The sequence below is a fragment of the Chrysemys picta genome, chromosome 7, assembly GCF_011386835.1.
Source record: "Chrysemys picta bellii isolate R12L10 chromosome 7, ASM1138683v2, whole genome shotgun sequence".
NCBI classification, from domain to species: Eukaryota; Metazoa; Chordata; order Testudines; family Emydidae; genus Chrysemys; species Chrysemys picta.
This window is the reverse complement of record NC_088797.1, coordinates 58,668,532-58,812,119: the sequence shown is the minus strand read 5'-3', so window position 1 is coordinate 58,812,119 and position 143,588 is coordinate 58,668,532. Positions and strand designations below refer to the sequence as shown.

At 48.9% G+C, this 143,588-nt stretch overlaps 1 protein-coding gene and 1 long non-coding RNA gene across 2 annotated transcripts; one reads left to right on the top strand and one right to left on the bottom strand.

Moving 5' to 3' along the window:
* Positions 1-8,844: 8,844 nt before the first annotated feature.
* Positions 8,845-17,652, bottom strand: LOC135972688 (uncharacterized). Its single transcript, XR_010589169.1, has 3 exons — positions 17,180-17,652; positions 15,896-16,009; positions 8,845-11,469 (listed from the first exon to the last, which is right to left on the bottom strand). It is a non-coding gene; the product is annotated as an uncharacterized LOC135972688 (long non-coding RNA).
* A 68,382-nt stretch (positions 17,653-86,034) lies between these two features.
* Positions 86,035-143,083, top strand: ALOX5 (arachidonate 5-lipoxygenase). The gene is made up of 14 exons (XM_005312071.5): positions 86,035-86,298; positions 102,979-103,177; positions 105,423-105,504; positions 113,181-113,303; positions 126,028-126,134; positions 128,713-128,885; positions 130,060-130,206; positions 130,290-130,493; positions 130,844-130,930; positions 132,980-133,158; positions 135,057-135,178; positions 136,571-136,671; positions 140,247-140,417; positions 141,206-143,083. Exons 1-14 carry the CDS (start codon positions 86,149-86,151, stop codon positions 141,383-141,385), a joined length of 2,025 nt encoding a protein of 674 aa, XP_005312128.1. The 5' UTR covers positions 86,035-86,148; the 3' UTR covers positions 141,386-143,083.
* Positions 143,084-143,588: the final 505 nt, after the last annotated feature.

Sequence of the window (143,588 nt, the reverse complement as noted above, 5' to 3'; positions counted from 1 at the left end):
GGATTTCCCCGGACATGTCCGGCTTTTTGGTCCCCAAATCCCCGTCCGGGGGGAATTGCCAAAAAGCCGGACATGTCCGGGGAAATAGGGAGGCTAGGATCTCCGAATCTGTGTGTGTTGGTCGCCCGCTGTGACATCATCTCGGTGCGACACTCGCTCCTGCCCAGGGAATGCTGGGGGCTGTAGTCCGGCCGGGCCTCACGCTCCAGGGAGAGCCGGGAGAGGGGAGCGGCCGAGAACTACAACTCCCAGCGGCCCCTGCGACGCGACCAACCTGCCCCGTGAGGCAGCAAGCCGTCGGAGGAGGGGGGGCGCGAGCCCCTGTCCTTTGGGTCGGGGGTGTCTCTGGGCACCGCTTGGCAGCCATCGCAGGGCTGGGGGGCGCCCTCCGGGGGTTGTGGATGCCAGCGCGTTGCGGGGAGCCGGCACTGTCCGGATTTGGATCCCCCTGGGGCTGGAGCTGCGCCCCCGGCCCCGGGCACCAGTCACGTAGGGTTACCGATACGTCCGGTTTTTCCGCAATCAAACCCCCGTCCGGGGGGAATTGCCAAAAAGCCGAACATGTCCGGGAAAAATACCGGACGGGCACTTCCTCTCCCTCTGCTCTGCTCCTCCCCTGACTCAGACTTCGGCTCTGTTTAAGAGCCAAGCGCCCGAGCCAGCGCTACTGGCTTCGGGCAGCACCCGTGTCTCCGGACCCCGAGCCGCAGGCCGGGCACTTCCCTTCCCGGGCTCCAGCTGCTCTGCTCCGGCGGCGCAGGGTCTGGAGGCAAGGGGGCTGCCCGAAGCCGGTAGCGCTGGCTCGGGCAGCTTGGCTCTTAAACAGAGCCAAAGAGTCAGGGGAGGAGCAGAGCAGCTGGAGCCCAGGAGGGAAAGTGCCCGGCCGGGGACGCAGGGTCCGGAGGCAAGGGGGCTGCCCGAAGCCCGTAGCGCTGGCTCGGGCAGCTTGGCTCTTAAACAGAGACAAAGAGTCAGGGGAGGAGCAGAGCAGCTGGAGCCCAGGAGGGAAAGTGCCCGGCCGGGGACGCAGGGTCCGGAGGCATAGGGGCTGCCCAAAGCCCGAGCGCTACCGGCTTCACGGGTTTGCCGGGCAGCCTCCAGACCCTGTGCCCCCGGCTGGGCTCTTCCCCTCCCGGGCTCCAGCTGTGCTGGGGAAGCGCTGGCCGGGGGCGCAGGGTCTGGCGGCTGCCCGGCAAACCGTGAAGCTGGTAGTGCTTGGGCAGCCTTTTTCGTGTGGCTGGGAGGGAGGAGGGGGAGTTAGGGCGGGGACTTTGGGGGAATGGGCGGAGTAGGGGTGGACTTGGGGCGGGGCCAGGGCCCGTGGAGTGTCCTCTTTTTTTTATTTTTTTAAATATGGTAACCCTAGGAGAAAGGAACCATGGAACAGCAACGTAACGTCACAGTCCCATTCCCCACCTGTCCTGTGGGGTCTTCTGGCCTTTAGAGCTACTGGTCAGGGCCTCCCCCAGTCTGCAGGGGGCCACCGGGTCTGCTGGCCTCCTCGCAGCCTCTGCTGAGGCTACAGGAGAGAGGCCTCTTCAGTTTGCAGAAAGAAAGAAATCTCTGAGGTGAGCACACAGCAGATGTCTGTTTTCCCAGGGCCAGATGCTGCCACCTTGTCACTGGAAGGGCCCGTGTGACCTCTGACCACAGATGAGGGAGGACGCCCAGCTTGGCTAGACAGATTCCTTCGTGCCATGGCTGGGGACAGAAGCCTGCAGCCAAAGCTCACACTGCAGGAAACAACCCGCAGAGGCCTTTCATCTCCCCAGGGTCAGACGTCACCACTAGGAGAATGTGAGCGCCGGAGCACTGGGGGAGCTGGCCTGAGATGGCATCCCAGGGCACAACCACCTGTGTCAAGTCCATTCTGATTCCACGCTCAGCAAAGATGCAGGGAGCTGTGCGGTCAGGAGAGGCGCTGGTCAGAATTTGCCAGTGGAACCGTTTTTCCATCAGAAATTGCCAGCTTGTCAAAATCCAAACGTTTCGTGGGAACACGTCGATTTGGACAAACCTTCAGACAGAAAGCAGGCAGGTTTAGCACGGAAAGCTGCTTAGCTCCCTGCCAGCTCGCCCGCCTGCCCACCTGCTTGACAGGCTGATGGGGGGCCTGGGCTTCCAGGCTGCTGAGAGAAGCCCTGGCTCCCAAGATCCCAGGGTCCCCGAAACCCTCTCCTCGCGGGGGTAATGTTCTGGTTACTGCACAGCTCTAGGAGGAGGGGAGGTATCCGATGCCCCACAAGCCACCAATCCTCCCTGCCAAGGTCCCAGTAACTACGACAGCCTGTGAGAACATCCTAACCTTTAGGGCACTTTCCCTGCCAGGTGAAAGGGTGCGAGCTGGACACCTCCCTGCCACCAGAGTCCAGCACTGCCGAGAAAGCCAAGTGTGGACTAAACTAAGCCCCTGGTTAACCCTTTCCCAGAGGAATCCAGAAGCCACTGATAATTGCAGGCTACATGGTGACCTCTCTCTCAGGTCACTCCCCCATCCTGGAATAGGGGTCGGTGAGTCCTGGACGAACGCCGTTCAGCTGGGAACATGCTCCCCCTTCTCGTGCCGAGGACTGCGTGAGATGGGTGTAGTGGGCACTCCCGATAAAGGGGACAGTGTGACAGCTGCCTTTCAAATAGGCCCCAGGCATGGGGGGGCCACAGCACCCAATTCCTCTGTCCCCCCAACTTTCTTCACTGCTTTAACCTACAATCACAACCTGCTCCGCTGACACCTCTGACTCCTGAAAGTCCTAACGCTCCAGGGGAGCAGGCCATGCCCTGCCCTGCCCTGGCTGCCCCGGGTGTTACCTCGGAGGGAATCGTTCCAGATTCCAATGGGTGGCAGGTCCAGGGAAGAGCCTTATCTGGGGGGAGGCTGTACCAGACCCGCCCGACCCAGGCAGGCTCCCAGGTACTCTCTGACCGGGGCTGATAAGGCTCCTTAGCAGTTTCTTTCCAAACAAATTCCAGTTCAAGACACCTCAGAGCTCCACAGCAGGGCAACATCCCCAGAGCGCAGCAGGGCGGGGGTTAGGGGGAGCAGTCGGTAGCAGCCCCTCGTACGGCAGGAGCAAGAAGTGCCAGCCTCTCTGCACAGAGCAGCAGCGTTCAGCCTGGGCCAGACGTGCTGGGGTGATGGGTAAGAGCGGGCTCGGAGAGCCAGAGGGTCTGTGGGGCAGCGCTGGGCCCTTCTGCTCCGCACTAGGGCCGGGTGGGCGTGTTCAGCTGGGATTGGAACCCACCAGCACTTGTGGGTGCGAATGTGGGGCTGGAACGCAACGTGGGGCACTCCCACCTCGCCCGGGGGCGACTAGGGGGAAGGGCAGAGAGACACCTGGGCTGAGACCCCAGCTCCAGGGAGACAGTCACTCCTGCCCAGCTGGGTTAAATTGCCCAGCTGTGTGACAGCCCCCCCATCCCCGAGGGGTTCCCCCCCCAACCCGGGTATGTCACAGCAGGGTAATGTGCGTATTGAACGGCAGGGGTTGCCAGAGACTGGCTGGGAGAGGCCTTTGGGGATGGAGGAAGCAGCACTAAGGTACATGCCAACCTCCCTACAGAGGAGGGGCCGTGCCCCGCAGGTGTGGGGCAAGGAACTGGGACACTGCGCGGTGGGTCATTGTCTGGCCCAGGCCCTTCCTAGCCGGAGGCCGAGGCCGAGGCATTTCCTTCAGGTCACCTTCCGCTGCAGCTTGGCCACGGGCCCCCATAGCCACTAGCCCAGCCAGGGATCCCAAGTGGGGATTGTCACGGCTGGCTCCTCCCTGCCGCCAGCAGCTCTTCACTGCCAGGGAATTCCTGAAATCCTGTGTGCCCTCCCCCACCCACCTCCTGGGGCTGTGAGTGCCCCCCCGGACAGCCCCCCCCCCGAGCTCTGAGTGCCCCTGGCCAGTCCCTCCCCTCAGCCCCCCCCCCACTTCATGGGGCTCTGAGTGCCCTCAGCCTGTCCCCCTCCCAGACCCCGGGGCTGAGTGACCTTGGCCAACCCCCGTCCCTTCAGGAGGAACTCCCAGTACCCACCCAGCCGCCACACCTCAGGGTTCCCCTCCCTGCGGCTCTGTGGCCATACCCCCACCAGGGCCGGCTTTAGGCCAATTCAACCAATTCCCCTGAATCGGGCCCCGGGCCCAAGCCCCAGTACGGTGTACCGGCAAGAGCCGGTGCGCTGTACCAGGGTGGCCCGGCTTCCCCAGGGGGCAATTTAAAGGACCTAGGGCTCCCAGCAGGGGCCGGAGCCCCAGGCTCTTTAAATTGCTACCAGACCCCCACTGCTGGAGCCCTGGGGTAGGGCTGCGGGGCTCTGGGGGCTATTTAAAAAGTCCGGGGCTCCCGCTGCCTCTACCGCCCTGGCCCTTTAAATAGCCACTGGAGCCCCGCTGCTTCCCCAGGGCTCCCGCGGCTATTTAAAGGGCCGGGTCGGTAGAAGCAGGGGAGCCCTGGGCCCTTTAAATAGCCCCCAGAGCCCTGGGATAGCGGGGGACTCAGGGGCTATTTAAAGCTGCCTCTGCTGCACCCCGTCCCCGCACCAGCCCTGCACCCCCTGCCCTGCCCACAGCCAGCCCCGTCTCCAGCCAGCCCTGCACCCCCTGCCCACAGCCAGCCTCTGCCGCACCCCCTGCCCTGTCTCCAGGCAACCCCTGCCGCAACCCCCCTGCGGCCCTGCCCAAAGCCAGCCAGCCCCACACACCCCTGTTTCCAGCCAGCCCCGCACCCCTTGCCCTGCCTGCAGCCAGACCCTACCTCCAGTGAGCCCCTGCCCTGCCTCCAGCCAGCCCCATGTCCACTGGTGCCCTGCAGTTCCCAGGGCAGTGACCCTGCACACCTGCTTCAATGAGGAGGGCAGGGAGCAGCTGGGACCCACACATGTGCACACCACTAGCGTGACCAGACAGCAAGTGTGAAAAATCGGGACAGGTGGTGGGGGATAATAGGATCCTATAAGAAAAAGACCCAAAAATCGGGACTGTCCCTATAAAATCAGGACATCTGGTCACCCTAGCACACCCCCAGGGAGTGGCGGGGACCCACACATGTGAAACGGAGCTCATTAATAACTGATCAACAGCATATATGATGCAATGTACTTAATGTATAATTTTATTATTTATACAGTTATGGAAAGTAAATAATACATGGAAGAAATGAAAGGCTTTTTTTTACATTATTTTTTTTGTCATCCCTGCCGGGGCCCCGCCAAAAATGTTTGAATTGGGCCCCGCCCTTCCTAAAGCCGGCCCTGCTGGAGAGAACAGGAGGATTCAGTCAGCAGGGGCTGCCGATCCGTCCCATTCACCAGGGCTGCCATCCTGCGGCTTCAGCATTAGTGGCTGGGGTGACTTGGGGAAAGGTCTCAACCTCCCCACATCCCACTTCACTGCTGCCAGAATCCCTCCTTCCCCCCCCCCCCCCGCTACAGTCCCCTCCCTACCCAACCTGGGTGGGGCTGGAGAAGAGGGGTCTGAGAACTTGAGCTGTGGATTGAAGGTGGAACAGCTGTCAGGGGCACTGAGGGGGAGGTGGCAGGAGCTCCCCGTACAAGGAGGGGGGTTGCCAGTGGAGGTCACTAGGAAGGACAAGACTCCATCCTGGGGATCAGGAGGGGGAATCCATCCCTCAGAGGTGGGCAGGGGCTGGGTGGAAATGCTGCTGGTTCCAGGGGCCGTTAATCCCCCCTGATTCCTCCGAGGCGTCTGAGTCTCAGACAGGTTCTCGTTCCCTTGCAGCAGGAGGACGTCACGGCCAATGTGATGCGCCAGCTCCGTATCATGCGGCACTTGTGCCAGGTGCCCGAGGCACTGCAGGGCCTGTGCCTCTGCGGCCACCAGCAACTCCCGCTCCCTGCTGCAGGTACTGCTCTGGCTCTCTGTAAATGGGGAGCTAGTGGAAGGGGAAATGGAGCCCCCCGGCACTCACAGAAAGCTGATTATAGAATGAGCCCGAACTGAGAGGCACCATATCCGCCCCCGTAAAGAGCCAGACTTCAGTGGTGATACAGCCCAGCTGGGGTAGCAACAGGATTAAGAACGAGGTAGGAAGTTCAGAGCAGCAAGGAAAGCCTGGAGGGGAACTTGAGAAGAGAGGTTGGAAAAGTGCAGCAAAGAGAAAGGTGCAGACCTAGCTGTTGGGTCCAGGGCCCTGAGCTGCTATCAATGTCAGGGTGGGACTGGGTTCCCCTACCGGCCCCAGAGGAGGCGGCGTACACGCACCTGGAGAGGGTTCCCAAGCCCAGCAAGGGGGCTACAGGCAGAGCAAATGCCCCAGCGATGGCAGAAGGACTTCTGTCTGTGGAAAGACCTCTTTGGACTTTTAGTGTGAGGCAAGCTGGGCTCCAGAAGGGTGGACTAAAGGTGGTGACCTGGCCGGAGTTACCAGGCAGAGAAACTGCCGTGGTGCTGGAGCGACCATGGATGGGGGACGCTAGCCCAGCGAGAGGGCTGTGATGCCATGCCTGGCTGCCGGGGGGCACCTAACGATGAGTAGATTAATTTATGATTGGCATCGTTGGCAGGATTGAGTTCCCCCTGTGATCCGTGAGGGAAGTCTCTCCAGCGGAGCACACTCCCTCTCAAAGCAGGGGGACCGGACATGATTGGTTGTAATTGCCAGCTGTGGGAGGGAGTGTGCAGCAGTGGTTAGTTAAGGGGCCTGGAAATAAGGACTGCTGGGTCTATTGGAGAGTGTCACTAGGAGCAGTGCATAAGATGAGGTGTCCTATCATGTTTACTCAGATCAGATTAGGACATAATAGAATGGCTGAAATAGTTTATTTTATTTGTATTGTATTATTTTGCAATTGTTAAGATCAGCATCTACTTAGCTCAGACTGAAGCATCTTATCTAATTTTTGAGATCTAAGTGTCTCCTCTTTGAGTGCGACGAGACAATTTAACACATTGTGACAAAGAATTTTCATTGCCACTTGTTATGATTTCAAGAAACAAACTGGTTTAGTTTGAATAGGATTTTCGGTCAGAAACGGTTTCAATGAAATTTCCCCACCATCTCGATTCCTGGGCTCTATCTCTGCCTTTCGGGGGGGGGGGGGTTGCTGTCTGTTAGAACTGGAGTCTGATTTGGATAGGGATCGAGACCTCTTCAATGTTTTTAATGAAGTAAATACTAATGGGAATTGTGTGATCATGGGAGATTTTAACTTCCCAGATATAGACTGGAGGACAAGTGCTAGTAATATAATAGGGCTCAGATTTTCCTAGATGTGATAGCTGATGGATTCCTTCACCAAGTAGTTGCTGAACCAACAAGAGGGGATGCCATTTTAGATTTGGTTTTGGTGAGTAGTGAGGATCTCTTAGAAGAAATGGTTGTAGGGGACAGCCTTCATTTGAGCGATCGTGAGCTAATTCAGTTTAAACTAAATGGAAGGGTAAACAAAAATAGATCTGTGACTAGGGTTTTTTTTTTCAAAAGGGCTAACTTTAAAAAATTAAGGAAATTAGTTAGGGAAGTGGATTGGACTGAAGGACTTGTGGAACAGATGGATCAGACTGAACAAGTTCCAAACCTCTCGGAGGCTCTTACCTTCTAAACAGGGACGTCAGTTTTCTAGTAAAATCAGGAAAAAGAAAGGAGAAAACTCAAAAGAGGTTCCTCCTGGCGCTCACGTACGTGACCCCTAATACTCTCTCAGTCCTCAAAGAGAGACCTCGAGAAGGAGACTTGCTGAAGGAAAGCTACAGGGGACTCAGAGGTTTCCCTGGTCCTGAGCCCCTGTCCTGCCTGGCTGATGTCAGCATCTCTCTGTGAGGTCACCACCTTTGACCAATAGGCGGAGGTCCTGCAAAAGGCCTTTGTGATGTCACTGTCACACCCACCCATCCCCTGCAGTGCTAATGTCCTGCCACAGGCCAGACCCTTTGGAGGTTTGAGCTACTCTCTGTGGATCACCCCACTCAATGAGTGTTCATTCTAGGAAGCAAGCCGGCTAGACAGTAAAACAGCAGAGGCTGCTCCCAATGCTACACTCGGTTTCTCAGAAATGAGTAGAATTTATGGGCAGAAGAGACAGTTAGAGCACCTAATCTGATCCCCTACATATCACAGGCCTTTCTGCACCATATGGGGCAGGCAGAGCTCTGCCTGGGCGCAGGGGGAATGGGATGGGGGTAGATCAAGGAAAGAGGGGAGGGGAATGGGTGTGAGGGAAAGAGCTCCTGTCCCAGATGAAGGAATTTGGGGGCAGAGGAAAGGACCCTGCTCCACAGAGAGGGGAGAGGGTTTCTGTGAGTGCCAGGGGGCTCCATTTCCCCTTCCACTAGCTCCCCATTTACAGAGAGCCAGAGCAGTACCTGCAGCAGAGAGCGGGAGTTGCTGGTGTCCTGGGAGGCACAGGCCCTGCAGCTCTTCGGGCACCTGGCGCAAGTGCCGCATGATACGGAGCTGGCGCATCACATTGGCCGTGACGTCCTCCTGCTGCAAGGGAACGAGAACCTGTCTGAGACTCAGACGCCTCGGAGGAATCAGGGGGGATTAACGGCCCCTGGAACCAGCAGCATTTCCACCCAGCCTCTGCCCACCTCTGAGGGATGGATTTCCCCTCCTGACCCCCAGGATGGAGTCTTGTTGTTCTTCCTAGTGACCTCCAGTGGCAACCCCCTTCCTTGTAGGGGGAGCTCCTGCCACTTCCCCCTCAGTGCCCCTGACAGCTGTTCCACCTCCAATCCACAGCTCAAGTTCTCAGACCCCTCTCCTCCAGCCCCATGCAGGTTGGGTAGGGAGGGGACTGTAGCGGGGGGGGGGGGGCAGGAGGGATTCTGGCAGCAGTGAAGTGGGATGTGGGGAGGTTGAGACCTTTCCCCAAGTCACCCCAGCCAGTAATGCTGAAGCCGCAGGATGGCAGCCCTGGTGAATGGGACGGATCGGCAGCCCCTGCTGACTAGGGTTACCATACGTCCGTTTTTTCCCGGACATGTCCTGCTTTTCGGCAATCAAACCCCCGTCCGGGGGGAATTGCCGAAAAGCCAAACATGTCCGGGAAAATGCTGGCCGGGTACTTCCTCTCCCGCGGCTGCTCTGCTCCGCTCCTCCCCTCTCAGACTTTAAGAGCCGAGCTGCCCGAGCCAGCGCTACTTGCTTCGGGCAGCACCCCCCCTTCCTCCAGACCCCGAGCCGCCGGCCAGGCACTTCCCTTCCCGGGCTCCAGCTGAGCTGCTCCGCTCCTCCCCTCTCAGACTTTAAGAGCCGAGCTGCACGAGCCAGCGCTACCGGGTGGGCGCTTCCCCTCCCGTGCTCCAGCTGCGCTGGGGAAGTGCCGGCCGGGGGCGCAGGGTCTGGGGGCTGCACGGCAAACCGTGAAGCCGGTAGCGCTGTGGCAGCCCTCTCCCCATGGCTGGGAGTGGGAGGGAGGAGGGGGCGGAGTTAGGGCGGGGAAGGAGCGGAGTTGGGGCGGGGCTAGGGGTGGGAAAATGGGCGGGGCCAGGGCCCGTGGAGGGTCCTCTTTTTTTATTTATTAGACATGGTAACCCTACTGCTGACTGAATCCTCCTGTTCTCTCCAGAACGGGTCCAGCCTTGCCAGCAGCAGGGCAAGCGTCCCCTGCCCATGTGCCTCAGCCCTGCCTGGTCAGACGCCATCACCCGTCAGTCCTTGGCCTCCCAGGCTGCCAGTGATGGGAGCAACTCTGGGTGGTGGCTCGGGTGACACAGACACCAGACCACTAGGAATTGGGTGCGGCCCTGTGGGACAGGAGAGTCTCGCAGAGGGCACTTGGGGGACTCTCCTGCCCTTCCCAAGAGCGATAGCACCCTGTCCTAAGAACATAAGTCTGGGATGAGGCAAAGCTTGTCATTAATTAGCCTGGCTAAAGAGCTGGCTGGAGCTGCTCCGGGGACAAGCTGGCTCGCTCCTGCTCATGGAGGTGAATTCATCTCCCTTCCCAGGAGCACCTGCTCTCCCTTTCATTCCCCACCAGGCTTCTTGTGCCAGGCCAGCGAATGGCCACAGGATGGGAATGAGGCCTGGGCCGCGCCCCAATCTCCTGAGTCTAATGCAGCTGCTCACCTTGTCCCCCATCAGCTGCTGGGTTTCCCCCAGGAGGGAGTAGGTGACAGGGAGAGAGACACACACACACACACATTTGTCCTTCTGGTTGCAGGGCTTGTGTCCTTCCAATCCCATTGGTGGCTGCACAGTGGGCAGAGTCCTCGCTGCGTGCCCGGCCCAACAGAATTGCAGGGCGTGGTGTGGAACACAGAAAGAGATAGAGAGACTCATCCTCCAGCCGGGGTCAATCTGAGAGAAATTGGCTGGGGTCCCAGTCTCACTCTTCTAGCGGGTGCCATTTCCCAGCTGGGTTCCTTACTCCTCTGGTGCAGCAGCAGCTGGTAGAGCCGGTAAACCCCCTCCCTGGCCTGCCGGCTGATGTCCTTGGCTGGGTCACTGACGGACAGAGCTAGCTGTGCCATGTGGTGACCCATCCTGGGGAATTCCGCTGAGTTCTAATGGACGGGAGAGGGAGAGGGGACTCCATCAGCATTTTCCTGTCAGCTCCCAGTCCCCCCCGGGCCAGGACTCTCCTTCCCCTCAGCCCCTCTGCAGGGCCCTCCATGAGGACTTGCTTCCCCAGCTGCTCCAGGATGACAGGGAGGCATGAACCTGGAGCACAGTCCCCTTAAAAGCCCAGAGTCACCACTTAACTAGGACAAGAAGAACTTGACTCAAGCCAGGCTCACTCTCTGCTCTGACTCTGCCTCCCCAAGAGGAACACTCCTAACCCACAGCCCCTGCAGCAGCAGATCCTACAGCCCGTCGGAGCCAGATCACCTACGCCTGGAGTCAGGAAGCTGGGGTCAGAGGTCACTTACGTCAAACTCAGGGAGGGTGATGGTGAATCTGAGCAGGGCAGTGCTGCTCTTAACGGCCCTGGCTCTCTCTCGCGGCACCGTGGACACGATCTAGTAGTTAATGTGCTGTGGGGAAAGGAGGCATTGCACTGACTGCCCTGACCAAGGATGCCCACTTGGGGCCCGGCTAGGAGGACAGACTGGAAAATGGATCTAAGAGTGAAGGTAAAATTGTCCCCACCTCTCTCATCGGGCTCACCTCCAAGATGTACTGGAGCCTGTCGGTGTCTGGGGACTCTGCCAGCAGGTTCCCCAGCATGGCATCCAGGAGGTCTGGCAAGACCCTAGGCAGATCCTGAAAGCAAGGGAGAGCCATGGGTCAGAGTTAGGGAAAGTGGGGCTACACCTGCCACAGGATGGGAAGTGGGGTCTCTGGGAAACACTGGTGAGACCCCCAAACACATATCCTGGCCTCTCTCATTCACATCCCACTGCAGGCAATTAGCAAGGACTCATGGCAGGATGACAGCTGGCTCTTCAATCCATGACTTTAGCATGATCTACCTGCACTTGGGTGGTGTCCTTCTCCATGCCCAGGGTGAAGACGGCGTGCAGGGCAGCTCGGAGGAGGTGGGTCTCCAGCTCTGGCTCCACGGCAGGTGTCATAGTGCTGGCAAGAGAGAGGAGCCGGTATTAGACTGTGCAGTGCGGGGATGGGACTGGCACCAACACGCAGGTGAAACTGCAGGGAAATAGGCACAGGCTGGCGAGAATGGAAACTGAGGCACCGAGCCAGGGAATGACAAGGCCAAGGTTTCTCAGACAGACAGTGGCAGGGCAGGAATAGCCCCTGTTCCCTGGACCCTGCTGCCCCTCCTGTATCTGATCCTGGGAGTGAGCCTCTCCCCAAAGCCGTTGCAATGTTACTGGAGTGAAAAGAACAGCCCAGCCAGGAGAGAGTGACCCTTCCCCGCACCTCTGCCAGAGGAGCCACCCTTGGGCGGTGACCTGGGAGTGGGAGGGGCAGTGACTCCCAGCCCTGCGCCTGAGTTTCCTATTGACCTGTGGGACTTTGGGTAAGTTGCTCCCCGCTCTAGGCTCTGTCCCCAGCAGTCAAATGGGGATTTCATACTTTCCCACTATTGGAAAGTGCTGGGAGAATCCCCCAGCAAAAGCTGCTCTGACAGTGCTAAGCAGCATCTGACCATTAGAGGTCGGAGCGCACTGCCCAGGAGAAGGAGTGTTTGGTTCTGGGCTGTTGGAGTACGGGCTTGCAACCATCTGTGCACACATATTATACTAATTGCATCTAGACCACATCTCCCTAGTTTGTTTGTGAGAATGTCCTTATTAACACCAAGATGGATCACATCTACTGTTTACTTCACTAGGCCCGTAACCCTGCCAAAGAAGGAGCTAGGATTGGTTTGGAATGATTTGTTCTTGACAAGTCCATGCTCACTAGTCCTAAGAACCAAATTGTCCTGTAGGTGCTGACAAACTGATTGTTTAATAAGGGGTTCCAGTATCTTTCCAGGTATGTTAATGGATGGGAAGACGTTCTTTTTCAGGGATCTCTGACGAGAACTGGGGCACAGCACTTAGTTTGTTGAGGCCATAAAATGGAGACAGGCACCTCTTCTCTTCTCCCAGCACCCCAGATACCTAAAAGGGTGGGACTCACATCCCTCAATGGGCTTAAAAAAGACAATGGTTACAATGTGGCCCCAACCATTTCTGGTTTCTGCAGACTAGATGTTTTAGCAAAGTTTAGAATTCCTTGGTGCTCAACACCGTGAAACTCCCCTTTCTCCTTCACAAAGGGCTTTAACGCCCCTTATCTCACCCAGGCTCTCGACTGCCCAAAGTTGGAGAATTGTCCCTGTTCCCACTGCAGAGCACCCCCCACGACACACACACAGAGTCCTCCTGGTGGTGGGAGGGGAACAGAGGAAAGGACAGAAGACTTAAGAGATGAAGAGAAAGAAGGAAGGGATGGAGGAAAAGGTAAAACAAAAAGAACAAACCCTAATGTCCCCAGTGATTCTAAGGGACAAAATCCCAGGTGAGGAATAAAATTCGACCACCTTAAGCTAGTGTTTTCCATGCCTAGAATTCAGCTGGCGCCAGATGCATCAGACTGAACAGGTTCCAAACCTCTCGGAGGCTCTTACCTTCTAAACAGGGACGTCTGTTTTCTAGTAAAATCAGGAAAAAGAAAAGAGAAAACTCAAAAGAGGTTCCTCCTGGCGCTCATGTACATGAACCTAAATACTCTCTCAGTCCTCAAAGAGAGACCTCGAGAAGGAGACTTGCTGAAGCAAAGCTACAGGGGACTCTGAGGTTTCCCTGGCCCTGCGCCCCTGTCCTGCCTGGCTGATGTCAGCATCTCTCTGTGAGATCACCACCTCCCCAGCACCTTTGACCAATAGGCTGAGGTCCTGCAAAAGGCCTTTGTGATGTCACTGCCACACCCACTCCTCCCCTGCAGTGTTAATGTCCTGCCACAGGGCAGACACTTTGGAGGTTTGAGCTACACAAAGAGGAGATACTTAGATCTCAAAAATTAGATAAGATGTTTCAGTCTGAGCTAAGTAGGTGCTGCTTTTAACAATTGCAACATAATAAAATACAAATAAAATAGACTATTTCAGCCATTCTATTATGTCCTAATCTGATCTGAGTAAACAGGATAGGACACCTCATCTTATGCACTGCTCCTAGTGACACTCTCCAATAGATCCCCATTCTCCACCTGCCGGGAGGTAAATAGGGCGGATTGTTATCCCTACTTGAAAGAGGGAGAAGCTGAGGCTGAGAAAGGAGAATTGACTTGTCTTAGGTCACACAGCCAGTCCGTGGCAGAGTTGGGAATAGGACCCAAGAGCCCTGATTTTCAAACTAACCATCGGATCTTGAATTTCAGACATTGAATGACCTGAATAAAGTGCTCTCAAGTGAGTTCCAGACCAGCAAGAGTTCATAGTAATTATTCAGCAAGTATTTTAGGAGAACTGGAATGTTAGAGAAAATAATGAACTGCAGAGACGCAGCAAAATTTGTCGAACATATGACTGGTTATGACTATTTACTTGGTCTTAAAAGAAAACAACAGGGACCTGAGTCTCCTCCCTGTCAATAACCCCCTGCTCAGCCAATCAGGGTAGAGACCGAGGGGCGGGAGGATGAGGGTTCTCACCAGAGAGCCCAAAGGATGGCCCAGGTCACCGCTGGGGATCACTGTCTGAGCACTATTTCAGCCCCACATTTTTCGGTGGACCTCCGACAATGGGAGTTGTAGAGCAACCCCCATGACACACACACACCCCTCCTGGTGGTGGGAGGGGAACAGGGAAAGGACAAAAGAAGTAAGAGATGAAAAGAAAGGAGGGAGGGATAGAGGAAAAGGTAAAAGAAAAAGGACAAACCTTAATGTCCCCAGAGATTCTAAGGGACAAAATCCCAGGTGGGGAATAAAATTTGGCCACCTTAAGCTAGTGTTTTCCATGCCTAAAATTCAGCTGGAGCCAGATGCAGCAGACTGAACAGGTTCCAAACCTCTCGGAGGCTCTTACCTTCTAAACAGGGACGTCAGATTTCTAATGAAATCAGGAAAAAGAAAGGAGAAAACTCAAAAGAGGTTCCTCCTGGTGCTCACATACACGAACCCAAATACTCTCTCAGACCTCAAAGAGAGATCTCGAGAGGAGACTTGCTGAAGCAAAGCCACAGGGGTCTCTGAGGTTTCCTTGGCCCTGCGCCCCTGTCCTGCCTGGCTGATGTCAGCATCCCTCTGTGAGGTCACCACCTCCCCTGCACCTTTGGCCAATAGGCCGAGGTCCTGCAAAAGGGCTTTGTGATGTCACTGCCACACCCACCCCTCCCCTGCAGTGTTAATGTCCTGCCACAGGGCAGACACTTTGGAGGTTTGAGCTACTCTCTGGGGATCACCCCGCTCAATGAGTGTTCATTCTAGGAAGCAAGCCGGCTAGACAGTAAAACATCACAAGCTGCTCCCAATGCTACACTCGGTTTCTCAGAAATGAGTAGACTTTATGGCCAGAAGAGACAGTTAGAGCATCTAATCTGACCCCCTGCATATCACAGGCCTCCTGTCTATCACAATAGCTACTTTTGGGGCAAACACATTCCGGAAAGGCATCTAGTCTTTATTAATGACATCAGGAGATGGAGAATCCACCACTTTCCTTGGTAGCTTCTTCCTGTGTTCAATCATCCTCGCTGTTGAATATTTGTGCCTTATTTGTCATAGGAATTTGTCTCTTTTCACCTTCCAGCCATTGGGTCTTGTTCTGCCTTTCTCTGCTAGACTAGAGAGCCCTTTAATCCCCAGTATTTTCTCTCCATTAAGGCACATCAACACTTCAATGAAGTCCCCTTCAATCTTCTTTTGATAAGCTAAACAGGTTGAGCTCTTTCAATAGCTCACTAGAAGGCATTTTTCTCCAGCCCTCAGAACATTTGGTGGCTCTTTGCTGCCCCAGCTCCAATTTCTAGGACCATCTTTTTCAAAGGAGGACACCAACACTGGAGGCAGTATTCCAATAGCAGTCTCACTGCTGCTGTGTCACCTCCCTATCCTACTCACGGCTCTGCTCCTTCGTCTAATGATGGCTTTAGCCCTGTTCACCACAGCATCACACTGGGAGCTCATGTTGAGTGGCTTCTCCACTCTGGCCCCTAAATCCTTTTCAGAGTCACTGCTTTCCTGGATACACGTCCCCATTCTGGAGGTGTGGCCGGCGTGCCTTGTTGCCACGCATAGGACCTTGCATTGGGCTCTGCTCAAACTTGTTTTCTTTGAATGGGTCCAGCTGGCCGAATGAGCCAGATCGCTCTGTATCACTGCCCTCTCCCCATCAGGAATTACCACTCTGCCTGTATTTTGTCACCCCCCAATCTTATCCGCAGTGATTGTATGTTTTCTCCCAATTCATTGATAACAATTATTTTAAAAAATTAGTCCTTGAGAGCTTCTTCAGACCCTTAGTACCCAGGACCTGCTCCCCACATCACAGTGAGAAATGCTGTCCAGCCCTGCTGGTACATAGGGGATAAGCACAGAACAAACGTACCTTTAGGAGCTGTGTTGTCCATAGGCTCTGAACAACATGTGGGGGTCAGCAGATTACAAACGCACGACAGACCTGTAGTGTAGACAGGTCCCAACTGTGTCTCGGTTTCCCACCCTGTAAAATGGGGAGAACAAACAAAACCTTGATTAGCTCCATTTGATAGCTGGGGAAACCGAGGCACCCAGCGGTGCAGAGACTCGCTCATGGTCCCAAAGCCAGGAATAGAAAACAGTAGATCTGATAGCCAGGCCTGGGACCTAACCCTGGTTTTCCTGGCCTTGCTGCTCTAAGTTTAGTCACAGCCTCCATGTCTTTTCCCCCGTGTCCCTTAACCCCACGTCACTGCAGAAGAGAGATTTTCTGGTAGCCAGCTGGCTCTCCTGCATGTGGATGTCGTTCCAAAAGACATGCTCTGGCTCAGTCCCATGCTATGGTTGGCTGAAGGAACCACTTGGTCACATTCTAGGCCCTGAGTTATACAGGAGGGGCGACTAGATGCACATAATGGTCCTTTCTGACCTGAACCTCTATCAATCGCTACATTTTCTGCTGCTAGGAAGAGAACTCTGGGCCTATTTTCTCTCATTCACTTTCAGTCGGAATAATTTCAATCCAGGCCAAAGGATTTCCTCTTCCATTGTGTCTTCAGCACCTTTGCGAGCAACCAGTTACTGTTACCCACAGGTTTCCAGTTTCAACCTGTCCCAGGGTGAGATGGCCAGGAAAGGGGTTGGAGCTCAACTGCACCTGGCCCAGGTGATGCAGCTCCCTAGGGTGAAGGGAATAAGTGTGGGGGTCACGTGACAAGACGCAGCCTGTGATTAGGACCCAGGCCTGCTGAGAGATAGAAGGGCAGCCTGTGCTCAGCCAGGAGAGAGACCCCAAGGGAAGCAGGCATGGGAGGGGCTTGGAGAGTCCTTTAAAGGTCAGGGACAAGCTGGGAAGGGGCCAGGTTGAGCACTAAGGACCAGGCCCTAGGAGGGAAAGACAGGGCAGTTTAGGAGATGGGGCAGATAGTCCAGTTGGTTTCGGCTCCCAGGACCAGACACCCAGAGGTGAAGGTGATTGTCGGGGCTTCTGTCCTTCTTCCCCAGTGTAGATTTGATAGTGGAGAAGACTGATGCCGTAAGGGGGAAGTGAGTTACCCCAAGGTCACCCAGTGAGTTTATATCACGAATGCATACTCGGAAGGATCCAATAGAAACATGGATTTTCCAGTCTCTTCTTTCTAGGAGTCCCCAGGGCTAAGGTAAAACCCCTGCTGCCCCTCCCCATTCTGCTCACCTCCAAGATGTGCTGGAGTTTGTCTGTGCTGGGGGGTGCTGTCAGCAGGATCGAGAGCTCGTCATCCATGTTCTCGGCGCAGGCCTTGCTCAGAGCCTGCCAGCGGAGGGAGACCAGGGGTCAGGAGCCTGCATTAGCACCCGTGTGCCATTGATCAGGAGCTGGCTGAGGTAAGTGCCGCCTGGCTGGAGCTCGCACCCAGAAACCCTGCCCCAGGTTGGAACCCCCTCCCACACCCAAATTCCCTCCCAGACCTCACACCCGGCACCCCAACCCCCTGCCCCAGGTCGGAATCCCCTCCTGTACCCTAATCCCTCCCAGACCCCACACCCCCACCCGTAGGGTTACCATACGTCCGGATTTTCCCGGACATGTCCGGCTTTTGGGGGCTCAAATCCCCGTCCGGGGGGAAATCCCCAAAAGCCGGGCATGTCCGGGAAAATCGGGAGGTCAGCCGGCCCGCGGGGAGCCGGTCAGCCGGGCCGGCGGGGAGCCGGGCCGGCCGGGCCGGCGGGGAGCTGGGTCGGCCGGGCCGGCGGGGAGCCGGGCCGGCGGGGAGCCGGGTCAGCCGGGCCGGCGGGGAGCCGGGTCGGCCGGGCCCGTGGGGAGCCGGGCCGGCGGGGAGCCGGGTCGGCCGGGCCCGCGGGGAGCTGGGTCGGCCGGGCCCGCGGGGAGCCGGGTCGGCCGGGCCCGCGGGGAGCCGGGCCGGCGGGGAGCCGGGTCCACCAGGCCCGCGGGGAGCCGGGTCAGCCGGGCCCGCGGGGAGCCGGTCAGCTGGGCCGGCGGGGAGCCGGGCCCGCGGGGGGCCGGGAGCCGGGGGGGTGCGCCGGGCCGCCGGGGGCCGGCAGTGCTGGGCGGGCCGGGGGTGGTCGGCCGGGGCCGGCACCCCAGGGCCCGAGCTGACCCAGGCTGGAAACGCCGGGGGGCCAGCCTGGGCCGCGCCTCCTCCCCCCACACCCCCCCTTACCTGCTTCAGGCTTCCCGCGAATCAAATATTCGCGGGAAGCAGGGGAGGGGGCGGAGACTTTGGGGAGGGGGCGGGGTTGGGCGGGGCTGGGGGCGGGGCCGTGGAGTGTCCTCCATTTGGAGGCACAAAATATGGTAACCCTACCCTCCTCTCTCCTGAAACTTGACACCACTCCCCTCCTCTCTCTCCCTCCCCCTCCCTCCCTGCATTCACAGATCGCCGGCCGTTCGTCTGGAGCTCCGAGCCTGCTCCCCTCCCCCGCTGTCGAGCGCGATGCTCTGCAGCACAGTAAGGGGGCCGGGGGCCAGAGAAGCGGCAGGGAGGTTCTGGGGGGGGGGCAGTCAAGAGACAGGGAGCAGGGGGTAGGCTGTCAGGGGGTGGGGGTGTGGATAAGGGTTGGGGCAGTCAGGGGACAGGTAGGGGGTAGGGTCCTAGGGGGCCAGTTAGGATGTGGGGAAGGTCTCAGGAGGGGGCAGTCAGGGGACAAGAGGCAGGGAGGCTTAGGGAGGGGGTGGAGTCCTGGGGGGCAGTCAGGGGACAAGGAGTGGGGGGGAGGGTTGGGGGTTCTGAGGGGGCAGGAAGTGGGAGGGAGTGGAAGGGGCAGGGGCGGGGCTAGGACGGGACGGGGGCGGGGCTAGGACAGGGGTGGGGCTAGGGCGGGGCTCCTCCCGTCCTCTTTTTTGATTGTTGAAATATGGTAACCCTATGTATGTACAGTGCCTAGCATGTCTCAATTGGGGCCTTTAGGGCCTACTGCAGTACAAATGATTATCTTACAATTATAATGCTTTTTATTCCATAGATTCCCAATGTACTTCATATAGGGGGATCCTGGTATTTACTGCTCCACTCCCCCATTTGGAGGTCATGGAAGTTCACGATTTATAGATCTTGCTAATGCACGATGAGTAAAGGTTGTGTGGGTTTTTTTGTTTGTTTTTTTTGCAGCCCCTATTCTGGGTCATCCAAGTTGTTTTCTGGGTCATCTATATCCATTTAGTTAAATTCCACCAAGTCACTGGCACTGGCAAATGGAGTTTCTATCTTGCCAATCTGTTGGCCTTGCAATGTGTTTGTATTAGCGTCCTGTCACTAAGCCTCTCTGTTTCTTGCTGACGATAGTGTTATCTGAAGTATTGAATGCTGAAACTTCTGTTGAACTGCATTACCTTGCACCTGAGCATTGCTGGAAGCTGGGGAAAGGGTTTGTTCATTGTTGTCTTCCTATATATGAGTGTAGGGTCCCTCCTGAAGGACGGTGCTGAATACCCGTGAGGCTTTTGGTGGCAGAGTCTTTGCAGCCAAGGTAGAACTGGATGACATTTTTCAAATCTTGATTCTTTTTTTTTAATGAAAATTTATCAAAATTTCAAACTTTCTCTCAAAAATGAGAAAAAAAAACAGTTTGCATGAAATTCCCACTCCTGCCCAAAGCCTACACCCCATATTTCAACCACCTCTAGGACAAGGATTGGGGGCACTTGCCACAGCTACCAATGCTGCCAAATTTCTGGGCCCCACTGCTCACGTAGGATCAGGTCTGTGCAAGACAAGGTGGTGGTATGAATGGGGAGCAAGGAGTTCATGGTGGTGTCCTCAGTCCGGAGGAGCAGTTGCCTGTTAAGTATGAAGGAAGCAGAGCAGGGGGCTCTTGCAGAAGAGGCTTTCGGTAGGTGCCAAGTCACCTGCAGGCATTGTCCCCAGAGTGGAATAGTTGTCAGAAGAGGGCAAAGAGTGTGTCTGGCTATCAGCAAGCTGGAATCAGCAGATGGGGACAACAGACCTTCCACATCCCCAGTGCCGGGGGGAGATAGGAGTCCCACTGTCTCCCCTCATCTGAAGCAGACCTGCCATGTCAGGTAAGAAATGGGAGAAGAAAACTGGTAAGAGTCTGTAGGAGAAGCCCTGTGATTAGATAACCCTAGATCAAAAGCGGTGCTAGCATTTGGATGACAATTTGTTTAATACATACAATCGTCTGAATGGCTGGCAATTGCATTATGTAAATCACTGTAACTGAATTACTTGTATATGCATAGGAAGCAGAATGTTAACTTCAAAGCAAAGGTCATCAAGTGATCAACATTGCGAAGTCTACGGAGCCATGCTGTGCCAAAAACACTTGCCAGACTGTTTTCAACTATAAGAAGGAACCTTGGAAGAAGTTCTGCATCTCTGATCTATCTGGATGTGGTCAGGGGGCATACCAAACACAAGACAGAGGTCCCCAGTGCCATTTTGGGAAGCCCTGAGAGACTTATGGAAAACAAATAGATTACTACATCTTTGCCATTATATTGGATTTACAAACTCTGATTCATCTGTAATGTATTTTACGTGCTTTAATAACTCTCAGTTCTTTTCTTATCTAATAAATCTTTAGTTTAGTTTACTAAAGGATTGACTGAAGCGTAGTTTTTGGTGAGATCTGAAATATACCTTGACTGGGATAAGTGACTGGCTGGTACAATGTGATATTTGGTTTCTGTGACCAATATTATTAAGTCCAGTTTGCCTGGGTGGTGAGCTTGGCTGGGGTGCCTAAGGTGACTGTCTGTGGCTCCATGGTGAGACTAATACAGTAGTCCAGAAGCACACATTTGTTACTGGCTTGGTGAAATCTAACACGAGAACATACCACCAGTCTGGGGTGTGTGCCCTGTTTTCTGATAGTCTGACCTGAGATTGGCACGCTCAGTTGTGAGCCACTCCAGACACTGTGACACCGAAGCTACCATGTTTTCTTCTGTCTCAAATATTCTTTCCCCTTCCCAAGGACTGGCAGGTGGCTGAGGTCTTTCATCCTTTGTCCCAGGACCCAGGCCACTTGCGCAGGACACAAACACAAGAGGTTTAATGGAGGAAGGATGGATCAATGGCTCTGACACCTCTGCGGTGATGGCTCCCAAAGCAAACAGGCAATATAGGCCCCTTGGACCAGAAAGCTTAAATTATCTATTACTTTGTATTATGGTAGCACTTAGGAGCCCCAGTCATGGACCAGAACTCCATTACCCTAGGCATTGTACAAACACAGAACAAAAAGACAGTCCCTGCCCCAAAGAGGTTACAGTCTCAGTATAAGACAGAAGACAACCAAGTGAGCACAAGGCAACAATGAGGCAACACTGGTCAGCGTGATAGGCAGCAGTTTCAGCGCACTCGTTGCCTAACGACTGTCAAGTGTTTTGTAGGCATCTCGGTGGACAATGACCTTTAAACTAGCCTTAGGGGACAGGGATCCATTTTTTAAACGTTTCAAGCACCCAAGTTAGGTTATAATTAGGCTTGGAAGGATTCCATTTTATTTTCTGTCACTTGAGAGGGATAACACCAATGCTTCTTTCCAAACGTTTTCTTTATCTTTATTTCCTGTGGCTTAGATTCCTCTGTTTGCACGACTGTGACTAAGAACAAAAAGTTTAAAAAACAAAACCCAATTCAGATAGTAATCCGCTGTGACGGTATCTCCCATAAGGCTTTATGGAAATATGCTTAGAATGTGTTTTATGCTACATATGCCATGTAACATATCTCCATAAAGGTTATGATCTACTGAATGTATTAATCCTATTTGTATGCATGTATCATTTTTGTATTCGAAGTTATGAATGTTATGAATGTTGGCTGTGTACTGGCTTGATTTCTAAATAACCTTAGTAGAACATTTGGTCAGTTCCTGGGGAAAGGAATGTTGAAATCAAATACCTAATCAAGAAACACTTAAAGGACAATTGATCTTGGAATGCTCCAATCTACATTAGAAGTCTACTTGAGGACTTTAAGGTATCATATAAACAATGGATGCTACCTGTAAAAACTGTGAGTCATGCATGGACATGTGACTTGCCCAGGTGACTCCAAAACTCCATCTTGGAGCTGGACTTTGTATAGGAGTGAGGAGGGGGGTCTCCCCCATAAGAGAAAGTCTATTTAAACCCCTGGGAGACCCCTCCATTTTGTCTTCAGCTGGCTAAAGAGAGCGCCTCTCCTCCCCCCTCCCCCCCCCTCCGGATACCTGAAAGAAATTGGAACAAAGGACAGTGACTGCAAGGGGTGTGAGTGATTGCTGGACCCAGGCTAAAAGGAGATTAGTCTATAAAAGGGAGCATTCTGGAACTGGTGAGGATCTTATCTGTATTCAGTTTGATTAGACATAGATTTGCGCATTTTATTTTATTTTGCTTGGTGACTTACTTTGTTTAGTCTGTTACTACTTGGAACCACTTAAGTCCTACTTTCTGTAGTGAATAAAATCACTTTTTACTTATTAATTAACTCAGAGTATGTATTAATACCTGGGGGAGCAAACAACTGTGCATATCTCTCTATCAGCATTATAGAGGGCGAACAATTTATGAGTTTACCCTGTATAAGCTTTATACAGGGTAAACCGGATTTATTTGGGTGGAGACCCCATTGGGAGTTGGGCATCTGAGCGTTAAAGACAAGCACATTTCTGTTTGCTGCTTTCAGGTAAACCTGTAGCTTTGGGGCAAGTAATTCAGACCCTGGGTCTTTGTTGGAGCAGACGGGTGTGTCTGGCTCAGCAAGACAGGGTGTTGGAGTCCTGAGCTGGCAGGGAAAGCAGGGGTAGAAGTAGTCTGGGCACATTGGATGGCAGCTCCCAAGCGGTTTTCTGTGATCCAACCTGTCACACCCACGACTTTGCCCGAAGTGTTTGAGTTTAATGATTAAAGAGGCAATTGCTGGGGTGGAATGAGGGAAGTGAACTGCACAAAGTTTCTGGCCGCAATAGTGGACAATGACCCAGCAATGGACAATGACCAGATCAAAGCTTTATTGGCAGTATGAAATGTAGGCCCCAGGAGGGTTCTTTCCCCCAGGTATCATCTACTTGCTCTCAATGATGAGGAAATCATGAATTACTAATCACTAATCATGAATCTTATGTGGACTTGGACTCAGGCCGATTAACACAGAGTTTACAGGGCAGATGTGACAGTCAGCCACTGCCAGTAATATACAGAGGTTAACAAATGCCTTCATGCTCTCAGCTCTTTGTGCTAAATCTTCCTGTCTTATGAAGATTTTATACCAGGCTCAGCTGCTGGCTTTCCCCCCGCTACACCGATGGTTATCCCCAGAGGGCTTTGGCTGCACTCATTCTGCCCCACTGTGGCCAGAGTCTCTGATCCATCGAGGTACCTTTACACAGCTGCAGTCACCTAAAAGTGCTCTACCCCCAGCAGAAATGGCCTCTCAGGAACTCTTCCTGCATAAGTGTGTTTCCTGGGGGGTGGGGGGAGGAATGTAGAGCAGCAACACAGCTCTACACCACCTCAGGTATAAGGGAGAGCAGCCTCAGGGTTGCTCTAACTTACACTCAGCTGCAACAGCCCCCTATGGACTAGCCACTAGCTGAGAATGGCCAGAGTGCAGTGCGCTTGCTTATGTCCCGTACCCCATGGGCCTGGTAGCTGTGAGAGTTGGCCTAGGACAACCCTTCACCCCCCCACACCCTTTTCTGCAACAAACACAGCTCCGGAGGAATGGGGAATCTGGCCCCTGAACTGCAAATCAGTGCCCATCACAGTTCTTTGCCTCTTCCCTTGCATGGAACTGAATATGATTCAAGCCTTCTAGTGCAGATCCTGGTCATCCTCACCTGTGGTCTCCCCAGCTCTAGCTGCCCTAGGAGGGCCCACTGCTACCTCCCACAGCTTGCCAGCCACCCTCTTGCAGAGGTGAAAGTAAGCCGGTACGGTACGGTACAGTGTACCGGACTGGACCAGCTACCCAAGGCTGGCAATTTAAAGGGCCCTGGGCTCCCTGCAGCAGCCACAGCCCCGGGGCCTTTAAATCTTGATTTAAAGGCCCCGCCTCTTCCACTTGAGGCCAAGCCTCTTCCACTTGAGACTACGCCCCTGCTCAGAACTCCGGCGTACCGGTAAGTCCTTTAACTTACTTTCACCCCTGCCCTCTTGCCTTGTGTTCCTAGTCAGCCACCGTAGCTGCTTAGTAGTCTATCTTCCCAGCCCACAGTCAGACAGCTAAACCAGGGGAGGCTGGAGGAAACTGTGGGGAGGCCAAAAATATAAAAAGTGTTTGGCTTTAAGGGACTTCTTTTGGGAAATTTTGGAAAAGATACTTCAAATTTCCTGCATTTTAGAAAATTAAGTCTTTTGAAAAAATATATAAGTCAAATATGCCATCCCAGTGTGTGTCTGTATCTGAACTACTTGCCACTGGGCCAAATTTTGTTCTGTTAAATTGCTAAGTGCACTGGAAGCTCAGGGCACTCCGCATACTCACACTTACCTCTCAGGTTATGTCTGCACAACAAAGAAAAACCCATGGCTGGCCAGTGCGCGGGCTGTGGGGCTGTTTCATTGCTGTGTAGATGTCTAGGCTTGGGCTGCAGCCCTGGCTCTAGGACACTGTGAGGTGGGAGGGTCCAAGAGCCTGGGCTCCATCCCGAGCCCGAAAGTCTAAACAGCAATGAAACAGCCCTGCAGCACGAGCCCCGATCGCCTGAGTCGGCTGGCACAGGCCAGCTGCGGGTTTCTAGCTGTGTAGACATACCCTCAGTCTGCCAATGTCCAGCCATGGGGCACCATGTGTAACATGAGCTCAAAGGAGTGACACACAAATGGTTCCATACAAAAAAGCTTCACTAAAAGACCATTTAGGTTGGGGAAAGTCAAGCCTCTAAAGTTAGGAAATGCTAATTTACAGCTGCCCATGCAATTTAATTTGGCCTCCTTGTGAGTCCATCCCTTGTGCTGATGGAGCCAAGCGTCTGGTGGAAGAAATAGTATGTTATCATGTAAATAAAGATTATCATAATGCATATGCACTAGGGGGCTGAATTAAGGTTGCACAGGCAACTAAATCTGGCATTTCCAGATAATGTTCATTTAATGTAGCTGTCTTCTATGTAATCAGTTTGTGTGTGCTTGACTCTGCAACCTATATAATATTTTAAACATAGTTTTTATATGTTATAAATTGTAATGTACTGTCTTTAATTCTAGGTTTCAGAGTAGCAGCCGTGTTAGTCAGTATCTGCAAAAAGAACAGGAGTACTTGTGGCACCTTAAAGACTAACAAATTTATTAGAGCATAAGCTTTCGTGGACTACAGCCCACTTCTTCGGATGCATATAGAGTGGAATAAATATTGAGGAGATATATATACACACATACAGAGAGCATAAACAGGTGGGAGTTGTCTTAGCAACTCTGAGAGGCCAATTAAGTAAGAGAAAAAAAACTTTTGAAGTGATAATCAAGATAGCCCAGTACAGACAGTTTGATAAGAAGTCTGAGAATACTGACAAGGGGAGATAGATTCAATGTTTGTAATGGCTCAGCCATTCCCAGTCCTTATTCAATCCCGAGTTGATTGTGTCTAGTTTGCATATCAATTCCAGCTGGGTCCAGATGATGAAGATGTCATCAATGTAGCGCAAGTAGAGTAGGGGCGTTAGGGGACGAGAGCTAAGGAAGCGTTGTTCTAAGTCAGCCATAAAAATGTTGGCATATTGTGGGGCCATGCGGGTACCCATAGTAGTGTCGCTGACTTGAAGGTATACATTGATGACATATTCATCATCTGGACCCATGGAAAAGAAGCCCTTGAGGAATTTCACTATGATTTCAATAATTTCCATCCCACCATCAACCTCAGCCTAGATCAATCCACACAAGCGGTCCATTTCCTGGACACTACTGTGCTAATAAGCGATGATCACATAAATACCACCCTATACCGGAAACCTACTGACCGCTACACTTACCTACATACCTCCAGCTTCCATCCAGGACACACCACACGATCCATTGTCTACAGCCAAGCTCTAAGATATAACCGCATTTGCTCCAATCCCTCAGATAGAGACAAACACCTACAAGATCTCTATCAAGCATTCTTAAAACTACAATACCCACCTGCTGAAGTGAAAAAACAGATTGACAGAGCCAGACGAGTACCCAGAAGTCACCTCCTACAAGACAGGCCCAACAAAGAAAATAACAGAACACCACTAGCTGTCACCTTCAGCCCCCAACTAAAACCTCTCCAGCGCATCATCAGAGATCTACAACCTATCCTGAAAGATGATCCTTTACTCCCACAGATCTTGGGAGACAGACCTGTCCTCGCTTACAGACAACCCCCCAACCTAAAGCAAATACTCACCAGCAACCACACATCACTGAACAAAACCACTGACCCAGGAACCTATCCTTGTAACAAAGCCCGATGTCAACTCTGTCCACATATCTATTCAAGTGACATCATCATAGGACCTAATCACATCAGCCATACCATCAGGGGCTCGTTCACCTGCACATCTACCAATGTGATATATGCCATCATGTGCCAGCAATGCCCCTCTACCATGTACATTGGCCAAACCGGACAGTCTCTACGCAAAAGAATTAATGGACACAAATCTGACATCAGGAATCATAATACTCAAAAAACAGTGGGAGAACACTTTAACCTGTCTGGTCATTCAATGACAGACCTGCGGGTGGCTATATTACAACAGGAAAACTTCAAAAACAGACTCCAACGAGAGACTGCTGAGCTGGAATTGATATGCAAACTAGACACAATCAACTCAGGATTGAATAAGGACTGGGAATGGCTGAGCCATTACAAACATTGAATCTATCTCCCCTTGTCAGTATTCTCACACTTCTTATCAAACTGTCTGTACTGGGCTATCTTGATTATCACTTCAAAAGTTTTTTTCTCTTACTTAATTGGCCTCTCAGAGTTGGTAAGACAATTCCCACCTGTTTATGCTCTCTGTATGCGTGTATATATATCTCCTCAATATTTATTCCACTCTATATGCATCCGAAGAAGTGGGCTGTAGTCCACGAAAGCTTATGCTCTAATAAATTTGTTAGTCTCTAAGGGTATGTCTACACTACAAAATTAGTTCGAATTTATAGAAGCCGGTTTTATTGAAATCGGTTGTATACAGCCGATTGTGTGTGTCCACACATAAAATGCTCTAGGTGCTCTAGTCGGCGGACCGCGTCCACAGTACGAGGCTAGCGTCGACTTCCGGAGCATTGCACTATGGGTAGCTATCCGACAGCTATCCCACAGTTCCCGCAGTCTCCGCCGCCCCTTGGAATTCTGGGTTGAGATCCCAATGCCAGGATGATGCAAAACAGTGTCGCGGGCGGTTCTGGGTACATGTCGTCAGGCCCCTCCCTCCCCCGTCACAGCAACGGCAGACAATAGATTCGCGCCTTTTTACCTGGGTTACCTGTGCAGACAACATGGAGCCCGCTCAGCTCAGCTGAGCTCACCGTCACCATATGTCCTCTGGGTGCCGGCAGACGTGGGACTGCATTGCTACACAGCAGCAGCTGCTAACTGCCTTTTGGCGGTAGACGGTGCAGTAGACTGGTAGCCTTCATCAGCGATCTGGGTGCTGGCAGCCGTGGGGCTTGCCTTTTGGCAGTAGATGGTGTATTACGACTGTTAACCGTCCTATTACAAGTCGGGTCATCGCACATTAGCAGAGTCTTCCCCGAGCAGCCGATCGTGCAATAGGCCTGAAGACCATCGTCATACACTAACTGCCAAGCGCCCCGTATTTGCTGCCAAGCACCCAGAAAGATGTCGAGGGCTATCAGTCATGCTGCACCGTCGTCTTAAGATGTAAAAAATAGATTTGCTCTGTATTCATTTGCTTCCCCCTCCCTCCATCAAATCAACGGCCTGCTAAACCCAGGGTTTTCAGTTTAATCTTTGGGGGGGACCATTCTGTGTGACAGTTGTTTGTGTTTCTCCCTGATGCACAGCCACCGTTCTTGATTTTAATTCCCTGTGCCTGTACGCCATGTCGTCACTCGGCCCGCCCTCCCTCCTTCCCCTAGTCCGTCAGATACTACTTTCGCGCCTTTTCTTTGAATTCTGGGTTGAGATCCCAATGCCCGGATGATGCAAAACAGTGTCGCAGGCGGTTCTGGGTACATGTCGTCAGGCCCCTCCCCCCTCGTCACAGCAACGGCAGACAATAGATTCGTGCCTTTTTACCTGGGTTACCTGTGCAGACAACATACCACGGCAAGCATGGAGCCCGCTCAGCTCAGCTGAGCTCACCGTCACCATATGTCCTCTGGGTGCCGGCAGACGTGGGACTGCATTGCTACACAGCAGCAGCTGCTAACTGCCTTTTGGCGGTAGACGGTGTAGCATGAGTGATAGCTGTGGGGCTGGCAGCCGTAGGGCTGCATTGCACCAGCCCCTTGCCCTTTGGTAGGCGATGGTATATTATGACTGGTACCCATCGTCGTCATACTGGAGTGGCTGTCAATCATGGCCACCTGGGCAGACATGTTTCGATGATGATGGCTACCAATCGTAATATACTATTTTCTGCCAATTGCCCAGTATTGTCTGCTAAGCACCCAGAAGAGGCCGAGGGCGATGCTGGGTGCTGGCGGACGTGGGGCTGGCAGACGTGGGGCTGCATTGCTACACAGCAACAGCCCCTTGCCTTTTGGCAGACGATGGTATATTATGATTGGTATCCATCATCATCGTACCGGAGAGGCTATCAGTCATGCTGCACCGTCGGCTGCCAGCTTAAGATGTAAAAGATAGATTTGTTCTGTATTCATTTGCTTCCCCTTCCTCCGTGAAATCAATGGCCTGCTAAGCCCAGGGTTTTCAGTTTAATCTTTGGGGGGACCATTCTGTGTGACAGTTGTTTGTGTTTCTCCCTGTTCCTGTACCTGTACGCCATGTCGTCACTCGGCCCTCCCTCCCTCCCGCCCTTCCTCCTTCTCCTGGTCCATCAGATACTACTTTTGCGCCTTTTTTCTGACCAGGCGCCATAGCTAGCACTGGGATCATGGAGCCAGCTCAGATCACCGCGGCAATTATGAGCACTATGAACACCACGCGCATTGTCCTGGAGTATATGCAGAGCCAGGACATGCCAAGGCGAAACCCGGACCACCCGAGGAGGCGATTGCAGCGCGGCAACGAGAGTGATGAGGAAATTGACATGGACATAGACCTCTCACAAGGCACAGGCACCAGCAATGTGGAAATCATGGTGTCACTGGGACAGGTTCATGCCGTGGAACGCCGATTCTGGGCCCGGGAAACAAGCACAGACTGGTGGGACCGCATCGTGCTGCAGGTGTGGGACGATTCCCAGTGGCTGCGAAACTTTCGCATGCGTAAGGGCACTTTCATGGAACTTTGTGACTTGCTTTCCCCTGCCCTGAAACGCCAGGATACCAAGATGAGAGCAGCCCTCACAGTTGAGAAGCGAGTGGCGATAGCCCTGTGGAAGCTTGCAACGCCAGACAGCTACCGGTCAGTCGGGAATCAATTTGGAGTGGGCAAATCTACTGTGGGGGCTGCTGTGATCCAATTTGCCAGGGCAATGAAAGACCTGGTGATAGCAAGGGTAGTGACTCTGGGCAACGTGCAGTCAATAGTGGATGGTTTTGCTGAAATGGGATTCCCAAACTGTGGCGGGGCCATAGACGGAACCCATATCCCTATCTTGTCACCGGAGCACCAAGCCACCGACTACGTAAACCGCAAGGGGTACTTTTCAATGCTGCTGCAAGCCCTGGTGGATCACAAGGAACGTTTCACCAACATCAACGTGGGATGGCCGGGAAGGTACATGATGCTCGCGTCTTCAGGAACTCTGCTCTGTTTCGAAAGCTGGAGGAAGGGACTTTCTTCCCGGACCAGAAAGTGACCGTTGGGGATGTTGAAATGCCTATCGTGATCCTTGGGGACCCAGCCTACCCCTTAATGCCATGGCTCATGAAGCCGTACACAGGCAGCCTGGACAGGAGTCAGGACCTGTTCAACTACAGGCTGAGCAAGTGCCGAATGGTGGTGGAATGTGCATTTGGACGTTTAAAAGCGCGCTGGCGCAGCTTACTGACTCGCTCAGACCTCAGCGAAAAGAATATCCCCATTGTTATTGCTGCTTGCTGTGCGCTCCACAATATCTGTGAGAGTAAGGGGGAGACCTTTATGGCGGGGTGGGAGGTTGAGGCAACTCGCCTGGCCGCTGATTACGCGCAGCCAGACACCAGGGCGGTTAGAGGAGCACAGCAGGGCGCGGTGCGCATCAGAGAAGCTTTGAAAACGAGTTTTGTGACTGGCCAGGCTACTGTGTGAAACTTCTGTTTGTTTCTCCTTGATGAACCCTCCAACCCCCCCCCCCCCGACCCGGTTCACTCTACTTCCCTGTAAACCAACCACCCCACCCCAATTCGAGCACCGCTTGCAAAGGCAATAAAGTCATTGTTTTTTCACATTCATGCATTCTTTATTAGTTCCTCACAGAAGTAGGGGGATAATTGCCAAGGTAGCCTGGGATGGGTGGGGGAGGAGGGATGGAAAAGGACACACTGCATTTTAAAACTTTAACTCTTATTGAAGGCCAGCCTTCTGATGCTTGGGTGATCATCTGGGGTGGAGTGACTGGGTGGACGGAGGCCCCCCCACCGTGTTCTTGGGCGTCTTGGTGAGGAGGCTATGGAACTTGGGGAGGAGGGCTGTTGGTTACACAGGGGCTGTAGCGGCGGTCTCTGCTCCTGCTGACTTTCCTGCAGCTCAACCATACGCTGGAGCATATCAGTTTGATGCTCCAGCAGATGGAGCATTGACTCTTGCCGTCTGTCTGCAAGCTGACGCCACCTATCGTCTTCAGCCCGCCACTTGCTCTTTTCATCCCGCCATTCATCCCGCCACCTCTCCTCTCGTTCATATTGTGCTTTTCTCATGTCTGACATTGACTGCCTCCACGCATTCTGCTGTGCTCAATCAGCATGGGAAGACATCTGCAGCTCCGTGAACATATCGTCCCTCGTCCTACGTTTTCTCTTTCTAATGTTCACGAGCCTCTGCGAAGGAGAAACATTTGCAGCTGGTGGAGGAGAAGGGAGAGGTGGTTAAAAAAGACACATTTTAGAGAACAATGGGTACACTCTTTCATTACAAGGTCGCATATTTCGGCTTGCAGGCAGCCATGGTAGGCCACAGTGTTTTGGCTTTTTTAACCTTCTTAACATGCGGGAAAGGTTGCAAACAGCAGCGCATTTCCCATATCAAGGATGAATTGGGTTGTCCATTTAAAATGGGTTTTCAATGTAAAAGGAGGGGCTGCGGTTTCCCGGTTAACATGCGGCACAAACACAAGTAAACCACCCCCCCCACACACACACACGATTCTCTGGGATGATCACTTCACCCCTCCCCTCCACCGCGTGGTTAACAGCGGGGAACATTTCTGTTCAGAAGAGCAGGAACAGGCGCCTCTGAATGTCCCCTTAATAAAATCACCCCTTTTCAACCAGGAGAGCTTTCTGGAGATGTCCCTGGAGGATTTCCGCTCCATCCCCATACACGTTAACAGACTTTTCCAGTAGATGTACTGGCCGCGATTGCCAGGGCAAATTAATCATTAAACACGCTTGCTTTTTTTTTTGTAATGTTTACAAATATTTACAAAAAGAAGAACAGGAGGACTTGTGGCACCTTAGAGACTAACAAATTTATTAGAGCATAAGCTTTCGTGGACTACAGCCCACTTCTTCGGATGCTCACCAGAGGTCTCCTGTGTGCCCTGAGGGTCTTGGGTGAGTTCGGGGGTTACTGGTTCCAGGTCCAGGGTCACAAACATATCATGGCTGTTGGGGAAACCGGTTTCTCCGCTTCCTTGCTGCTGTGAGCTACCTACAGTACCTCCATCCTCATCTTCCTCGTTCCCCGAACCGTCTTCCCTGTGTGTTTCTCCAGTGAGAGAGTCATAGCACACGGTTGGGGTAGTGGTGGCTGCACCCCCTAGGATCGCATGCAGCTCCGCGTAGTAGCGGCAAGTTTGCGGCTCTGCCCCGGACCTTCCGTTTGCTTCTCTGGCTTTGTGGTAAGCTTGCCGTAGCTCCTTAATTTTCACGCAGCACTGCTGTGTGTCCCTGTTATGGCCTCGGTCCTTCATGGCCTTGGAGATCTTTTCTAATACTTTTCCATTTCTTTTACTGCTACGGAGTTCAGCTATCACTGCTTCATCTCCCCATATGGCGAGCAGATCTCGTACCTCCCGTTCGGTCCATGCTGGAGCTCTTTTGCGATCCTGGGACTCCATCACGGTTACCTGTGCTGATGAGCTCTGTGTGGTCACCTGTGCTCTCCACGCTGAGCAAACAGGAAATGAAATTCAAACATTCGCGGGTCTTTTCCTGTCTACCTGGTCAGTGCATCTGAGTTGAGAGTGCTGTCCAGAGCGGTCACAATGAAGCACTGTGGGATAGCTCCCGGAGGCCAATAACGTCGAATTCCGTCTACACTACCCCAATTCCGACCCGCAAAGGCCGGTTTTATCGCTAATCCCCTCGTCGGAGGTGGTGTAAAGAAACCAGTTTAAAGGACCCTTTAAGTCGAAAGAAAGGGCTTCGTTGTGTGGACGTGTCCAGGCTTAATTCGGTTTAACGCTGCTAAAGTCAACCTAAACCCGTAGTGTACACCAGGCCTAAGGTGCCACAAGTACTCCTGTTCTTTTTGTCTTTAATTCTGCACTTTATTAGTTGTCCACGTTTTTTCTTCTCTTCTATCTCTGTGTGTCTGTGCTTGTTTCTCTTCTAATTAATGTTTCTGCCCTTCTGTTTCTCCTCCCCTCTTCCACCCCTTGTTGATTCTCTCCACTGAAAATCTCCCCTTCCGGGTCTCATCCCTCCCACTTGGAGTATTTGTTTATTTTTTAAACAGTGGTGCAAGTAGAATTCATTTCTTACCGGTACGCTGCACAAGCTAAAGGGGAGGCACAGGACCCCACCACATGACCCTGCCCACACCCTGGGACCCCACTCTCTCCCCCTCCCCTCTCCATGATCCCTCCCATGTTACATGGGGTGGGGGAGCGCTCCCAGCGGGTGGACACGACACAGCTTCTGTGTGGGCTGCTAAGAGAAGAGGGGGGCTTGCTCTCTGGAACAATGGCCAGTTCACATTCACACCTGTTTGGGAATTGCCAGCAGAAGAGCTTCAAACCAGCTCCCTCTGACAGCAGAGAATATTTTTTTCAGACACGCTGGCAACCGAGCCCCACGCCAGCAGATCCTCTGGTGCTGCTCTACCGCCCCAGCCCTTCCATGCAGCTGCATCTCCTGAGTCCTGTCCACGGTCTGTACAACAGCCCTGCCGGAGGACAGGGCTGGGGGGGGGCCGAGGATAGGGCCGGTACATCCGCGCCAGAGGAGCTGCCGGTGTAGGGTTCTGCTCCTTTCGTGTTGTGGTTCCCAGGAGAACCCTGAACTGCTGGGCTCTCCTGGGAATCGCAACAGCAAAAGGAGCAGAACATGGGACCGCCAGGCAGCTTCACACCAGCAGCTCCTCCGGGGTGGCAGCCCCACCCCTAGCCCTGTCCTCCGGAGGTGCTGCTGTACAGATCCCGGACAGGGGACACAGACACGCAGCTGCGTGGAAGGGCTGGGGGCAGTACAGCCACGCCAAAGGAGCTGCATGTTCTGCTCCTTTCGCTGCTGCGGTTCCCGGGAGAGCCGTGCAGTTCAGGGCTCTCCCAGGAACCACATTAACGAAAGGAGCAGAACATGGGGCCACTGGCTGCTCCTCCGGCGTGGCTGTATCGCCCCCAGCCCCGTCCTCTGGTAGGGCTGCTGCACAGACCCCGGACAGGAGACGCAGGCACGCAGCTGCATGGAAAGGCTGGGAGTGGTACAGCCGTGCAGGAGGAGCTGCTGGTGAGGGGCCACCCAGAGGCCCTAAGTTCTGCTCCTACTGTGTCTTTCCGGTATGGCATACTGGCTATAAATAGCTTACTGTTATGCTGTACCGGCTATAAATAGTTTACTGGTATGGCTTACCGGACCGGACCGCCCTACTTGCACCACTGCTTTTAAAAGATCAATCATTTCATTGCCTCCTCCTCAGGGGTCATCCAGAAGTCTGGATGGAGCTCACCATGTTCTAGCAACTCCCAGCTACTGGATGGTCTCTTGTTGATCATAGCCAACCAGGCGTAGCTTAAAGAAGCCTTGAAGCTGCTGTAAACTACACCAGGATGGAAATCAGCCCCAGCTGGCCCCATCATCAAAGGAAAAACAATTGCTCCTTTGCAGCTCTCCCCCTCAGCCGTGTCTGCTCTTAGGCTTCTTGATTTTGGTCTTAATCTATGCTGACAATGGTCCTCTAGTGCAGCAAGCATCATAAGAACGGCCATACTGGGTCAAATCCAGTGGTCCAGCTAGCTCAGTAGCCTGTCTCTGATAGTGCCCACCGCCAGATGCTTCAGAGGGACTGAACAGCTAGTTTCCACTGACATCAGCCAGACCAGACTTGTCAGTGCCTAGTAACTCTGGGGAAAAAATGGCTCACTTTTATTTAGGTGCTCAGCTTGAGGCACCCACATTTGAAACTTTGCCCTGTTTATTTAATCTTTAGTAGAGGTGGCAAATAAATGAAGAAACATCCTGAACACTTTTTTAAATTTCAGAGTCATGCTCATTTCAGAGGTTTCCAAGAGCACATGTTTTCTTGTATATGAAATGTTTTGCAAACATTTTTATCAATTTTTTTTTATTTTAAAATTTTTTAATCTTGTTTCCTTTCCTCATCTTTTCACCCACTTTCTTTTTTGCCATTGATATGGGGGAGGAAAAATAAGAAACAAAAATGTTAGTTTTTGTCTTTCTGGTTTTATCCCTAAACTGGATTTTGAAAGGCCATTTTACCCATAATAACTTCAGTTTAAAAATGTCACCCAGCTCTAATCATAAATGGTGTGTCATAAATAAACCCTTAACATTCAGCAGTAGAGGTCTTTGGTTGATTCATTTACAATAGGCCAACGGAGGAGCATCCCTACATTACTCCCGGCCAATGATGTGTTTTGGAGATTTCTGGGTTATTGTACACAACCGATGAATTCCCAGCCTCTTACAGGTTTTAAAATAATGCTGGTGTTAAATAATCCTTTGAAAGGTCTAAAGAAGGTGTCTTTTAAAAACTTCTTTGGCTTGTTTTCATTTTATGGCATATTGTCCCTTCCAACAGCTTAGTGGACAAGGTCAAATGAAAGGAATTTGAGACCTTGGAGATTTAGAAGCTCATACATGAACAAAGTTTGACACCCAGCTATATTAAATTATGAGAGGGTGATGCTTGGTCCAGCTAGTGACTATTATTTGATGGGAGACTAGTATATTAAATGTTATGGGTGGTTGGCACCCTCTGATGCTATTCCCTGCTAGTGAATAATGTTTGCTGGGACACAAGTGTATTTAAAAATGTTCTGGATAGATGGTGCCCTCTATTGCTTGGTCTGGCTAGTGAACATTCATAAGCCACAAACATATTAAACACGGTGCCCCCTGCTGCCTAGTCCTGCCAGTGCTAGGGCTTCTTGCAACCAGAAGCCAACAATGCAGTATAGAATTATAACATCCTACCAGGGCCGGCTCCAGCTTTTTTGCCGCCCCAAGCAGAGGAAAAAAAAAAACACGGTTGAGCTACCACCAAAGTGCCGTCGAAGAGGAAGAGAGGGAGTGGAGGACCTGCCGCCGAATTGCCGCCGCCAACCCGGACGTTCCGCCCCAACAACAGACGGACTGCCGCCCCTTTCTATTGGCCGCCCCAGCCTGCTTCCTTCGCTGGTGCCTGGAGCCAGTCCTGCATCCTACTCTTCCTCTTTTTTTATGCCAGTTAAGACTAGTGTAACCCTTCTGCCCATCAGAGTTGGCAGCAACAAGGGCCGGGTTCAGTATCTAGGGGTTCCTTTTCAATAACACAATACAACACCACCTCAAGCCCCCACCCAGTGACCTGGGACAATTATTTACCACCCTCCTGGGCACCTCTAAGATGCAATACTTCCCCTCTCGCAAGCACAGAGTCTGAGCGTCCTTTTAATAAAGGAGGGAAATAATGCGGCATTATGTTGGGGAAACACCAGAAACAGGATTCATAACACAGTCCATGAACAAAAGACCCACCCCCAAGTAAGTTTGGCAGTGTCCTTTTCCCCTCAGGGTCTTAAATCCAGCAACCCAACAGTCACCCCACCCACAGTTTCTGTCTTTGGTCAGTACAGCCCCAGAGTGGTTCTTGAGCCCAGCAACCCAACAGTCTCCCCTCCCACAGTTTCTGTCCTTGGTCAGCACAGCCCCCCAGAGTTTAGAAGTTCAACTGCAGAGTCCACCTCCCAGCCTGGGTGGAAGGGGGGAGCACCTTACATGTTCTGCTGCTCGGGTTGATGGCCGATTGCCATGCCTGTCCGTGCGGTTCTGCTGCAGTCTTCACCACCAGCCGTGCCTCTCTGCCAGCTGTCCTGCTGGCTGCACCTCTCCGCCAGCCGCCCTGCTGGCCGCTCAACAATATGTCTTCAGCCCCTTCCTCCCCACTTAACACAGCTCTCAGTGATTTCAGCTCTTAGTAACTTCAGCTCTCAGAGATTTCAGTTCTCAGTTATTTCAACTGTTAGTAGGGGAGCCTTAGTGCTGGTGCACTCAGAGCCACTAGCCCAAAGTAGGTCTAATGCTTAGACCTAGGTATCAGTGATTTCAAGTCTTTGAACTTCAACTCCTTGTTGCTGCCAACTCTGATGGGCAGAAGGGTCCCTCCATCATAAAATGCCTTCATAAAATGCCAAGTACAGTTCTACTATCCTTGATTCGCATACCCAGGATAACAACCCTTTATTACTCCTGCCCCAACAACAAAGAGACTGGGGATCCCACAGCAGCCAAAGTGATCATTTGGGCAAGCAGTCCCATCATGCTAGGCAGGGTGGATTTGCCCAGGCAAACGAGATAAGCCCCTGAAGTCCTTTTCCACAGCTCACCACCAGATGTCAGGGTAGGGCTCGTTCTGACTCTGCTTACAGTAGTATCAATTTATGTGTTGGCTTCCTTGGTGTTCTAACAAGAGGCTGGGCTCTTACCTATTCCTCTTCCTGTCTCAAATTCATAAATTACCTCTCCCGTCTTCTTTCTTGGAGAAATGAAATTAGTTGTTCCTTTCTAAAGGTTTGATCCCGAATATGAGGTCATAAATCGGAGCACTGCCATTGACTTTAGTTGGGTCAGGATTGGGCTCTAAGACTGTTGTAAATATGGCTGTGTGCATCCATCTCTTGTGTTTTGCTGCTGAAGTACACTGATTTAGACACATCTGTGTTTGAAACAGAAGGAAGAGGTGCATTCTTCATCCCTATGGAGAAAGACAGCGGACATACAGATAAACCATTTATTATTGCCCTGTTTCTGTGGTTCTGAAGGAAATTGTGTTGATATGCTTTAGTTAAGGGGATATACTGAATTACAGATGTATGTACATTTTTGGAACACACACACACACCCCCGAGAGTGGTTTCCATAAATAAGTCAACATTTAGCAACTGTTTCTGTAGAGTGCTGTGGTAACAGCATGCTATTTCTCTATACATGGAACTGGAAATAAGTGGGTCTCTCTGATGCCACTGTGTTAAATGTTGTCTTTTTATGGCAACCGGTCTATATCCCATCAATGGGTACTATGAATGTTGCTGTGGCCCACTGTAATATGAACCTATGCCCACCAAAGAGCCCACTCCAAGATCTCTAGAATATCTATTATAGGGCAGTCTGTAATGGTCCCTAAGTGGGTGTTCTGCTGTAGACAAGTCACTGTTCCAACATTCCATGCACCCTTTGGAGCAAAGACAGACAGACAAGCAAATCCCATTACTGCTGCTGCCTCTGGACAAACTTACCAACACCTTTCTCCACATATATGAATGGGGGGGGCGGGAAGGAAGAGTCATTACAGGTGGGTCTGACGGCCAGCAGGACACACTGTATTTCCATGTGTGTCGCTCAAAAACTAACACTGACCACCATGAACATAGCAAGGCTAATTCCTGGTCCCATTGAAGTCAGTGGCAGATTTCTGACTGATGTCAATGAGAGCAGGACTGGGCTCAGGAAGAGGAAGATATTTTCCCGTTCAAGTACTGTGTGCAATGACAACTGGGGAAGTAATGATTTAAGATAATGTAAAGCAGAAAAAAGTATCATCAGAAGCAGCTTGTATAGCATTTTTTGCACCAGGTGCAATCAGAGCATGTTGTTAGCAAGAAAGAAGCTGCATTTTTTTGGGATAGTCTCTGTGCATGGCACCTTATCCAGTTTTCAGTTAAAGATGCAGAGATTTACTAAAGTGGTTTCCAGAGCATGTTCTGTTTTGATCATCCAATCTTAACACATGTTGGGTGAAATGTGCAAGGAAGAACACTTCCCACATATCTGGGGTAAACCGTCTCCAGATCCCCCAAACCCTCCATCCATGGTTTTTAGCACTGCTCTCTACAGACCCAAGCAGTACCTCTCACATGTACACTAATATTTTAAGCAGTCTAGTGTCCCACTGCTTCCCCTCTACCAGATTCTCTCACTTCTGCATGTAGCTACACGCCGCAGTGACCAGTGTGGTCACGGCCTGCTTTTCACTGCAGTGTGTAGCTACATGCATGTGTAGTGCCTGTGCTCTACACGTTGCTGTAAGTGTAGACACAGCTTTTGGCTAGCCTGACCCAATCCCTGGAATGGCTCTTCCACAGCTCCCTGTGCTAGTTTGTCCCATGGCTGAGAAAGAAATGCACCTTCTTGTGCAGAGTGCTTTGAACTGCAAGAAACACTAGGGGCAGTTTGTTTAATCTTGTAGACTTTATAATCTCTAAAAAAAAGAACAGGAGTACTTGTGGCACCTTAGAGACTAACAAATTTATTAGAGCATAAGCTTTCGTGGACTACAGCCCACTTCTTCTGAAACCTGTCTTTATAATCTCTGTTACTGGTGAGAGATGGGAGGCAGGGGGGAGGAATCACTCCTTCAAGGAATGATGCTGCATCATGCCAAGGAAAGGAAATTATGGGCAGTGGGTGCCACAGGACCCTCTGTTGCTATGGGCAGTGGGTATCATAGGCCAGGGAAGGCTCAGCCTCCCCAAATAGCCTGGCGTGGCACCACCCCCACTCTACCCCTAGACCTCCTCCTGCAGTTCCTGCTCTTCCGTGGCCCAGGCTGGCTGGGCTGGGACTGGGGCTGGGGCCACATCACCCACCTGGCACTCCGGGGCAGGGAGGGGCTGGGACTGCGCTGCCAAGGGCTGGGGGCTCTGCGACCACGCTGCCCGGCTGCTTGACCCTCCTGGGCCGGGGGAGCTCGGGCAGCCCAGGGCTGGGGTGGGGGGGCTGGTGGCCATAGTGTGGGGGGGGTGCTATGGGCTCCTGTGGAGCAGGGGGAAAGGAAGGGAAGAGGGAAGGGCAGGGTCTCGGTCAGAAGGGGAGGGGACAGGGGCTAGCCTCCCACAACAGCTGGTTCACCAGCCGCCCATAAAGGAAATCACTGCAAAACAGAATGGCTCGGTGGTTTTGTACTGGTAATGTCCAATGCTCTGTCACATGTGCTACTGGAGCCATGGGTGGTTATCAGTGGGGAGTGGGCTGTATCTAGAAGTTTCATTCTATCACCAAGACCAAGAGAGATCTAGGTAAATAAAAACCCTCTCAAGATTGGAAGTTTTTCCTCAAGATTTGCTCTAGTTCAAACAGGAATTATTCTGGGGAAAGTTCTCTGGCCTGTGCTCAATAGGAGGTCAGACTAGATTATCACAATTGTAACCCTTCTGCCAGGTGGAGCCAGCAGCAACAAGGGCCAGGTTCATATCTAGGGGTTCCTTTTCAACAATACCACACAAAACCAGCTTGAGCCCCCACTCAGTGACCTGGGACAATTGCACACCACACCTGGGCACCTCTAAGAGGCAATACTTCCCCTCTCGCAAGCACAGAGTCTGAGTGTAGCAAAAACTTTTAATAAAAGAAGGGAAGTAACCCGGCATTAACTTGGGAAAACACCATAACTAGAGTTCATAAACATAAACCATGAGCAAAAGACCCACCCCCAAGTAAGTTGCGCAGTGTCCTTTCCCCCTCCGGTTCTTAAGTTCAGCAACGCAAAAGTCCCTTTCATGTGCCTGTTCCTTCTCTGCACCCCACTCACAGTTGCTGTTCTTGGCTAGTGCAGCCCCAGAGTTCAGAGGTTCATCCACAGAGTTCACCTCCCACCCTGTGTGGAAGAGGGGGTAAGGAGGTACCTTACACACTCTGCTTCTCAGGCACTCGCTCGTCGCCCCAAGGGCTGATTGCGGCACCTCTCTGCAGGGCTCTGCTCTGGCCTTCTCTGCCAGCCACACCTTCCCACCAGCCACCCTGCTGGCCACTTGCTGTGCCTCTCCACCAGCTGCCCCCTTGCCAAGATGTCTTCAGAGCCCCCACTTAACACAGCTTTCAATGATTTCAGCTGTTAGTGGGAGAACCTCACTGCTGGTGCACACTGAGCAGTCTCTTGCAATAGAGACACTGTCCCAAAGAAGGTCTAATACTTAGATCTCAGTGATTTCTCTACACCATGTAACAAGACTCTCAATTGAGTTCAAAGCAGCTCTTTTATTATACCAGAAAAACAGAGAGAGAAAGAAAATATCAGTCTCTAGAACCCTTAAACAAGGTAACCCCCCAATACAAATATCTCTCCCCCACCCTCTCTCAACATATTGGGCTTTGAACCCATGTCCCCTGCCTAGCAAGTGCTGTTCTTTTGAGGGTGGTATATCTGCTAGTTCTTCTGCCCTCGGTTCACACAACAAGGATAACAACCCTTTATTACTCCTGCCACATTAACAAGGAGACTGAGGATCCAACACCAGCCACAAGTGATCATTTGGGCAAGCAATCCCATCATGCTGAGCACCTAGGCGGGGTGGGTGTGTCCATGCAAACGAGATCAGCTCCTGAAGTCTTTTTTCCACATGTCATGGGAGAGCTCATTCAGACTCTGCTTACACACTGGTCCCTTTTGGCTGTGGAATACATTAATCGGTCCATGATTGATGGGTATGAGCTTCAAGGTTCAGAGCTGAATCTGGATCAGTGGCTATTCAGAATTGGGAGTTTGGTTTGGACCCATCGATACCATGAGCTGAATATTAATGGTTTGTTCCAGAGCATTAGATAAAAACTGCACTGAGAGGTAGGATTTTAGATTCAGAGATTGCATTTTGCAAACTTGACCTATATGAAGAGAGCTAACAGTGAACAACCAACACCGAGAACCCCTAATCTGTAAAGATCTCAGATGTAGTGATTAAGCAAGGTCTTGTTGCTGTCCAGAGACAATGGAAACCCCAATGTTTGAACAACAGCCACTTGTCAATGGGAGGCTCCAAGGTTGGCTGGGTGGAGCACACGTGAACTCGGGAGGAAGGCAATGGGGGGGGTGACAGGAGGCACCTCAGTCTTGGAGGCATTGAGGCCAGGTTGCCTACCCTTGCAGAAGAGTGAGACCCCTTAGGGGTCTGATACACTGAAGTGATATCTCCCAAGGACTGTTTAAAAGCCAGGGCAGAGCATAGATCCTGTGGGTCCATGACAAGCATCCATCACACTAGCATCTTGGCACAGCACAAAGATTAACTGATTTAGCTGTTTTATGTACCCAATGTGCGCTTGTAGTTTTCCAAGTGCTCCAGCAGCATGTCCATAGTCACGCACTCTAGGTCATGATGCTCTGAGTTAGCAGCTGTTATTTTCCATAACTTTAATGGTATTGAGTCTGCTCTTTGCGCCCACTGCAGCCCTAAAAAGGATGTACCATTTATGACTTCAACTGAACCTGGTCTTATAAATTAAAAGCCCCACCCCTATGATGTTCACCTCCTTATCACAGTCATGGGTTTTACAAGGAGGTCCGAATGCTGATTTCACATGATTAAAGGGAAGAGGTGCTGGCTAAACTCCTATAGTTACAGTGGGTTAATTCTGCTTTCATTTATATTGGTTTAATGCTCGAGTAACCATCCACTTCAGTAGCATTACTGCAGCTGTGCACTAGAGTAACAGAGCAGCATATGACCCTGCCTCAATTTCTGTTGCAGCTGGAAGTGGATATGTTATTCTTCACTGCTCTCTCTACCCTACACCATTCCTCAGCATCTCTGGGTGTGATTAAACAGCTGCCACTTCTAACTGGTGGTGGGAGAGATTCCTAGATATGCACAAAAACATTGCAATGTGATGTGCTTTTAGCATCCTCTGAGGTAAAAAGCTGCAGAAATGTAAAGGACTCTAAGGCCTGGTCTACATTAGTCTGTTATTTCGGAATTAGCCGAGTTAATTGGGAAAAAAATGATTCCGTCCACATGACCAAACCGGCTTTTTCGATTTAAATGGCTCTTGAATCCGATTTCTGTACTCCACCTCAGCAAGTGGAGTAGTGCTTAAATCGAGATCGCAATCCTGGGTTAAAGGTATTGTGGACGCAATTCGACGTTATTGGCCTCCGGGAGCTATCCCAGAATGCTCCCTTCTGATTGCTCTGGACAACACTCTCAACTCCGATGCACTAGTCAGGTGGGCAGGAAAAGCCCCAGGAACTTTTGAATTTCATTTCCTGTTTGGTCACCATCAGCACAGGTGACCGTCAGCACAGTCCACCATCACAGGCGACCATGCAGAGTCCACCATCACAAGAGATCACGCAGTCCCGGATTCGCAGACGCGCTCCAGCATGGTCCGAACGGGAGGTACTGGATCTCATCGCATGTTGGGGAGACGAGTCTTTTATGGCAGAACTACATTCCAAAAAAAGGAACGCAACTACATATGCTAAAGTCTCCAGGGCCATGACGGAAAGAGGCTACTCCAGGGACACAGAGCAGTGTCATACAAAAATCATGGAGCTCAGGCAAGCATACCAAAAAGCCAGAGAGGCGAACGGGCACTCTGGGTCACAGCCCCATACATTCCGCTTCTACCATGAGCTCCATGCAATTATGGGGGGTGACGCCACCACTACCCCACCACTGTTCGTGGACACCTGCAAGGGGGGAGTTGCATGGAGCGAGGAGGAAGAGTCATTGGAGGACGAAGAGGAGGAGGAGGACAGTGCACAGGTGGCAAGTGGGGAATCCGTTTTCCTCCCTAGCCAGGAACTATGCTTAACGCTGGAGCCAATAGCTTCCCCCCACTCCCAAGGCGGGCTCCCGGACCATGACCCTGGAGAAGGTACTTCTGGTGAGTGAGAGCCTGATCGGAGTCACGTGGTGGGGGGCGGGAGAGGGGGGAAACCCAGCCGTACTGGGCTGTTCATGTATATTTTAAAGGGCTCATCCCTGCTCAGAGCCTCATCGGAGTCACGCAGTGGGTGCGGGGGGGAGGGGTGTTATGTGAAGTGATCATCCCAGAGAGCCCGCAGGCCCTCCTTTATGGCAAACCCACCAGGCATTGCTTGCTATGGGAAAGGGGGCCCAGCAGTTTGAAAATATTGAAATGAATGTAGAAGAAGCAGAACCCCGCGTGTCCCTAGGGTCTGCCTGCAAGCTGAATTCTGTTGCCCGGCTGTGTGTGATGGCTTACTCATACCAAAGTGTCCCCTTTGTTCTCTGAAATGTATATTTTAAAATACTACCCTTCCATTTTCTCCGCCTGCAAATGTTTCAACGCGGCCCCTATCTACTCCATCCCAGAGGCGGGTCCAGATTAGAAGGCAGAAAAAACAAACTCGGGAAGACATGTTCGCCAAGCTCATGCAGTCCTCCTGCATTGATAGGGCCCAGCTGAATACGTGGAGGCAAACAATTGTGGAGTCCCGTAAAGCGCGATGAGAGCAGGCAGGACGCTATGGTCAAACTCATGGGGGAGCAAACTGACATGCTCCGCTGTATGGTGGATCTAATGCGGGAAAGGCAGCAAGACCACAGACTGCCGTTGCAGCCCCTGTATAACCGCCCTCCCTCCTCCCCAAGTTCCATAGCCTCCTCACCCAGATGCCCAAGAACACAAGGGGGGAGGCTACGGGGACCCACACACTCAACCCCAGAGGATCGCCTAAGTAGCAGAAAGCTGGCATAGGTGAACTTTTTATTTGGTTTCTGGACAAGCCCCGCCGAAACACCGCCCCCAGTGCCACGCCGCTGAAACACGCCCCCGAGCACTGCGCCACTGAAACAGCCCCCGAGCGCCACGCCGCGCCGCCCCGCTGAAATACCCCCCCCCAGAGTGCCGCACCGCCGAAATACCCCCCCCAGCGCCACCGAAACAACCCCCCCCCCAGCGCCACCGAAACACACACCCCCGAGCGCCGCTCCATGCTGCCGAAACAAAAACAACCCACCCCCCCAAGTGCTGTACCGGCAAACCAAAAACAAAAAACCCGAGCGCCCCCTGCCACCCAAAGATTGGCCGCCCCTTACGTGCTTGGTCGGCTGGTGCCTGGAGCCGGTCCTAGTAATCGCATTGTTATCGCTTCCTCGCCTGGTTTTGCCGGTACTGCACATACTGCTGGATAATGCGCGAGGTATTTACAATGGTCAAGACTGCAGCGGAGATCTGAGCGGGCTCCATGCTTGCTGCGCTATGGCGCCTGCATGGGTAATCCTGGAAAAAGGGCGCGAAACGAGCTGTTCGGTTCAAGATGGCCGATAAAAGGCGGTAAATGGGTTGTCTTCTGTAGCTTTCACGGAGTCGGGAAGCTCGTTAGAGCTGCAAGAGCGGGAGAGCAGAGTTTGTGGCGGAAACGTGAACAGAGTTTGCAGCGGAAGCTGTGCAGCTCTGTTCACGATGGCCAAAAAATGGCGGGGAATTGTTGCTGTCTGTAGCTTCCACGGGAGTCCAGGACCGACAACATGGAAAAAGCGGCAGAAGCTGTGCGGCTCAGTTCATGGTAGCCGAAAAAAGGCAGGAAATTGTTAGATGAAAGAGTAGATAGAAAGACGAGAGGACATGCGAGGTGGATTCATAGTACCAGGAGACAGGCAGTGCACCGTGCTGCACCGTCTTCTGGCAGTATGGCGTCTGCTGTAGCTTTCATGGAGGGAGAAGCAAGTGATGGCACACACCCAGAAACACCCGTGAGAATGTTTTTGCCCCATCATGCACTGGGAGCTTAACCCACAATTCCAATGGGTGGCAGAGACTGCCGGAACTCTGGGATAGCTTCCCACAGTGCACTGCTCCGACATTCGATGCTAGCCTCGGTACTGTGGACCCACTCCGCCGAATTCACGCGCTTTAGTGGGGACACAACACCGAATGTATAAAAACGCTTCCAAAAATTCGAATAAAATAAGTTTGAATTAATTCCGTAGTGTAGACGTACCCTTAGAATGTGTTACTGTGATTTACTCAAAGGGTAACATTTTCACCTGATGACTTCACAGAATATTTCCTAGCAATCTGAAATGTTCAGTTGAATCCTGTTACTTGTACTTAAACTCCCTTTATACCTCACCTTGCTGTTCACATGTTTCCAGTACAGCACTGATATTCTGCTCGATAGTACAGGGGTCTCTGACATTATTCCCACTGAGATAGTGATAGTCAGGTTATTGGCTAATCTTTTCCTTTGTGCCCCAGTAACACAGATTCTGCCACTAGCTCCCCAGACAGAGAATTTCAATCACTGCTTGACTATTGTCCTCATTTGCCTTTTGCTGCTTAGTTCCCATCAGAACTCTCCTGCCCTGAGACTCACTCATCTCTGGGTACGTATGCCTACTTGAGCATCCCTGGAGCCTTAGCTTCTCCAAGCGTTGGCCGCATTTTACTAACCTAGTGCATCCAGCCCCTGTGTTGGGATGTTCAAACAGGCAGTGAAGGACAGATGGCCACTTAGGAGGCAAAACACTGTTGGAGCAGATCTGGATGTTCTATTAAGGTGCCCATGTGTGAAGATCTACATTTCAATCAAGGCTTAAGCTTTTCAGGCTCTTAGAGGCCTGACCTTACATACAGCTGTTCAGAGTTCCCCTAAAGCCCCCCACTGGCTATAAGAACTCTCTCTTCATTAGGTGGAGGATGCACTGTGTGTTCTGATCCTTCTAAAGCCATTTGCCTCTCCTGTGAACCTGGAGATGGCCAGGTGGCTGAGCTCAAAGCATGTCTGTGCATCATCTAGGAGAACCCATTAAAACATAGCAGCTACCATCCATGCACCAGAGAACCTGGAGAAGACGTGATGTGTCAGGGATTCAGGAGTACTGAAATACGCTGACAGGCCCCTCGCTATCCCCTACGTTGAGAGAGAAATTAATGAAGAACAAGGGTATTAATCATCCTCCCACAACCACTGATACATCTGCACTGTTGTCACCACTGCTAACTTTGCCCGCAGCGTTTGGAGATGACCAATAAGAACTTGATCCTGCTCAGTCCAGAGATGCAAAGCACTGCTTGTAGAAACCCTCAATAACTGTGGGAAGATCACACCTATTTTTTATCCTGTGTCCTTGAGCATAAGGGAGTGAGTGTCACAGAGGCTTAGACAAGAGCTTAAAAACCGGGAACCTAAATTCAAGTTTTTCAGCCCATTTCTAGGCACATAAACATTCATGACTTCAACAGAATCTGCAATGAGATTCCATCCTTTTGAAAAATCAGGCTAGCTAATTAGGTGTCTAATTTTAGACTCCTATTTTCAAAAATCACGGCCTAGATTCCCAGTGAAATCAAGAAACAAAGTTCAGCGGGGTTCCACGTTAGTGTGTATACACAAAAACAATGAGGGGTCCAGTGGCACCAGAAAGACGAACAGATTTATTTGGGCATAAGCTTTCGTGGCTAAAAAACCCACTTCTTCAGATGCATGGAGTGAAAATTACAGATACAGGCATAAATATATATTGACACATGAACAGAAGAGCTTTACTTTACAAGTGGAGAACCAATGTTGAAGGCCAATTCAGTCAGGATGGATGTGGTCCACTCCCAATAATTAATGAGGAGGTGTCAATACCAAGAGAGGAAAATGACTTTTGTAGTGAGTCAGCCACTCCCAGTCCCTATTCAAGCCCAAATTGATGGTGTTAAGTTTGCAAATGAATTGTAGCTCTGCAGTTTCTCTTTGAAGTCTGTTTTTGAAGTTTTTTTTTTATTGAAGAATGGCTACTTTTAAATCTATTATTGAATGTCCAGGGAGATTGAAATGTTCTCCTACTGGCTTTTGTATGTTACCATTCCCAATGTCTGATTTGTGTCCATTTATCCTTTTACGTAGAGACTGTCCTATTTGGCCAATGTACATGGCAGAGGGGCATTGCTGGCACATGATGGCATATATCACATTGGTAGATGTGCAGGTGAATGAGCCTCTGATGGTGTGGCTGGGTCCTATTATGGTGTCACGGGAGTAGATGTGGGGACAGAGAAGGCAACAGGGTTTGTTACAGGGATTGGTTCCTGGGTTAGTGTTTCTGTGCTGTGGTGTGTAGTTGCTGGTGAGTATTTGCTTCAGGATGGGGGGCTGTCTGTAAGCGAGGATTGGCCTGCCTCCCAAGGCCCGTGAGAGTGGGGCGGTCGTTTTCCAGAATAGGTTGTAGATCGTTGATGATGCGCTGGAGAGGTTTCAGCTTGGTGCTGTACGTGATGGCCAGTTTATCAGTCATTTCTGATGAGTCACTTATCAAACTGCACTGTGAAGATAATTCACCATACAATAAACCCAGAGATGGGCACTAGAGGTATTGCTGCATTTTTGTGTCTTCGCCAAGTGACTATTTTTGCAGAAACCACTTCCTTTTAAGAAGTTCTTGGTTTGCACTGGCTGCAGCTGTTTTCTTTGCTTGCTGGCACTGAGCAATAATTAACCACACCTGAAGCCAGCCACATACAGAGTAAAGGAGCAGTAGTGAGAAGTGCAGCAAGATTGAGACAGAAATTAACAACCAGAGACAAAGAACTGGATAGATTTCTAATGAATTAATATGAGTTCACCTATAAATCATCACTATGGCAGATATTCTGGGGGATTTATCATCATCATAAATTAGCCTAATGGTCTGGTTAATTGTTTATGCCACAATAATAGTAATTCACACTTATATGGCACTTTTCCATGGATTTCTAAGCACTTTGCAGAAAGTAAAGTGAGGAAACTGAGGCACAAAGAGACGAAGTGACTTGAAAAAGGGTCACACGGTGACAGAGGTAAGAGTAAAACTCAAGTCTCCTGGTTCCCATCCCCTTGCCAACTCAACTATACCATGGACATATTGACCTTAGGTGCCTGCACCCGGGAGGTGTAATTACTTGATATTTTCATGTGGACAGTCACTGGCTCTGTAATCTCTATCCTCTTTTGGGGGAACCAGCACTGTGGAAATTTGACAGCTTTGTCCGGATTTGGAGTGTTCTGTTCTCGCCTCCCACTTCTGTGAATATGGTGAAGCCGGCTGGACTGATATTACAAAGCAAGACCCTCTTGTGGTGGCAGGACCTGACAGTGCTAGTGATGCCTTTCAAGATTCCTACCATATTGGACAGCATGAGCTGATTCCTCTTCTCCTGCAGGAAGGTCAAGAGCAGTTTCCCATTTACCAGCATGCAAAAGGGAGACCTGTACAGCAGTGGGACTTCTGCAGGCTCACGCAGCTCCACTGTTCTGGTTACCTCTTGAAAGCTATTGCAGTCCCTATTGGCAGAGCTAGCCTACAGGTGCCACAAGTACTCCTGTTCTTTTTGAGCCTACAGGATGTCGGTCCGGGTTTGCAGATCAGCAAGTCACCAGAAGGAGCCATTTCCCCAGATGATCATGCTCTTGGAGTTTGCCTGCAGATGCGTCTTAATGGTTAGATCTGGGGAGGTGACCTTTAACTGCCTCCATGAGTCTGGATGAGCCAGGACCAAACTTGTTTCCCAGCTGGATAACACCTATACATGTGCCATGGGTGCTGAAAAGTAGAGGTGTCATGCGACTCATAGCGTCACTTAGCAGGTGGTAGATCAGCTTTTGGAAGAACTGATGTAGGATGGTCATCACCAAACGCTCCTTTCTTTTTGTGCCAGTGCTTGCACACCATTCCCTGGGCTTGGGGGAAGCCCCAGACATGCTGCCTCTTAGCTAGAATGCTCTGATGTTCACATAGCTCCTTTCATCCCAAAGGATCCCAGTGCATTTCACAAACTGCAGGAATCACTTTGGACACCACGTCAGGGCACGGTGACTGTTTAACAGAGCACAGCAATGTTATACAATGATTTGAGACTCCAGAGAAGAATCACAGAATCTGGAAGGGACCTCAAGAAGTCAACATAAGAACATAAGAAAGGCCGTACCGGGTCAGACCAAAGGTCCATCTAGCCCAGTATCCTGTCTACCGACAGTGGCCAATGCCAGGTGACCCAGAGGGAGTGAACCTAACAGGCAATGATCAAGTGATCTCTCTCCAGCCATCCATCTCCATCCTCTGACAGATAGAGGCTAGGGACACCATTCCTTACCCGTCCTGGCTAATAGCCATTAATGGACTTCACCACCATGAATTTATCCAGTTCTCTTTTAAACTCTGTTATAGTCCTAGCCTTCACAACCTTCTCAGGTAAGGAGTTCCACAAGTTGACTGTGCGCTGCGTGAAGAAGAACTTCCTTTTATTTGTTTTAAACCTGCTGCCTATTAATTTCATTTGATGACTCCTAGTTCTTGTATTATGGGAATAAGTAAATAACTTTTCCTTAACCGCTTTCTCCACATCACTCATGATTTTATATACCTCTATCATATCTCCCCTTAGTCTCCTCTTTTCCAAGCTGAAGAGTCCTAGCCTCTTTAATCTCTCCTCATATGGGACCCGTTCCAAACCCTTAATCATTTTAGTTGCCCTTTTCTGAACCTTTTCTAGTGCCAGTATATCTTTTTTGAGATGAGGAGACCACATCTGTACACAGTATTTGAGATGAGGGCGTACCATTGATTTATATAAGGGCAATAATATATTCTCAGTCTTATTCTCTATCCCCTTTTTAATGATTCCTAACATCCTGTTTGCTTTTTTGACCGCCTCTGCACACTGTGTGGACATTTTCAGAGAACTATCCACGATGACTCCAAGATCTTTTTCCTGACGTGTTGTGGCTAAATTAGTCCCCATCACATTGTATGTATAGTTGGGGTTATTTTTTCCAATGTGCATTACTTTACATTTATCCACATTAAATTTCATTTGCCATTTTGTTGCCCTATCACTTAGTTTTGTGAGATCTTTTTGAAGTTCTTCACAGTCCGCTTTGGACTTAACTATCTTTAGCAGTTTAGTATCATCTGCAAACTTTGCCACCTCACTGTTTACCTCTTTCTCCAGATCATTTATGAATAAGTTGAATAGGATCAGTCCGAGGACTGACCCTTGTGGAACACCACTAGTTACCCCTCTCCATTCTGAGAATTTACCATTAATTCCTACCCTTTGTTCCCTCTCTTTTAACCAGTTCTCAATCCATGAAAGGACCTTCCCTTTTATCCCATGGCAGCTTAATTTACATAAGAGCCTTTCGTGAGGGACCTTGTCAAAGGCTTTCTGGAAATCTAAGTACACTATGTCCACTGGATCCCCCTTGTCCACATGTTTGTTGACCCCTTCAAAGAATTCTAATAGTTTAGTAAGACACGATTTCCCTTAACAGAAACCATGTTGACTATTGCTCAACAGTTTATGTTTTTCTATGTGTCAGACAATTTTATTCTTAACTATTGTTTCGACTAATTTGCCTGGTACAGACGTTAGACTTACCGGTCTGTAATTGCCGGGATCACCTTTAGAGCCCTTTTTAAATATTGGCGTTACATTAGCTAACTTCCAGTCATTGGGTACAGAAGCCGATTTGAAGGACAGGTTACAAACCTTAGTTAACAGTTCCGCAACTCACATTTGAGTTCTTTCAGAACTCTTGGGTGAATGCCATCTGGTCCCGGTGACTTGTTAATGTTAAGTTTATCAATTAATTCCAAAACCTCCTCTCGTGACACTTCAATCCGTGACAGTTCCTCAGATTTGTCACCTTCAAAAGCCAGCTCAGGTTTGGAAATCTCCCTAACATCCTCAACCGTGAAGCCTGAAGCAAAAAATCCATTTAGTTTCTCCGCAATGACTTTATCGTCTTTAAGCGCTCCTTTTGTATCTCGATCATCAAGGGGCCCCACTGGTTGTTTAGCAGGCTTCCTGCTTCTGATGTACTTAAAAAACATTTTGTTATTACCTTTGGAGTTTTTGGCTAGCCGTTCTTCAAACTCCTCTTTGGCTTTTCTTATTACATTCTTGCACTTAATTTGGCAGCGTTTATGCTCCTTTCTATTTGTCTCACTAGGATTTGACTTTTTAAAGGAAGTCTTTTTTATCTCTCACTGCTTCTTTTACATGGTTGTTAAGCCACGGTGGCTCTCTTTTAGTTCTTTTACTGTGTTTCTTAATTTGGGGTATACATTGAAGTTGGGCCTCTATTATGGTGTCTTTAAAAAGCACCCATGCAGCTTGCAGGGATTTCACTTTAGTCACTGTACCTTTTAACTTCTGTTTAACTAACCCCCTCATTTTTGCATAGTTCCCCCTTTTGAAATTAGATGCCACGGTGTTGGGCTGTTGAGATGGTCTTCCCACCACAGGGATGCTGAACGCTATTGTATTATGGTCACTATTTCCAAGCGGTCCTACTATAGTTACCTCTTGGACCAGCTCCTGCGCTCCACTCAGGACTAAATCTAGAGTTGCCTCTCCCCTTGTGGGTTCCCGTACCAGCTGCTCCATAAAGCAGTCATTTAAAGTATCGAGAAATTTTATCTCTGCATTTCGTCCTGAAGTGAAATGCTCCCAGTCAATATGGGGATAATTGAAATCCCCCACTATTATTGAGTTCTTAATTTTGATAGCCTCTCTAATTTCCCTTAGCATTTCATCATCACTATCACCGTCCTGGTCAGGTAGTCGATAATAGATCCCTAATGTTATATTCTTATTAGAGCATGAAATTTCTATCCATAGAGATTCTATGGAACATGCAGATTTGCTTAGGATTTTTACTTCATTTGATTGAACATTTTCTTTCACATATAGTGCCACTCCCCCCACTGCACGACCTGTTCTGTCCTTCCGATATATTTTGTAACCCGGAATGATTGTGTCCCATTGATTGCTCTCAGTCCACCAGGTTTCTGTGATGCCTATTATATCAATATCATCCTTTATCACAAGGCACTCTAGTTCACCCCTCTTATTATTTAGACTTCTAGCATTTGTGTACAAGCACTTTAAAAACTTGTCACTGTTTATTTGTCTGCCCTTTTCTGATGTATCAGATTCTTTTTTATGTGAATGTTTATCATCTGATCTGGCCCCTACTTTATCCTCTTCCATCCTCTGCTCCTGACTATAACCTGGAGATTCTCTATCATTAGACTCTCCCCTAAGAGAAGTCTCTGTCCGAGCCACATGCTCCTCTGCAGCAGTCGGCTTTCCCCCATCTCCTAGTTTAAAAACTGCTCTACAACCTTTTTAATGTTTAGTGCCAGCAGTCTGGTTCCACTTTGGTTTAGGTGGAGCCCATCCTTCCTGTATAGGCTCCCCCCCATTCCAGAAGTTTCCCCAGTTCCTAATGAATATAAACCCCTCCTCTCTACACCATCATCTCATCCACGCATTGAGACTCTGAAGCTCAGCCTGCCTACCTGGCCCTGCGCGTGGAACCAGGAGCATTTCTGAGAATGCCACCATAGAGGTCCTGGATTTCAGTCTCTTCCCTAGCAGCCTAAATTTGGCCTCCAGGACATCTCTCCTACCCTTCCCTATGTCATTGGTACCTACATATACCACGACCACCGGCTCCTCCCCAGCACTACACATAAGTCTGTCTAGATGCCTCGAGAGATCCGCAACATTTGCACCAGGCAGGCAAGTCACCGTACGGTTCTCCCGGTCATCACAAACCCAGCTATCTACGTTTCTAATGATCGAATCTCCCAATACTAATACCTGCCTTTTCCTAACAACTGGAGTTCCCTCCCCCGGAGAGGTAACCTCAGTGCGAGAGGCAACACCAGCACCGTCTGGAAGGAGGGTCCCAACTATGGGAAGGTTTCCCTCTGCTCCCGTTGACTGCTCTGCTTCCCTGGGCCTTTCATGCTCCTCAACAGTGCAGGGGCAGTTCACAAGTCCAGCCCGCTGCACAAGTAAACCTAGATGATGGTATCCCATTGAAACTGCAGCAGTGTTTAAACAGGCTGAATGTAGCTATCCAGATATGCTGCTGGCCAAGTCTTCAGAACTAACAGCCATATCCTTGCAGAAAAAGGCCATGGCAGCATTAATGGCCATGACTGATCATTGCTCAGGGTGGCAAGCCTGTGCACAAACCTACCCGTACCCAGTGGGTACGTAATTGGGGTGCCTAACCGGTGCCACCACTCACTGCTGCTCATGTTAGTGCAGCTACACCATTTTTAGCATGCTAGCTCGATGAGCGCTACCATGAGTGTCTACATGAGCTGTGAATCACACCCCTAGCTCCAAGTGTAGTCGTAGCCTTAACGTTAGCGTAGACAACCCCATAGTGTCAAACCCAGAGGAGATGGAACCTCTAGAGTAAACCAGTCACTGGCTAGTTGGTTTGCTACCCATCTTCTCAGTAATAACCAGAATAAAGATATTCCTGATCACCCGGCGTATTCTGAGTAGCTGCTTCTGGATCGGATGAAACTGCAGGACTCTCTCTGCTCCAGTGTCCTAAGGAACCTTTCCAGATGCTTCAGATCTGTCTCCATGAAATCTGGCCAGGTTTGGGGTTTCTTGGCAGCAATGCAGACTGAGGTTGTGATTGGCTGGTAGGCCTGGAAGTACAGATGCTCATAAGTTCTGTCCTCCGAGAGGACCTTGTGCTTTGTAAAGTCCAGGCCCCTCAGCTGAGCCTTCAGCCTCATGTCATTCGTTCTGGAGACATGAATGAAAGTTGCCATCAGGATCCAACAATAGAGTTGCTCCAGGTTAGATGTGAACTTGTTATTTTGAATGAGAATTCTCACTCTCTGCTCAAAGCCTTCCAAGCCCAAAGGCAGCCTGGGGAAGTCAGAATGTTCTTCTTGATGGTCATGGTCAGCCCCCAACTGACAGGCTGTCTGACCTGGTCACTGCCATCTTCATAGTGGCTTGCAGTTATGTATGGGCATAAATGCTTCACTGGATCAGGACCTCAGTAATGTCTAGATCCAGTTGGTTCATTGCACAGGTCACAAGAGAGCGCAGCCAACTCACCATGGGACCTGAAAACCCAACTGGTTTACTTCTGCCTCTTGCTGTATCACCGCGTAAAGACCTGGCTGTTTGATATTAGTGAACTATTCTAATGCTGAGCTATAAGTCAGTCCAGCTCCTGCTCCCGTAGCTGTATTGGCTCTGCAGAACTAACAGGAGTGCAGACGTAGGGTGTGACGATATCGAGAACTCAGACATATTCAGTGAGAAAGGACTCTGGAAAAATGGTACCCTTTGCTAAATGATAGTCACACTGTAGCACGGATCTTGGTGTGTTTTGTGTTTCAAACCTGTGAAATCTGGACACGACACCAAAGTCTGGTTTGAGCCCCCCATCTGTGTACTTTAGTTTCCAAAGTACATTCCTGCTAGAGAGAAGGATACTGTGGCACTTTCCTCCTGTCCTCAATCTATCTGAGCTCCTGATAGGGGCTGTAAAACAAATGTGATATACAGACATATTATTTGAGACACTAAGCTCATCTCTAGACTCTGAAGTGCTGGGTATATATCGTGATGGACCCATATAGTACATCAGAAGAACTTACAGACTGTCTGTATTGAAAACAGAGGATAAAGTGGACTGCAAAGAGAAAACAGATAGTCAAGATTAGTGAACTCTTCACCTGCATACATCTGACAATAAATCAAAGGAAGCCCTCCTTCGTGGGATCTAAGATAACGTGCTGTGGAATGAACAATAAGAAGTGTTTTTAGTATCATGTACTCTGCATATTTGGGATCTACCAATGGTGAGTGTGTACTGAAGTCTGCGTGGCACTGCATGTGCATCAAGCTGCAGCCACATGGGTACAGTTGCAGGATCTCAGCTTTAGTTTGCAAGCTCTTTGGGGGGCAGGGACTGGGTCTTTGTCCATTCTGTAAGGTGGCTAGTACACTTCCGGGTGCTGTAAAATACTATTAATTCCCAACATTTATTCTAATGTCCCCAAACTCTTAGCATTTTCCAAGAGGTGACTTAGCACATAATTGCATGATCACTCCTGCACCCGTGACAGGTAATATCCTCTTGGATGATCAGGAATACAAATGAGAGATTTATACCATTGGCAATGAGAGATTCAGCGTAAAACAAGCTTTGCAGGTCCTTCTGGGCAGCTGTGAAAGTTTCTCAGAATTCTCCTGGGCTTATGTATTGTTTGTATTACGTAGAGCCTAGCACAGGACTCCACCATACTATGTGCTGTACAAACACAACAAAAATATGGTCCCTGCCCCATGGGGCTTACAATTTAGTATAAAACGACAGACAATAGATGGATACAGACCAACCACCAGGGAACAACGCAACAATATTGACCAGCATGATAGGCTGTGGTCGCAGCGCACAAGCAGCTGACCTGTTAAAGTGTTTTTGCAGGCGTCACAGCAAAGGAGAGCTTTAAGGAGAGATCTAAAGGAACAAGGAAGATAATGTAGCTTTGTGGCTGTTCCTAGGGGAGGGCACTTCCCAAGCCTGAGGAAAGGACAAAGGTACTTGTCTGGAAATTTAACAAGTGGGCAATGGAGCCTGCCATCGTGGGCCCATTGGAGGTGAGCATTGACAGTTCAATAGCAAAGGAGAGAGGATAGAGAGGGAGGGCAGAGGCTGTGAAGGGCCTCGAAAGTGAAGACAACCACCACGGTTTATGGTTGATGTAATAGAGAAGGGGGAGCCAGTGGAGGGATGCAATGAGGGGGTGACATGGTTAAAGTGACAGGCTAGGAGAATGGTCTTTGCAGCAACATTCTGAATGGATACACGTGAGGCAAGACTGCAATTGACAAGGCCAGAGAAAAGGAGGGGACAATGGTGACTTCTATAGTCATGATACGTGTGTGACAGCTAAAGAAGCTTCTTTAGGTAATTTTTAGAGGGGGGTTTAAGTTGTAGTGATATATGTTTTCTCTGTCCATCAGAGGTTTGGACTGTAGGACTCCAGGGGACAGATCCTTAGCCGCTGTAAATAGTCCAAGCTCACTAGCTGGCTCCAGGCGTCGCAGACAGAAGAATTAAAAAAGATGCACTGGGACTATTTTTGCAGGACTCTCCGACATTTCTAAAATACTTTCTATGTAAGGGAAGTGAAAGAGGAACCCAGAGACCTATGTGAAATGAACCAGTGAGTCTCAATCCAGCTGCCAGAAGTCAGGTATCCACATTACAAAACCCACCATCCCCACTGGCATCCTTCATAGAAGACGCACCAGAAGATGTATGGATTGACTGGGCATGGAGGCTGAACTGCCTTCCTACGTCCATATCCAGGCTAAGGCATGCTAGTGCAAAGAGGAAATTTGCATGGACACTGCCCAAACTGAACAGGAGTACTTGTGGCACCTTAGGGACTAACAAATTTATTAGAGCATAAGCTTTCGTGGACTACAGCCCACTTCTTCGGATGCATATAAAGTGGAATAAATATTGAGGATATATATATACACACATACAGAGAGCATAAACAGGTGGGAGTTGTCTTACCAACTCTGAGAGGCCAATTAAGTAAGAGAAAAAAAACTTTTGAAGTGATAATCAAGATAGCCCAGTACAGACAGTTTGATAAGAAGTGTGAGAATACTTACAAGGGGAGATAGATTCAATGTTTGTAATGCCCAAACTGTGTCCCTCATTCTGTAACTGGAGGACCTCAGTCTCCATGGCTGTCTTTGGGCACATCTCACCAGCACAAAATTAAATATAGTAAATTAAATCACCTAATCAGATCGGTCAAACATTCCAAGTTCTATGACCTCACCTGTGTCAGATTCCTCCAAAACTATCTGTTTCCTTCTGTTCACTGTAATGGCTTCCTATGCTGATCTATGTTTTTGATTATTTTGAGTAAATGTTGTGGGTCATTCACTTCCACTGAGAAACCAACATTGCAACAGAACTGGCTTGACATGGGTAGCATCAAACAAATGCAGCACAATTCTTTTCAACTGATCTGGAGTTATGAGCATATCTAAAAGTTTAAGAAAACTTGGTCTTTGTAGATTGGTACAAGAGTAACCGGGATAATCTTCATTGGTTTGCATATGGCTTGTATGACAGTATCCCCACCAGTGAAATTCCTGCAACCACAGTAACAAAGGTAGCCATCCTTCTCAAGGATTTCCACAATCTTTTTTGTGAATAAAGTTGTCTATCTCAAGCTGCTTCTTTTTTTATGGTGGAGTGGATGATGGGCTGGAGAGGGCATAGCAGTAGAGCTTATGAAAAATGTTGTCACCTGAAATGATATGAAGTTAATAATATACATACAGTATGCTCAGCTTAATTGGGACCACCAGTTCTATAGGGACAGCTCCCAGAAGGGAATCAATTTAACATAAAAGAAAATGACAAATACCGCTACATAAATAGCATCGGTTCTGCTTAATAGAGATGAATTTGGGCAGTGCCAAGAGGTTAAGTGTGTTTAAACAGGTGTTAAATAGGAGTGAAATCCTGAGATTTTAATGCATGAATGAAAAGAAAATAAATATATTAACAAACAAAATTATGGATTATATTCTGTGAATATTGCTTGCAGTTCTTGCATTATTACTTCATACTGTACTATGCTTTAGTTCAATCAGAGGGACACCTTTTGGAACAAAAGTTAAGATTTGTAAACGTAAGTGTTCTCCTTTGTTCCCATACTTTTTAAAAGATCGCATAGGCTCAAAGGTCTCATCAAACTGAGCCAAAATGAGGGGGGAGGGTTCTGGTGACGCTGAGCGTCACGGAGTTGCTCAGAAGGGTAAATGGAAAGACTCCCACTGACTCTAGTGGGTTTTGGATCAGGCCCAGGGCACACTGAATGCTGCATTCGCTGTCAAACCTGAGCTGTGAGCTTTTGATGTAAAGAGGAGCCCAAAGCCCTGGATCTGAACACCTCAAACTTTTAAAGGGCTCAAATCTGGATTCAAGGTAAAGTTTTCAAAGGTGCTGAAGTGATTTAGGAGCCTACCTCCCATTGACTTTCAGCTCCTAAGTTCTTTTTGAAAATAGGACTTAGGTGCTTTTGAAAATTTACCTCTCCAGGCTATGAGGCTCGGACCCATCCATTGCTGGTCTGAAGGTCTCTACTGCTTTCCTCTTCTCAGGCAAGGTACAATGCTTGCCAGAACTGTCCCCTTCCCCCACCTCTCTCTGAGCTACACCAGGCTCGCGGGACTGAGCCTGGTGGGAAATATCAGTACTTTGCCTAGGGGGACTAAGGAATGCAGCAAATCTTGATAATTATGCTGAGGGCTTGGTTTCCTGTTGCCTGGGGCAGTCCACCCCTCCCCACGCAGCATCACAGTACAGAGTGGTTTGGAGAGTCCCTTACCACACTTCCTTTCCACATCCTGGCTGCAGGCCTCCAGCTCGCTGGCCTCACCCAGCCTTCCCTGTCTGCTTGTATGGTTCCACTGCAAACGTACGTGACTGCAGCATGAGCGTGTTTTCCCTCCCCCACCCTTGTTCTCTCCCTGTTCTTGCAGAGGCGTCGGTGTTCCAGTGTGGATCCGGATTACAGTGAGACTGGGGGTTTAGAGTTCAATGGCTGGACCTAGCTAGGTTTCAAAAGGGAACAAAGACAGGTTGAGGGAAAGAGTTAGACAGTGAGTTCAGGGGTTGGCCATGTAGAAGTCTCATGAGAATAGCCTGTGAAATTTCAGACTCCAGTGGCAGAAAGCTCACCAGCACAGAAGATCAGGGGAGATTCCTGCCAGTTGCAGACTATTACCCTTTCCATAGAGTTCCTCTTTAAGTCCTGGGGCAGATGGACCCAGGTGAGGCCCTGTGTTTTCACTGTGAAGGCGTATTTCTAGAGAGCCAGGAGCAGGGTCCCAGAACCAGTGCAAAGGCATAGAGCTTCCACATGGACGGTGCTGGCATATCCTGCAGATCTCCCAGGATTCCATAGTACCTCATTCTTAGGGCCCTACCAATTTCACAGCTGTGAAAAACATGTCACGGACCGTGAAAAAAGCCCTTCCACATGAAATCTTATCTCCCCTGTGCTGCTGGGTTGCACCCCAGCCAGGGGCTCCCAGCTCTGAGTCCCAGCTGGGCTGGGGAAGGACAAGTCCTGTCCTTCCCCTGCATGGCTGCTCTGGGAGGTGGGGGAATCAGCCCCAGAGCTTCCTGCAACAGGGGGAGGTACACGGAGGTTGGTCTGATCTTCCCTCACCCCCACAAGATCAGCTATGCAGGGGAAAAGCAAGTCCTGACCCTCCCCAGCCCAGAGAGGACTAGCAGTTAGGAGTCCCTGGCTGGGGCGCTCCCAGCAGCACCGGGGAGATCAGACCTACCTCCACCTCCGTGAACCTTCTGCAGCTACAGGAAGCTCTGAAGGCAATGAGGGTGGCAACCCCATAACCCCTCTACGACAGGTTTGCAACCCCCTCCCAACAAATCCCTTTTGGGTCAGGACCCCCACTTTTACACCACCATGAAATTTCAGATTTAAACATCTGAAAACATGAAATTCACCAATTTTCAAATCCTATGGCCGTGAAATTGACCAGAATGGACTGTGAATTTGGTAGGGCCCTACTCAATGGGCAGGGGGAACACCCCACTCCTTAGAATGATTTTGGGGAAACTCTGCTAGGATATCCTCAGAGAGTTTTCTTGCCTTGCTGGTATTTGCACTGGAAAGGATGCTCTGAGCCATTCTTCCTACTTACATCTGAAGTCTGGGTTTCTTTTGTTTATGGAAATGCATCACAACATGTAACATAGGACAAATGGTATTACTTCATTGTTGTAGCAGTGCTCACCCAGTCTGACTTCAGACACCCTATTGCCTCATCTCTCAGTCAAGAATTTTTGACATTAAAAAAAAAATCCCCCTTCCCAAACTGGGACAAAAAGTCTAAAAATGTCACAAACCAAAACTCTAAAAAAACCTCAAGTGGGAGTCAAACATTTCATTTCATTTTTGACTCAAAATTCACACTTTCAAGTTAAACAGTATCAAAATGAGACCTTCAATAATCTCCAAGCATTTTTACCAAATTTCTTCAGGTCAGATGTTCCCGTCAACCCCCTACACTGTTCACAAAGAGTCTCAGTTTCAATACAATCTTACAATCAAATATTTCCAGTGACGGAGAATGCACCACAGCCCTTGGTAAGTGATTCCAATGATTAATAACCCTCACAGATAAAAGTTTGCACATTATTTCTAGTCTGAATTTCAAGTCTAGCTGCAACTTTATGTTCCTTATGCAAGTACATAAAGATTGTGATTGAGTCACCGTCTCTTTGTTAAGCCTAGATGGAGCTCCTTGAGTCTATCACTATTAGGCAGGTTTTCTAAGGCCTTGGCTACACTTACCGGCAAGTTCGACGGCTGGAAATCGAACTTCTGGGTTCGACTTATCGCGTCTAGTCTGGACGCGATAAGTCGAACCCGGAAGTGCTCGCCGTCGACTGCGGTACTCCAGCTCGCCGAGAGGAGTACCGCGGAGTCGACGGGGGAGCCTGCCTGCCGAGTGTGGACCAAGGTAAGTTTGAACTAATTCGAAATAAGGTACTTCGAACTTCAGCTACGTTATTCACGTAGCTGAAGTTGCGTACCTTAGTTCGAATTAGGGGGGGTAGTGTAGACCAAGCCTAAGCCTTTAAATATTTTTGTGGCTCTTCTCTGAATGCCAGTTAGTTAAAATCCTTCTTGAATTGTGGGCACCAGAGTTAGACACAGGATTCCAGCCACACCAGTGCCAAATTCAGAGATAAAATATCGTCTCTACTCCTACTCAAGTTTCTCCTGTTTATTCATCCCAGGATTGCATTAGCTCTTTTGTCACCGCATTGCACTGGGAGCTCATGTTCAGCTGATTATTCACTATAACCCTGAAATCTTTTTCAGAGTCGCTGCTTCCCAGGAGAGTCTCCCATCCTGTAAGTTTGGCCCCACGTTCTTTGTCACTAGGTGTATACACATTTACATTCACCTATATTAAAACTTTTGATACTGTTTAACTTGAAAGTTTGATTTTTTTGAGGCAAAATGACATTTTGTCAAAATGACTGATGGTGTTTCGCTAAAGAGCCAGTGCTGGGCTCCTGAACCAGTGCATATGAAACTGAAACTGTTTGTGAACAGTCAACAAATCAGCACCTTTCTGCAAAGAAGCCCACTCAGTGATGGGCAAGGATGGGGCTATGAACTTTGTACTCTACTGTCAAGAATTTGTGATCTCTTAACATATCCCTTCTTTGAGCTGGCAAACAAATCATAGTGGGCCAGATTCCTCTCTGGTTTAGCGTCATTGACTTCAGTGGAGTTACTCCAAATATGGATTTGGCCCATTAAGTATAGATGGTATTGATGTTTTCATATGACCTTTTGGTATTTACGAGTTGGAAGCTCAGTAACTGAATTAGAGGTGGGCCCTAACCACCAAATTCAGACTCTGATCTGGATTTTAAACACATCAAAATGATGGCGGAGGTGGGGGGGGTTGGATGCATAGTTTTGGTTCTGCTCACTAGACAGGCCTATTTGGATCTGGATCCAGATTTCAGATACACCCAAAGTTCAGGGGTTAGTAGTGGGGCATTTGGTTCAAGCCCAGCCCTGGTAAGAATGCTTACCTGAATTGTAATTCTTATGTTAATCTTCCTGCTAATAATCCCGGGTGGCATTCACAAAGGTTGGAACAGGAAAACAGCAACAGGAATGAAAAACAAAGTTACCTGGTTAGTAACACAGGAACTTGTATACAGACTTCTGTACTGTTTGCTTCTTCTCTGACACAAAGCTCTCTCTCATCTCTGGTTGGGTAGGAGGCTGCGTTCTATGTTGATACATGATGCTCTGGCCTCGATTATGTCTGCCTTCATCACCTCTCAGCCACACTACTGATGGCAGCAGCGGCGATCCCTCGGAATTCAAGGACGATTGTCTTCCATAAAATGGTCGGTTTCAGAGTAGCAGCCGTGTTAGTTTGTATCCGCAAAAAGAACAGGAGTACTTGTGGCACCTTAGAGACTAACAAATTTATTAGCCAGTTATCGCTGGTAGATCCATGGGTGGTTAATGAGACTGATCCAGGATCCACGGATCTTGTCACAGTTGGGGCAGACATTCCCGGTGGGAGGGGCGAATCTGGATTGTTCAGTCGGGTTGCGGCGCATTCTTTCCCTGTTTCCCAGTGTCTGCTTTGGATCTCAGAATACTGGGATCCTCACCACAAGATCCTTTTCCATTTTGGTCGGTTGTGGGCTTGGGATTCCCATGAGTTTGTCAATATTGCACTTCTTCCTTTTGGCTTTGAGGGTATCTTTGAAGCACTTTTTTTGCCTGCCCCTCCTCCGTTGGCCCTGGCTCAGTTGTGAGAACTACAGCTGTAAGCAGGGTCTGAATGAGCTCTGCCCTGACAGCATGTGATGCACTAGGGGAAAAGATTTCGGGAGCAGACCATGTCTGCATAGACATGCCGACCCTGCCTAGGTGCACAGCAGGATGGAGTTGCTTTGCCAAAATGATCCAAATCACTCTAGTATTCGAATGCAGGAGTAATGAAATGTGGTTATCTTTATTTTATGAGTAAAGGGCAGCAGAACTGTGCTTAGCTTGCCCTGACTGAGGGGTGACCCTAACTTGAACCTCACTTGCTAAGCATGGGGTGGGGATGCCAAATCCTAGCAAAGATGAGTGGGTGGAGTGGGTAGCTGTCTTGGGTAGTGTGGACTTTGCCCAAAAAGTCATAGAGCTCATTTGTGCTGCTCCTCTCCAGCATTTAATGGCAGAGATGATTAAATTGAGAGTCCTTGTTTCTGGTTGGTGATTCGTAGAGTTGACATTAGTGCTGAGCAGGTCTAGGAGCTAAGCCTTAGACCTTGTGAAAGAAAACACAGAGATTGCACTGGTAGTGAGGTCCCCCACTCCCTGCTGAAATCACTAAGAGCTGGGTTAAGTGAGGCGACCTCAGAATGCGATGCTGGGGGAGCAGCAAGCAGTGGTGGTTAGTGGCAGCAGAGCAGCAGTGGCTGGTGGTGTCAGAAGAGCAGTAGCAGAGAAACAGCGGCTGCTGTGAACCACTTGCAGAGGTATTGTTTGATTGCCCTCCACCCAAGGGTGGGAGGTGAACCCTGTGAATGCACATCTGAACTCTGGATCTTCACTAGCCATGGACCACCAACTCTGAGTGTGGTACAGGGGAGGGAGTTTTGTTTGTCAGACTTTTCCCACCACAAGATGGGAAACTGAGGCAAAGGCTGCTGCCCAATGTACTGTGGGGTCAGGTTTGCTTACGGTCACATGTTTTTGCGTGTGGTTGTGTTTTTCCAAATTAATGCTGTGTTCCCTTTCCTTTTTAAGAAAAGGTTTCTTTTGTTATGCACAGACTCAGTGCTTGCAAATGGGGAAGTACTGCCTGTGATAGGTGCCCGGGGTGGTGGTTAGTTTTTCCCAGATTACTGGGTGGGGGCTTGAGCCAGTTCTGTTTTGTAGTGTTAAGAGGAACCCCTTGATATTGAACCAGGCCCTTGTTGCTGCTGACTCCACCTGGCGGAAGGGTAACACAGCAGTGTGATAGACCTGGGCGTGAAGCCTTCAGCTGAGAACTAGTCTAGGATGCTGCAGCACATCTCTTAGACGCACAGGCTATCATGAGCACATCACACCATTCCTCTGCTCCTTACACTGGCCTCTCATAGGACATCAAATTAAGTTCAAGATCTCAGCCCTTATCTTTAAGGTGCTGGGCCCAGAACATATGAGAGAGCCTAAAGCTCTGGGGGAAGGTGTTGTGGTTCAGGAGGTGAGTGGTATTGGGAAGAGGAAGTGCTGGAGTTAGAAGAGGGAAATGATAGTGAGCCAGGGAGAGCCAGGCTGTAGGGGAAAGACAGTGGATCCTGAAAGAAGGGCAGGACTAAAGGAAACCGGGGTCCTGGAGGAAGAGTCAGGACTAAGAGGAAGCCAGCAGGGCGGAGAGGTGAGGCCCGAGATGCCCAGTCACCGATGGACTGGCCCATGGGATATTGCTGGGCTGGTGAGGTGAAAGCTTTTAAAACCACCTGTAAGGGTGCGTACTCACCCCTGTAGCGCCTCCTGCTGGTCTCTTCTGGGAATTATTTCATTGACCCAAGAACACCCTCTGCAGGCCAGTGATCCACCTTACCACTGGCCCGTGTCTCTCCCAGACTCTGGTGCCCCTTTCTCTGGGGTGCTGCCCCTTTGGCAGTAACCCCTCAGCCTCAGGATTTCCCCACCCAGGGGAACCCTCACCCCCTATCCCCACCTTGCCTCAGTGTAAGGCTAGTGCCAGTCACCAACTAGCCCCCGTTCCCTGGGACCGACTGCAGTGTATCAGCCACTCATCACTGGCAAGGGGGGTTTGGACATGCTGCCTTTGCCTACCCCTGGGTTGCCCTCTGCAAACCCCAGTACCTGTTGGCCTTATGCTAGGCTGCAGCCTGGGGCTTTCCAGGCTGGAGCTTCCCAGCTCCTCTGCCTTTCCCCAGCCCTACTCCACTCAGGTACTCTGTCTCTAGCCCCCTGCAGCCAGGCCCTTCTCTCTCTGAATACAGAGAGAGACTGCTGAGCTCCTGGCTCCCAGCCTCTTTATACAGGCCAGCTGGGGCCTGATTGGGGCGTGGCCCAGCTGCGGCTGTTTCCCCAATCAGCCTAGGGTTTTCTCTCTCAACCCCAGCCCTTTCCAAGGGCTGTCTTTAAACCATTCAGAGCAGGAGCGGGTGACCACCCCACTACACACCCTAACCTGAAATGAGCCAGATGTTAGAGAAAACCTGGCTGGAGGGTCATGGCTGTATGGGGTGGGCCCATTGATGCTGGAACCATTTTTATAGTGGGGGTGCTGAAGGTGGAAACCAGTATTTGGGTTGTTTTACTACTTCAAGCCAGGAAGTGCAGCAGCACTCCTAGCTCCAGCACCTGTGGCTGTGCCTGGAGAGCATGAGGGGGTGCTCTAGAGTGGGTCCAATCCATGACAGGCCTATTGCCATGTAAAGTCATTGTCTCGCCCCTTCTTTCTCAATGACGAAGGCAGGGTATGTAGGAGTATGAGACCGGCCTCCTTCATACCAGCTCTTATTTGCTATGGCTCTGCTAGCTCTCCTCTTAGCCCTTCTCCTTACCAGATTCAATAGTCCTGCCCCATAATCCCTCCTCTCCCCACCTGCTAATTACAGCAACTAGAGAGGTGGCTGAGTCAGGCCTAGTCCCACCTGTGGTCCAAACAACCTGCACTTTCAAGGAGAGGATGAAAAACGGTGTCAGCTCCTGGCCCTGACTCTTTTTCCACGAGAGAGGAGCTTGTGCACATAGTATTTTAGCACACTATTCAAGGGAGCCAATGAAGGATGGATGTCCTCAAATGATTTGGCTTGGGAAGGCGTTTTTTTCCTAGCAAAAATGTTCCCAAAGTTAACCACAAAATTAGACATTGGAAATTCAGGGTCTCTTCAGATCTGATATTAACTCTCCAGCCTGGGCCCAACTCTCATTTAAGTGTGGGCCCTATGGAACATACTACGGGGCTCTCAGATCTGCGGGGCAGCGCAGAGCAGTTAATTAGTAATAAATAGACAAACCTAAATTTACTTTTCTCTGTCATTTAAAACACAAGCTTATTGTTTTGGCCCGAGCCTACATTATGGACAAACCCCAAGCTCCTGCTGAACACAGGAGCCAACCTGATGTGATTGTTTAAGTCCTGGGCTTTATTCTAGGGCTTTCCAAATCGGGATGCTGCTCTTCTTCCAGAGGCTACAATCCCTGCTCTGGAGCTTCCCCAGAAAGAGTAAATAAAAAAAAAAGAAGAAGATTCTCTTTGGGATGAGCATGATGGGACATGGCTCCATCCCACTGCTAGCAAGCCTAACCAGTGTCCTGCACCCAGGTAGAGCCAATTAGGCACACTTGTAGGGCATGCGCTGCTTGGAGAAGGGGAGCTTAAACAGGTGAGGCTGGCCTCAGACCGGGGACAAGTTTGCCCAAGAAGAGAGGCTGCTGGGAGCCCAGCCCAAGGCAGTGACTAGCCTCCCCCCACCTTGTTTAGGGCATACAGACTCTGCAGCCCTGAGAGGGGACCTGGATGTCTGCTCTCCGCAGGATTTAAATTCTCATAATTTCCTGGAGCCCACTACACTACCACGACCCCCAATTCTCCATGGGGCGCAAAGTGGCTTAGGTCTTCAGACCAGTGGGCCCCCTGAAATTGGCTCACAGCCCTCCCCCCCACCCGAGGGCTGTGGACCCCCAGCTGAGAACTGCAACAGCATCAGGCTGGAGTCAACATTTGAAAATATTTACCGGAGCACTGCTCCAGCTGAATTTAATCCCCGTTTCTGTCAGTGCCTGTAGCTGGACCTGAGTCGCAGGTATTTAAACTCAGAAAGGCCCCCGGGAGTGCAGGTTTAGGAGGGGACCCAGGGGCAAGTGACTTAAAGAGACGAAGACCAAGCCCGGGCTAAGAGCTGGCCAGTTACAATGAGGATTTGCAAAAAGCAAAACCCAGCTCCTCTCTATGGGGTTCTCATTGGCATGGTTCAAATGGAAAGGACCTTTAAAGAAAGGCCACTGATGTCCCTGTCTGCATAACTGAAATATACAGCACAGTCTAAGGGACACATATACTCCAGGAAGGACCTTCTTGCCCAGCACTAAAACATTGCTGCTTTCAGGAGAGACCAGAGTACTAGTAGGGTTGCCAACTTTCTAATAGCACAAAACTGAACACTCCTGCCCCGCCCTTTCCCCGAGGCCCCGCCCTGCCCCTTCTCCAAGGCCCCACCCCCGCTTGCTCAATCCCGCCTCCCTCCATCACTCGCTGTCCTCCACCCTCACTCACTTTCACCGGGCTGTGGCAGGGGGTTAGGGTGCTGGAGGGGGGTGAGGGCTCCGGGTGGGAGTGCGAGCTCTGGAGTGGAGCCAGGGATGAGGAGTTTGGGGTGCAGGAAAGGGCTCCGGACTGGGGCAGAGGGTTGGGGTGCAGGGGGGTATGGGTTCTGAGCTGGGGGTGCAGGCTCTGGGTGGGGCCAGAAATCAGGGGTCCAGGGTGCGGAAGAGGGCTCGGGGTGCAAGGCAGGGTGAGGACTCTGGCTGGAGGAACAGGCTCTGGAGTGGGGCCGGGATGAGGGGTTGGGGTGCAGAAAGAGGCTCCAGGCTGGGACTGAGAGGTTCGGCATTCAGGGGAGGATGTCAGCTCTGGCTGGGGGTGTGGACTCTGGGGTTCGGAGTGTGGGAGTCGGTGAGGGCTCCGGCTGGGGGTGCGAACTCTTGGGTGGGGCTGCAGAGGAAGGGTTTGGGGTACAGGAGGGGGCTTAGGACTGAGGCACGGGGTTGAGGAGTTGCGGTGGGGGTGCAGGCTCCAGGAGGGAGAGTTTGGATGTGGGAGGGGTCCCAGCAGCACTTACTACAGCTCCCTTTTCAACCGGGTGTTCCGGTCTAAGTACTAGGAGAGCAATTCAGGTGAGAAGAGTATGGCAAAACTCGGGAGGCCCGGATCCCTTGCTCTGTAACTTTCGCAGTGACACTTCCATGCCTTGCATACTAAGTAAGTGCCCAGCATGCCATTTCTGACAATGGTCTGCAGCATAAAGACCACCATCACAACAGGCACTCAGACTGACCCCTTGGCTGGCAAGCTCCTCCGAAAGGGTAAGCGTTGAATAGTCCTTCAATTCTGAGTTCTTTTCTCATTCTAATAATAACTTCAAGTCCCGGATTGAGGTGCACTGGGAAGAATCCACCTGGACTGAAACTGTCCTATAAAGAAAGAGAAGCTCTCAGTCTCCTCACTCTAGCTAAAATAAATTATATTCAAAATAATCTGTGCTAATCTCTGCTAAGCAAAATAAATACTGACCTCGGTTACTTCTTATTGTTATTTCTGAAAGCAGTATCAAATTTCTGCTGTGAGTTTCCCAAGATAGACCAAGCTGAAATGATAGATGCATCAGATTTTTTTCTGAACAATTCATTGCATCTTAATCCAACTTTTTAGAGCATGCTTTAAAATCAGATCACCTCTGGCAGACACGTGGCAGAAATAGCGACCACAATTCCCTGTTCCTTCAGCATCCTCATCCCTACTGCTGCTGCAGAGGGGCAGTTACTTTTATCACCCCCAAAGCTCTCCAAATCACATTAAGGCAGGAGTTTAGTTCTTTTATATGGTAGATAGACTGTCTCCCCACTGTCACGAATGACAAATGTGTTCTAATATTATTGAAAACAATTCCAACACCAGAATGGAAGGGAATCTCTTGGCCAGAACATATAACTGACATCTAGTTTCCCAGGTTCTGCCACTGACTTAGATTCATAGATTCTAAGGCCAGAAGGAACCACTATGATCATCTAGCCTGACCTCCTGTACAGCACAAACCATAGAACTGCCCACAGGGATTCCTAGAGCAGATCTTTTAGAAATACATTCAATCTTCATTTAAAAGTTGCTAGTGATGGAGACGCTACCACCACCCTGGGTAAATTGTGCTAATGGCTAATTGGTCTCACTGTTAATTTCCTCTCTGAATGTCTAGCTTCAACTTCCAGCCATTGTCTCGTGTTAGATCTTTCTCTGCTAGATTGAAGAGCCCAGTAGTAAACATCTGTTCCCCATGTAGATACTTATCGACTGTAATCAAGTCATCCCTTAACCTTCTCTTTGTTAGCTGAGTAGATTGAGCTCCTTGAGTCTGTCACTATAAAATAGGTTTTCCAATCCTTTAATCATTCTCGTGGCTTTTCTCTGAACTCTCTGATTTATCAATATCCTTTTTGAATTGTGAGCACCACAACTGGACACAGGATTCCAGCAACAGTCGCACCAGTGCCAAATATAGAGTTAAAATGACCTCTCTGCTCCTACTCAAGATTCCCCAGTTTATGCATCTGAGGATCACATTAGCAGTTTTGGCCATAGTGTTGCACTGGCAGCTCAGGTTCAGCTGATTATCCACCAGTACCCCCAAATCTTTTTCAGAGTCACTTGCTGGACGGCCTTGAGCAAATCACTGAATGTTTTTGTGTCTCAATTTATCCATTCACACAATAATAACTTTCAGAGGGATAGCCGTGTTAGTCTGTATCAGCAAAAACAACAAGAAGTCCTTGTGGCACCTTAGAGACTAACAAATTTATTTGTGCATAAGTTTTCGTGGGCTAGAACCCATTTCATCAGATGTATGGAGTGGAAAATACAGGAGCAGATATAAATACATGAAAAGACATGAAAAACACCTTACCAAGTGTGAGGTCAGTCTAATGAGACAATTCAATTAACAGCAGGATACCAAGGGAGGAAAAATAACTTATGTAGTGGTAATGAGAGTGGCCCATTTCAAACAGTTGACAAGAAGGTGTGAGTAACAGTAGGGGAAAATTAGTATAGGGGAAATTAGGTTTAGGTTTTGTAATGACCCAACCACTCCCAGTCTTTATTCAGGCCTAATCTGATGGTGTCCAGTTTGCAAATTAATTCCAGTTCTGCAGTTTCACGTTGGAGTCTGTTTTTGAATTTTGTTGTTGTTGAAGAATTGACACTTTTAGGTCTGTTATTGAGTGACCAGGGAGATTGAAGTGTTCTCCTACTGGTTTTTGAATGATATGATTCCTGATGTCAGATTTGTGTCCATTTATTCTTTTGCGTATAGACTGTCCGGTTTGGCCAATGTACATGGCAAAGGGGCATTGCTGGCACATGATGGCATATATCACATTGGTAGATGTGAAAGTGAATGAGCCCCTAATGGTATGGCCGATGTGATGGTGTCCCTTGAATAGATATGTGAACAGAGTTGGCACCGGGGTTTGTTCCAGGGTTTGGTTCCTGGGTTGGTGTTTTTGTTGTGTGATGTGTAGTTGCTGGTGAGTATTTGCTTCAGGTTGTGGGGTTGTCTGTAAGCGAGGACTGGCCTGTCTCCCAAGGTCTGTAAGAGTGAGGGATCGTCCTTCAGGATAGATTGTAGATCCTTGATGATGCGCTGGAAAGGTTTTAGCTGGGGGCTGTAGGTGATGGCTAGTGGTGTTCCATTACTGTCTTTGTTGGGCCTGTCTTTCAGTAGGTGACTTCTGGGTAGCCTTTTGGCTCTGTCAATCTGTTTCTTCACTTCACCAGGTGGGTATTGTAGTTGTAAGACGCTTGATAGAGATCCTGTAGGTGTTTTCTCTGTCTGAGGGACCGGAGCAAATGCGGTTGTATCTTAGAGCTTGGCTGTAGACAATGGATTGTGTGATGTGGTCTGGATGAAAGCTGGAGGCATGTGAGTAAGTATAGCAGTCAGTAGATTTCTGGTATAGGGTGGTGTTTATGTGACCATCGCTTATTAGCATTGGAATCCTTGGATGAAATTTGGTATGAAAGTGCAAACTATGAGTACTACCAGTAATATGAACAGGCAGGGCCGGCTCTGGCTTTTTTGCCGCCCCAGGGGAGCGCGGCAGGGGAGGGTGCCGAGCCCGGCCGTGGGCCTGCTCTCCCCGACCGGCTGGAGCGCTGGGGGGAGGGCGGCGAGCCCGCCACGGCTCCGCTGGTGGCCGGAGCGCCGGGAGGAGGGCGGAGAGCCCGGCTGGGGCCCCACTCTCCCTGACCGGCTGGAGTGCCGGGAGGAGGGCAGAGAGCCCGGCCGGGGCTCCGCTCTCCCCGGCAGTCAGAGCACCGGGGGGAGGGCGGCGAGCCCGCCGCGGCTCTGCTCTCCCCGGCGGCCAGAGCGCCGGGAGGAGGGCGGAGAGCCCAGCCGGGGCTCCGCTCTCCCTGGCGGCCAGAGCGCCGGGAGGAGAGCGGAGAGCCCGGCCGGGGCTCCGCTCTCCCCAGCGGCCAGAGTGCCACGGGGAGGGCGGTGAGCCCAGTCATGGCCCCGCTCTCGGGCCGGAGCACCGCGCCACGCCGCCCCCCTCCAGGTGCCGCCCCAAGCACATGCTTGGTGAGCTGGTGCCTGGAGCCGGCCCTGTGAACAGGCCAACATTTTCAAACCTGGGCACTTGAATTCATATTTAGGGACCCAAATAAAAGTGGGCTGGTTCGTCAAAGCACTTGCAGTTCGAGAACTTCAGGCGTTTGCTGGTGCTCAGCAGTTCTGAAAATCAGGCCACTTTTACTTAGGTGCCTAAACATAGAGTTAGGGGAACTTTAAGCACCAGGGTTTAAAAATTTTGGCCATGGCACACGGGGGATTGCGGATCATTAACATTGTTTGGCTTTCCAAATGTGTAAGATTGTTGAATGAAAATAATGATTAATATATTTTATGCTGTTACTGGGAAAATGAGGGGAAAGTATCGCCCAGGGATTTACAGACCCCCTCAACCTGTTCTTTCAGCCTGCTGAGTTTGTGCTAATTGAAGCAGGACTGTCAATTTGCAAGGTCTGTGTTAATTGCAGGAAAACATCCTGAGACAAAGCGTCTGCTCTAAAGTGATAAGATAACATTATGACAACTGCTATCACAACTTTGTTCTCCAGAACACAGGAAGAAGATTTGTTAATCCCCCACTCTCTTACTCTTATCTTGCTTGTTTTCTTCCTATATGTGACAAATAGTATGAATGGATTTATTGAAGTCTGTCATGCCCCAATGATTTTAGAATGGCTATATTAAAAAATAAATAGGTAATAAAATGTAGATGTAATAAAAAATGTGTTAAGGAAAATAGAGAATTATTGCGGATGGATGTTTAATGAATAATAAAGGGCTGAAGTGCCTTCAAATAAAAAAAACAACTACCCAGGACCATTTGGCTGAAGAATGCGCTGGGTGAGATAGTCCGAAAAGCCCGAGGGCACACCGGAACCCACCCACAACCGCCCCAAGGATGGGAGACGAAGAGCCAAAGAACAAAATAACAACAAGCCGTCATTGCTGTGCAATCAGCGTGATTGACTAACACTTCAAATGTAAAAACAGTGATTAATTATCACTTCAAACATGAGAACAGCATGACAAATCAAACCCTATAGACTTGTATGAGGATAAATTCTTATAAAAACAGGCCCTGAAGACTGAGAACTTTGGTTCTGATTCTGCAACCAACTTCCAGGAGCATCGGATGCGCATCTGACAAAACCTTGCTCCATCCTCGTGTCCAGGCCACCTGGCCAGTGACTTGGCACGAGCAACTCCTAGGCTGGTAACTATAACAACCTTGCAGAACTTGTGTGCGTGTGTGTATAAATGTGTAAGTGAATGGAATGTTATAGTTATAACTGACAGCTTACTCTGACTCTTTTTGTATTCACAATAAACGCGGCATATTGCCGTATCCCTTTTAATAAGATCCTGCTCGTTTTTATTTTCTTGGTATAACAAGATTCCAAAGATTTCACAAATTAAGCTAACTCAGGCCGGGCCAGTATTCAGCTGGGAAACTTACACAGAACAACTATTAGCTGGCAAAAGGGTTTGGGGGTGATTCAGTATGCAGCACTTTTTCCTCTGAGCCAGTAACAAGTGTCCCAGAATGGTGGTTAGGGGCACTGTTCTGCTGGAGGAGGCCCACTTTTGGACAAGCAGTAATAAAAGATGCTGATGTCTTGCAGTCATTAAAGGTCACACTACATGGTTTTATAAAGGGGTTTTAAACACAGCATTCTGACCCACTTCTCATTTGGCAAATGATGCTCTGCTTATCTTAAATTTCCCCTGTATTTGCAATTGTATACAGCATTCTTCTTCACTTCCTTCCTAACCATTGTGTAGTGTTGCTGTACTAGGCTGTTATTTAGGGAGAGTTCCTTTGGTGTATTTGATGCTAAGTTAGAAGATAAATCAACAGTGACGTGGAAGCAGAAATCAAAGCATGTTATTCCCATTCCACCTCATGCCTGAACCTGCCTCTTCCATTTCTCACGCATTCCCTATATGCTGGATGCTGAGGTAGACAGATCCCCATTCACATGTCTTCTCCATTATCATACACACTGCATTAGTATCTTAGCTCCCTTGTGTGTGTCAGCTAGACACATTCAAATTTGGCTCTCACTGCCTGTCCATGTAGGAAGGGCCTGCCAAGCAGGTGGACTGTGGGAGCCCAATTTGAATTTTATAACTGGCAGGACATGGGATCGCTGATAACAGATGGCCTATCAGTGAGATATGCTAATGTCGTGGGATGCAAGGCGAGGGTCAGACTTGGTATCGCATGACATTTTGACTAACAAACTATAATGATACAAAGTTAACATGACACATTAAATGGATTAAAAACTGCCTGATAGGTCTAAAAATGTAATTGGCAATTATCACTGAGCAGGTGTGTTTCTAGTCAGGTCCCACGGGGATAGATTTTTGGCCCTACACTATTTAACATTTTTATGGATGACCTGGAAGGAAACATAAAATAATTACTGGTAAAGTTTGCAGAAGACACAAAGATTGGGGGAGAGTTAAATAATGAAAAGAGCAAGTCACTGATACAGAGCAATCTGGATTGCTTGGTAAACTGGGCTCAAGCAAAGAATATGTTTCAAAACAGCCAAATGTAAGGCCATACATGCATCTAGCAACAAAGAATGTAATTCCAATGTACTTTACAAACACTAATTAATTAGACCACTCAACACTGCTGTATGGTAGCTAAGTACAGTTATTATTGTGTGGATGGATAAAATGAGGCACAAAAAATGTTCAGTGATTTGCTCAAGGCCATCCAGCAAGTGACTCTGAAAAAGATTTGGGGGTACTGGTGGATAATCAGCTGAACCTGAGCTACCAGTGCAACACTATGGCCAAAACTGCTAATGTGATCCTCAGATGCATAAACTGGGGAATCTTGAGTAGGAGCAGAGAGGTTATTTTAACTCTATATTTGGCACTGGTGCGACTGTTGCTGGAATCCTGTGTCCAGTTCTGGTGCCCACAATTCAAGCTTGGGTGATAAATTGGAGAGGGTTCAGATGAGAGCCACGAGATGATTAAAGGATTAGAAAATGCACCTGATAGTGATTAGGGTTACCATATTTAACAAATAAAAAAAGAGGACCCTCCACGGGCCCTGGCCCCGCCCATTTCCCACCCCCAGCCCCGCCCCAACTCTGTCCCTTCCCCGCCCCAACCCAGCCCTAACTCCGCCCCCTCCTCCCTCCCACTCCCAGCCAGGCGAAAAGGGCTGCCCGAGCGCTACCGGCTTCATGGTTTGCCGGGCAGCCCCCAGACCCTGAGCCCCCGGCCGGCGCTTCCCCAGTGCAGCTGGAGCCCGGGAGGGGAAGCGCCCAGCCGGGGGCGCAGGGTCTGGAGGCTGCCCGGCAAACTGTGAAGCCGGTAGCGCTTGGGCTTCGGGCAGCCCCCCTATGCCTCCAGACCCTGCGCCCCCGGCCGGACACTTCCCCTCCTGGGCTCCGGCGGCGCAGGGTCCGGAGGCATGGGGGCTGCCCAAAGCCTGTAGCGCTCGGCTCTTAAAAAGAGCCAAAGAGTCAGGGGAGGAGCAGAGCCGCGGCGGCCGGAGGCTCTGCTCCTCCCCTGACTCTTCGGCTCTGTTTAAGAGCCGAGCTGCCCGAGCGCTACCGGATTCGGGCAGCCCCCATGCCTCCGGACCCTGCGCCGCCGGAGCCTGGGAGGGGAAGTGCCCGGCCGGCGGCTGGGGTCCGGAGGCATGGGGGGCTGCCCGTAGCCGGGTAGCGCTCGGGCAGCTCGGCTCTTAAACAGAGCCGAAGAGTCAGGGGAGGAGCAGAGCCTCCGGCCGCCGCGGGCTCTGCTCCTCCCCTGACTCTTTGGCTCTTTTTAAGAGCCGAGCGCTACGGGCTTTGGGCAGCCCCCCATGCCTCCGGACCCTGCGCCGCCGGAGCCCAGGAGGGGAAGTGGTCCGGCCGGGGGCGCAGGCACGGCCATCTGACCGATAGGTGGCTGGCAGAAACAAGGCAACACAAGAGTGATTTCACTTAAAGCTAAACTTTACTTTGTCTCAAGCACTTACACACGTCCGCAACAGGTTAGTAAAACACCCCCAACACACGATAATTACTGAAGCTGAGTGTGACTCTCGAGTGGCACCGCGGCAGCCTTCCGGTGGCCAAATCTTCCGTACAAGGCTAGATGGTTACAATGGTTCCTTCTGGCCTTAAAATCCATGAATCATTATTCTCCAACTTGCCAATTGAATTCTAGTTATGATGTGAATAAAATACAAAAAAAAAAAGTCTGTGCTACCTTCTAGACACATGCATTAACTTCCTAAGTGACCACATATTTAATATTTGCAAAAGTTGTCAAATGCCCCAACAATAACTATGCAGGTGAAACCAGACAATCACCATGCTCTTGAATAAACTCACCCAGAAAAATGATAAAAGAAAAAAACACCCTAACAGTATCCGCCCCGGGCGAATACTTTTCACAAAGTGATCGCTCCAGATCTGACCTATCAATCCTTGTTCTCAAAGGAAACCTGCACAACACCTTCAAAAGATGAGCCTGGGAAATTAAATGCATAACTCTGCTAGACACTAAAAATCATAGTCTAAACAGAGACACTGTTTTTTGGCTTATTCAGGTCTGGCCATACCATGAGGCGAACCGAGGCGGCTGCCTCAGGTGTCAGACTGTGGGGGGCACTAGGACCCAGAGTGTAGAAAATTGTGTCTGCTGCTGGTGCATATGTATTCTCTCTGCTCTAGATGCACAGAGATGGTGGAGTGCTGTGCTGGAGGAAGGAGGGCACAAGAGACATAACAGGCAGGCAGGAGAAAAAGGGAGGGAATAACAGAAAGCAGCAGGAGCTGCAGGGAGAGAGAGGAGGAGCCTCTTATGTACCTCTTTAGCACCCCCAGGAGCCTGGACTGATTAACACCAGCTTCTCAGGGAGCTTCCTGTTTCCTGCTGCTTCCCTGAACCCACTTGAGGAGAACAGGCAGTCAACTGAAGTAGAAGGAGCCAGTTAGGCCCTTAAGACGCTGATATCTTCCCTCACTCAGGCCCTGCTACCTAGGGTTACCATATTTCAGCAAGAAAAAAAGAGGACGGGAGGAGCCCCGCCCTAGCCCCGCCCCTGCCCCTCCCACTTCCCGCCCCCCCAGAACCCCCAACCCTCCCCCCATTCCTTGTCCCCTGACTGCCCCCTCCTGGGACCCCTGCCCCTAACTGCCCCCCAGGACTCCACTCCCTATCTAAGCCTCCCTGCCTCTTGTCCCCTGACTGCCCCAACCCTTATCCACACCCCCACCCCCAGACAGACCCCTGGGACTCCCACGCCCCATCCAACCACTCCCCACCCCCTGACAGCCCCCCCCAGAACTCCCAACCCATCTAAACCCCTCTGCTCCCTGTCCCCTGACTGCTCCGATCCATCTCCCCACCCCTGCCACCTGACAGCCCCCCCCAGAACTCCCAAACACTCCCCCCCTGCTCCTTGTCCCCTGACTGCCCCCTCCTGGGACCCCTGCTCCTAACTGCCCTCCAGAACCCCACCCCCTACCTAAGACTCCCTGTTCCTTGTCCCCTAACTGCCCCCTCCTAAGACCCCCCCCAACTGCCCCCCAGGACCCTACCCCCTACCTGTACCCTGACTGCCCAAAACTTTCTCCACTCCCCCCAAAAAGCCCCCCCCCCGTTTCTTGACTGCCACCTCCAGAACCTTCCTGCCCCCTGGCCCCCTTACCCTGCTGCTCAGAACAGAGTGTTGGGCTCTGTGCAGCCAAGCCGGACACGTGGCTGAGCTCCCCAGCACAACAAAACCCGGTCCCTGGCCCTGCACAACAAAACCCGGTCCCTGGCCCTGCACAGTACTGCCGGACTGGGCTGCAAGGGAGCTGCCGGCTCAGAATGCAGGGCGGATCCGGCTCCTCTACAGCTGCTCCTGAGTCCAGCCCGGGACTTCCCTGCAGCCCTCCCAGCCGCTCGCTCTGCTCTGCCGGGGGGAAATCCCGGACATTGTGAGTGCTTTACAAATTCCCCCCGGACGCTATTTTTAGCACAAAAAGGAGGACATGTCCGGGTAAATCCGGACGAATGGTAACCCTACTGCTACCAGCCTGCTTATTTGTCCCCTTCAACTGAGTGTTGAGAGCCACTATAGCTGGCACAGAACAGCAATCATGAGTGAAAGAAGAAAACGCCCCTCTGGGGCAGCATTCAGAAAAAGAAAGAAAGCAAAGGAAGCTTTTCTATCCAAGCAGGAAGGAGTTCTCCTGAGATACATAGACACAAATGTTCACAGTGAGCCTTCCGGTCCCAGTGAGGATCTGAGTGGTGAGAAAATGCCTGATCTTCCAATTAGTCAGAGTGCAGGTGACCTGGCAGCTACTGCAGCATCCATATCTCCATCTCAAATGGATGTAACATGCACATTCCTGAAGAAAAGTGTAGATCAGAGAAGAATGTGGTGGAGGCGCAAGAAGCAGCTGCTGCTGAGTTTAGTTCCTTAAGTCTAGATGATCCAAGACTGTGGACTCACTTGAGCAGTAGCCTGAGGGACTTCCTTGTACTGCATGGGCCACAGCAAGTGAAAAACTTCATGTTCCCCAAAGACAATGAAAATAGAAGCTTCCATCCAGCACATTACTGGTGTGAAATCCCCGATGGTGACAAAGTGGAAAGGCCATGGCTTATGTACTCAAAACCCCAGAATGCTGCAAACTGGTTTTGTTGCAAAGCATGTTATTCCCGGTCCACTTCATGCCTGAACCTGCCTCTTTCATTTGGCTTTAATCTCTCTGTCCTTAAGCTTCCTCATCTGTAAAGTGGGGTAATAATGCTTCCTGTGGGTGTGTGAAGATCAATTAATTTTTGTTCTGAGATCCTCAGACAGAAAGCTGTTTGCCAGAACCTGGGAATGGGCAACAGGGGATGGATCATTCAATGATTACCTGTTCTGTTCATTCCCTCTGAAGCACCTGGAATTGGCCACTGTCACAAGACAGGTTACTGGCTAGATGGACAATTGGTCTGACCCACTATGGCCATTCTTATAAAAAGTGCTATGGAAATGTAACATATAATTACTATCTTAGGGTTTTATACCATTGCCCATCACTGTAGTATCTGGGCTCCTTCCACGCAAATTAATATGCACCAAAATCAAGCTGTGCTGTTCATTGTCAGTGTGTGTGTGTGGGGGGGGGGGGATTGTGGGTACTTTTAGAGAGGGCCTAAGTATATGTGTAGGGAGATGTATGGGTGCACATTTAAAAGGAATATTGTGTGTGTGTGAGAGAGAGAGAGAGAGAGAGAGCATGTGTCCACTGGGGTGTATTTGTAGGGAGTAGCTACTGGGTGTTTGTAGTGGTGTGCTGGGAATGTATAGAGCTCAATGGAATGTGCGTAAGGATATGTATTTATAGGGGTTTCTATAGGGTGGATGTTATGGGGAATTTGTGTGTGAATGCACTATGAAGGTGGCTGGGGTGTGTGGGGTTGTGTCTAGAGTGGGTGGAGATGATGAGAGGTGTGCAGGGAGGAGGGGTGGTTTGGGTGTGTAGTTCTGTGTCTGTTCAGGGTGGTTAGGGTATGAAGGGCTATGTGTAGAGTGGGCAGAAGTGGTTAAGGTTTGTGGAGAGGGTGGGTGTGGGTAAGATGTGTACGGGGTGTGTATCACTGTGGAATATGTAGGACGGTGTGGGTAGGTGGTAGTTAAGGGTGTGCTAAGCGGGGTGTATAGGGGAGTTACGGTATATAAGGGATGTGGGGTGTGTATATAAGGGTGTATAGAACTACAGGGGTTGGAGGAGTGGTGGTTGGTTAGGGTGTGTAGGGCTATGTGTGAAGGGGTGCAGTGTGTACGGCTGTGTGTGAAGGGGTGTAATGTGTACAGCTGTATGTGCAGAGCTGTGCATGAAGGGGTACGGTGTGTATAGCTGTGTGTGCAGGGGTGTGAGGTATACATTGGTTTGTTTAGGGCTGTGTGTGAACATGGTAGTTAGGGGTACGTAGAGCTGTGCGTTGGGGTGGAGATGTTTTGGGCTGTGCAGTGTGGGGTACATATGGGGTGTAAGGCTGTATGCAGGTGGTGGTTGGGGTGTGTACAGGTGATAGTAGTTAGGGATTGTAGGGCTCTAGGGTATAAATAGGGTGTGTGTAGGGGGCTGTGTGGATGGGGTGGGGATTGTTTGGGTGTGTGGGAAATATATAGAGGTGTGCAGGGCTGTGTGGGTAGGGGTACGTAGGGCTATGGGGTATACATAAAAGAAGCTTACAAGAAGTGGAAGATTGAACAGATGACCAGGGAGGAGTATAAAAGTATTGCTCAGGCATGCAGGAGTGAAATCAGGAAGGCCAAATCACACTTGGAATTGCAGCTAGCAAGAGATGTTAAGAGTAACAAGAAGGGTTTCTTCAGGTATGTTAGCAACAAGAAGAAAGTTAAGGAAAGTGTGGGCCCCTTACTGAATGAGGGAGGCAACCTAGTGATAGAGGATGTGGAAAAAGCAAATGTACTCAATGATTTTTTTGCCTCTGTCTTCATGAAAAAGGTCAGCTCCCAGACTGCTGCACTGGGCAGCACAGTATGGGGAGAAGGTGACCAGCCCTCTGTGGAGAAAGAAGTGGTTCAGGACAATTTAGAAAAACTGGACGAGCACAAGTCTATGGGGCCGGATGCGCTGCATCCGAGGGTGCTAAAGGAGTTGGCGGATGTGATTGCAGAGCCATTGGCCATTATCTTTGAAAACTCATGGCGATCGGGGGAGGTCCCGGATGACTGGAAAAAGGCTAATGTAGTGCCCACCTTTAAAAAATGGAAGGAGGAGGATCCGGGGAACTACAGGCCAGTCAGCCTCACCTCAGTCCCTGGAAAAATCATAGAGCAGGTCCTCAAGGAATCAATTCTGAAGCACTTAGAGGAGAGGAAAGTGATCAGGAACAGTCAGCATGGATTCACCAAGGGCACGTCATGCCTGACTAACCTAATTGCCTTCTATGAGGAAATAACTGGCTCTGTGGATGAGGGGAAAGCAGTGGATGTGTTATTCCTTGACTTTAGCAAAGCTTTTGATACAGTCTCCCACAGTATTCTCACCAGCAAGTTAAAGAAGTATGGGCTGGATGAATGGCCTATAAGGTGGATAGAAAGCTGGCTAGATCGTCGGGCTCAACGGGTAATGATCAACGGCTCCATGTCTAGTTGGCAGCTGGTTTCAAGTGGAGTGCCCCAAGGGTCGGTCCTGGGGCCGGTTTTGTTCAATATCTTCATTAATGATCTGGAGGATGGTGTGGACTGCACTCTCAGCAAGTTTGCAGATGACACTAAACTGGGAGGAGTGGTAGATACGCTGGAGGGTAGGGATAGGATACAGACGGACCTAGACAAATTAGAGGATTGGGCCAAAAGAAACCTGATGAGGTTCAACAAGGACAAGTGCAGAGTCCTGCACTTAGGACGGAAGAATCCCATTCACTGTTACAGACTAGGGATCGAATGGCTAGGCAGCAGTTCTGCAGAAAAGGACCTAGGGGTTACAGTGGACGAAAAGCTGGATATGAGTCAACAGTGTGCTCTTGTTGCCAAGAAGGCTAACGGCATTTTGGGCTGTATAAGTAGGGGCATTGCTAGCAGATCGAGGGACGTGATCGTTACCCTCTATTCGACATTGGTGAGGCCTCATCTGGAGTACTGTGTCCAGTTTTGGGCCCCACACTACAAGAAGGATGTGGGAAAATTGGAAAGAGTCCAGCGGAGGGCAACAAAAATGATTAGGGGGCTGGAGCACATGACTTATGAGGAGAAGCTGAGGAAACTGGGATTGTTTAGTCTGCAGAAGAGAAGAATGAGGGGGGATTTGATAGCTGCTTTCAACTACCTGAAAGGGGGTTCCAAAGAGGATGGATCTAGACTGTTCTCAGTGGTACCTGATGACAGAATAAGGAGTAATGGTCTCAAGTTGCAGCGGGGGAGGTTTAAGTTGAATATTAGGAAAAACTTTTTCACTAGGAGGGTGGTGAAGCACTGGAATGGGTTACCTAGGGAGGTGGTGGAATCTCCTTCCTTAAAGGTTTTTAAGGTCAGGCTTGACAAAGCCCTGGCTGGGATGATTTAGTTGGGAATTGGTCCTGCTTTGAGCAGGGGGTTGGACTAGATGACCTCCTGAGGTCCCTTCCAACCCTGATATTCTATGATTCTATGATCTGTAGCGGTGTTGGATATAGACAGTGGAGGTATAGGTGTATATGTGTAGGTGGTGGTTGGGGTGTGTATGTAGAGGCAGAGGTGGTTGTTGTGGTGGGTGTGTCTGGCTGGTGTGTCTGTTGGGGTTGGGGTGGTTACGGGTGTGTAGGACTATGAGTGAAGGGAGTGTGAGGTATAGATATGGGAGGAGGTTATTTTGGTATGTAGGGCTGTGGGGTGGACTAGAGCAGGACAGGAGTCATAGGGCGTGTAGGGATATATGGGGGTATACAGAGCTCTGTGTGCAGGTGGTGGTTAGGGGCATGCAGGTCTGTGTACAAGTGGTGTGAGCTATAGATAGTGGTTGGTTAGTACCGAGTGCAGTAGTTGGGGTATAGGCAGGTGGGTGTGCAGGGAAGGGCTGAGTGCAGATTTTGGGTATAGATGAGGGGGAGGGAAGGGAGTGGGGTGAAGGCAGGGATGTGCATTAAGGGGCTGTGTGCAGGAGGAGTGAAACTAGGGGTGCAGGCAGGGGTGGCTCCAGGCACCAGTGCACCAAGTGTGTGGCTGGGGCGGCAAGCCCCGGGGGGCGGCCTGCTGGTTGCCCTGAGGGCAGCAGTCAGGCTGCTTTCCACGGCATGCCTGCGGGAGGGCCGCCGGTCCCGCGGCTCTGGCAGCAATTCGGCGGCGGATACGCCGAAGGCGTAGGACAGCGGACCTTCTGCAGGCGCTGCCGAAGGCTGCCTGACTGCCGTGCTTGGGGCGGCAAAATACATAGAGCCGCCCCTGGGTGCAGGCAAGGGCTGTGCACCAGGAAGGATGTAGCTCAGGGGTGTAGCTAGGGACTGTGCACTGGGAGAGGTATAGCTCAGTGGTGTAGCTAGGGGCTGTGTGCAGGAGGAGTTTGTAGCTAAGGGTGCAGGGAAGGGCTGTGGGAAGGGACGGGTAGCTAGGGGTTGTTCACAGGGAGGGATATAGCTGGGGTTCAGGGAACGGCTGTGGGAGGGGAGGTGTGTAGCTGGGGTGCAGGGAGGGGTAGCTAAGAGCTGTGCACCAGGAAGGGTGTAGGGCGGGGTAGCTAAAGGTTGTGCACAGGGAGGGGTGGAGCCAGGTGCAGGGAGGGGCTGTGGGAGGGGAGGGGTAATTAGGGGCTGTGCACCAGGAGGGGTGTAGCTGGGATGCAGAGAGGGGTAATTGGGGCTGTGCACTGGGAAGGGTGTAGCTGGGTGCAGGGAGGGGCTGTGGGAGGGGAGGGATAATTAGGGGCTGTGCATAGGAGGTGTAGCCCAGGTGCTGGGAGGGGTAGCTAGGGGCTGTGCACAGGAGGGGTGTAGACAGGGTACAGGGAGAAGAGGGATAGCTAGGGGCTGTGCTCCGGGAGGGGTGTAGCCTAGTGCAGGGAGAAGTAGCTAGGGGCTGTGCAGAGGAGGGATGCAGGGAGGGGCTGTGCACGGGAGGGGTGTAGCCGGGGTGCAGGGAGGGGTAGCCAGGGGCTGTGCATGGGAGGGGTGTAACTGGGTGCCAGGAGGGATAGCCAGAGGCTGCGTACCGGGAGGGGTGTAGCCGGGGGCAGGGAGGGGTAACCGGGGGCTGTGTACCCGGAGGGATGTAGCCGGAAGCAGGGAGGGGTAGGTAGGGGCTGTGGACCGGGAGGGGTGTAGCTGGGGGCAGGGAGGGGTAGGTAGGGGCTGTGGACCGGGAGGGGTGTAGCCGGGGAAGGGAGGGATGACCGGGAGCTGTGTACCGGGGGGGGATGTAGCCGGGGGCAGGGAGGGGTAGGTAGGGGCTGTGTACCGGGAGGGGTGGTTGCAGGGAGGAGTAGCTGGGGACTGAACCGGGAGGGGTGTAGCTGGGGGCAGGGAGGGGTGACCAGGGGCTGTGTACCCGGAGGGGCGTAGCCGGGGGCAGGGAGGGGTAGGTAGGGGCTGTGCACCGGGAGGGGTGGAGCCGGGGGCAGGAAGGGGTAGCTAGGGGCTGTGTATCAGGATGGGTGGGGGCAGGGAGGAGTAACTGGGGGCTGTGCACTGGGAGGGGTGTAGCCAGGGGCAGGGAGGGGTAGCTGGGGGCTGTGTACCGGGAGGGGTGTAGCCGGGGGCAGGCATGAGTAGGTAGGGGCTGTTCACTGGGAGGAGTGTAGCCGGGAACAGGGAGGGGTAGGTAGGGGCTGTGGACCGGGAGGGGTGTAGCTGGGGGCAAGGAGGGGTAGCTAGGGGCTGTGTATCAGGAGGGGTGGGGGCAGGGAGGAGTAACTGGGGGCTGTGCACTGGGAGGGGTGTAGCCGGGGGCAGGGAGGGGTAGCTGGGGGCTGTGTACCAGGAGGGGTGTAGACGGGGGCAGGGAGGAGTTGGTAGGGGTTGTGCAGGAGGAGGGATGTAGCCGGGGGCAGGGAGGAGTAGCTGGGGGCAGGGAGCGATGACCGGGGGCTGTTCACCGGGAGAAGTGTAGCTGGGAGCAGGGAGGGGTAGGTAAGGGCTGTGGACCGGGAGGGGTGTAGCCAGGGGAAGGGAGGGGTGACCGGGGGCTGTGTACCGGGAGGGGTGTAGCCGGGGGCAGGGAGGGGTAGCTAGGGGCTGTTCACTGGGAGGAGTGTAGCCGGGAACAGGGTGGGGTAGGTAGGGGCTGTGGACCAGGAGGGGTGTAACTGGGGGCAAGGAGGGGTAGGTAGAGGCTGTGGACTGGGAGGGGTGTAGCCGGGGGCAGGGAGCGGTAGCTGGGGGCTGTGTACCGGGAGGGGTGTAGCTGGGGGCAGGGAGGGGTAGCTAGGGGCTGTGCAGGAGAAGGGGTGTAGCCGGGGGCAGGGAGGAGTAGCTGGGGGCAGAGAGGGGTGACCGGGGGCTGTTCACCGGGTGAGTGTAGCCGGGAGCAGGGAGGGGTAGGTAGGACCGGGAGGGATGTAGCCGGGGGAAGGGGCTGTGGACCGGGAGGGGTGTAGCCGGGGGCAGGGAGGGGTAGCTGGGGGCTGTGCAGGAGCAGGGGTGTAGCCAGGGGCAGGGAGGAGTAGCTGGGGGCAGAGAGAGGTGACCGGGGGCTGTGTACAGGGTGGGGTGTAGCCGGGGGCAGGGAGGGGCTGCTAGGGGCTGTTCACCGGGAGGGGTGTAGCCGGGGGCAGGGAGGGGTAGCTGGGGCAGAGAGAGGTGACCGGGGGCTGTGTACAGGGTGGGGTGTAGCCGGGGGCAGGGAGGGGCTGCTAGGGGCTGTTCACCGGGAGGGGTGTAGCCGGGGGCAGGGAGGGGTAGCTGGGGGCTGTGCAGGAGCAGGAGTGTAGCCGGGGGCAGGGAGGAGTAGCTGGGGCAGAGAGAGGTGACCGGGGGCTGTGTACAGGGTGGGGTGTAGCCGGGGGCAGGGAGGGGCTGCTAGGGGCTGTTCACCGGGAGGGGTGTAGCCGGGGGCAGGGAGGGGTAGCTGGGGCAGAGAGAGGTGACCGGGGGCTGTGTACAGGGTGGGGTGTAGCCGGGGGCAGGGAGGGGCTGCTAGGGGCTGTTCACCGGGAGGGGTGTAGCCGGGGGCAGGGAGGGGTAGCTGGGGGCTGTGCAGGAGCAGGAGTGTAACCGGGGGCAGGGAGGAGTAGCTGGGGCAGAGAGAGGTGACCGGGGGCTGTGTACAGGGTGGGGTGTAGCCGGGGGCAGGGAGGGGTAGCTAGGGGCTGTTCACCGGGAGGGGTGTAGCCGGGGGCAGGGAGGAGTAGCTGGGGCAGAGAGAGGTGACCGGGGGCTGTGTACAGGGTGGGGTGTAGCCGGGGGCAGGGAGGGGCTGCTAGGGGCTGTTCACCGGGAGGGGTGTAGCCGGGGGCAGGGAGGGGTAGCTGGGGGCTGTGCAGGAGCAGGGGTGTAGCCGTTGGCAGGGAGGAGTAGCTGGGGCAGAGAGAGGTGACCGGGGGCTGTGTACAGGGTGGGGTGTAGCCGGGGGCAGGGAGGGGCTGCTAGGGGCTGTTCACCGGGAGGGGTGTAGCCGGGGGCAGGGAGGGGTAGCTGGGGGCTGTGCAGGAGCAGGAGTGTAACCGGGGGCAGGGAGGAGTAGCTGGGGCAGAGAGAGGTGACCGGGGGCTGTGTACAGGGTGGGGTGTAGCCGGGGGCAGGGAGGGGTAGCTAGGGGCTGTTCACCGGGAGGGGTGTAGCCGGGGGCAGGGAGGAGTAGCTGGGGCAGAGAGAGGTGACCGGGGGCTGTGTACAGGGTGGGGTGTAGCCGGGGGCAGGGAGGGGCTGCTAGGGGCTGTTCACCGGGAGGGGTGTAGCCGGGGGCAGGGAGGGGTAGCTGGGGGCTGTGCAGGAGCAGGGGTGTAGCCGGGGGCAGGGAGGAGTAGCTGGGGCAGAGAGAGGTGACCGGGGGCTGTGTACAGGGTGGGGTGTAGCCGGGGGCAGGGAGGGGCTGCTAGGGGCTGTTCACCGGGAGGGGTGTAGCCGGGGGCAGGGAGGGGTAGCTGGGGGCTGTGCAGGAGCAGGGGTGTAGCCGGGGGCAGGGAGGAGTAGCTGGGGCAGAGAGAGGTGACCGGGGGCTGTGTACAGGGTGGGGTGTAGCCGGGGGCAGGGAGGGGCTGCTAGGGGCTGTTCACCGGGAGGGGTGTAGCCGGGGGCAGGGAGGGGTAGCTGGGGGCTGTGCAGGAGCAGGGGTGTAGCCGGGGGCAGGGAGGAGTAGCTGGGGGCAGAGAGAGGTGACCGGGGGCTGTGTACAGGGTGGGGTGTAGCCGGGGGCAGGGAGGGGTAGCTGGGGCAGAGAGAGGTGACCGGGGGCTGTGTACAGGGTGGGGTGTAGCCGGGGGCAGGGAGGGGTAGCTAGGGGCTGTTCACCGGGAGGGGTGTAGCCGGGGGCAGGGAGGGGCTGTGTTCGAGGGGGCGGTGCTGCTGCAGCAGCGGGGCCCGACGCTCATTCCGCAGCGGGCTCAGGGAAGCAGCTCCGCTCCTAGTGGCTGCGCGCTCCGGCCGGGCCATGCCGTCCTACACCGTCACCGTGGCCACCGGCACCCAGTGGTTCGCGGGCACCGACGACTACATCTACCTGATCCTGGAGGGCACCGCGGGCTGCAGCGAGAGGCACCTGCTGGACAAGCCCTTCTATAACGACTTCGAGCGGGGCGCGGTGAGTGCGCGTCCGGCTGGCCCTGCGCCCCGTTCCCCAGCCAGCCTGCGCGGTGTCCCTGCCCATGGGCAGCCCGGCCCCAGCCCCGCGCTCCTATGCCCCGGCCAGCCAAGCGCCACGCCCCCTTCCCCGGCCAGTCCCGTGCCCCCTGCCTCCGGCCAGCCCAACGGTGCGCCCCCCTCCCCGCGCCCCTTTCCAGTCCCTGGCCCAGCGCCTCGCCCCCTTCACCTTCCAGCCAGCCAAGCCCAGCCCCCCGCCACTGTGCACAGCCCGGTGTCCCCTTTCCCTTGGGCCATCCCCTCCATGTGACTGGTCCCCCTGAACACAGCCCTAGTCCTGCACCTCCTTTCCCTGGCCAGCCGTGCACCCCCTTTTCCATACCCACTTCCCAAAGTCCAGCCCTGTGCCCCCTGCCCTGGGACTGCGGCCTCCCCAGTTCTGAGACGCCCACCTCTTAGGACTGCATCCCCAGCCCTGTCCCCTGCCAATGGGATAGCGCCCTGTGGATGCTCCGGCTCTCCGGACAGTGGAGGGCATTTTACCCATTTATTCCCTTTTTCCCATCTCTTGGAGCAGCTGTAAAGTGGGCTTAGGAACCCTCCACTGCCACCGCTTCTCCCTATCCCACTACTTCCCTGGGGAAGGGGATTTGGGCACCCACACCCCATCACTCTTTTATCCTTCCCCATTGCTGCCCCCTTGGTAGGGTCAGAATCAGGCGGACCCCTGCATCCGGGGAGGGATAGCTCAGTGGTTTGAGCATTGGCCTCCTAAACCCAGGGTTGTGAGTTTAATCCTTGAGGGGGCCACTTGGGGATCTGGGGCAAAATCAGTACTTGGTCCTGCTAGTGAAGGCAGGGGGCTGGACTCGATGACCTTTCAAGGTCCCTTCCAGTTCTAGGAGATGGGATATCTCCCTTATTTATTTATCTCTCCTTGTCTTGGTGCTCTCAGCAGGAAGGGGACTGGGGCACTGGGGGTGAGGTGGGGGTGCTATGCCCCTACCCTGACACTCCATCCCTCCCTAATCCCATTCATCCTTCCCACCCCTTGATCTATAGCAGGGAAGGTACCGGCATCCTACCTACTACCCACTCAGCAGGGCTGGGATCTGACTGAGTCAGGAAGTCTTTGGGATGGGATTTGGAGAGAAGGGCAACACGGGTTAGTTCTTGGTGTACCTGGTGCTGCAATGCAGGGGAAGACCTTCTCCTAGGTCACTAAAGCAGATGAAGGGGCATGATGATGTTTCCTAGCCCTTCTGGACAAGATTCTCAAGTTGAACAATGGACATGCTTTATTGCCCCATGGGAACTGCTTCTAATAATGTCTCCTGAACCAGCAAACCCAAGAATCTAACGTGTTCCCCTTTGCCTATGCCAGGGCTTAGCGGAGGGGATTGAAAGTCAGGACTCCTGCATCCTATTCCCTCCTCTGCCATTGGCGCGAGGCGTGATGATTAGCGAGTCACTTTTGCCTCAGTTTCCCCAGTCTGTAAAAGGTGTCATAATGCCTCACTGGAGTGTTGTAGTGATTGATTTGTTAAGATTTGCAAAGTGCTTTGAGAGCCTTCACGGAAGGTTAAAATATTACCTTACCATTTGGAATACAAGAAAAGCACAGTGAGATAATGCACTTGGTAGGTTTTGTGCTATGACTTTAGCATTAATTGAACATATTTTAAGTGGTTCTTCAGAAAAAAATAAAATGTTTTCTAGATGTGTATTATTTACTTAAGAGAGGTACCAGAGCTGTGTCTTGAACAGCCAGCATAATTCCAACAGTAAATACATCTATCAACAGATTATTTAATTGGATGAACAATACACAAACTGTCTAATTTCATATTTGGCCCATGTAAATATGAAATTAGACAGTTTGTTTATGTTCATCCAATTAAATAATCTGTTGATAGATGTTGGAATTATGCTGGCTGTTCAAGATACAGCTCTGGTACCTCTCTTGAGAAGAGTTCAGAGAGAAGAGCCACTATAGATAACTATCAAACCTCTAGGTTCTCAAACTTCATTGCACCACGACCTCATTCTGACAACAAAAATTACTTCATGACTCCCAGAGGAGGGGCCAAAGCCTGAGCCCGCCCAAGCCCCACTGCCCAGGATGCGGGGGACGGGACAAAGCCTGAGCCCCACCGCTCTGGACATGAGGGTCAAAGCTGAAGCTCAAGGGCTTCAGCACCAGGGAGGGGGCCTGCAACCTGAGCCCCGCCACCAAGGGCTGAAGCTCTCAGGTTTTGGCTTCGGCCCTGGGCAATGAGGCTCGGGCTTCATCCAGCCCTGGCGACCCCATTCAAAGGGGGTTGTGACCCATTTTGAGGTCCCGACCCACAGTTTGAGAACCGCTGCTCTAGGCCAAGACAAGGGAACTGCCTGCCAAGAGAGATGTTTGAGACGCCTTAAATGGAACTAGGAGAACAGTACAGGGATATCACACACACTAGATGCTAGGAAAATGGGGGACTGAAGAACTGGACTGATGTACTTTGTATCCCTATTTCTACAATTCTTTGAGAGTCCTATTCTGTCCTTACCCTCATCTGACTGGTCACATCCCAGCATCCATGCTGTTGCTTTATTTATTTATTTTAAAAGTCCATATTGTGTTTTATAATAGTAAGCTTCAGTATCTATTCTGCATCCTGTAGTGCGGAAATACTAGACTTAGGACATGTCTAAACTTGAAATGCTACAGCTGTGCAGCTGCCGTGTAGACACAATGGGGGTCTCCCATTGGTGTAGTTAATCCACCTCCCTGAGCACAGGGGAGGAATTCTTCCATCAACCTACCACTGTCTACACAGGTGGTTAGGTTGGCTTAACTCAGGGGTAGGCAACCTGCGGCACGCGAGCTGATTTTCAGTGGTACTCACACTGCCTAGGTCTTGGCCACCGGTCCGGGGGGCTCTACATTTTAATTTAATTTTAAATGAAGCTTCTTAAACATTTTAAAAACCTTATTTACTTTACATACAACAATAGTTTCATTATATATTATAGACTTATAGAAAGAGACCTTCTAAAAACATTAAAATGTATTACTGGCATGTGAAACCTTAAATTAGAGTGAATAAGTGAAGACTCGGCACACCTCTTCTGAAAGGTTGCCGACCACTGGCTTAACTGTATCGCCCAGGGGGGTGGAAATTTCACACCCCTGAGTGATGTAGCAGGGTTGACCACAATTTTTAGTGTAGACCTGGCATTAGGCACTTTTGAAAATAGTACTCCATGTGATTTAGGAGCCTAAGTCACATTTTCAACAGTGACATGCGTACGTAGCAGCTCAGATCTCATAGAAAGTCAATGAGACCTAGACTCCTAAATGCCGCCTAGGCCCCTTTTTAAAATGAAACTTAGGCACTTCAGAAAATTGTACTTTTGTCCTATATTTTATATCACATTCTCCTTTCGATTGGTCGTAAGTTTTCTGGGGCAGAGGCTGCCTCTTTATCACGTCTGTCTAGCACCCAGCACAGTGGCTCCCTGTTGTAGGCTTCTGGGTACTACTGAAACAACTTACTTTCCATACGTATTTACTATCTCAAACAGTTTTTAATGGTTCATGTGACACTCTCTGTATGCTGCCATTTTTACAGCATGCATTTACTACGTGCTATATTAGAGTAAATATAAACCTATGTTCCTATAGGCAACTATATTGTCAGATCTATGAATACGATGTGCTCAGGTTTTTTGGTTAAAGTCAACATTTTAATGCAGAATACTGTATATATGTCTAGACACGTGCTGTTAAGCGTGAGAAACACTGTCACAAAGGCTGTAACACTTATTAGACTTGTTACTTGTAGTGGAAATTAAAAAAAAAAGACAGAACAAAAATAAACAAAACTGAATTGACACAAAGTCTCTCTGTACGTTATGTTTTTCAGTGCAACTGGTGACACCAATCCTGTCCCAGTGTTTTGTTTTGTTTTCCTCATTGGACTCCCCAAAGTAATTTTTCACCACAAAACAATGAAGTCTTGAACCCAGGCTGCAAAAGAGAACCCATTCAGTTCTCAGAACAAAACTTGCAGAATATAGTTCGTTAATGCAGAAGGCCTTACCTACTTTTACAGTCCCTTTTCCATAGGTAGGCCAGGTCGATTGTTTCCATTATCCTGATACTTGCTTCCTCTGAATTCATTCAAATCATGGTTATTGTTGGGTATAATAAACAAAGTCTTGGACAAGTTCTGTGTAAGAGATTTGCATGTCAAATGTTCCATGAGGGAGGGGATATGGAAAGCGCAAAGAGACTTGTACAATGAAAGCCCTGATTCTGATATTCATGGGACTTACTCTGAGTATTGGACACAAACTATTTAGAAGCTGGTTTTTATCAAGTTGTTTTTGAGTAAGTTCCTGTTGGTGCAGAGAGATGTCACAGTGAGTGTTGCATAGCACTTCACAGTTCCCCATTTTCTTCCGATTTCCCATTTAAGCCCTGTCTGTCTGTTTGCTGTCATTAAAAGAAACCTATCTTGCAAGTACTTCCAGCGAAGAAACCCATCTTTTCAATCTCAAACTTTTATTTGGGGAGGATTTATCTGTGTCCTTCTTAATGCCCTGGAAAGATCCCCTCCTTAATCCAGAGCAGAGAATTGGAACAGCCGACTATAGACTGCACCTCAACAACTCATTCCAGGTTTTGCAGGAGAACTAGTTGCTTGGACAGGATACTTTGGGTGCTTAGTTTCAAGTTTATTTTCAGCCATGTCTGATAGATCTAATAAAACATTAGTTCTGTACTTTAATTCTGAGTCTTTGTGCATAAAGACTTCCAGTTCCCTGGCTCACAACACTGTCACCAGTACAAACTGGCTGAGAATGACAGCCCCAGCCTGCACAAGAGGAGTAATTGCTGTATCACATTTCTGGCCATCTCTGCCACCTCCTAAAGCCCAAATATTAAACGCACAGGAGGGTAATTTTCAAAGAGTACAGGAGGAAGGGCTGCAAAACAATTCTAAAGTCTTGCAGACGATGTCCAGATGTGCAGTTAACGTGCCAGGTACACCTGAAAATATTGTTAGCTTTTGCATCCCAGTTTTATGCACCTAACTTATTGCCCTCTAGCTGGACAAATCAGATTTTTTAAAAGGTTCCTTGGTAAAGTGTAGTGCTTGTGATTGCAATGTGATAATTTCCCCATCTGTAAAGTTTATCCAAAGTGCATACAAAGAGTTCACTGGGTATATGCAAAAGTAACAATGTGGAGAGAAACTTTGAAAGTTCAAAGTGCTTGTCATTTTTTAGCCCCAAACATTAAAAAATGAGACCACCACCTTACTGGGATGTAGGCCAACAGTACAGTTAACATTTGGCCAGGGTGTATGAATGAAGGCTGAAGGAGGAAGAATAAGAGACATGAAGAAGAAATGACTGAGAGGGAGAATGATAGGAAGCGAGAAGAGAAAGAAGCAGATGGCAGAATTGGGCAAACAGGGTCGGCTCCAGGCACCAGCTTCTCAAGCAGGTGCTTGGGGCGGCTGCTCCGGAGAGGGGCAGCAGGTCCAGGTATTCGGCGGCAATTCGGCGGACGGTCCCTCACTCCACCTGGGAGTGAAGGACCTCCTGCCGAATTGCCGCCGCAGATCGCGATCGCAGCTTTTTTTAGATTGCGATCGCGGCTTTTTGTTGTTGTTGTTGTTTTGGCTGCTTGGGGCGGCCAAAACCCTGGAGCCGGCCCTGTGGGCAAACATGCACCTATTCAACATTAAGCACATGGCTTCTGGGGAGGCAATGGAATTACTCCATGTGCTTAAAGTTAAGCACACATCTTGCAGAATTGGGTCCCAAATCAAAACTTACTTGTATGTGAGATGTGGTGGGCCTACAATAAAAAGTAATCTTGAAAGGTAAATATTTGCTCTGATTTGACATACTTGAAATATATTGCTGAAATACTTGCTCTTCCAAATATATTAAAAAGCTAACCGTGTACCTGTAGAAAACTATTGTAGATACATCAGGGTGGATAAAAAGTGATGATTTAAAATAAAATAAATCATTTTTAATTTAAATTGGATTTTTTATTTAAATCGATCTTTTTATTTTGTTTAAATTATACTAAGTTTTTCTTTTTAAAAATAAATTATTTAAAATGAAATCTGAATTTAATACAAAATATGTTAAGGCCTACATTTATAATCACTTAAACCATTTAAAAAAAATATGCTGAATCCATGAGCCTCTAACAAAACCTTTGAGTTAAAGGCTGCTTTCTGTATAAAGAAAGAATCATTGAATCATAGGGTTAGAAGGGACCACAAGGGTCATCTAGTCTACCCTCCTGCCAGGATGCAGGAGTTGTTATGTCTAAACTATCCAAGATAGATGGCTGCCCAGCCTAGGGTTACCATATTTCAGCAAGAAAAAAAGAGGACGGGAGGAGCCCCGCCCTAGCCCCGCCCCTGCCCCTCCCACTTCCCGCCCCCCCAGAACCCCCAACCCTCCCCCCGTTCCTTGTCCCCTGACTGCCCCCTCCTGGGACCCCTGCCCCTAACTGCCCCCCAGGACTCCACTCCCTATCTAAGCCTCCCTGCCTCTTGTCCCCTGACTGCCCCAACCCTTATCCACACCCCCACCCCCAGACAGACCCCTGGGACTCCCACGCCCCATCCAACCACTCCCCACCCCCTGACAGACCCCCCCAGAACTCCCAACCCATCTAAACCCCTCTGCTCCCTGTCCCCTGACTGCTCCGATCCATCTCCCCACCCCTGCCACCTGACAGCCCCCCCCAGAACTCCCAAACACTCCCCCCCTGCTCCTTGTCCCCTGACTGCCCCCTCCTGGGACCCCTGCTCCTAACTGCCCTCCAGAACCTCACCCCCTACCTAAGACTCCCTGTTCCTTGTCCCCTAACTGCCCCCTCCTAAGACCCCCCCCAACTGCCCCCCAGGACCCTACCCCCTACCTGTACCCTGACTGCCCAAAACTTTCTCCACTCCCCCCAAAAAGCCCCCCCCGTTTCTTGACCTCCACTTCCAGAACCTTCCTGCCCCCTGACCTCCTTACCCTGCTGCTCAGAACAGAGTGTTGGGCTCTGTGCAGCCGAGCCGGACACGTGGCTGAGCTCCCCAGCACAACAAAACCTGGTCCCTGGCCCTGCACAACAAAACCCGGTCTGGCCCTGCACAGTGCTGCTGGACTGGGCTGCAAGGGAGCTGCTGGCTCAGAATGCAGGGCGGATCCGGCTCCTCTACAGCTGCTCCTGAGTCCAGCCCGGGACTTCCCTGCAGCCCTCCCAGCCACTCGCTCTGCTAATCCCGGACATTGTGAGTGCTTTACAAATTCCCCCCGGACGCTATTTTTAGCACACAAAAGGAGGACATGTCCGGGTAAATCCGGACGAATGGTAACCCTAGCCCAGCCTCCTTTTGAAAACCTCCAGTGAAGGAGCTTCCACAGCCTCCCTAGGCAGTTTATTCACATGGCTTGTATTCCATCCTTTTGATCATCCTTGTCTCTCGCCTCTGTATCGTTTCCAGTTTCTCTTCATCCTTTCTATACAGCAGTGACCAAAACTGGACACAATACTCCAGCTGAGGCCTAACCAGTGTCGAGTAGAGCGGTACTATCATTTCCCATGACTTGCATGCTATTCCTCTGTTAATGCAACCCAAAATTGCATTTGCTTTTTTTTGCAACAGCATCACATTGTTAGCTCATGTTGAGGTTCTGATCCACCACGACTCCCAGATCCCTCTCAGCAGTGCTGCTGCCAAGCCAGTTATCTCCCATTCTGTGTTTGTGCATTTGATTTTTCTTTCCTAAGTGAAGCACCTTACATTTGTTTTCTTGAATTTCATTTTGGTGTCTATAGCCCAGTTCTCCAATTTATCAAGATCCCTCTGAATCTTAGCTCTATCCTCCAAAGTGTTGGCAACCCCAGTCTAGCTTTGTGTCATCTGCAAACGTGATCAGTAAGCTCTATACCTACATCTAGGTCAAACAACACCGGACCCATAACAGAACCCTGTAGAACCCCACTTGACACCTTCCAATCTGATATCATTCCATTAATAGTTACTCTTCGTTTGCAGTTGTTTTACCAATTATATGTCCACTTAACGGTAGTTCTGCCGAGCCCACATTTCTCCAGCTTACTTATCAGAATGTCATGTGGGACTGAGTCAAAAGCCTTGCTAAAGTCCAGGTATAATATGTCCACCGCATTCCCCCTATGCAGCAAACCAGTTACCTTGTCAAAGAAGGAAATCAAGCTGGTTTGGCATGATTTGTTGTTAGTAATCAGGGGGAAAATATCTAGCTATTGGGGGGGGTTTCAAGCTTTATAAATACGGCAAAATAGGTCACGTACTGTATTAAGGGCTTGTTTTGTTTAATAAAAATAAATGTTATATGATGTTTTGGGTGTTTAATTAAATACCAGTTACCACTCTAATGCTGCTTGATGCAAATCTTGAGCAAAAAGTTAATTATCTAGTAAATAAGCAATATATCATTCACCATTTTCTAACATACAAAAACATTTAATTAATTAATAAGAATCTGAAAATTTTAAGCTATATAATTGCTTAAATAAATGTATATAGTTATAGTGTACCTTCTTAGGTTGTAAAAAGATGTACCAAATCTAGGGTAAAGGATCTATTTAGTTGTAAATCAACATATTAATGATTCTATCAACCAATGAGAATTCACCTTTCTTTAGAAAATAACTTAAGTACAAATGGTAAAGTTGGTGATAATTGCTGATTTAAACCAAGGTTTTCCAGTTGGTGATTTAAATCCCAATTTAAATCAATTCACCCTGAGATACATTTTCAAAACGTACATGAAAAGATGAAAAAAATTGAGATCTGTTTAGGCTAACTGGGCAGCCTTTTTCTATTACTTGGACTTGTGAAATATAAATGTATTTTAGAGCTCTAGGTTTTCCATCAGCTGAATGAGTTTGTGCCAATGAATCACTCGTGGTTGTGTTATTTTGATTGTAACTGTTTGTTAGGTCTAATTGACATTGTTCTATAATATTTTAAATCTATGATCCATTTATTCTCTGTTTCATGTTGATAATGAAAGTAGATCAATTCCTGGCTTTGTCACAGTCTTCCTGTTAGCGTCTGGAAATGCCATGTAGTCTCTGTGTGCCTCAGTTCCCCACAATCCTTAAAATGGGGATAATAATGCTCTTTGCTGCCCATGCTTTGTCTTTCTTGTCCATTTAGACTGCAAGTTGCCTGCATGGGTATGTTTGCCCTTTGAGCTGGAAGGGTAGCTCCAACTTAAGGAGACGTGCCCATGTTGACTCTGATGGAGTTAGTGGGCTAAAATTAGAGTGCAGCCATGGTGGCACAAGGGGCTAACTGCCCTGCGTATGTACCCATCTGAGATGGCAGGCATATCCTCAGGGTGGCCAGCCCTACTCGCAATGCCACAGCTACACTATTTTTAGCACACTAGTTTGATCAGCGCTGACTCAGGTAAGTCTCCTCGAGGTGAAATTTATACCTTCAGCTTGAAATGTGTACGTACCTTATTGTCTTTGTAGAGTGCCCCATACAATGGGGCCTTGATCGCAACCGGGACCTCTTGGTGGCTGTGTAACACCAGCAGTAATGTTAAATATCAGCAGTAATAATCATCATAATAAAAACCCCTCGCTTGTACTCTCACCCTTACTTTTGCCAGAAGCTGGGAATGGGCGATGGGATGGATCACTTGATGATTACCTGTTCTGTTCATTCCCTCTGGGGCACCTGGCATTGGCCACTGTCGGAAGACAGGATACTGGGCTAGATGGACCTTTGGTCTAACCCAGTATGGCCATTCTTATGTACTGAATGGTGCTGGGGGGTGGAGAGGGATTTCTTTATTTCCAAGCAGGGCACTGATGTGGGAAAGGAAAGGTGGAATTCTTATTAGCAAAATCCTACTTGGATTTATAAACTGAAACCCTTCTATTAGTTGCTGTGTTGCTTGAACATGCCAGGTAGGTCTGGGGCTGATGAATGTGCCATGTACCTCCAGATACCCCTTGCCAAGTCCATTTAAGGAGAACATGCCTGCAGAACATGCTAATTAGTACACACCACTGAGTGTGCCAAGAACGTGACAGGTCCATTCATGTAGGACATACCAGTTGGCTGAGTTGGGTTCTTCTAGGTAGAACTGCTTATGTTTATTAGTTATGTTTATTATGTTACATGGTAATATCAGGAAAGCATTAGTGTTTTTGAATTCCCTTTCATGACATATGTGTAGCAGTAACCAAACTGGTGCTGGTGCAAACTGGTAAGTTCACGTGGGTTGGAGATTGTCCTGTTGAATGTTCATTGCCCTCGGCCACATTCTTCCAAACACCACAGAACCATGCTGAGATGGAGGAAGAAAAATATGTGTTTGAGCAATTCCATGGAGCTGTTTATAGACATGAATGGGTCAAGCTGGAAACAGGCTGCCAAGCATTGGAAGCCATATTATAGAAACCATTGTGTGTAGCATCATCTGGACTGCAGAAAATTATCATGATATTGCAAAAGTACCCACTAGATGTGAAATACAGGCCCAGTCAGGAGCTTCTTCTAGCAGATGTACTTTCATGATTGCCTATGGAGAAAACTGGGAGCCACAGAAAGAGGAGTATGAAGTAGAAACGAGTCAAGCATTGTCATTTCTGACAGAAAAATTGAAAAATGCAGAGGAGAAACATTTTGCATCCTGGTACCTTCAGTTCCAAGACCCAGAATCCTTGGCACAGATTGACCAATAAAGAAGAGAGGCCTTGTGTTGGCATTGGAAAATGCAGGGATGTAACTGTTTTTGAACTGAAAAGTCAGAAGGTTGGGTGGGAGATAAGCAAAGATCAGGAGGGCACTGGAAGGCAGCTGCTCTGGGAGGGTGGGACATAGCCTGGCTAGGAATACAGTGGAGGGGTGTCCTGCAGTCTGCTACTGCCACAGCTGGGCACAAATATTGGCTGTTTTAGGGGGATTCTTGTAGAGCTTGGAGGAGTCTTAAAACGCGTTTCAATCTGCACGTCAGTACTTACAGCAGGAGGCGATAGGGTGGGGAATATGTAGTTAGACATTCTATCAGATGAGACAGTGATATAGGAATGCACTTGGTGATATGGCTGCAAGGGCCATTTCTGCTCTGCTGAGGAGATGCTGTCGCTCATGGGGGGGAATAACAGGCACAATTTACAGATCTTGGCCCCACTGAGCTCTGTGGCAAAACTCCCATTGACTTCAATGTGAGCAGGATTGCGCCCGCTGCCTGTAAATACACGTGGGTTTCAGTCTCCTCCTGATGTGACCATTGGCTTAAGCAGAGAAAACCTTGGGCCTGATTTTTGGACCTGCCGTGCACTGCACCTTCTGTTGCCTTGGCTGGAGCGGTGAGGGCTTGGTGCTAGCTGTAAACCAGGGCCCTGGTATCTCAGAAATCAAGGCATCCAGTATCCGTGTCCAGTTTTGAAAACCTCACTATCTAGCAGCTGTTGGATTTAGAGGTGCTGCAAGCTATGGCTGCAGATCTGGATCCAAACTTCCCCACAGATTGGGAGAGCTGGGTTTGGTTCGGGCCTAGCTGTAGTTCACATTTCGTTTTTTTTCTTTTTTGTAACTTGCAGTGCATTGCCTGTTGTGTTTATCTAAGCAGGATGGCTGTTGGCTGACATATTGGGGAGCATACTGACTCATTCTCTCCAAACCAATGTCTTTCTGTGCCCTATGGGAGACAGCGCTAGGTGGAGGTGACTCTACCTGTGGGCCATCTCCTGTTGGGTGCTCTCATGGCCTACATACTGAACATGCACAAGCTATTCCTGTATCTTTTGGACTGTGACCTCTTTGAGGGGCAGGGACAGTCTGTATGTTCATCTTACACCAGGCCAGGCATGTCACTGGTGCTGAAATACTCATGATCAGTGCTTGCAGTTTCTCTACCATGTGCCTCACATGCAGGCAGACACCTCCAGCCCCAGCCTGGACAGCCTCAATGCCGCTGTCATCTTTTCCTAGCTTGAACGCCTAATTTAAATTAGCTCTGTTTTCTCATTGGTGAAGATAATCCATGTTCTCAGAAGCAGCAGCACTTTCTAAACTCATCTGGCTCTGGCTGCTGTCAGAGCCAGGACTTGCCCTCTAGCACCTCCGGAGTGAAGGAATAGTCAGACCTATCTCCGAAACCTGTTCCAACAGGTCTTCTAAGAACCACTTCAGGGAAGAGCTTGAAAGCCAAGACAGTGTTACTGCCTTCTAATGGGCTGGCTTAAAGGAGTTTTTAGTTGCGAGGGAGATTGGCAGGAGGGAAGGTGAAATAACTCAAGATATATAGCTTGATTAAATTAGGATGGCGCTGTAGAGCAGGAGGATAGGGAGGGGAGGTGATAACCAACTATTTTATGGTCTTCATGTCGAGAGTGGAACTGCTGGGATGGGAGCAGGAGGATAACTAGCAACAGTGGAATGCAATTAAGGAAAGGAAAAGTTAAGCTGAATATCAGGAGGCATTTCCAGTTGATAAGAACATAAGAAAGGCTGTACTGGGTCAGACCAAAGGTCCATCTAGCCCAGTATCCTGTCTACCGACAGTGGCCAATGCCAGGTGCCCCAGAGGGAGTGAACCTAACAGGCAATGATCAAGTGATCTCTCTCCTGCCATCCATCTCCATCCTCTGACAGACAGAGGCTAGGGACACCATTCCTTACCCGTCCTGGCTAATAGCCATTAATGGACTTAACCACCATGAATTTATCCAGTTCTCTTTTAAACTCTGTTATAGTCCTAGCCTTCACAACCTCCTCAGGTAAGGAGTTCCACAAGTTGACTGTGCGCTGCGTGAAGAAGAACTTCCTTTTATTTGTTTTAAACCTGCTGCCTATTAATTTCATTTGATGACCCCTAGTTCTTGTATTATGGGAATAAGTAAATAACTTTTCCTTATCCACTTTCTCCACATCACTCATGATTTTATATACCTCTATCATATCCCACCTTAGTCTCCTCTTTTCCAAGCTGAAGAGTCCTAGCCTCTTTAATCTCTCCTCATATGGGACCCGTTCCAAACCCTTAATCATTTTAGTTGCCCTTTTCTGAACCTTTTCTAGTGCCAGTATATCTTTTTTTGAGATGAGGAGACCACATCTGTACGCAGTATTCGAGATGAGGGCGTACCATTGATTTATATAAGGGCAATAATATATTCTCAGTCTTATTCTCTATCCCCTTTTTAATGATTCCTAACATCCTGTTTGCTTTTTTGACCGCCTCTGCACACTGCGTGGACATTTTCAGAGAAGATTTTTCACCCTGCAAAATAATCTCCAAAGAGAAGGGTTGGGAGTCTGATAACCAATTAAAACTTGATTGGGCAAAACATTTGTGCATGCACTGGAGGGAACTATTTTGCATTGGTTGAGGGATGGACTAGAGGGCTTAAAACATTCTCTCTCATCTCTAACTTCTGAGTCCCTTATAACTAGGGCCTTACCAAATTCATGGCCATGAAAAATGCGTCACAGACGGTGAAAGGTGGTTCTCCCCCATGAAATCTGGTCTTTTGTGTGCTTTTACCATAAACTATACAGATTTCATAGGGGAGACCAGCATCTCTCAAACTGGGGGTCCTGACCCAAAAGGCAGCCACGGGCGGGGTCACAAGGTTATTTTAGGGGACATCGCAGTATTGCCACCCTTACTTCTGCACTGCCACCTTCAGAGCTCGCAGCTGGAGAGTGGCAGCTGCTGGCCGAGGACCCAGCTCTGAAAGCAGCAGCGCAGAAGTAATAGTGGCAATACCATACTATGCCATCCTTACTGCTGCTGGTGGCGGCACTGCTTTCAGAGCTGGGCTCCTGCCCAGCAGCTGCTGCTCTCCGGCTACCCAGCTCTGAAGGCAGTGCCACTGCCAGCAGCAGCACAGAAGTAAGGGTAGTAGTATTGCAACCTTCCTACAATAACCTTGCGCTGCCCTGTGCCCCATTACTATCTGGTGGCTGCATGGAGTGGATTGTAGAGAAAGTTGGGGCTCTCAGCCCAGTTCCTTGTGGACAAACGTCCTCATTACAAAACTGCTATCGCAACTGGTGTCCATAACATGTTTGTCTGCATTTTCTTCACTTTTCTGACTTGATTTTTGTGACTTAGCCTTAACCTATAAAATAATGGGAGGGCTTGAGTGAAATGACCTCATATTGACAGGAAGTGATAATAAAAAATGTACCTGAAAAGAACAACCATAGTGTGGTTTTTAGCGGGGGGGGGGGGGGATAGGAGGGGGAGGGCAGAATGACAGGACATATACATGCAGCATCATTTCAGATGGTACTAAACTCAGTGAAGGAAGAGGTAGAGTTCATGTTGGTTTCTAAGAATACCGAAAATGTTCCAAACCACAAACCAGGGAAGTTTCATTTTGCAGCCACATCAAGCAACAAATTTAAATAAAAAGAGTGTGATTCCAAAACTGCCTAACAATTTCTCACCCAGGCTTGTCTTTCTGGTAATGCTCTGTCTTAACAAGAACACAACTTCTTCGGGGGGGGGGGGGTTATAGGAACAGATTGGGCTCTTGCTTCTAGTCCCATGATAGTCCTAGCCAGTTCAGCTTAGCCATGGCAAGGGGCCTGTTGTCCTGCACCTTGTGCAGCCGTTTACACTAGTGCAAAGGTAGTGTCAGATGCTGCCATTCTGACTTGCCAAACACAAAAGCATCACTTTTTATCTCAGCTGAGCTATAAAAGCAAACAGAGGCATTTCTAATGACTGGTATTCCAGTAGTGCCTAGAGACTCTGAGATCAGAGCCCCAACGTGCTAGGTGCAGCACGTACATAGAATAAGACACAGTCCTCACCCTAAAGACCTTACCTTCTAAACAGATGAGGCAGACAAGGTGTGGGAGAAAGGAAGGAGTGTTATCCCCATTTAACACCTGGAGAACTGAGGCACACAGACATTAAGTGACTTGCCCAAGGACCTGCACTAGCTCTATAGTAGAGCTGGACAATGAACCCAGATCTGATTTCCAGGCCAGTGCCTTAATCCCCAAAACAACCGTTCTCTCGGTTTGCATGACTAGGTGCAGAAGGGTGGACTCGCTGCTGGAGCACCCCTGTGTGGCCGGGCATGGCCACTGTCTGCTTTCTAGTGCCCCCTGCCGATGGCTGCTGCGGCTCTGTGGCAGTTGCCTCGTCTCGTGACTCAGCCTGACAGCTCATCACAAACACTCCTACCCCTCCCCGGGTAACAGAAAGTCCAACAAATACAAGTGTCCAATCCCTCTGTTTGGTCTGCTACTTTGATTCTGGGCCCAGTGGTCCGTACACCCTTTCTTAGGGCTTCCAGGAGTCTGTATCCCCTTCTGAGGGACTTCACACCCCTTACCAGTTCCTGATAGGGGAACTCAGGCCTTCCCTCTACCCTAGGTTCAGCCCAGGACAGGCAGTCAGGGATCACTCTGCCAGTCTCCTTGCTGCCACCTCCCTGGGCATCTTCCTACCAACCAAGCCTCTCCCTGGGCTTTCTCCTTGCCTGAAAGAGCCTTCCTCTGTAGGCTGACCTTTCTTTCAGGGCTGGGACTTGCAGGGCTCTTCCCTGGAATCTCGCAACAAAATCCCAAACCAAAAATACCAATTTAGACCAGCTTCTGCCCTCCTCAAGCTTGACCGGTCATCCCTCACATCTCCTCAGCCGCATTCCTCAACTGGACGCCTCTTGGGCACATTCTCTGGAAGTCCAGATCCTGCACTTTTATCAGGGTTCCTCTCACTGGAGCTGCTCCCTCCACCCATGTGGCTGCGCCATGTCTCTCCTGGCCTCCTGCCAGACAGCTCTACCTAGGAAAGGATCTCAGGTCCAATTCTCCCCCTGGGCTTTCTCCTGAGTTCTCTATTCTCTCATCCCAGAGAGTGACTGCAGAGTTTCTCCCGACAGCCCCCATCTGCTCTAGACTTCCGTCCTTTATAGTAACCACCCAGCTCCTCCTCTCCCAGCTGGGACTCATCTTTAAATTAGCCTGGCCCACCCTCCCGGTGCAGCCAGGTGGGTTAATTGGCCTCTCAAGCCCACTTTAACACTTATAAAGCCAGGATGGGATATATATCTCATCAGTCTACCTCAGGTGTTCTCAAACTTCATTGCACCATGACTCCCTTCTGACAATTACTTCACAACCCCAGGATGGGGGACCAAAGCCTGAGCCCGCCCAAATCCCACCACTTGGGCATAGGGGCTTCAGCCCAGGGTGGGAGGGCTGTCACCTGAGCCCTGTCATCCAGGGCTGAAGCCCTCGGACTCAGGCTTTGGCCCCGGATCCCAGCAAGTCTAAGGCAGCCTTGGTGACCCCATTTAAAATGGGTTGTGACCCACTTTGGGTTCCCGACCATTCTTTTCTGGGATGCTGTTGGAGTAGTTATAAATATTTTTACTAGCAGTAGATTTGTTCAGAAATCACAAATGAATCAAAGCATTATCAAGTCCCCAACACAGAAATTTCACTCTTTCCATATTTCTAGGATATCTGTGCATGGCTTGTTCTTAGATATTCTCCTACCCATCCATTTGTTAATTTGCTGTCTGAAAATAACCCTTCATTTTTTCCCCTTTGCAAACAAGAGGTTCCATTTGGAGCTGGGGTGCTTTCTGTGTGTTCAGCCGGTCACAGACCATTTTTCTTCTCCACAGATCGACTCCTACGATGTGACTGTGGCAGAAGACCTGGGAGAAATCCAGCTGCTAAAAATTGAGAAGCGAAAGTACTGGGTTCATGATGACTGGTACCTCAGGTACATCACTGTGAAAACGCCAGTAGGTGACCATCTGGAATTCCCATGTTACAGATGGATTACAGAAGATAAAGAGATTGTCCTCCGAGATGGAAGAGGTGAGCGTCATGAGAGAACTACTAACCCCTAGCTCAGGAATTTAAATTTCACTGCTTTTGGGGGGCATGTTCTATGCCCTTGTTGTGGCCCCAGAGCTGGAGGATCTATCCAGCCCTGGGGCAGAGGAGATCTATGCCCCCGCTGATTACTGGGGGGACCCGTGCCCCTGCTCCTCCTCCTTGTGCTCGCCCCTGACCCTAGAGCAATGAGGACTCCCCCTATCTTTCCCTCTCCTTCCAGAGGCACCCAAACCCTCTCTCCAACTCCAGTTCCTTCTCTCCCACCTGCAAACCTACCACACCCCTTGTGGGATATATTCTCCTGGCTGACGGTGACCTCAGTGCTGGTTTATGAACTGTCCACTGGGTCTTGCACAGGGAAACGAGTTGGGTTACTTTGAGGACACGTGCTAAGGAGATTTTTTTTCCAGCAGTGGAGATGGTCAGTACACTGTTCCTAAATTGCAGGCTGGCCTCAATGCTCAGTTTCCGGCTGATCCATTGCTGGAAAGCCTCTCTAGTCCTTGGCCCAGCATCCCCTGGCTGCCTAACCTTGAGACTCTAAAATATAGCAGTTTTCCAAGTATTATCCACCTGGAAACTGTCCAGTTTTCTAAAACCCAGGAAAGAGCAGCTTGGAATGAAATTCCAGTTCAGAGAGCATTAGGGCTGGCTGGGAAGTAGAATTCAACTAAGGTGTTTCATCCTGCAAGAGCCAGAAACAGGCTGATGGTGTGAAATGTGTCGGAGATAGCTGTTGATGCTGTGCTGAGAAAAGTGCCCTAGCCCTTGTGTGCTACCCCTGCATTTTAACTGGCTCTGGTTACCCACTGCCAATACAGTACCGTGGCCAAAGACAGGCACTTCATTGGCTACATAATCCAGTTGCTCACAACTGTGCCTTTGTGGCAATTAAGTCTGACTACTGCAATATGCTATAGTGTGCACCATTAAAAATGCTGATCTAGTGCCAGTAGATATGGGTTGGGAACCAAGGGTTTAACCAGTTTTGCTGCATTCAGGTCATTGGCTGCAAAATTAGACATGCAGCCCTAAGGAGTTTGCTTTTCAGTGGTTAAGGCCCTTAATAGTCAGGTGCCAACTTTTTTTCTCAGCTTCTGGCTCCCTCATTGATCTCTCCACCTGTGGGGTATTCGGAGGGGTAGGAGAGGGATTCTCCGTAACTTGCCGTGGCTTTATTTCAACCCTTGCTTTCAAGAGAGGAAGGTGGTGTGTGGATTTCAGTTTGTGAAGAAGTAAAGAACATTAGCAAGATCCTGCCAGTAGCTTAACCAGACTGCATTGTCTACTATCAGCCCTGTTCCATCTGCCATTTCTACCTCTGAACCTTAAACAAACATTTCCTGAAAATCCCTAATGGCTTTATTTGCATTCTCTTTTGTGTATGTAAAGCGGGTCAGGTCTTGTCCATCACTTTTCCTTGTGGGTTGTCCTGTTAGCTGCTCTTTCTCTTCTGTTCCCCATCCTTTCTAAGAAAGTCTCTTAGGGCCACGTGTTCAGAGCATCAAGCCATCAGTTTTGGAAAGCCTCTCTCTTTCTTCTGATCCTGAAGCTACCGGCATGGAACTTGGCGTGGAAGAAACACTTGTTCTTGCAGTGTAAGAACAGAGAGTATGAACCTAGGAGAGGGATGTCAAGACATTTTCTAGCATCAGCATTCTTCAGCAGAGAAGATTTAGCAAGGCTGTATCTTCCTTGATCATTTGTCGCTCCTCAACCTTAACCAACCTCCACCCTGTACTGAGGGGACTTATGCCCTGGCTCCATAGCTTAGGGGTTAAAGTGGTGGTCTCAGAATCCAGGGGTCACAGGTTCAACTCTCACTGGGGCCTGGATTGCAATCTCTGCCTCATACTCTCCTCACTGGTTCTTCCTCAGTTGCTTGTCACTCTTCAGCCTTAACCAACCTCCTTCCTGTGCAGAGGGGCCTAGCACAGCAGATGAATATTCTGATGTGTAGAAGTTATTCTTAGAGACACTCTGCAGGGTAGCAATTCTGAAAATGAAAATAACCCTTTTGCTGTTCAGACCCATTGTATTTCACTGGGCAGGGGGCAAACTGTCTGCTATAGTTGAGTACAAGAGAGAACTGCAGCTGATTTGCTACAGCACATAGCAGGAGAACCCAGATAATGACAGACACTTATGTCCCATTACCCAACTGGAGAATTAGACAGTGAAGGGTAAAGAAACCTCATAGCACTGTTTCTTCATTTGTTCACAGCAAAGCTGCACCGGGATGACAAGACTCAGATCCTCAAGCAGCACAGACGCAAAGAACTTGAAGAACGGCAAAAAATGTATCGGTGAGTTTCCTTTAACAGTCCTGGTTTGTGATGTCAGCTGCCCAGGGAGGCCTAGTTCTATTCCTAGCAGGTGAGTGTGCGTGGCACAAAATCACCATGGTGACTGGCACCTGTTTGTAAACAGGGTCTGAATGAGCTAGTGGTGAACTGGGGGGAAAGACTTCAGGAGCAGACTGCATTTGCATGGACATGCCTACTCTGCATAGGTGTTCAGCACACAGAGTTTCTTTGCCCAAGTGATCAGTTGTGGCTGGTCTAGGGTAATGAAATGTTGTTACCTTATTGTATGAGTAAATGGCAGCAGAACTCTATTTAGCCTGTCCTGATTGAGGGGGTCACCCTAACACAAACCTAAATGGGAGGTGGGGATGCCAAATCCCAATGAGAGCCAAAGTGGGGAGGATGGCAGGTGCTTTGTGTAGCATTATAGCTAATGAGGTCAAGCTGAGGGATGATTGTTGCTAGTTGAAAGCTTTTCCCTTGGTGTGGACTTTACCTAAAAGAGTCCTAGACATTTGACTCCACTCCTCTTTCCACTGATTAAAGGCAGAGCTGACTGGACTCAGCTGAGATCTTTGTTTCTGTTCAGTGATTATTAGAACTGAAATCACTGATGAGCATGTTTTGGGGCTAAGCTGTAGAACTGGTATTGGGACAGTGTTGCAGTGAAAGACAATGAAGAGGCAGCCACAGCAAGGTTCCCCTCTAGGCAGTGAAATCACTAAGAGCTGAGCTAAAGTGGGAAACCTCAGAACATGGCATTGCAGAAGTGGTGGTGAGCAGTGAACAGCAGCAGTGGTATGAGTGACAGAGAGGACAGTTGCAGCAAGTGGCCAGCGGTAGCAGAGATAATAGCAGCAGTGGTGAGCAGTGGCACAGATAGCAGCAGCAGTGGAGGCATTGCTCAATGCCCCCCTCCTTCCAGGGGTGGGAGGTGAATCCATGTGAATGCATCTCTGAACTCTGGATTGTCACTGACCAAAGCCAATCAGCTGAGAGTGGGGAGCAGCAGATGGAAGGGGGAGTGGCATGTTAAAGGGACATTTGTTTGTTGGACTTCCACAATGCAAAGTGGGAAACTGAGGCAAAGGATGCTGCCCAACGTACTGTAGGGTGGATGTTTGCTTATGGTAATGTGCTTTTGAATGGTGGTTGTGGTGTTTTCCCAGATTAACACTGGTTCCAATTCCTCTTTTAATAGAAGTTTTCTTTTGCTATACACAGGCTCCGTGCTTGTGAGTGGGGAAGTGTTGCTTCTTAGCAGCGCCCAGGGATGGTGTGTTGTTTTCATGGATTACAGGGTGGGGGCTCAAGCCAGTTCTGTTTTGCATTATTGAGAGGAATCCCTAGCTATTGAACCTGGCCCTTGTTGCTCCCGACTCCTCTGGGGAGAAGGGTTACAAGCTGGCAGCTTCCACAGAGTGGCTGAGCACTGGATGGAGACAGAACGTCCCTCTGGCTCCCGGAGCAGGTCTCTTCAGGTCAGAGTTAAAGCAGGCTGGAAGGACGGTGCAGTCAGGCTGGACCAGATGCTGCAAATACCATACCAGTTCTGTGAGCAGACAAAACCCTTCACTCGCCCATATTGTCTAGATGACACATTTTACCCAGACTGAATTCATTGAGGCAATTCATTCCAGTGCTTAACCACTGACAGTTAGGCAGTTTTTCCTAATGTCCAACCTAAACCTCCCTTGCTGCAATTTAAGCTTGTTCTATCCTCAGAGGTTAAGAAGAACAATTTTTCTCCCTCCTCCTTGTAACAACCTTTTATGTACTTGAAACTGTTATCATGTCCCCTCTCAGTCTTCTCTTTTTTAGACTAAACAAATCCAGTTTTTTCAATCTTCCCTCATAGATCATGCTTTCTAGTCCTTTAGTCATTTTTGTTGCTCTTCTCTGGATTTTCTCCAATTTGTCCACATCTTTCCTGAAATGTGGCACCCAGAACTGGACACAGTACTCCAGTTGAGGCCTAATCAGTGTGGAGTAGAGCGGAAGAATTACTTCTCATGTCTTGCTTACAACACTCCTGCTAATACATCCCAGAATGATGTTCGCTTGTTTTGCAACAGTGTTACACTGTTGACTCATATTTAGCTTGTGGTCCACTACGACCTCCAGATTCCTTTCTGCAGTACAGACACTCCCCAGTTACATAAACCCGACTTACACAAATCCGCACTTACGAAAAAGTTCCGTAAGTTCCATAAGCTAGAAACTTTTTTTTGTTTTGGGGGTTTTTTTTGGGTGGGGGGGTTGTGTAATTGTCGGAGATACGTTCCCGATTTACGCAAAATTCGAGTTACGCAAGGCATTCCGGAACAGAACACTTGCGTAAGTTGGGGAGTGTCTGTACTCCTTCCTAGGCAGTCATTTCCCATTTTGTATGTGTGCAACTGATTTTTCCTTCCTAAGTGGAGTACTTTGCATTTGTCCTTATTGAATTTCATTCTATTTACTTCAGACCATTTCTCCAGTTTGTCCAGATCAGTTTGAATTTTAATCCTATCCTCCAAAGCACTTGCAACCCCTCCCAACTTGGTATCCTCTGCAAACTTTATAAGTGTACTCTCTATGCCATTATCTAAATCATTGATGAAGATATTGAACAGAACCAAACCCAGAACTGATCCCTGCGGGACCCCACTCATTATACCCTTCCAGCATGACTGTGAACCACTGATACTCTCTGGGAAGGGTTTTCCAACCAGTTATGCACCCACCTTATAGTAGCCCCATCTAGGTTTTATTTCCCTAGTTTGTTTATGAGAAGGTCATGCAAGACAATATCAAAAGCTTTATTAAAGTCAAGATATACCACATCTACCGCTTCCCTCTTATCCACAAAGGTTGTTACCCTGTCAAAGAAAGCTCTCAGGTTGGTTTGATGTGATTTGTTCTTGACAAATCCATGCTGACTGTTATTTATCACCTTATTATTTTCTAAATGTTTGCAAATTGATTGCTTAATTATTTTTTTAAATTAGTGTAGATATCCTATCCCCTAGAACTGGAAGAGACCTTGAAAGGTCATCAAGTCCAGCCCCCTACCTTCACTAGGCAGGACCAAGTACTGATTTTTGCTCCTAGATCCCTAAGTGGCCCCCTCAAGGATTGAACTCACATCCCTAGGTTCAACAGGCCAGTGCTCAAACCACTGAGCTATCCCTCCCCATTGCTCTGTTATCTTTCCGGATACAGAAGTTAAGCTGACTGGTCTGTAATGAGACAGAGACTTCCTTCGAAATGATGGGAAACAGAATAGAAAGAGCAGCTACCGGGACAATTCCTGAGGAAAAGTTCTGGACAAGACCAGCTTTACATGCACAAAAGGGAATGCAAATAAAGCCATTTGGAATTCAAGGGTAATGGCTGTTTAAGGTTCAGAGGTAGAAATGGCAGCTCTATCAGGACAGAAAACAAACAGCGCAATCTGCATCTGACTGGCAATCTGACAGGCTTTCTAATGTTCTTCCTTCTTCGCAAACCACCTTCCTTTGGTTTGAAATAAAAATTTCCCACTCAGATTCCAACACAATGGGCACAGTGTAAGAACATTAGTATAGTAGAAAGTACCACAGCATTGTGCCTCCTTTAGGTAGCGTTAGTTTTCTTCTAAGCTGTTAAGGGGGTTCTGCGTCTCTGTAGTGTTGCCTTTTGGAAGAGAACAAACTTAGCCTGAGCACTTTAAGCTGTTAGAAACTTTATGACCCTTTTTCTGCATAAGAGTGAGGCATGCCAGCCAAATGTACATCCCACTAAATGATTTCTGCAGTTTTAGCTGGATACAGTACTATTTATTTCCAGCCTAGAGGCGGAATGTGGTCTAATGGGCTGAGCATGGGACGAGACAGCAGGGACTTCTGAGAACTTATCCTAGTTCTGAGGCATGTCACCTTTCCATGTGTTTCCTTATCTGTAATGTGTGTTTCTATTATTAATAAAATGGTGTTGTATTGCTGTGTGCTGGCCTGTTCCATCACAGTGCTGGCTGTATGAGAGGGTGGGGTGAGTGAGTCCTATATGTTATAAATGCATACCCATATCTTATGAACCAAATCTTAAGAGGTGCTACGCAACTGCAGCTCCTAGTGAAGTCAAAGAGCATTTCGGTGCCTTCTGGTTTGTGGCCCTATATATACATTATGGGCCTGATTCTTAGCTCCGAAACATGCTCATCAGTGATTTCAGTTCTAATAATCACTGAACAGAAACAAGGATCTCAGCTGAGTCTAATCAGCTCTGTCTTTAACCACTGGAAAGGGGAGGGGGTCTTCCATACCTGTTGGCTTTCATCCAACCCTTCTTTAAAAAATTTCCACAACCTTTTTGTTCTACATGCCAGCAGTCTGGTTCCGTTTTGGTTAAGGTGGAGCCCATTCCTCCTGCATAAGCTACTCCCACCCCAAAATTTTCCACAGTTCCTAATCAACCTAAATCCCTCCTCCCTACGCCATCGTCTCATCCATGCATTTAGACCATAGCGCCTAGAAGCTCTAATCAAGGACCAGGATCCCATTGTGCTAGGCGCTGTACAAACACAGAACAAAAAGATAGGTCCTGCCCAAAACAGCCGACAATGTTCTCTCTAGTTGCATTGCTCACTGCTGTGAACCATATGCCTCAGTGCCGTGAATGATATTTCTAGCAGACTTATCAGGGATACTGGTAATGACATATTTATAACAATGCCTTTCATTCTGAAGGAACCAAACGTGCTTTATTTACACACACACACTGAAGATCTGATTCCCCATTGCCAGGCATGGCCATTTACACCTGTGCAAAGTGGTGTAAACACACTACTCATTTCATAGCCTTTGACACCCACTGCACACAGAGGTCAATGACTACACAAGGTGCAAAGCTGTGGAGAATCAGATCACCATTAATGACTGCTTCTTGGAGCTGCTAGTCCTGGAACCCACAAGGGGAGAGGCAATTCTTGATTTAGTCTTAAATGGCATACTGGATCTCTTCCAAGATGTGAATATAGCTGAACCTGTTGGTAATAGCGACCATAATGTAATTAAATGTAACTTCCTCGGGGGGGCAGGGAGGGGGAAGAAATACCAAAAACACTCACCACAGTAACAGTTAACTTCACAAAGGGGAGCTACACAAAAATGAGGATGCTGATTAGCTAAAGATTAAAAAGCTCAGTGACAAGGGTAAAATACCTACAAGCAGCCTGGAGACTACTTAAAAACACCATAATAAAGTCTCAGACTACATATATACCCCAAATTTAAAAAAACACCATAGGAGGACTGAAAGAATGCCATCATGGCTAAGCAGAAGAGTAATGGAGGCAAAAAGGCATCCTTTAAAATTTGCAACTCAAATCCTAATGGGGAAAATAGGAAGGAGCACAAACTCTGTCAAGTAAAATGTACAAGTATAAAAGGCAGGCCAAGAAAGAATTTGAGAAGCAACTTGCTAAAGATGTATAACCTCAGAGTAAAATTGAAGCCAGAAGCCTCCCAAACAGTCAGCAGGGCCACTAGACAACAAAATGGTTAAAGGAGCTCTCAGGAAGACAAGGCCATTGCAGAGGAGCTAAATGAATTCTTTGCATCGGTCTTCACTGCAGAGGATGTGGGGGAAATAACCACATCAGAGCTATTCTTTTGGAGTGACAGATCTGAGTAACTGTCCCAAATTGATATGTCAATAGAAGAGGTTTTGGAACACATTAATAAACTAAACAGTAATCAGTGACCAGGACCAGATGGTATTCCCCCAAGAGTTCTGAAGGAACTCAAATATGAAATTGCAGAACTACTAACTGGTATGTAACCTATCATTCAAATCAGCTTCTGTACCAGATAACTGGAGGATAGCTAATGTGATGCCAATTTTTTAAAAAGGCTCCAGAGGTGATCCTGGCAATTACAGGCCAGTAAACCTGACTTCAGTACCAGGCAAACTGGTTGAAACTATAGTAAAGAATAGAATGATTAGACACATAGATGAACACAATAGGTTGGGGAAGAGTCAACATGCCTTTTGCAAAGGGAAATCATCCCTCACCAATCTATTAGAATTCTTTGAGGGAGTGAACAAGCATGTGGACAAGGGTGATCCAGTGGATATAGTGTACTTAGATTTTCAGAAAGCCTTTGACAAGGTCCCTCACCAAAGACTCTTAAGGAAAGTAAGTAATCATAGGACAAGATGGGAGGTCCTCTCAGGGATTATTAACTGATTAAAAGACAGGAAAGAAATGGTAGGAATAAATGGTCAGTTTTCAGAACGGAGAGAGGTAAGTAGCAGGGTCCCCCACAGAACTGTATAAGGACCTGTGTTGTTCAACATATTCATTAAGGGAAAAGGGGATGAGCAATGAAGTAGTAAAGTTGGCAGATGACACAAAATTATTCGAAATAGTTAAGTCCAAAGCAGACTCGGAGGGAATCAGAGGGGATCTCACCAAACTGGGTGACTGGGTAACAAAAGGGCAGATGAAATTCAATGGTGATAAGTGCAAAGTAATGCACAGTGGAAAAAATCATTCCAACTATACATATACAATGATGGGGTATAAATTAGGTCTGACCCTAAGTTCCCTCTAAGCTGCACAGCAGCCTATTAAGTACCGCACAGTTGCTCAGGGCTGCGGCAGGGAGAGATGCCTCTCCCCCAGCCCCGGAACTGCCACAGCAGGGAGAGGTACCTCTTTCCGCCAACCCCAGCCCAGTCCCGGACCTATTGCAGTTGGGGGAGAGGCGCCCCTCCCTCAGCCCCAGCCCAGCCCTGCCGTGGCCTTGGGAAAAGCACCTATCCCGCGGATCCAGCCCAGCCCCGGACCTACTGCGGCTGGAGGAGAGGCACCCCAGCCCGGACCTGCCACAGCCAGGGAAGAGGTGCCTATCCTGTGGCCCCAACCCCGGAGCTGCCGCATCAGGGAGAGGCAGGGAGAGATGCTCTCCTCCAGCCCTAGACTTGTCACAGCCAGGGGATAGGTGATTATCCATTAGCCCTAGCCCCAGAGCTGCCGCAGCGGGGAGAGGCGCTTCCCCCTCCCCCAGCCCCGGTGCTGCTGTGGGGAGAGAGAGATGGGAGAGTCCTCTCTCCCTGCTGTAGCCCCAGGGCAGCCTTCACCCCCAAACTCCTCATCTCCGGCCCCACCCCAGAGCCCACACCCCCAGCCGGAGCCCTCATCACCCCCACACACCCCAACCCTCTGTCCCAGCCCTGAGCCCCCCATCGCTGGCCCCACCCTCCCACACTCCAAACCCTTCAGCCTCACCCCCATGAATTTTGTTATGTGCAGCAACATGGAGGTAATATGAAGTTGTGGTGGCCAAAAGTGTAAGTGGGTTCAAAAAAGAACTGGATTAGTTCATGGAGAATAAGTCTATCAATGACTATTAGTCAACCCCATGCTCTGGGTGACCATAAACCCCTGAATACCAGAAGCTGGGAGGAGAAGACAGAGATGGATCACTCCATGATTGCCCTGTTCTGTGCAATTCCCCTAAAGTGCTGGTGCTGGCCAGTGTTGAAGACAGGATACTGGGCAAGATGGACCATCATCCGACCTAGCATAGTAGCTCTTTTATCCTTATGGTAATACAAATAATTAATAACATGACATTAAAGATACTATGCTGTGCTGCTTACGTGGTTGACACCACTCCCTTTCCTTTTTTCTCTCTTCCCTTTCTCAGATGGAAGGAATGGCATCCCGGCTTTCCTTTAAGCATCGATGCGAATTGTCACAGTGACTTGCCTCGCGACATCCAGTTTGACAGTGAGAAGGGAGTCGATTTCGTTCTGAACTACTCGAAAGCGTATGTGTTTCTGTAGAATTTCTGATCAGAAAAGCTGGGAGTGGGGGACGTGCGTGAAATTGTATTTTGTTCAAGATGTTTCCCTTCTTTTAAATTTAAAAACTAGAAATTTCACTGGGATATTGAAGTTTGAAAATTTGGAAGTGGTTTTATGGTTGGTCAATAAATGGGGAAGATACTGCACACCTTCCCCCCAAATTTGTCTTTTTTTTTTTTATTTCAAAATTTGAAACATTTGGAGCTTTGAGCTGGAAAAGTTTCAGGCATGACACTAAATCGTGCTTTGGGGATCACAGGGGAGCAAAAGAGACATTGGTGACAAACCAAGGTACAGGGAATGTCTGCTGAGCAAAGACTGGGCATGCAGTGTACAATACCTTTTGATGGGATAACCCACAGTTAAACATAACTTGTCTGTGGGTTAGTGAAATCTCCAGCCAACCCACCAACGTCTGCATCTCTCACATCACTCATGAAACATGGTCATGACCATTCATCAGCATTAAAGATCCCATGAAACTCTTAGTACAGGGGGGATGAGACAGTCACCAGCTGATGTACAGCCCTCACTGAGAATAAGCCTGTCCTATCCACCAGGGGCTGGACTAGGTATCTTAATGTTTTAAAATGCTGTTTTAAAAGCTGTGCTGTTGCTCATTAGAGGAACCAGACATCATTAATGTCAGCCAACATGACTTGATCCAAACTAAGGACTATTATTTCCCAGAGTCCAGCTGAGCACCTGGATTGTCCCAAGCCATGATCTCATTGGGCCTTCTTTATGATGTCACAGCCATGCCCCAACTTACAGCAATGCGTGTTTGGCCTTCACCACCAAAACAAGAGGAAAATGCCTTCGCACATCGCGTTACATAGAATTCTACTATTGTTAAATTGGTGGGTGGGAGTGCGAGAGAGCATCCATCCCCCTCAGCCACACCTGGTCCCACAGTGGCATTTCTCTTTTTCTTCTCCCTGCTACTTTTCCTTCTGCTAGGAAGGATTTTTCATAGTGGATGGACACTGAATGTTTTAAAACTTTTTTTGAAATGCAAATATAGCCCTTGAAGAGAAGGAGCCGGACTCTATATAGCAATGAGCTCCCTATTGGGACCCTTCTCCAGCAGCTGCAGGCACTTAGCCTTCCATCTTATGCTACCCAGTGTACTCAAGGCATGAACGAATAGCTGACTAATGCACCCCCTCTTATGGCTTGGTCATGACAGCAGGAGAGACATCTGGGTGTTACAGCACGTGATTAAGTTGATGTTACAGATCATAGTCCAATGTTTCCCCTTTGACTGATGCTCACAGTTAGTAAATACCTATTCTGCTTAAGGGCCAGATTCTGATACCTCTACTCACTGTGCATAGTACCCTACTAGTCACATAGTCCCATTAGTTTCAGTGAGACTATTTGAGGAATGTCACAACTGGGAATTGGATGGTCAACCTGACTGGATGGAGCAGGAGTCAAACCAAGGGTCAAAGCTAGAGTCGGAGTCAGAGAGTCAAGCCAAGGATTGGAGCCAGAGTTGGAGACCAGGCGCAGGGAACAGGAATAAGACAGAAACCAGGAGCAGGTCAGGTCAGGTAGCATAGAATAGCATATGGCAGGGTTTGTAGCAGCAGCAAGCTGGGATCCACGCTGTTGTGCAGACAACTCCTTATGTCTCTTCTGGCTTAAACAGTGTATCCGGCCCAATCAGGTCCCTGTGGGTGGTACCTTTAGTGGTGCTTAAGGCCTTAGGTCTACCAGTTCTCCAATTAGTTGAGCCATTGGGGTGCGGGGGAGGGGGGGGTTGTAGATGCAGCAGCGGCCTGCAGGCCTGGGCCCAGGCCCTGTGGATCCTTACAAGGAATACGTTAGGGATTTTCAAAGATGCTTAAGGGAATTAGGTGCCCAGATTTGGGTGCCTGACTCCCTTAGTCCGCTTTGAAAATCCCTCAACACGAGAGAGGGGTTTTTTTGAGATAGCATTTCCTTTATTCTTAATCCAGTGCCCCCATATTCTTATTAATGACAAAGGGGGTGGGGGAAGGGGCGCAACTCCTTGGTAAGGGAAAAAGGGAAGGAAAGTTAAGCAAAGGAAGTTTTATGATTTATAGATACCAGGAGCGCTAACTGTTTCATAGATTCCTTGATTGGTAAGGCCAGAAGGGGGACCCTAGAGATCATAGTCTGACCTCCTGTATAATACAGGCCAGAGAATTCCTGCTCTTGTCTTGAGCCTGTAACTTCTGACTATGCCTTTGCCTGCTAGATTAAAGAGTCCTCTTACCGCAAATATTTCCCATGTAGGTACTTAGAGGCTGTGATCAAATCGCCTCTTAACCTTCGCTTTGATAGGCTTTGTCTTTCTAAAAGCAGAAGTGTAACTGAAGTCTGCAGTTGTTGCCAACAGACTGTAAATGCTGAACAGATTATTGAGTTTCATTTCTCCATAAAGGCCAGATTTGTCAATGAATTTGACTTCCAGAGACATGGATCTGTTTGTGTCGAGCATAACTCTGCAAGCAGTTGTCAAGTTGTTAGTTGCATTATTTCTCTCTATATATTTATTGGGTTTCTAAAGAACAATCCTTTAATTTATTGTCAGTGACATGAGGTGTTTAGAGAGACAGGGTGGGTGAGGTAATGTCTGTTAGTGGACCAACTTCTGTTGGGGAGAGCAACAAGCTTTCAAACCCACCCACAGCCCTTCTTCAGGTCTTAAGGTGTTGTGCAATGTATCCCTTTCTGAGTTCCTCATTTGGTCCCATAGGCGGGCCTGATGTGGAATCAGTAACTGCTCTATCAAACTTCAAATGCCACTATTTCATCATGCAGGAGGGGAAATGGCCTCTTTACAATATCATCTTACATTTATATAGCACCAACCAGCCTGCAGGATCTCAAAAAGCAGTTTACAAACTAGATACAAGAATCATTTCACCCACCACTGAAATGCAGCTGCCTCTGGGATAGAATGCAGCAGTAGCTGAGCAGTGCACAACAAAATGGCTCAACTCGTTAGGACAAGAAGGGAAGAGAAATACAATTTGAAACTGCCAGGACATAGGGGGTAAAGATGTAAAATAAGCAGTGATAGTGTCCAAAATATTCTAAAGTACTGTAGATCAGTACTACTGGAGAATCCTGGAGGTGTTTTTTTAAAGCCTAAGCCTAGTGGGATTTTTAGAAGTGCCTAACTCCCTTTGAAATCAATTGGACTTAGGTGCCTAACCCATTTAGGTGCTTACATAAATCCCACTAGGTGCAAAGCAGCATGTTCAGGCACCTAAATATCCTTGTAAGTGCAGTCCCTAGGAGCCCAAGTTCCAGGGGCTTTCACTTAGTGAAGTCACTTAAGCACTGAATATTTTGCTTAAGAGACACTCTCTGGTGGTTAGAGCAGAATACTGGGTGTCAGGACTCCTGGATTCTTTTCTTGAGCGGGACTGTGTTCTGTAGTTAGAGGAAAGGGGGTGGGGATCTTCAGTGGTATCAGGAATTCACCCCAGAAACTCTGTGCTCAGATCTGCCACTGGCTTTCTCTGTGTCCTTAGTAACATGAGTAGCAGTATGCAATACTCTGCTCTAGTGCCCGGTCCAAAGTTAGGGGAAGGGACCTGTTACTGCTGACAGCTAGGGGAGTTCTCTTTTAGCTCAGGTGGTAGAGCTTTGGGGACTGTAAAACCAGGGTTCCAAGGCCAGGATTTTATAGGGTGGGGTATGGGATTCATCAGATCATTGGATCTGGTGGCTGAAATGTGCAAATCATTGATGCTTTACCAGACCGTGTGAAAGTTGACTGTTCCAGTCTGTGCAGACTGTTGGTGGTGTCAGATTCATACCGCCTGGGTTTAGCTCATGACGCTTAGTGAAAACAGTTCCCTGCCCCTGGTTTTGCATTGGAGCCAAGGGAAGTGACACATTTTGCAGCCTGAGGCTGGTTCGGAAGCTCTTTGAACGATCTCTAGCAAAGCTACAAGCAAACCAGGGCTGAGTTCAGCGTTTGTGATGAAACCACGCAAGCCTCTTCTGGTTTCAGGGTTACTTGCAAACATTTTGCCCAGGTCAGCTCTGTGGCTCACCTTCCCAGTCCAATGGGAAGCCAGGGAGGAGGCTCCATGCATATTTGTAACTATGGCGCTCCGAGAAGCATGCAGGAAGGATGGTATTGTGACGTTCGCTTGCTCTTCAGGGAGCAGTGCCTGGCATAGAACAGGCAACTCAGTGTTATACAGTCACAACATGGGCTTAGAACAAAGTGGGGGCAACCCCACAGAAAGAGATCCATGCAAGAGAAACTGGCGAAAGCTCCTGAGGCTACTCCCTCAGTCCAGACACTGGCTGTGCATGCTCACGAAGGCATTTAGGAGGATCCCCTAAAGAGGCATTACAGAGCCAGCCCTCATCCAGGAACATGTTCCTTATTCTATTATTATTAGATCTGTGCCAATTCCCTTAACTGTTGCACAAGTTACACTGGTCTACAATTTTTGAGAAGTCGTCTGCTTCAGAGATAAAATGTGCTATTTATTATGTATTTTGATGTGCTGAATTCAAATATGACAATTAAAACAACTGGCTACTGTTTCTAAGATATTTAAGTTTTTACATTTTATGTCTATGTATATTGTGTAGATAGTAGAGTTTTAATCATAAATTGTAAACCTAGGTCTTTTCATGTGTTTATGGTTGCTTTACATGATAATATTTCACCTGTCCTGTTTATGTAACATTTTAAAAATCAGCAAAAGGGTTATATAAATAAAATTTATTATGAAACAAAAGGCAAAAAACTATTATGTACATAGTTTAATCCTATTCAGTGTCTACTCGGCGCTTCTTGGCTTGTCTCTCGTATTCATTAAATGGAGCATCTCTTGTCACTGTCCAGCAATAGTCTGCAAGCATTGATGGGCTCCATTTGCCCTGATAGCGTTTCTCCATTGTTGCAATGTCCTGGTGAAATCGCTCGCCGTGCTCGTCGCTCACTGCTCCGCAGTTCGGTGGAAAAAAATCTAAATGAGAGTGCAAAAAATGTATCTTTAGTGACATGTTGCAACCAAGGCTTTTGTATGCCTTGAAGAGGTTTTCCACCAACAACCTGTAGTTGTCTGCCTTGTTGTTTCCGAGAAAATTTATTGCCACTAACTGGAAGGCTTTCCATGCCGTCTTTTCCTTGCCACGCAGTGCATGGTCAAATGCATCATCTCGAAGAAGTTCATGAATCTGAGGACCAACAAAGACACCTTCCTTTATCTTAGCTTCACTTAACCTTGGAAATTTTCCACGGAGGTACTTGAAAGCTGCTTGTGTTTTGTCAATGGCCTTGACAAAGTTCTTCATCAGACCCAGCTTGATTTGTAAGGGTGGTAACAAAATCTTCCTTGATTCAACAAAGTGGTGGATGCTGAACACTTTTCCTCCCAGGCTCCAATGACTGTCGGAGTGGCCAATCTTTTTTGATGTAGTGGGAATCTCTTGCACGACTATCCCATTCGCAGAGAAAACAGCAGTACTTTGTGTATCCAGTCTGCAGACCAAGCAAGAGAGCAACAACCTTCAAATCACCACAAAGCTGCCACTGATGTTGGTCATAATTTATGCACCTCAAAAGTTGTTTCATATTGTCATAGGTTTCCTTCATATGGACTGCATGACCAACTGGAATTGATGGCAAAACATTGCCATTATGCAATAAAACAGCTTTAAGACTTGTCTTCGATGAATCAATGAACAGTCTCCACTCATCTGGATCATGAACGATGTTGAGGGCTGCCATCACACCATCGATGTTGTTGCAGGCTACAAGATCACCTTCCATGAAGAAGAATGGGACAAGATCCTTTTGACGGTCACGGAACATGGAAAACCTAACATCACCTGCCAGGAGATTCCACTGCTGTAGTCTGGAGCCCAACAGCTCTGCCTTACTCTTGGGTAGTTCCAAATCCCTGACAAGGTCATTCAGTTCACCTTGTGTTATGAGGTGTGGTTCAGAGGAGGAGGATGGGAGAAAATGTGGGTCCTGTGACATTGATGGTTCAGGACCAGAAGTTTCATCCTCTTCCTCTTCCTCGTCTGACTCAAGTGAGAATGATTCTGGTGCATCAGGAACCGGCAGTCCTTCTCCGTGGGGTACTGGGCGTATAGCTGATGGAATGTTTGGATAATGCACAGTCCACTTTTTCTTCTTTGACACACCTTTCCCAACTGGAGGCACCATGCAGAAGTAACAATTGCTGGTATGATCTGTTGGCTCTCTCCAAATCATTGGCACTGCAAAAGGCATAGATTTCCTTTTCCTGTTCAACCACTGGCGAAGATTTGTTGCACAAGTGTTGCAGCATATGTGTGGGGCCCACCTCTTGTCCTGATCTCCAATTTTGCAGCCAAAATAAAGATGATAGGCTTTCTTAACCATAGTGGATATACTGTGCTTTTGTGATGCAAAAGTCACTTCACCACAAACATAGCAGAAGTTATCTGCACTGTTCACACAAGTACGAGGCATCTCTGCTCACTTTGGCTAAACAGAAATGTGTCCCTTTGCAAAATCAAACACTGACAAATAAGAGAACACGACACTGTATGATTTCTAAAGCTGATCTAGGGCAATTTGTTCAGCAGAGTGATGTAAGCTTCGTTATGATTGCATCATCCATGACTTCTAGGAATAACATGATGCAATTCATATCATGTATGACGCAATACCAGCTTCAGATTGCATCATGCATTGTTTTGCCTAAAAAGCAAGTACTGTCCAAACCCAGTCATAGATTTATTCATAGATCCAGTCAAAGATGTATTTTAGTCATTTATGGTTTAAATTGAGATCCCTTCCCTTTATAACTCAGGTTTCAGAGTAGCAGCCGTGTTAGTCTGTATCCGCAAAAAGAAGAACAGGAGTACTTGTGGCACCTTAGAGACTAACAAATTTATTAGAGCATAAGCTTTCGTGGACTACAGCATCCGAAGAAGTGGGCTGTAGTCCACGAAAGCTTATGCTCTAATAAATTTGTTAGTCTCTAAGGTGCCACAAGTACTCCTGTTCTTCTTTATAACTCACTTATCCTCCGCCATCAGGGATCCCAAGTCAAGGGTTGTATCTAGTGACCCAATAGCATATCTTGAAAACTAGAGCCAATCAACAATTTTAAGCATCATTTTCGTTCTCAATGACCCAGAATTAGTAAAGTTTGACTACATTTATTTCAGAAGCATTTTGGCTGTAGAGCAGTGTAATTTACAAGCTTTTAAAGCACATATTCTCAAGGAGATGCTACCGATATGCTAGTGCAAGATGCCTGCTCCCCAACCTCAAGGGACTACATTGCAGGGCCCTTTGGTGACATAGTAAGAGCAGCCACATGTGAAAGCCAGCTGTGGTATTTGCAGCATGTTACCAGATATCTTGATAATAGTGAAAAGAATTACACAGAGCATTTAGAAGAGTGGGGAAAGTTAGCATCTCCAATGGGTTACCCCCACTTCTTAGGAACCTAAATCTTTAAGGCAGCTGTTCTCCAGAAGCGATGTAATACGTCAGACACATGCAAGGAAAGGAAATTGGGAAGCAGTTTTATTATGGAAGAAATAAAATCAGTGCTGTGGGGCTAGGATGCCTGTCTCTGGAAGTGGCTGGGACCCAGAACTGGAAAACCCATGGCAGGGTTAGCATTCAGGTGAGGGTCTGTGTTGTAGAGAAAGGCAGTGAAGGGTGTTTGTAAGCACAGAATATAACTGGGAGGAATGGGGTGAACATGAGCCAAGGGAAAATGTGCTAACTATGGAATAGTCTCCCAGGCGGAATGGTGTAAGCGCCATCACGTGGAACATTTAAAACTGAACTCAATCTCAGGAGGTTACTGAGGAAAGTCACGTGTAAGCCAGCGTTCGGAGCACAGGGTGACTAATCTAGAAGGTGTGGATGTCCAGCAAACCCCAAAGCTCACCCTGAACTCTGTGCCAGAGTCCCAGAGTGTATGGCTGTGCTGGGCCAGCAACCTGCATGTGAAGATACCATATTGCAAACAATTCCCAGCCACATCTACCTCACTCCTATGCAGTGCCCCGATTGCCAATGGAGAGAAGAGTTTTGTTCTGAGTTCCTGGGGGGGAAGTTATTCAAAAAGAGGAAGCATTGTGGTTTCCTTTCTAGTGAACTGGCTTTTAAACAGCTGGGCATGGTTGCATGCGTGTCTCTCCCTGTAGCAGAGCAAAGGGGCATGTAATCTCATGCTCTAGACTAAAGCCAGGAATTGCAGAGGAGGAGGTTGCCGTCTATTACACAATGATTGCAAGTTGCATCAGTGTAAGTAGGCAGCTGGAAATAACTGTTTCTGCAGTTGGGATTCTCATGTTAGTTTTGAATCTGCAGAGACCAATCATTTCCTTTTCAATTCTCTGAATTATATACTCTCCTCCTGCTGCCTCAGGATTCGAGTTTGTTACTCCCGTTGGCATCATTAGGAGTGACGTGTATAACTTCGTAAGAACCCAGGTGTGAGAAGAAGACTTTACAGTGATGGAGAGAACCCCAGCTTCATTCTTAGATTCCGACGTGGGTTTGTCCAGTCAGTATATTGGGGTCGCATGCAACCAGGGTTCCAAAGTGGCCTTGAATTTTGGGTGCCCCCCTTTGTGAATGTCTAACCTAAGGTGCTTTGGACTTGAGTCTCAGACATTTTGAACACCTGTAGCTCCCACTGGCTTCAACTGGAGACATGGGTGCTCAGCCCTTCGGAAAAATCCAGCCCAAGGATCTCAAGCTGGGTACCCAAAATCAATGGCCACTTCTGAAAAAAATGTGCTTTAATGTCTCTATGGGGCTGGTTTATTTAGCTCCCCAACAGCCGTGCCACCTCCATGTTGGCCTCTCCCAATCTAAGCAGGATCAAGACAGGTCAGTACCTGGGTTGGAGGCCTACAATGCCAGAAAAAAATTATGAAGGGAGGTATTAATTCTGGAGGTGGTACAGTTCCTTCAGCATCTGTACTGGTCTGATGCTCCAGAAGGAGACACTGCTGCTAGAGGTGCTGTCTTTTGCCTTCTATTTTATGTCTCATACAAAAGCATCTATGGAATCTAAAGATCCCACGGCACATCTTGCAAGTATATGGGAGTTAATCCTGGTGTCATGTTTCCATGTGGGGATTTACATTCTCACTCCCTCTTCTCCTTCTACGGTTTCAAGCAGTATGATATTCTGCACTTCCTATCTTAAACTAAACTATTGTGTCGTGTGTGGTTGCTGTGCACTGTTAAAAAGCAACAGTGTTCCACTGTCCCAGAGGCAGCTGCAGTTTGATTAGGGTTGCCAACCCTCTAGGATTGTCCTGGAGTCTCCAGGAATTAAAGATTAATCTTTAATTAAAGATTGTGTCGTGTAATGACACCTCCAGGAATATGTCCAGCCAAAACTGGCAACGCAGGTAGGGTTTGAAATGATTTTCTGCATATTTAGCTTTGTAAAGGTAAGTGCTTTGTTAACTTGCTAGTTAGGGCTTTAGAACCTGCTGGGTCTGGCTGGACAGGAAATTTAAACTGGACAAGCAGCTCCCAAGTAGGGTCTGTAAATTCACTTATAATTCTGCTCACTTCTTGCTTCTTCCTGAGACTCATCCAACAGCCAATGACCCTCTGGGGGAAGCAGCCCTTCCTGTTATCTCGCCTTAGCCTAAAATCATGTCCATGCTTTAGTCTCCCTTCTTGATGCTCAGAGAAGGGCCTTCTCTTGGTCCTTGTATGATCCTTTCTGATCCCTATAAACTAGGATCAGATGTCCTGTAAATCACCTTCTTTTCCGGCTACACAGATCCACCAACTTTCCCTCTTAGTGCACCACTCAGGTACCTCTTGTTACTTCTTCTGTTATAATCTTGGTACCCAGAAACAAATGGATGATTTCACACCTGACCCTGTTTAGCATCTTATCTCCCTGGATTCATGGATAAATTCCCTTCTCAGTGCAGCCAAACACCTTTTATTTTTTTCCCTCATTTGCTGCCATCACTTTCTGGGGGTCATTTTGCAAACTATTTCTTCCTGCCACTCCAGCCTTTTGCCCTCCCTGGCTGTGTCTAGTGCTGTCCTAGTCAAGGGGCATAAATCTGCCTTGACTGACAATGAATTCACTCTTCTGGCCACTTTCCCACAAGCTGTTACTTCAGATCCTCAGGTAGTCTCCGCAGACATCCCTTGCTCATTGCCTGGTTCACCTTAGTGTTGCTGGTCAGTTTCTACTCAACAAATTGTCAGTGTCAGCACAAAGCCACTCCTCCATTCCAGCCCCAGTGTCAGGACAAAGCCCTCCTCCGGTCCAGCCCACTCCTCACCTTTCAGTTGAAAGAAGTGATTTCTTTTTAATAATACTAAAGCTTTGCATGTGCATAGCACTTCACTAACTTTAAGCCCATGGGGTAAATCAATCTGATTATCTCTATTTATAGGTGGGAAAACTGAGGTACCGAGCGGTGAAGTGACTTGACCAAAGCTATAGAGGAAGCCTGTGTCTGAGCTGGGATTAGAACTGGGGAGTGTCTGACTTCCAGGCCAGTGTTCAGACTATTTCTTAAATCAGATTATTTGGTTCTTGAGATTTTCATTTAATTAAATAGAGCATCACATTATCCCACTGACTGAATAACATAGAGAGTTCTCAAAGCATCCCACCCTTACTGTTTTATGAATTCATGTTGCCGTTTATTATAACTTCTTCGGCCTCTCTGTTAGCCAGTTATTAATGTCAGCGCCAGACTGAGAAATGGTATCTACTGGCCTGGCTTCCCACATGATGTATTATTGGCTAGTTCGCTAAAACCCTACTAGATTACACCCATTGACATCATTCCCTCTTCTACCACTCCGAGATTAGATTTTCCTGGTGTAGGTTTTGGATGTGGCTCTTGTTTGGACTGTTGGTCCACTGAGTGCAGTATCCTGCCTCTGTCCATGGCACATACCTGTTACAGATGAAGGCAAAACAAATGAACATATTTCTGCTGCAGTAACACCCTTGTAAAGACAAGGGACAGAGAGCTGACTGTCTACAAGTCAGTCAGAATGCAATGGAAGAGAGGAATGTGGCGGGGGGGGAGTGGAGGAAGGTAACAATAAAACAAACACATCCTGGTTTTGCAGTAATAGGCACAAGGGGAAAATCCTCCATAGCTCCTGCAATAATAACCTTGCGTCCAGAAGCATGAGATTTTGATGCTGAGACCTACGTAGAACAAGTAGGATTTTCAAAGGGAGTTAGGTGCCTAAATCACGTAGGCGTGTTTGAAAACTCCACCCTTAGTCCACTCCCCAGAAGACAGCTGGCCACATCATACGCTGCCCCTACAATTAGCACTAATGTCACTTGCTAGGTTTCGTGTGCGGGTGCTGGGTGGTGCTAGCGGCTGGTGGGATACAGATCAGGCCAGACGATCTGGTGGAGCTTTCTGTCCTTAAACTCATAGGCTGAGAGATTTTCAGGCCAGAAGGGACCATCGTGATCATCTAGTCTGACCTCCTGCACATCGCAGGCCACAGAACCGCACCCATCCACTCCTGCAATAGCCCCCTAACGTCTGGCTGGATTACTGAAGTCCGTGGTTTAAGATCGTACAGAGACTCCACCATTTACACTAGTTTAAACCTGCAAGTGACCCGTGCCCCATGCTGCAGAGGAAGGCGAAAACACCCCAGGGTGACTCTTGGATTTGCACAGGAGCTGAACTCCCTCCCCTCCGGCTCTAAGGCTGAGGCTTATTGATGGGGCACTGTGAAGAAACTTGCTCTGCGACTGCTGGTGCTGCTTGTATTCTGGAGACCAGGTTGAGTGAAATTCCAGGCAAGGTGGTTGGGGATCACCTAGGACTTGGAAGACCTGGCTTCAAGCGTGTTCTCTGCCACAGGCTTCCTGTGTTGTGACCTTGGGCAAGTCACTTAGGGCCGAATCTTCAAAGATGCTTAGTTGCCTAAGTCCCATTTAAATCAATGTGCATTAGGCACCTAAGTCCCTTTGAGGAGCTATGGCTTAGTCGCTTGAGCCTCACTTCCCCCTGTATTTAATGGGGATGAAGGCACTGCCCTGCCCCAAAGGGGAGTTGTGAGGATAAATCCATTAAGGGTTGTTGGGTGCTAAAATTCCACAGTGATGGGGGACCATAGATGTACTTAGCATAGCTAGATAAATAGTGTCTCATCTACAGGGAATGTTTTTAACAACTCTCCCAGTGTTGGTCTAACACCAATGCCTCTCCCCAATGCTACCAGTGGCAAGTGTTTTTAATAATACTTCGCTCCGATAGCATTTTTACTACAAGGCCATCTAGACCTGCTGTTGATCGGGTTAAACAATGTGGCGTGGATTTGAGCTGCCAACGTACCAATGAGGGAATTCCTAAGCACCCCCAGCCCAGTCTGTTCCATTCAGGTTCTCTGAACCCAGCACCCGAGCCCCCTCCCATGCATGAAGTGACATGGCTAGCATCGGTCACGTTTGGTTCTGTCTTTTTCTTTCTCCCACGAGGGAGAGTGTGTGGGGGGGGAATTTTGAGCCTAAATATTTGAACGTAGTTCTATAGATGGGTGTAGATGCAGCCCAGAGCCCTTTAGAGAGGATAATGTCACACAGTTCACCACCATGAAATTTACTATGGGTGTGTGGTAAGGGGAGAATTATAAGAAGGGCTGGTGAGGAGGCTGCAAATGGCTTTTTAGTGTTGTCGTCTTTTCCATAGGATGGAGAATCTCTATGTCAACCGCTTCATGCACATGTTCCAGTCCTCCTGGAGTGACTTTGCAGATTTCGAGAAGATCTTTGTCCGAATCAGCAATACAATCTCTGGTGGGTTTGTCTTCACTTGTCAGTATTTGCTTTAGAGAGTGACTAATTGTTCCCCTTTCTTAGTACTAACTGGAACGGAAGTGGCTCACGCCTGAGCGTCTGGTCTGTTCTGATCTGCCTCAGCCACATGCTGTCTGAAAAGCACAGTTTAGATGAGCAGTTAGAACTCTAGTTTATGGGGCCAAAAGGACACCACTCAACTCGAAAACCAAGTGCTACTTCAAACACAAATAGCTGGGCTGGAGGCAGAATTCCCTGGGGGAGGTTTTCTGCTCTGTACTAGACAGGAGGCCAGACTAGGTGGTCCCTTCTAGCTTTTAGGAAATCTATGAACACTGTCAAAGTCCCCAAGTCACTTAGGGACAGACTTTCAAAGGTATTTAGGCACCTGAAGATGCACATTGGCACCCAATGGGATTTTTCAAAGCACTTAAGCAGGTCAGGTGCCCAAATCCCATTGATTTCAAGGAGAGTTAGGCACTTAATCTGTTCAAGTGCTTTTGAAAATCCCATCAGGCACCTGTCTGCATCTTTAGATGCCTAGATACCTTTTAAATCTATCCCTTGGGCACTTCTGAAAACTTTACACTTCAAATTCATCGAATTTAAGGCTAGAAGGGACTGTTGTGGAAATCCTGCCTGGCCCAGACCAGAGAACCAAACCCAAAGCCCCATTTTCAAAAGTGATTTAGGCTCCTAGTTCTTACTGAAAATTAGTAGGGTATAGAAACCTAAATGCACTTTTGAAAATGCTAATCCAAAAATGAATCAAAAGTAGTTTCATGTGTTGGTCCTGCCTTAGTGTGTGGGGGATGGACTTTAGGACCTCTCGAGGCCTCTCCAAGTCTGACATTTCTATGATTACACCTGCTCCCAAGTTCTCCTGCCAATGTTTGGGGCTTTACAATCAAATTTATTTATGTTTTTCTCTCTATGTTGCTATGTGAAAGACCCACACAAACAGGAGAAACTGCCCTCCCTGACTATGAAAGGGAAACAGTGAAACTGACTCTATACCAAGTGCTGTCAGGTACCAAAATAAAACACATTTGTCTCTGATCCCTTTCAGTTAATTGTAGTCATCTCCGCTGTTACTTGAAACAATAGTAGGTAAAATATTTTCAGACAGAAGAATGTTTAGGTTTTTTTAAGTTGATGGTGTCCCTTTAAACTTCCTTAGGTGCTGGTTAAGAATTTTATACATAGATTCCCTGAAGCTATTAACTGCTTAGTCAAGCAAAATGGGAATTAACAAAAATATGGGTAATGCTTATGATCTCTTGAATACAAGAAACAATGCCACATAGGGCATGCAGAGCTGTTAAAACCTGATTACAATATTTTGTTACATGTAATAAGATGGTTTCCTAAAGTACTTTATTATAGATGAAAGCCATATAAATTAACTAATAACTTTTCTGTCCTAATAAGGCTCTCCAGTGCCGCAAACATTTGTGTATGTGCTTGACTTTGATTTAATTAGGATTAATGCTTAATATGACCATTCCCCTGCTTAAAGCTAAGCATATGTGTAAGTGTTTGCAGAACCGGGATGAGTATGAGGATGAGTTCAATTTACTGTTCTTTGCAATCCCATGCTTTCTGTCCCAAACATGAGAAATGTTGCCACCTCATCCCAACTTCCAGTACAGATACAAAATCACTGTGCAATTTGCAAGCATGATGGAAATATAAGCTTGAAGCAATCCATAATATTTTACTTCTGGTAGAAAGCAATTGCTGTCTTCAAATATATTACTTTTCAGATCCATTCATCTTTATATTTCCATATGTCTGTGGTCTTCTTGCTTTAAGCTAGAGTAGACAAGAAGGAGCTTTCATAAAAATGTCTGGTCAGGCAGAAAAGAAGAAATACTGGAAATCTCTCCCTGCCCCCCATGAGACATCAACTGAACTTTTTTTTGCTGTAACCTGATGTTGAAATGTGAATACTGTGTGTTCCTGTCTCATGTGTCATTGGCTGGAACGGCAGCATGACGTTATGAAATCTACAACACAAGATAATGGTGGAAAACACCCAATGCAACACAAAAGTAATAGCATGGCAAAAAATAGAACAAAAACAAACAAGCAACAAAAAAAAGGCTGAATGAATTTTGCATTTTGTTAGTGTAATGTTGCCTAATCTAGTACAAGTGGATGCAGAATCTCCCTGTATGATTATAATTCATTCCCATACCTAATGATCTTAGATCTCTACAGGACCAAAAGGTTTCCAAAATGCTTTGCAAACTTTCTGTATTCAAGAATTGCTTCACTCCCTACTGAAATGTAGCCACAAGTGGGTGGGAACAGAGTGGTCGTTTAATGATACAATGTGCAATAGCTTAGAACAGAAAGTGAACAGTGAAGATATTTTATTATCCTTTTGCGACTTCAAGGGCAGTTTAATTTGAGTGACTGTTATAAACCTCTATTACATGTAGGACACAAATATATTGAAAAAAAAAATCCTTTTCTGGATATCTCATTTACTTAGTGAAGTTCTGTGCACAGTATAATGCAAAAACCATCAGCAGGTAGTGATATGAGTGCTGCATGTTTGTGTCTCCTTCAGAATACGTGATGCAGCACTGGCAGGAAGATTTTATGTTTGGATACCAGTTCCTGAATGGATGCAATCCTGTAATGATCAAAAGATGCAGAGAGCTACCCAAAAAGCTTCCAGTTACCACAGATATGGTAGAATGCAGCCTGGAAAGGAACCTGACTCTGGAAGAGGAAATAAAGGTACAGCATTGAATGAGCATTGACTTGTTCTTTCACTTTGTCTCTCCATATTTATAACAACACTCCAATCACTGTGCTATCCTGGCATGGTTTCAGTTATCTCCTTTCATGTGGTTTGTAATGGCAAAGCCAACTTTTTAGATTAGAGGAATTCTGCTCACTTTTTTCACTTCCGAGGAGAACGCCTGCAGTTTGAGTAGGCAAGTTTTACTCCAGTTCCCATTAGAGAAATATCCCTATCACAAAAAAATAGTGCTGCAGTTGGCACTAAGTGTCCCCCTTACACTGTAGTTGTAGCCATGACATTCCCATGATAGCAGAGAGACAAGGTGGGTAAGGTAATATCTTTTATTTGGTGACAGAAACAAGCTTCTGAGTGTGGCTTAAAAGCTTGTGTCTCTCACCAACAGAAGTTGATCCAATAAAAGATCACCTGATCCATCTTGTTTCCCTTACTGACAGTTTCAGCAAAAGGCTAGGATGGAATGGACTGAATTCCTGGCTCACTCCTAGCGGTGGTTTGCTCTCCTACATTATGCAGAGTGGAGTCGCAATGGCAAAGAAACATGGGGGTGGGGATAAGCCATCGCTCTTGGCATATAGTCTGTCCTGGGCTGGCAGTGTGATGTGATGGCATGTGTCAAGTGACCACAATGCAAACGTCTAAAAAGAGCATAACTCCTTTAGAAAGTTTAGCAAGCTAAAGCAAACTCGGAATGTTGGACTGTGCAGACTCAAACCAGTTGACCCCAGTAAAGTACCACAGAGATGTGGCTAATGTGTTCTGCAAATGATCATCATATCTCACGCATAAGAAAAGCCAAGCTGGATAAAAAGCTGTTGAGCCCCAGCAAGATGCATGTCACTAAAGCAAACAGCCTCCTAGAAAAAAGTTAGATCTTTAAATGGTAAGTTAAACAAAGCACAGCTTGGGTTAGCCTGGTCCAACTGCCGGAATACAATTACAGGACATAAACCAACCTCTGACTGATGTGGGTTAGAAGAATCTTCCCACATGGGCAAATTATTCTGTAATAGTTCACTATGGGGTATCTTGCACCTTGTCCAAAGCATCTGAGACTATCAGAGGCAGAATGCTCTCGTCTGGTGAGTCGGTTCCTGTGCCCCCTTCCCTCTCTGCTTAAATGTGTTGCCCCCTTTTCTCTTTCTGCAGCAAGGGAACATTTTCCTAGTGGACTATGAACTGCTGGATGGTATTGATGCCAATAAAACAGACCCATGCACATTACAGTACTTGGCTGCACCCATCTGCTTACTGTATAAGAACATGGAGAATAAGATAGTTCCCATTGCTATCCAGGTATGTTTGTTGTCTGAGCCATTAATGGGGCACTGTGCATTGTTATGGGCAGTGTTTTAAAAAATGATTTTTAACCCTTTCAGATCAGTCAAATCCCCGGACCAGACAATCCCATTTTCCTCCCGTCAGATGACAAATACGACTGGTTATTGGCGAAAATTTGGGTTCGCTCTTCGGATTTCCACATGCATCAGACTGTGACCCATCTTCTGCGGACACACTTAATTTCAGAAGTGTTTGGTATAGCCATGTTCCGGCAGCTGCCTGCTGTGCACCCCCTTTTCAAGGTAGGTCATTACTTTCAAGGAAGAATAATAGATTCCAGCAAGAGCGTGTGCCGGAGAGATTATCACCCTGTTTCAACAAGGACTGACTGAGAAGCAATGGCTCAAAACTTACAAAGGTTTGCAGCTTTCAGGGCACTTTTCTCCTTTCTGTGGGCTGAATATTTTGAAGAACCAGGAGAAAACAAAGTTGTATTATTTGTAGAGATAGTTTAGTTGGTTGCACTCCAAGGTGACATCACAACAAAGTCTGAAATTTCAGGTCTTTAAACTTGTCAGACATTTGCTATGAGATGAAATCATAAAGGGTGAATCAAACTGTGCTCCTTTCTCATTTCTCTTTTCCTGCACAGCTCCTGGTACCCCATGTGCGCTTCACAATAGCCATCAACACCAAAGCCCGAGAGCAGCTCATCTGTGAATGTGGCCTCTTTGACAAGGTGAGACAATCATGCTTCTGCTTTCCTTCCCCCCATCAACTACCTTGCAACCCTTCCTCTGACTGTAAGGCTTACTTCCTTATCTGTTGCGCTGTGTTTTGTTTCTTGTGCTAGATGTTCAAAAAGTTGCACGAGACAACATGAAGATACTACCTTTCACCTTTAATTGACCAATTCAAAACTGAATGGGGTCTGTAGTAATCAAGTATCATAGGCACTAATGGCTGTTTGGATTGTGTGAACTGAGCTTATATAATATACAAGTGCATGTGGGCGTATACAGACAAACACAATTATATGCAGACGTGTATAATTTTATAGATATAGAAGCTAACACATGGTATGTTTGTACATTATAGGGCTGTAGGGTACAATTTTCAAAAGCACCTGAGTGATTTAGGAGGCTATGGCCCATTTTCAGAAGTGAAAATGGGACTTTAGGTGCTTGTGAAAATGTTTACCCATGGTGTTTGTGTGTTGAATACTAGATGTCATTGTTGTGTTGTTTGTGCCCAAAAGTTAACTTTATTTAAGTGTAGTTCTTAGACTTCATTTTTGAAGTGTTTATTTGCATGGGAACTGGGTTGTGTACTAAAAATAGTGTAAGGGTCTGATAAGACAAGGAGATAAACCAGGTCTCACTAAACGCCCTGCTAGAAGATGCTGAAATCAAGATAGGTTTCTATGGACCACCAGTCCCCTGCGTCAATCCTGACCACCATTTCCTTGAATTGCAAAAAACAGCAGAATCATGGCTTTGTGATGATGAATTTTGGAACTGCTGCTGCTATCAACTTGCAGCCATTCCACTTTGGGCTGCAGTTGTCTCAGATTTCACTAGCTAAGCATGACTGGATCATAGGTTCATAGATTCTAGGACTGGAAGGAACCTCGAGAGGTCATTGAATCCAGTCCCCTGCCCGCATGGCAGGACCAAATACTGTCTAGACCATCCCTGATAGACGTTTATCTAACCTACTCTTAAATATCTCCAGAGATGGCGATTCCACAACCTCCCTAGGCAATTTATTCCAGCACCCTGTCTGTGCTACAGCATCATGTATGCATTGCAGACAACTCCATGCAGAAGTTCACAGGTAACTGCTCACTGAAGGAAAAACCCTGCCATATATTGGCAGAGAATCAGTCAGGCAGGAGGCCAGCTGGTAACTAATGAAAATGAGATAAGTGTCGTGTGAAGAATTGCAGCTTGGGATGCTCGCAGATAATGATTTTGCTGTCTTTCAGTAAATGAGCCTCCACTGAGAGCAGTTTCCATTTGGGGTCAGATGCAGATGATTAGGTTAAGAAGCAACTAGAATTCAATAAATATAAGATGAGTGATAGGAAGGTAGTGGGGCCATATGTTAGAAAGAGAGAAACTTAGAGGGAAGAACATTTTTTAAAATATTTAATCTGATGCTGTTATGATGCAGCTTGTTACAGGCATGCCCTACTTCCGCATGAGATGTAAACTGAAGCCTTGGCCACTTCTGATTTGGTCCCATTGCACATTTCATAAGATGCGATCCAGTTGTTTTGGCTAAATTCCAGTTTGAGTAATTACATACTGCCACCCTTACTACCCCTCAAATTGGATGCTGTATCCGTCTTTGCCTCCTGTCATAAACTGTCGTGTAAAATTATGGTGCACAGTTAAGCTGCTGGCATGTTCCACCCCAGATGTGACTGCATTCTAGTGACAGTGATTCTGGGGTGCGTGTGCGCATGTATGTGTAGTAAAGTGTTTTGGGATCCTTTGGCAATAAATGGAAGGTATTATTAGGAGATGCTATAAGTGGGAGAAAACCAGTCTGGAAAAACCCTGAATGTGAATGATGATCCGCTAAATGAGTGTGAAAGATTCAAACCCAAATGTGCAGTCTCACTATAGTAATTCACGTGGAGGTTTGAGTTTCTCCTGCAGAAACATGTGCATGGGCCTGCTCCCATACCAGCTGCTGGGAGGTGGACAGGACAGCGTGTGAGACCTCAGCAAGGGCAACCACGTTCTTCTAATGCTCTTGAGTCTCGTTTTTTACACTGAAGGCGAATGCCACTGGCGGAGGTGGACATGTGCAAATGGTCCAGCGAGCAACAAAAGAACTTACCTACAGTTCCCTCTGCTTCCCAGAGGAAATCAAAGCCAAAGGGATGGACAGCAAGGAAGATATCCCATATTACTACTATCGGGATGATGGCATCAAAGTCTGGGAGGCAATAAAGAGGTAGGAGACACTGTGTGTCTCTGTCACTTTGGATCAAACCTGCCTGCCTGTTCTTGCAAGTAAAAATGTGGCGGGGGGGGGCGGGAGTTGCCAGCCCTGCAAATTGAACCTGGGCTCTGGGAGCCATGCTGGGTACTTTCCTTCTTGTGTGTCTTGACCAGCAACAGAGATTCTGCTGGCCAAATTCTGCCCCAGAGACACCTGTGCAGCCCATGTTTTTCAGTAGGATTGCATGGGGTTAAACAAGGGTTGAATTTGGCCACAAGATGGAACATAATCAACTGTACTATCAGTGATGGACGAGCCAGAATAGAATCTATCTTCCTGTCCCAGAGTTGTTAGCTCTGCAGGGTCAATAGGCCTCATTCACACCAGAGAGTTGTGATTTCACATGTGGACAGGCCATTATTTTGGCTCGAGAGTGACTTTCTCTGGCTTAAGCCAATTAGACTTCAGCTAAACTGAGTTAAAGCCTTCTTGAACTGAAAGCATTAGTGCATGTTATTAATAGTCAGCATATTTGGAAACTCTGGTTCACATTCTTCTCCCGCATGCTCAGCTCTTGGTTTGGCAGCTGTTTATCTTGAGTATCTCCCAACACTGTTAGATCCCAGATGAAAGGCAAAGAAATCCCATCTTTCATGTGGTTATTTTCTTGATGCACTTGGTGGTGTTTTTCTCCCCTTTACTGATTAATCTTGGTTATATGCCTTTACAAATACTGAATAGTACTTTACTCCATCAATAGCCCCATGGCAGCCAATGGGAGTGCTTGCAGGTGCTAGACAGCATGGTGGGAGGGTGTCAGAATCTGGTCCTCAGTGAAACATCCTTCATTAACGAGTTGTTCAGTTTCTGAACTCTCAGATTGTACATGTTAGAGTGTCTGTGACACACTGACCTGTGAACGTGTTGTTATGCAGGGGCCTAGTCACGGTGACTCTCCTAAGCACTAGAGTACACCTCAGCTAGGGTCCTCCAACACAGTAAGTGCCACTGTTAATATTGTTTGCTCTGTTCTTAAGTGGCTCAGATGTGGGGTGCAGATACTGGTCACTGGTCACATGGCAAATTACTCTTCCAGTTGTAGGCTAAATGCAATGCAGTGAAAGGAAGTCAATTCTGACACACAGGGGTCGATTTTGCACTGCCCTGCACCTGGTATAGTCCTCTTCATCTGGACGAGGTGGATCTAAAATGCTGCCAGTGGGGTTAGTGGAGAACTGGGAGCATTTTTTTACCCCAGGGGGAAGACAGTGGAGAATGTGGAGAGCTTTATCTCCGGCTGCTGCAAGATTTTGTTTAAGAGCACTTCGCGTCAGCAGCCCTTGCAGAGGGAGGGAGTTCAATGGAAGTGTCAGAATAGAGAGAGGATGATCACTTAGTGCACTGGATTAGGAAGGAGCTGCAGCCAAAGAGTGTAAAGATGGAGGAGGAGAGAAAGGGAGGTTTGGGCAGAAGGGAATGTGAAGAAATGTCACCAGAGATCTAGGCAGAGCCTCAAAGGGGAAGGCAAGAAATGCAGACTTAATTGAGGAGGCCAGAGAGAATAAATGGAGGGAGTCAAAGAACAGGGGTGGGGGGGATCAGGGAATGACATCGTTCTGAGCAGGCTGAAGGAGCTGTGCAAAGGCCAGAGATAATGCCATAGTTGCAGATGACTCGGAGCTGCTAGAGGGACTCCCCACCCAAGCCATGTTGCCATCAATGAGGCCCTCTGAGATCATGGAGTCCTCCACCCTCCACTGCCTCCTGTCCTGGGAGCAAATTCGGAAGGTTGTGGCCGTGCCTGCCTGCCAGTGCAATGTTTGATGTGCTATCTGAGACACCACGGCAAAGGGTCTCCAGGAAATGACAGGGCTTCCCTTCTGCTCTTTGTTCCCTTGCTGTGGCTGAAGCTTCATGACAGACGTGATTGACATCTACTACGAAAGTGATGAGGTCGTGTGTGAGGACCTGGAGCTCCAGGCCTTCGTCAAGGACGTCTATGTCTATGGAATGAAGGGCAACAAGTCTTCAGGTGAGATGTGGCAGCCTGGTCTGGGCTGAGTCTTCCATGGTGCCAGCCACAACTCAAAGCCACACACCCCAACGCCTTGGAGTCTCTCCCTCCTGGTTTTGTGGTTAAGGCACTGGGCTGGAACTCAGGGGATCTTGGTTCTAATGTCTGTGTCCTTCAGCTCACTGTCTGTACATTGGGGATAACTGCGCTTCATCTTGTCTGTTTGGTTTGTAAGCATCTTGGGACAGGGGCAGTTTTGTGCATGTGCTGCCACCAGCACAATGGGGCCTTTATTTTGGTCAGGGCCTCAGGACAATACAAATAATAAATAGAAAAGCATCTTTGATTCATCTAGTCCAAGCCCTCCCATAAGCAGGGAGGGCACTGGCTATATCCGTATCTTCCTGCCCTTCAGATTCACCCAGTGTTGTGCCATCACTGCCTTGCTATTAAGGTATTCCACACTTGTAGAGATGCCACTCTCACAACGCTTTCAAAGTTGGATTCACCTTCGCTTTCTCATCTCTCTGCTTCCCCGTTCTTGGAAGTAGCTGGCTGGAATTGGACCTTCCCATAGATTATGTGATTCTGGTCTCACCACCCTATATACGCATCCCCCCACCCCCTCCCCACACAGTCTGGCCTCAAAGAAGGGTGGGGAAATCTCTGTTGGTGGGAAGAGCATTATGCACAGGAGACCCCCAATCCCTTTTCTCTCCCCAGCTGTCTCCCATAGGTTAACAAAAGCGTGGCTTTCTCTGCAATCACCTCTTCGGAGCTCCACTTGGTTTTACCTAGTCTTAAGGGTGTCTGATGTGAATATTTCTGTTCCTCCTCCCCTTGTTCCCCTGAACAGGTTTAGAATTGCCATTTTCCCACCTCCCACCATCCCTTAAATGCTGCCTTCAGGCTAATCGTACGTCATTGTCCCTCTGCCTCCTGGGTCATTTACTCGCCAGACTTTTTAGACATAGCGCAGCAATGTTTACTCTTGTACAATGTTGCCGTGCTTGAATTGTGAACTGAGGTGAAAGGAGAATGGCTGAGAGTGCTCAGCTCTCATTCATGTCCTTAGCTGCTGGGAACCTGGTCGGAAGAAATAGAATGGAATTGTTTTAAAATATAAAAACACCCCTTTGCCTTCATATAGAACCTTTCACCTGAGGATCTCACAGGGCCTTACAAACATCAATGAAGTCTTAAAATTCCCCTGTGAGGTGGGTCAGTGAATCCACCATTTTACAGATGGGTTGCTGAGGATCAGAGAGGTGCCAAGGCCACCTGGCAGATCAGTAGCAGAAGCCAGGAACAGAAAGCCATGCGCTGTTTGACCTACCGCAGGCCAATAACTCAGGTGTGCCATAACTGATCCAAACCTTATTTCCAGCTTTCTTCTCTTCCCCCTTTTAGGATTTCCGAAGACAATCAAGACCCGCGAGAAGCTATCGGAATATCTAACTGTGGCGATATTCACAGCGTCAGCCCAGCACGCGGCTGTGAATTTTGGTCAGGTATGGGTGTAGAAGAGTTGGACTCATGGCTGGGTGTGGAGCAGCAGCTATATTCTCATCAGGTGCCTCCTGTTGACCATCGTGCCGGTCCCACTGTAGCCCGCCTCTTCTCATGACTCAGCCCCTGGCCAGTCATGTTTAGTCCCCACCCTGCCAGAGAGTCTAACAAATAAATGTCCAATCTCCTTATGTCCGGTCTTTGACCCCGATGCTGGGCCCTGTAGTCTTTTCACACCTTTGTCTCGGGGCTTTCCAGTGTCCCTATCCCCTTATATCTGGGGGCTTCATGCCTCCTTCACCAGTGGCTGGTAGGAGACCCCAGGCTCCTCCTCTCCTGAGGGTTCCAGCCCAGGGCAGGGCCGGCTCTGGCTTTTTTGCCGCCCTATGCAAAAAAGCCACCCGCCGCCCCGCCCCCCCGCCAGCGTGGCAGGGGAGGGCGCCGAGCAATCCCCCACCGGCTCTCCGCTCTCCCCGGCGGCCAGAGCGCCGGGAGCAGGGCGGGGAGCCCGACTGGGGCTCTCCGCTCTCCCCGGCGGCCAGAGCGCCGGGAGCAGGGCGGGGAGCCCGACCGGGGCTCCCCGCTCTCCCCAGCGGCCAGAGCGCCGGGAGCAGGGTGGGGAGCCCGCCGAGGGGAGGGCGGAGAGCCCCCGGTGGCAGGAGCGCCCCGCCGCGCCACCCCCCTCCAGGTGCCGCCCCAAGCACATGCTTGGTGGGCTGGTGCCTGGAGCCGGCCCTGGCCCAGGGACCCTCTGGTGAGCAGGCAAGGTCTGTTTATTCAGACCCACCCCCAGCTTCCTCCCTGGGCTTCTTCCTGCTGTGGTCTTTTCCCAGGCCTTCTCCCCCCTGCATACCTAGGTTCACCCTTCTTGCAGGACCAGGACTTGCTGGGCTCCCCCTTGGACTCCTCCAAGATAATCCCAAACCAACTTCTGCCCTCCTCAGACTTGATCTTTCATTCCTCAATCCAACGCCTGCAAGGCCAGTCCAGTATGAGGGCTCCCCATCGGAGCCTGCTCCACTCCCCAGCAGCTGCTCCGTGTCTCTGCGGGCCTCTAGCCAGACTTCTCTACTCAGGAGAGGATCCCAAGGCCAATTCTCTCCCACACTGTCTCTTTGATCCTCCCGTTGTCTCCACTCTCTAGTCCCAGAGAGTGACTGCAGAGTTTCTTCTGCTCCAGCCTGCCAGTCTTTAAAGCAACCAGCAGCTCCTCCCCAGCTGAGATTAACCTTTAATTAAGCCTAACTCACTCTCCAGATGCAGCCAGGTGGGTTAATTGGACTCTCAGGCCCTCATTAACCCCTTTATTTCCTGTGTGGGGTTTACACATTCTTATTTTCCAGAAGAATAGCGCTCATATCAGTTGGGATGTGCAGCTGCAGTGGCTTGGACTGGGAACTTTTTTTAAATGTATGGTTACACACTCAATTGCCCTTCTGTGCTAAAATACCCGCCTAACCTCCTGCAAACACCATCAAAGTCCATGGGAACTGTGCCTTTTGAAAGGCCACTTATTTCAGTGCCTAAATATGGATTTTGGTGCCTAATTTGAGTCACGATTTGAACATTTTGGCTTCAGTGTTCAGATTATGGGTAACATTTTCAAACATGCCTAAGTCCCGTTTTCAGAAGGATCTTAGAAAGCTAACTTTCATGGAAAGTCAATGGGACTTAGACTCTTAGGTCACGTTGGGTAAAATTTTCAAAAGTTCAATAACCCCAACCAATGAGGAAGTGGATCTCAGGCCATTTTAAAGTTTACTGAGACACTTGCTGGTTTTAAAGTCCCACGATGGGACTCATCATGCTACATTGCGAACAGAATGTTGGGAATCATTGTGAAAGGGATAGATAATAAGACAGAAAATATCACATTGCCTCTATATAAATCCATGGTATGCCCACAGCTTGAATACTGCATGCAGATGTGGTCCCCCCACCTCAAAAAAGATATATTGGAATTGGGAAAGGTACAGAAAAGGGCAACAAAAATGATTAGGGGTATGGAACAGCTTCCATATGAGGAGAGATTAATAAGACTGTGACTTTTCAGCTTGGAAAAGAGACAACTAAAGGGGGATATGATAGAGGTCTATAAAATCATGATTGGTGTGGAGAAAGTAAATAAGGAAGTGTTATTTACTCTTTCACATAACACACGAACTAGGGGTCACCAAATGAAAGTAATAGGCAGCAGGTTTAAAACAAACAAAAGGAAGTATTTCTTCACACAGTGCAGTCAACCTGTGGAACTCCTTGCCAGAGGATGTTGTGAAGACCAAGACTATAACAGGGTTCAAAAAATAACTAGATAAATTCATGGAGGATAGGTCCATCAATGGCTGTTAGCCAGGATGGGCAGGGATGGTGTCCCTAGCCTCTGTTTGCCAGAAGCTGGGAATGGGCAACAGCGGGTGGATCACTTGATGATTACCTGTTCTGTTCATTCCCTCTGGGGTACCTGGCATTGTCCACTGTGGAAAGACATGATACTGGGCTAGATGGACCTTTGGTCTGACCCAGTATGGCCGTTCCTATGTTCTTATATTCTTACATGATAACAGGGGTATCCCAACATGCCCTGTGCTGGCAGTATACCCACCACAAAACAGCCTACCTTTAGAATCCTGTTTTTTCTCCAATATTGAACAGCTCTGGAAAATAAAATGTATAATAATCTCCCCTTATCTCCTACATGGAACAAATTAAGTGTCTCACCAGACTTGAATAGTCTTCCAGTAGGTCTGGACTACAAAAAAAGTGCTTTCCTAAACTCAGTTAGTTGACTCAAGTTAACCAACATGACTGAAAGTGTCCCTTAATACCTAGTGTAGGCACAGTTTAAGCCTTTTAAACTCCTGTTAGCTTGTCCTTTTATAACTTTGAGGGATAGTCAAGGCTACAGCCAAGGCTAACATGATTTTAAACGTGGTAAACTGCATCTAGGTGACAGGGGTGTTTCAAGTCACCTGACTCTAAACCCCAGCCCCACTGCTACCCCTCACACACACATAACCTGTTTTCTTCATATAGGCAGACTCATTTTGGCCTGGGAGAACCTAATTAAAAATTCTGCCCAGCCAGGAAAAATAGCATCAATTTACTATATAAAGTAAGTTGCTTTCAGAATCCCAAACATCCCAGGCCAATACACCTCTGCTCTGGAGGGACTGGAAAGATTCCACAGTCAGAAGCAAAATCTTCCTTGGTTTTGACTATGTGCAAACATTTTGTTATATACAGTGTTGTTGTAGCCATGTTGATCCCAGGATATCAGAGAGACAAGACAGATGAGGTAATATCTTTTCTTAGATCAAGTTCTGTTGGCCAGAGAGACAAGCATTCGAGCTTACCCAGAACTCTTCTTCTTCAGCTGATCTGAGGAAGAACTCTGTGTAAGAGAGCTTGTCTCTCTCGCCAACAGAAGTTGGTCCAATAAAAGATATTACCTCACCCACCTTGTCTCTCTGATATCCTGGGATCGACATGGCTACAATAACGCTGTATTAGTTACTTTCCTAAATGCCGATGGTTGTGATTTTCACGGCAATCTCTTGCTTTGTCTTGCCTCTCTCAGTATGACTGGTGTTCCTGGATTCCCAACTCCCCTCCGACCATGCGGCAGCCTCCCCCTACAGAAAAGGGGACAGTCACAATTGAGCAGATTGTGGAGAGCTTGCCAGACAGGGGTCGCTCTTGTTGGCATCTTGGAGCTGTCTGGGCCTTGAGCCAGTTCCAGGAGAATGAAGTAAGTTCAAGACCTTGTCTATTCTCTCTCAGGAGTCTGACTGCTCGGGGTTCACTCATCTCACAAGGCAAGGAAGGGGTTAACATTTTTCACTTGAATACTTGTAGAACCACAAAACTGGTTGCTTCGTGACCTCAATCCTTCAAAGGACTTGGGCGGTGATATCGTGGCTGCCAGTCCTGCTGGCAAGTGGGCTGTGCACTGGCAATTACTGTATCTTTACCATGGCTCCAACCAAGAGGATACTGTGACCTAGAGTTATAGGAGAGGGCAGAAGGAGGGTTATGGCAAAACCACATAAACTGGGAGCCAGGAGATCTGGGTTCTGTTCCTGGCTCTTTGCAAGTCACTTTGTCTCCCACTGCCTGTTTCTTCCTCTGTAAATGGGATAATGATACTCTCCTACCTTGCAAAGGGGCTGTGTGGCCAAATTCATGCAGGTTTGTGGAACACATTTTGAAGGGATGGAGGTTGAGTGAGGGTACATACAGTGATAACTCTCTGTAAGAAGAGGTGAGCCTCAACTTAAAGGGTGAAACAATGGATGCCTCCTAGGGACACTCTGGAGTAGTTGCCCAAAGCAAGGAGCTGCATGATGGCAAAAGGGTACGTCATGCGGCTTTTCTTTAGAATCCAAACAGACCAAAGTCTCCAGCAGCAGCGCTGATGTGTCCCAGGAGAGGGGGTTGCATTGCTGCAGGATGGGACATTTAGACAGAACAGCTGGGGCTCCAGGGTTTATTTCCAACCTACCCCAAGAGTGATCTCTTTGTGTCTTCTACGATTAGCTGTTCCTGGGCATGTACCCAGATGAGCACTTCGTAGAGAAGCCAGTGAAGCAGGCCATGATGAAATTCCGCAAGGATCTCGATGAGATCGTCAGCGTCATCACTGAACGGAACAAGAACAAAAAACTACCCTACTATTACCTTTCCCCAAACCGGATCCCCAACAGCGTCGCTGTCTGAGCAGAGCTCCATGAGAGGCTGAAGGTTTGGAAAGCTCCATGTCATGCGCCACTCATGAGCAGGCCCATCAGCAAAACAAGAAGCAACTCAGACCTCACTCAAAGTGGACCCTGAGTGGTTTTTGAATTACAAAATAAGTTTGGTTATTACTTTAATCATTTTACATGTTAATTATTATCAGGAAATATCAGTTCAAATGTGTTCAGAAGTTCGTCTTAAAAGCTTTTACAAATCTTCAGACCCAGCAGTGTTTGCAAGCCAAATTGTGCGTGAGATCAGGAAAGTTTGGATGACTAGAAACTGACTGAAAACAGAAACTGACTGGTCTATTCACATCTCGCGTTTCACTCAGCTTGGTCAGCAAAAATACACATCATCAGGAGCAGCAAGTAAATTAGATTTTAATTCTGTTTTAATAAATGGCAGTGATATCAGGAACACAACAAAGCAAATTTACTTTTTAAAACTGGGCTTTTAAATCCAATTTTTAATGTATTTTTTTTATCTTAGTCATAAACTTCCTGATTTGGAACCAGAAATAGAAGCCAGAAAATATCACTGTGCGTTCATATGAAGTGGTGTGGTCTCATGTGGAAGGAGGCTTCAGTAATTTTTTTGAATCAGGGTGTTATCTTTCTACATGAAATTTTAAAAGTTCTCTTCTCAGTGTCTTTCAACAGATGTTTTGTATTGTTGCGTATGGACAGACTTTTTGCTAGCTCCGCAATAAATGCAGACTGAGAAGTGCTTTTACTCAGTTTGTTTCCTGGCTGAGGTGGGTGGTTTTCAGGGTTTGGTTCGCCTTTTTTTGTTTGTTTGTTTAGTTTAGGTACAATATGGCTCAGTGTTTAGAAATGAAAATCTGAGGTTGTAGATCAAGAGGGCTGGTATGGGAATAGAAAGGCCCCAGCGCCTCTGAAATCAGCTTCTCAATGTCTGCCCCATTCAGCACAGTTCACCATCTTTATCAGAAGGCCTCTTTCATTAAGTAACTATTTTTTGTCAGTACCATTGAGTAGTTAAGACCAGCTTCACTGTGCATGTATATAAACTGCAGAAACGCCCCCCCCCCCCCCCATCATGCACTTATAAGGATACCTACGTGTTAGAAGGATCAGGGACATGGAACAATCTCTGTTTTGCTTCCATGGCCTTTTAGCTGAAAACCCCAAACCTTGATCTTGATCTTCACAGTATCTAATCAATAAATAGAACAGCTTCTATCCGAGAGCTTGGAGTGGGATTAGTGTGTGAAAAGCCCCTGGACCGGTTTGAGTCAGGGCTATTTGGTGTCATCTAACAGTTCGACATTTCCTCTTGGCACTGCATTGAAGTCACTAGGCTTGACTAATACGTGACCTGGCTGCCACTCTGCATTTTTGCAAATTACTTCTTGGAAAATAGAGATTACCGTTGGTTATAAAGAAACTCAGTACAAAAGGCTAAATTCATTTGTGGTGTAATCTCATTGGTTTTACACCATAAATGAAGTTGGTCCACTCTTTTCTAAACACAGTAATAATGTATATAGAAATGAGATTAGGGAAACGTAAAGGGAAGGTTTGTGCTTTTGTTAATAACATTCTTTGTTATTTCTCCCATATTTTGTTGCCTGAAATATACCCTTGTGCCCTTACAGAATGTATTCTCCATAGATAAAAGTCTGTTTTGCTAATGGAATAAAACTGAACAAGACAATAGGTCTGAATATTTTATTTCTCAATATCAACCATGATCAACTATTACAGAGGCTCCATTATACCGAAAGCCAACAGATGCAGAGGCATTTTATGAATTAGTGTTCACAATTTAGAGATGGTCACACTTCTGCAGTTAAAGAAATATGGTCATTTTCACTATTAATATAAATTTTAGAAAATGGTGCCATTAAAACATGTATGTTTTATATCCCCCTATGTTGCATATTCCCCACCTTGGTTTGTGGAAAGGGAAAGCCAAATAGATTCCATACATCTTACACTTCAAACTGTTTTTCCCCCCACACCGAATAGTAACAGCAAATGCGGAAGGTAAAACCACTTCCTGCTGGGCGATAATATATTTGAAGTTGATGTGCCTTTCTTTGACCACAGTACCTAAAAAGTGCTGACTGCAGGAGTAAAGCTATGTATTTGTTTAGCAATCGCAGGGTATTTACCAGGGGATCCGATGTCTTTGTGTGCAAGTGGCACAAAACAAAGTT

Coding starts and splice junctions, on each gene's coding strand:
- ALOX5 (XM_005312071.5), top strand. CDS start 86,149: ATGCCGTCCTACACCGTCACCGTGGCCACCGGCACCCAGTGGTTCGCG. Junction 113,304..126,027: donor GTTCTGAACTACTCGAAAGC/GTATGTGTTTCT, acceptor TCTTTTCCATAG/GATGGAGAATCTCTATGTCA. Junction 130,494..130,843: donor CTGTGCACCCCCTTTTCAAG/GTAGGTCATTAC, acceptor TTTCCTGCACAG/CTCCTGGTACCCCATGTGCG.